Below are 144,179 nucleotides of genomic sequence, written 5' to 3' on the forward strand. Positions count from 1 at the left end.
TTTCCATACTGAGACTTTCCATTTGAGATCTCACCAGCAGTCGAGCAGCAAAAGATGAATTAGCTGAGCTGTTAAAGGTATTACATGTGTTTCCCCCTTCGGAGACTTGTTAGAACATATTTTCTTCAGTGATAGTAATAAGTGTTACAAACAAAACACAGTTTTCCCCTTTGAATATTCCTTTACACAGAGCATCATCTACATAAAAAAAAAAGTACGTTAAGCAACATGAATGGCTTCAGGCTATTTTATTTCATGTTGCTAAATAAGTCAATGCAGATGAGGACTTTTTATGTAAGAGTGGCTTGTAAATATAAGCACTGAGATAAGGGCAAATTGTAACTCCAAAGATTTTCTGGGGATAGGAGCGTGTCATTGCTCCTTTTCGCTGCTCCCAGTCCAGGCAAAGCTCCCAGGACAGGCTCTGGGAGATGTGACAGAAAAAAACCTGAAGATATCTGTGATATAATGAGAAACACAGGGAGTTTGTTCCGTACGGAGGAATTTGGTGTGCGAGTGGGGGACTGAGTCTCCTGCTCTGCTGGACCATGGTGCAGTTGGAACATGAGGGACTTCACCATCCCTCCTGTGGACAGCGAGGTCCATCCTTCAGCTAGGAATAGTGTAGAGTGTCCTACCAGGCACTGCTTATGGTTCTTCCTCTGGTCCTCTCCTGATGCATGAAGGTGTGGGCCGGTGTGCACCGCTGTGATCTTTCCTGGAATATGGGCATGCATCCCGTAAGGAACTAGGCTGAGGCCACCAAGGTACCTTCCACGTTATGTAACCATTGCCTTGCAGTAGCGTTTGGTCACTGTGGGACGGGATCCAAGGAGAACGTCCTGTGTTGCTGCTCATTGCTGGAGCCCTTCACGTAAGATTTAATTGTCTGATCCTGATGATGGAAGAATTAAATTATGAGTGAAGGGTAGTGTTCCAGACTTGGAAACATTTCAGTTGTACGTCCTGTAGGTCTGTAGGTGGACTGTCCTGGCAGAGATGAGAGTGCCGTCATGTTCTTGTCTTACGTCAACCCAGTGATGCAGCAGCACCTGGTTACAACTCAGGATACGAGGTGGGCGCTGCTGCGGGACAGACTGCCAGGCAGAGATGGCACAGAGGAAGGAAGCACTGTACTCCCCGAATATCCCTTGCTTGTAAGGATGCACTCATCTTGTTGCTTCTTTTTACTATTTCTTTTATTTCGGAGCGATACAGAGCCAAGGACTTGCAAGAGTCGCAAAGACAAATGGTCTTGGGTTTAGTGTTGGTCTTTTATCTTGGACACCCGAAGGAAAGCGTTGATATCCGGGGTCTTTTTGGTAGTCTTTGCATTGCTGTGCTTGCTGTTTTGAACTTTCTGGTAAGGAGGAATTGAGGAGTAACTTGTCAGTGTCGTGGAAGTATATACTACTTTTGGCCAGAGTCTGGCGAGGGAAGTGGGCTTGGTGGATGGGCAGCACAGTCGTGGGGACGGGAGAAAGGGGAGGCTTTACAGGGGGGCACGGGGCGCGTGTGTGGCAGGAGCAGGGTACGGAGGTTGGGAGGATGTGGCTCTTGGCTACGTGAAGATTTTGGTATGCAGCTCGTACTCAGGAAGTTTGGCCACCCTGATTACAAACATACGTATATTTGGAGATGTATAGCGAGATATGTGTCTCCTTCCTAATTTGATTTGTATTTAGATGGAGAGAGGAAGACCACCGAAGCAGGAAAGTGGGTGGCTTTGTGTGGTTTTCTAGCCAGCAGAAGCTGAGAACAGTCTAAAGTTCACATTTAACAGTATGGTAGTAACTAGAAGGAGATGCCTGAAGGTAAGTGACCATGTTCTGCCTCTTGGCAGTGAGGAAGCTGGATTTGCCTTTGTTCCGCTCTGGAGATGGATGAGCTCTCCTCCCTAGCTCTGGAGATGGGTAGTGGTGCCATGGCACAATGTTTTTCTTAACTTAAAACATGAAGTGCTGTTTGTGAGAGTAAAAAGGATGAAGTTTGCTGCATCGATGTGAGGGAGGGGGAAGAAGTGAACTGAACAAAACCAAACCTTGGAAGCAACAATAGCTGCACACCGAAGTGTTTATTTAACTAGGACTTTTTTTCATAGCTATTTCATCTTTTTTTCCTCTTGTCCTTGCTTTTGCTTGCTCATCTATATACAGCATATGGAAAGGTTGAAAAGTGGCAATTACTAAATGAGAGTAGACAGAAACTCTTCTCCAGCAGCTCCAGATGGGGGTTAGTGATGCTCTTCACAAGCTCTGTGCCGGCACTTCACTCTGCAGTATAAAATGCCCTCTAATGGCCAAGTAACTGCATAGCTCTTCCGACAAACCAGCAAATAGTCATTTTTCTCAGTTTCTAATTTGGCTCTGCTGATTTTGGTCCAGGAGCAAATAACGGCTTGAGGAGAGGAGAGCTTTTGGTGATCCGGATGCACAAACAGCGAAGGTTCACCTTGCTCCACCATTAGTCTTTGTGATTAGTGAAAATAAGTAATAATTTAAAGAACTCTGGTAAAACATAGAATGAGATTTTATTTTTCAGCATGGCAGGGATCTTTGGACACTGTAAGGTTATTTATGTGTCATTTTCTCTTGTTTTATTTGAAAATTTTAGGGTAGTTTCTCAGTGGGTTGCGTGCCGTAGCAATATCAGTATGCGCGTTATCAGCGTCAGATACTTAGAAAAACAAGATAAGAGAGGCTGAAGGAGGCCCGTGATTAATTAGCAGATGGATTAGGCACTCTCGAAGCTAAGTGGATAATTTGGGTTCAGCTCCTGGTTATTGTTTTGCCCACCACCAAGCCCCTGAAGGCTGTCAGTGCAGGGTAAGCAGAGCATCGACCTGCTTCACTTCTGGTGCCAGAAAGAGAGATGACAGTTATTTTCTTTAAAGCAATTTTCTTGCTGTCTGTTTGGGCTGCTTGTTTGTATTTTAGCTTCAGGAATGAAAGGAGTGCCAGTTCTGGTATTTCCTAGTTTCGCTTGAAAACTCACAGAGGATCTGTGGAGGGCTGATACTACCTGACAAGGGAGCATGCCTGGATCTTCTTTTCTGAAGGCAAGAACTAGTCACTGATGTTGGAAAACAAAATTGGAACAAAAATCCAGGTATCTCACTCCCCTCTTTTTTATGCTGTGGCTATTGTGGCAACTTGAATATTGTCGTTTCAGTAGGTCTTCATAACATCTTTCTGGCTAATGAGAACCCAGTCTGGAGCACAGTTGGTAACTTGAAATACAATTTTTAAAGAAACTTTAAAAAAAAGGCTAGATCCAAACCTCTCATGGTTTATGCATCATTAACATGGAGAGGAAGGAAAATGCTACAAACCCGTATGATTTTTTTTTCTCTTTGAAGGACGCATATATATAACTGTGATTCTTCTTTTACTGTGTCAACTAGTAGCTTTGATGGAGTAGAATTGATGAGGGCTACTTGCCATGACATTCAATGTATGCAGGATCAGGCCCTTTATGTCATCTTTGATTTTAGCACAGTCTGTATCTCGTTGCACAATGTTTTAAGATGTGGTCTGCATCGTTATGTAGTGTGTTTAATTTAGCAACAGATGTGCGGGCTCATATGCCGTTATGGTACATTTTGTTCACTCATATAATAGCAAGCTCCTCAAAATTGTTACTAGTTCTTCAGCACAAGACTCCTACAGCATGTTTTTCTCCTTCTCTGTACGGTGAAGAGCAGAAGAGCTGTTTATTTGCCATCAGCAGGTGCTAACGTGGGAGTGCTGGCTCACCGTAAGGCACGTTTAACCGGCTGCGGCACCCAGTGAGTGCACTTTCCCCAGCAGTTTTCAGGGAAAGGCACCAGGTAGGCAGGGGAGGGGTAAGACCTAGGTAATTAGGTTTCTGGGTGGAAAAAAAGCCAGTCACCTAGACAAAAACTGCTTATTGCCACCCATGGTGTCATCCAGTCGTTCCTACGGAAAGGCTTTAATGCGAAACGTCGCTGAACGCTCTGCAAGAGTCCTGCCCTGACCATTTTGAGGGTACTGAGGGTCCATGGTAGGGGTGGGATGCAAGCTGCTGAGAGCCTGGCACCAAGGTGTGATTTACAGCCAAGATAGTTCTCCCCAAAACTAGGAAAAAGCCTTTTTTTCTCTCCTAGAATCCCATTTCTCATGCAAAGGCTGAGAGCATTTAATGGAGCTGGAGAAGTCCGAACCCTGGCCATACAGAAACTGTGTGATTCCTCCACACAAGTGTGAGGCTTTACATCCCTCAGGCATTTAAAAAAAAATTAACCTATTTTTTATCTTGGCTAATGAAAATCTATGTTTGTTCTCACTACTCGTATAAATGTTTAATCCATTTTTGATTCCCGCTGAGCCATCGGGCTTAATGGTGTCTTGACACTATGAGTTCCCCATGTTGTTTTATTGTTGTTTAAAAGAAAGCATCCAAAAAAAAAGGATCTCAGGAAGGATCGTGTTATCTGTCCCTTCCCTTCAATGTGCTTCCCTCCTCCCCTGTGGTTATGCCAGGGCTTTAGAGAGGAGAAGGTGACGGGGGCTGAGCAGGGCATCCCACTTAAGGATGCACCACAGGCATAGGGAGGAAGGATGACACAGTGTTCTCAGAGTGTTCCTCCTGCATCGTACCGTCTCCTTTGTCCGCTTCCCTCCCCTGTCATTATCTCTGTGTGTCTCCTGCTTTCTTCTCTCTGCGTTGCCTTTCTTACGCCAAACTCCACTTCCCCTCCTGCCCTCCCCACGGCAGCTGCCGGCGTCTGAAATGATCAGCCGTGGAAGCAGCCGGCTCGTTCGGAGCAGTCAACACCCAGTGATGCTGACACAGGGCTTGAACAGTTCAGAGCTCTGGGAGCTGTTCTTGCATTGAAATCTCAATTCAGGTGCGATGAGCTTCAGAAAACTGGACCTTAATGCAAAGGAGGCTGCAGGGAGAGCTGCCCTTGGCAGCGGCAGATGCTGACTTCATGATTATGAACTGCTTGGGCATCCTGGTCTGATTCCAGCTGAGAGGACTGATCTCTTGCAGTAATCACGAGTACAAAAACTTCTCCGGGAACCTCTGCTTTTCGGGAGCGTAGGAAATGTCCAATGATACGATCAACACATTTGGACTGGATTTTCCCTTATTTAAGTAAGGAGTTGTACGTGTGGAAACCCAGTTTAGATGTGAGGAAGGACAGAAATTTTCCTTTGCTGTTTGGAAATGGGAGCTTTTACTGTTTGTGGAGCTAGGAGTTTTCTGCAGTAGGAAATCTCCATTTTGTTGATCCTGTATTTTGTAGAGGGTAGAAAATGTAGTCAGAAATTGTGAGCCACAGGTTTCTGACTCCACTAAGGGTCTGGAAGTGTGCACGTGCTTTTTTTGATTGTGTGCTTGTATTTGAAGTCAAAGAGGAATCCCACTTAACCTACAGCCGTGCATTCATGGGTGGAAGCGGTGCGTTCTTACCACTTGTTCATTCCCACCTGGAAAGGCAGCAATCATGGTTTTATTGCACCTGAGCCGATGAGCTGCCTCATGGGCAGGACTCACAGACACGGTCTCACCATGCTTGCCAAAGCCTGCAGTGGGGCTGTGCACTTGCATCGCTACGGCTCGTCGCAAAACAAGGTGCAGGAAACACCGCCGTGCTTTCCCGGGGCTGGGCGCAGAGAGGGAGCGTGGTGAGACACGGTTTTGTGTAGAGCACTGGGAAAGAGAGACCCCACCTGGAATACTGCGTTCAGCTCTGGAGTCCCCAACACAAGAAGGACATGGAGCTGCTGGAGCGGGTCCAGAGGAGGCCACGAAGATGATCCAAGGGCTGGAGCACCTCTGCTATGGAGACAGGCTGAGAGAGTTGGGGCTGTTCAGCCTGGAGAAGAGAAGGCTCCAGGGTCATCTTATAGCAGCCTTCCAGTGCCTAAAGGGGGCCTACAGGAAAGCTGGAGAGGGACTTTTTCCAAGGATGTGTAGTGATAGGACAAGGGACAATGACTTTAAACTGAAACAGGGCAGATTTAGATGAGATATAAGGAAGCAATTTTTCACTGTGAGGGTGGTGAGGCACTGGAACAAGTTGTCCAGAGAAGTTGTGGCTGCCCCATCCCTGAAAGTGTTCAAGGCCAGGTTGGATGAGGCTTTGGGCAACCTGGTGTAGTGGAGGGTGTCCCTGCCCATGGCAGGGGTTTGGAACTGGGTGATCTTTGAGGTCCCTTCCAACCTGAACCATTCTATGATTCTATGAAAGGGGGGCTCTTCGTCACCTGCTGGGTGCCACTGTGGTTTGATGGTGATGCTGGCGATGGATGTTTTAAAATAGATGCTGCGCATGTTTGTGCTTCTCTGCTTCCTACGTGCGCTGTGAAAAGATGATGGAACATTGCTACTTGAGGGAGAGCTTAGAAGACAACACATTCTTCACAGAGTCACCTTTCTCTTATTTTTGTCTAACGGTGTGTTTTATTTTGGAAAATCACCTTCTTCTTTTCGTTTTCCATCAAACGTAGGGAAAATAAGCCCTAATACAGCTTTCTCTGCTCTCATTTTCTGGCTCATGGATTGTGGTATTTAATGGGCAGTATTAAGAAGCTATTTAAATGTGTTACATCAGGACTGTTTTTTTTTCCTAAAACATTGTGTTTAAGTACGTCCCTTCTTTAAATAAATAAAAAATTGCTGGGCTATCATCGTGTCGGAGGGTTTTCAAGAAAATTTACATTTTGAAAGACACTGTTGGAGGCTAACACGGCCATGCAATTACTGTATGTAAATCGCTTCACTTGTTTCCTAATCTTGCTGAAGATGAAGTACAATTTTTGTGCATGCGCCTCTCTCTCTTAAATTTCCTTATACAATGAAGTTTTCTTGTATTTTAATTGCTGACCATGATTTTTGTTCTGCCTAGCCTGATTGTATTTATTTTATCGTGGCGGACATTTAGCCTTGTTGATTGTTTTGAGATTGGGTTGGATGGAGAAATCATTGAGAATAGATTGAAGTTGGGTGTGCAACTAATTGCATCCTCCATCCCACAAATGGGAGAAGTGCTTCCTTAATTACAGCTTCGTATGAAGGCTGCGGAGTGTCCGCTTGTTTCTGTGCCCCGCACATCTGCTTTTCTCCATTTTAGCCATCCCTGCCAAATCCTGCTCAGCAGCTCCTGCCACATTTTTTAATAAGTCTTCTGAGTTGGGCTTTTGTTGCGAGTTGGTATCATCGTGGGCACCTGTCAAACAAAGATGGCCCAGTTAACATCATTGGGGAGGAGTTCATTCATGAGCATTACATTAAGCTGTGTGGGATTCTGATAATAAGAGCAGTAATTTCTCTGATTGTTATTAGTTTCTTTTGTAGGAAGTTTTTCTCCAGGGAGTAATGCAGGGAATTGAGACGGCAAGAGAAAAGAACTTTAATGGAAGCACTCATCCATCAGAACATGCACTCTGTCAAAATTAAATACACTTCGCATATTGATTTTGTTTGGGGAAAAGAGTTGCAGCCCTGACATAACGAACCATTTGAGCATTTTCAGAACAAATGCTAACTTTTTCTCTCCTGACCTCTCTTTTTTATAACCAGGTATTTCTCCCTGAACGAGAGGTGGGATGTAAAAATCCATGTGTTGTATACTTTTAAATGTCGATCATGAAAATGCTGTTAGCTACTCTGGCTTTAGCTGCGTTCACAATTTAATTTTCCTTGCAAGAAGTATTTTGACTGTAGCAAGCTTCTGCCTCTCGAATGGAAGTTTTCTGCTTCTTTTAGAATGTCGCATTAATTATTAATGTGAGTGGGAATCGTGCTCTTTAGCATCCCTATGTTTAAAAAAAATCAATTAATTATTGCTATAAATCTCAGAGATTATGCTGCAGTTGCGCTGCTGGGAAATTGGCCATTAACTACCAGGAAATCGCCTATCTTCCCTTAGTCAGAATTCAGTTGTACCAACACAATCCTTTTCCTTTTATAAATTAACTATCGATGTGATGCATAATTGATAACCATTTATAATAATAACAATAATCTCCATGAAATTGTCATCTTGGTGTGCAGCAGCTTTGTTAGAGCCTTTACCCCTCGCGTGCTCAGCCCAGCCTATTACGTTTGTTAACTGTGTTTTCTGGGAATTTATTGCTTCACTGGTGTGGTTTTAGAAGAGCCGAGAGCTGTTACAGAGGAATAAAACGTGAGGTAGGACCGTCTGACTGGACGACGTGAATATGAAGAACCTGAAGTGTTTCGAGAGGATGGGTTAAGTGTTGCCGTCGCTGCTCTACAAAAGGGGAAGCAGAAGCCGAGGTTACAGACGTTGCCCAAGGTCAACTTTTGGACATCAGCCTGGATTTTTCTGATTCCCAGTGTCTTGTTTTCCTGTGCCCTATATTATTGTGAACCCGGCGGTTTTTTAGTTTGTCGCGAAAATTTTGTTTGCAAATAGCGCCGTGTGAAAATTCACCTGCCACGGAGGAGCTGGTTGGGGGTCAGTTTGAACGAGTGCTACCAAGTTTGTGGTTATTGATGGCTTTTCAGAATTTATTTGTTTTTTTAACCCTTTCTAGTACTTTGTAGGCAGAGTGGTTGAGACTTTGCAGTGCGATACAGGCGGCCGCTCAGGAGAGGATTTCTTGCTGTGCTTGCGCTCGTGCCTGTCTTCCTCTCCCCCTTCTTTCCTTGCAAAGCCTCCAAAAATGTGCTGATGTTTTTCTTTGTTTCTAGAAATCACAGCTTTCCACTAATTCTGCTCCTTTGGCATCTCTAAGCAGACTTAAAAGAGCGGTAGGTGGCTGAGGGGGCAGGAGCGTCTTGAGCAGGACGCGTCCCTGAAGGTTTTGTAGCTTTTATCAGGGTCGTCTGTCTTCACCTTAAAATATAAAAGAGGATATTGAGTCACTGGTAGTATAGCATAACTGTAAAAAATTAGTGCAGGTAGTGTTGGATTGTTTGAATTCAGTTCTCAGCCTGAGGTCTCTTCTTATGCGTCGTGATGTGTTGTGGAACTCGCTTAGAAAAGCTGACACCTGGATTTTACAATGAAGCTGTTGGGTAGAAGTGCCACAACGGCACGTTCGGGGTCTGCAGCCTGAGCTCAGGTCGGAGCGTTCAGGCACTAAACGAACCTTTGGCTCTCTGTAGGAACCGAAAGCGTCAGACCTGAGAGGCTCCATTTAGGGTCTTCCTCTGGGTCACCACAGTGCAGAAAAGCCCATTGTAGCTGTGGTCCCTTTGCAGAGCATTTCTTCTAAATCAGCCACACACACCCCGCTTTATGGATGGCTTTATTTCGGCGGCGTTCACAAGTGCGTGTGCTACAAACGGCAGCTCTGGCATCCAAAGTTTAATGTTAGCCCTTTGAGTATGAAGTGAAGGACAGGCTCCAGTGACAGCTGGAATATGTATCAAGGTCTAGTTGCAAATTCAAGGTCCATGGATGACTTTTGTGGAGCAAGGCTTAAATAAGATCTGAAAGTGGTTTGTGTGTGTGTGTGTGTGAAAGTACTGAAAGAGCAGAAGCTACTTTCCCTTTTTTAGTTACTCTCTAATAATCTTCCAGTGTCTGTGAGCCTACAAAATAGCTTAATGGATTTTATCTGCTAGGAATAGATTTTTAAGACAGAAATAAAACTGGGAACACCATACAGCGCTTTGGCAGTTCTCATGTACGATGCTGTTTTTTCTGATAGCAGGGAAGATAAAGGGGCTGTCAGCTCAATTTGCAGTATAAGATGTGTGACTGGTGGGATACTGGGGTTGGAAACACTAAATTCACAGCCGTCCTTCCAGAAACCTCCTCTGCTATTGGGGACGGGCAGGTCTCACCTGGCGTGCTGGAAATCCTAAGGAATCCTTTTGTTTCTCCACAGGATCCACTGTGGCGGTATGCACGCCGATTCCTGTGAATTTTCCTAAGCTCCTGGGGGACTGCTTTGCTTTTTGAATCAGAAAGTTACAAAATACGGTCAAGAATGGCACTTGTGGATAAACACAAAGTCAAGCGGCAGCGACTGGACAGAATTTGTGAAGGTAAGAGTATGTTCCTGTATTTCTATAGCAGCTGACAGATGGTTAAGGTAGAATATCTGATTTTTCCTTGTTTTTTACAGTGTTAGACATAAAGAGATCCACTGTCCTGTCTGTTGGCTCAAAATACAGTCATATTGTTGTTGAAACATGGGAAAGAATATACCAGTTAGTCATTTGAAAGTCATCTGTAGTCCTGTGAGCAGGATTTTTGTTTAATTACCAGGTCTTCTCCTTTTATCCTAATTTCTACTGAAATGATCTAATCAGGCCCAACTTGAAGCACAGCTTAAGTTCATACGGCCTTGAGAAAAGGCTGGTGCTCTGTTAAATACGCTGCTTTCTAGAAGTCTCCTGGGGCTGGAGAAAGAGCTGGGGCGCAGAGACTGGTGCCAGAACTCTTTCTTCCCTTCCCACTCCAAACAGTGCCAGTTGCAGTGTCCAAGACAAGTGTCATTCAGGGGTGTGAAGGTAGAAGATCTGTAATACTAACTATCATCCTGTAAGAAATAGATGGAAAATTTAAAAGTTGTTGTTGGAGTGTTTCTTCTGGTTATGGGCGTATTATTGGAGTGGCTTTTCTTTCTTTGATGTGTGGTGATAAGGCAGATTTGCTGTAAATCGCTCTTTATTAGTAGGATGTTACAGTGTCATAGCACAGGTGGCTCTTACCTTCTATTTCAGTTTTCCAGCAGAAATCCGTAGGTAACGTTTTCTATTGCAGCTCACACAGTGTAAGTTACTTATGATAGAAATCAGGCGATGGCAAACAAGCTCTGACTTTTTGGTGCACACTCTGATGACTCTTGCAGGCAGACCAGCACTCGTGCAAGTTTTACCATCAGCAACAAAAGCGTAACAGAGTGTTATTTTAGGAAGAATATCTCAAGTTATGTCTCTTAAAAGAGTTCCAGTGTTCATTTGCTCTTAAGGAGGTGGCTGGTGGCCTGCAGGCTAACAATTTGCAGTATTAGTTGAATGCCAATGAGGTGAGCTAGGTTTTGCTCGTGGATGAAAGCGCAGAGCTCACCTGGGAGTTGTACTGTGTCCGTTGGAGCAAAATGTGTGGGGCTTTGTGGAGTTTCCAGTGAGTAAAAGGCTGATCAGCAGGACAGGGTGGTTTTTGCCTTGATTTTTGTGTGTTATATATTGCTTACTCCAGCATGCCAAAGTAAAACTCCTTTGCTGTTGCTTTAAACTTGCCATGAGTTACTTAGCTCTGTTAATTTTGCTCTGTTAATTTTGGAGAGAGGAGGCAAAGCAGAGAAGATGAGAGTGAGGAAGGAGTATCCAGGGTACACTGCAGTGTGGAGCTGCATATTCCTCCTACTGAATGTCATAAACACTCAGGTGTAGTCCGCTATCTCATCTTCAAAATTTACTTTGAACTTGACTTAAAAGGGTTGTATCAGCTGAGCCTGGATTTTCAAAAGCTGCCTTCCTGGTTTGATGTTTACTATCAGATCTAGTTGCTGAGTGTACAAGAAATTCAAAAGGATCGTACGACAAACCTACTAACGGAGCTTTAGATGTGATTGAAGTTTAGATTACTTTCCTCTGATATATGAGCTTTTTTCTTCTTTCTTGGTCAAAAGATATTCTTTTCTAATCTGTAAATGTGCAGAAGACATAACTTTTTTAAGTATACTTTTGTCGTTTGCCACTTGTTTTGTGATTTGATTGAAATGATGGGATTCACGGTTGTAAGACACTGTTGTGTGGTATTTATAAGCAACAGATTAGAACTCAGTGTAAGCAACATTGTAAAAATTACCTTGAAAAGTGCAAAAAGCTTAGGATTTTCCGAAATACTAGACTTATAGGCCATCAGTATACTATACTGGCGTCTCTGGTGCCTATTTTTTATTATAGGCTCCTAATCTTGCATTGTAGTGTAGTAAAGCACTGAAGAGGGGCCATTCCAGCTGCTGTGAAAACACGCTTTCGAAAAAACAAACATTTCTCTTGGTTTTATCTTGAAAGATATATGGAATAATCAGTGAAACATGCTGAGAAATAAGGGAACTACTTCAGCAGATTGAGGAGATGAATCTTTGCTAACTGATGTTCAGGGAGGAAAAATCTCTACTGCTCCATCAAGCCGAGTGCAACGTGGTCCAAAGAAGTTGCTTTTAATGAGCTCTTGTTCTGTGGAACACAGAATTTGTGCAGCTTTTCTCTTCAAAAAGTGAATGGAATACAACGCCGTATCTACCTGATGAAAAGCTAAATGTTTCATAGTACGCAGGTGGATTTCTATGTTGCATATACTGTACCATCCCTTTTACTATTCACAACAGAAACCCTTGGAGAGTTTGCTAGGAACGGACTTTATTCCAGGTTCCTAGCCTTTATGAGCAGGTTTATGAGTCTCCCAGGAAGAGAAGCAGCTCAATCTCGTTGCATTGCTCAGCTTGACCAGTTCTTCTGGATTTTTTAATATATAGTTATGACATTTTTGTGTGTCAGTGTTGCTTTTTCCTCTAAGCAGGCTGTTCCAAAGAGGTGAGCTCTTTGCACCAGGTAATGGATTTTGCTCTGTAGAAAAATATGGGTGGGATAAAGGGTGCAGACTTGAGGGGATAAAGGAATTTTATAAAGACATTTAGAGCACTCTGTTAAGAATTAAGCGAGTTGGTGATGCCCATCCGAATGAAGCTAAGTTGGAGTGTGCTCGCAGTGATCTTGGCATACCCGTTTCTTTCTTTTCTGGTTGTTCCAGAGAGTTTGGGTGCCGATTCTATAATTGGATTCATGTGGGTGGAAAGATGTATCCAGTGAATGGCTGGGGCTATTGACAATAATATATGCAGAGTGGTTTACATAATTCCAGTTTGTGGAGTTGTGTTTAATTACATAGCGGGTCGAACTATGCTTTAGAGGTGGAGCTGCTGGTGCTGTGTTTAGTTAGACTTGTCCAGTACCCCCTAGTTCGGATCCTGTTCCCATTAGCTTGCTATTTTCCCACATTTTAAATTTGTTTGAGCTGAAATTTTCCATTCCATGATGCGTCTTTACCTCGGGGTGAATTAAAAAGAAAAAAAAAAACTTCCAGCAAAAATCGTGGAGCCACATCTGAGCAGGAGATGGGAGAGGGATGTTGGTTTTGATGCATTTGAAGCAAAGCAGAGCCACGATCTTGCAGCCGCGGTCCCTGCCTACTCTGTTTCAGATAAAAAGGGTCTGAATTTTGCAGCAGAGATGCTGTGGTGTCAAGAGTGTGCCTGTTACTTTTCTCAAATTTGGGGCAATTTCTCAGCCTTTGAAAGAAATGAAGCGGGTACAGCTACGGTGGTGTCGTGTGCTCTGTAACGCTCCCCTGGGCACGGGGCTGGTGGGTGCGAGGCGGGGACCACGTGGGAAGGGAGAGCAGCAGGGATGGGTGAAGATAAGCGCAGAGTAAATCGGAGCAAGGAGGTGGGACAGAGCCTGAGCATGGAAGGTGAGATCAGCGTGGACAACTGGCTCTTAAACCTAGGCACTGCGAGAAATAAGGTTACCTTTCTGTCCTTCACGGCCATCTTGATTTTGAGTTGTTACGGCCGTCTCGAACTGCGTGATGCTACAGGTATGTGTGTTGTTTCTTCTGCTTCTGTAAGCCTGGCAGTTTCCTCCTGCTCCTCGAGGGCTCTCCGGGATCGTGGCTCTGCTCGGCGTTTCTGCACAGCCTCCTCTGCCTCCCTCCGGGCAGCAGAAAGTCAGCAAAGCTCCAGGTTGAGGAGAAACCGCGGCAGGCCCTGCTGAGATAACAGAACGTAGGCAAGATGTGCAATATTGCCAGTATCCCCTTTTCCTTGCTGTTTTGCTGAAGGGAAGGTTCAGCTGCAGAATCCAGCCACAGACAGTTGTGTCCCCGGCTGTGCAGTGCCCTGGTCAAGGTGGCATGTTGCAGTGCACGACTCACAGCAGTTGATATCAAACCATCTGCAGCAATAACCCTCAGGGCAGAAGCTCACCTGCCTTTCATTTAGGAAACAACAGAGAGAGATTAAGTGTAATTTTTTTCTGTGCTACCTGAGGCTGAACAAGGTGTCCAGCAATGCCTCCAAGAAACCCCAAGCTCAGATGACTGTGGCATTCCTGGTGTGTGGCATCCATCGCTCCCATGGGGCTCCAGGGCTCCCACAAGGCATTCCTGTGCTAGGAAATAACTTGAAGCATCACTTCTGCTGCCCAGCCTGCTGCTTGCTCAGCTGTTCTTTATCCCGTGCTTTCGTGAATATGGTTAACAAATATTAAATAATAGCAGGAGCTAGATGGGGTGGGGAGCAGCCCTCCGCAGTTGCTGGCAGCGTCTTTGGGAACAGTCTGGCTGGGAAGACAGAGGAGAAGGTGCTGAGGCAATGTGCAAGGTTGCGTTGTCATTTCCTCAGGAAACGCAGAAACTTAACGAGGACAAGGCAGTAGTGGTGGCACAGACTGTGTAAAACAGGGATTTCTCAGCCCCACTGAATTCCTCTCTGGTGATCCCAAGTGCTGCCTCTGCTCCGTACCATTGCAGCTGTGCTACCCTGCTGCCTTCAACACCAGTGCCATGAAATTTTAATGCCTGGCTTTATAGGTTGAAGTTTGCACTGACATTTATGAGTCAGTTAAGCTTTCAATACACGCCTCGAAAGTGGCAGCCCCGAGATGAACAAGAAGCAAAGAGAAAAAATAATTGCAAAGCCAAGTGAGCCCAGACATTTTCTGATAGAGTTTTTGCTTCAGGATTTGTCATTATCCACTGGGAAATCATGTCCTTAAGCGTCAGTTTGTGCCACCAAAGCTGCCTGTACTTTCCAAAATCGCAGAACTGTTTGCAAGGCCAAACAAGCCATTCATGTTCTTTGTTTCCTTTCAGGTCCTTTGATGTGTCTAATGGCCGATAAATGCCAGCACAGTCACATAGTACTTTTCAGTGCTTAGCATGAGTCTCTCAGCTTTTTGGCTTACTCATATATTCAGAGTGGCACCCTAGTGTCCTCTTTGGGTGAGGCTTCTATGGTGCTACCCATAATTCCTATTTCCTTTAGGATTTCCTTGAGTTTTTACCTTCCGGTCTATGTGTGGCCTTGATCTTCCACATCCCCTCCTTTATCAGTGGGAGTGGGGCACCGTGGTGGATACTGGTGGCTCTTGGATAGGTCTGAGTCCTTGGACACTATAGTTAGTCTTGAAAAGCTTCAACAAGCACCTTCCCACGCTACACCAGCCAGTTGAGAAGAGGATTTTCTCTCCATTCTCGTGTTTCCCCATTGATTTTGTGGCAATTCAAAGGAAAAGGAACAGGAGCACTTGAGTGACATACTTGCATTTTCAGTATGAAGCAGAAAACTCAAGATGAACTAGGAAACACCTTTGATCCTCCAGCAGCCAGTTCGGTTCCTTGCTCGTTGTTTGTTTGTTGGGGGTGGTGTCTTCTGTTTGCTGGATTTTTACCAAGCCCTCATTAAGGAGGGTGTCTCCTCTGAGGAGTTCACAGCATAGGGCACTTGATGGTTAAAACACAGTACCTACGATCTGAAAAGGAGCTGACATTGGCAGCTGCTGCTCGGAGTGAAATCCACGTGTCCTGCAGCAGTCAGGAGAGAATATGGCCTAGTGCTGCCCATCCATGTGTGTGTCTGGTCATTACTCTGAGTTACTGAGTTGCTCCCAGCTGTAGTCGCTGAACCATCCACAAACAACCCAACAACCAAAAATCTGGAGAGTTTTCTGCTGGGTTAGTGGTCTGGGTTTCTTGCTGAAGGTTCTGCAGGATGCGGGGAGGGTGTTGGAGAGCTCGATGAGAGTGGAGTGGGAAGCGTAGGAGGTGGGAGAAGGGTGGTAGCATTGGTGGGAGCCTAAGGCTGGCTCATTTTTTTGCAAAGGTGGCAAGAGGTCTATGAAATGGAGGACGGAATTTGGGGAAAAAAATGGATGGTTTCATCATCAATAAATTTATATTGGCCATGGCTGCCTGAGACTGGTAAAGTCCTTTAAAGGGTGAGCAGAAATTCTATATTCCACATTTCCACTTGTGATGGAAGTCAAGGCAAACCACATCCAGTAACGTTTTAATAAATATGTTATGTAATGCGAGGTACTCCAGTAAACAGAAACCTGGATCTATGGCAGGGTGCTTTTTACCTGCTCTTTATTTCAGTTTCTCATCTGTAAAAGTGGACTTGATACTCGCCCTGTCGGTTATTGCTTGTGGTGCACTTTCTTAGTGTTAAAAAAATCCAAACCAGGCAACCCTCAATAGAAGTGCCCCAGAAGAATTGTCACAGTTCTGGCTTTTCAGCAGTATTTGAACAGTGTGTCCTTGAGGTCTGGGCTCACACACCACTAACAGCAGAATACAGAATAGGTTCTCATTCAACAACTACAGTCCATTCGCACTAAAAAAATAGGGGAACCTTGCCCCCGGAAGCAGACGGGAAAACGTACTTAAAAACTGCAAGGCAATCCAAATGAAAGTTGTACAAGTAACCTGAATTCTGGCATTCTCTCATTTTCCAAGCCTCAGTGTTTTGTTAGCATGGTATTGTAGAGGAAATAATCAGTTATAGGACATTGTGGTACATACAACGCCAGAAAATGAATTGTTTCAGTGCTTGGCATCTCTCTTTCAGGCCATTGCATGTCTGAGGGTCTCAGGAGTCACTGGACAACTCTGTAAAGAGGCTGTCTCCAATTCTTGCTCCTTTGTATAACATAGCAGTGGCCAAAATGAGTACGTTTGATATTTGGGTGGAGGAATTTTCTCCCATTCTTGCAAATTTGAATGCCAAGTAGCATCTGATAATACTTATTTTTACTGCTTGGAAATAGAATCCTATTATCTCAGGAAATTCTTATCACCACTAGTCATTTGATGAGAAACAATGAGTTAAAGATGATATCAAGTGTGGAAGAAACTGCTTGTCCTGAGTAAAAGTGACTTATTTAGAATAAATATAGACCTTTTTTTTTTTCCTAGTGGATTTGAGTTTCTTTGTTCCATGAATATAAAACAGAGTACAAGGATTTCCCCCCCCAGAATAAAGCTTTTTCTGTTTTTTTTGTTTTGTTTTTTTTTTTTTTAACTTTCCACCTCAAAGCACATAAACCATCAGGCTTTTAAGGAAGGGTTGCTTGCCACATTTTGCCTAGAGAAAAGGCAGAGTTAGCTTGTCATCTTCTGCCGTTGCACCCTGTGCTGATTTATGCTAATTGAACATCTGTCTGGCTGCTCCTAGTGTTCTGCTCTTCTGAGAGTCCATACAAAGTTCTGTGGCCTTTATGGGGGTTTCAGAAAATCACTTCAAATTCACACGAAAGCTGGGTTACACTACCGATGTAGAAGGGGGAGAGTGTGCCACCAGCAGTGCTCTTAATTACCTGTTCACTGATAGAGGCGTAGCAGGCTTGGGAATCACTTGTCATTAATAGATTTCATTAAAATGTTAAGATTTTTTTTTTTAAATTGGATAGAATCCTATGGATGAAGAAAGTTCAAACAACATCAGCGGGTTCACAGACATTATTCAAGGTTTTTGACCCGATTCCATGATTTTCAACCCTGTTACTGTGCTGCATCAAGAACTCTCTATTTGTAAGTGGACGTCTGCTTTGTGATGGAAGTAGTGCATAGCTCGTATCAACATGCGTTGTCCTTACACCATGGAAGCGTAGGCTGCTCCAGTAGTCTTCCAGTTCTCTGTACATTCTTTTCTATATGTTGACTTATGTGCAGTCTGTCTCCCGTGACATGCCATAGGGGGATATGTATGACAAGATGTAGGACTTGAGCCAGATCCGAAGCCAGCCTGACAAAATCCCCCAGGCATCCGGTAAAGAGTAAGACACATTTAGATAAGGTTACAGACAAAAATTTCATTAATTTGGTATGCAACTTTTTTGTAATATATATGTAACTCAAGTCATTGCAAGAAGGGGAGCTCCCCTTTCCCTGAGACTTGAGTGCTATACGCACAGAAACAGGAAAAAATACTTCTGTTGTGTTCTCCTTGCGTTTAAGCCCACATTTATGGTAACTTAATATGGGTCCAACTCTTAATTCTGCCTTATATTTTTCCATTTTCCCCAGTCTTAAGACAAGGTTCCATTTAACATGCTTTGTAACTTCATGTCATTAATTAAAAAACAATTACAGCTGATGACTTCAATACCATCAACTTCGTTTTCATCCTTAACCACATTTCCCATTTGAATTAGTTGGTTTATGGATTAACATGTTGTCATCATATCTGGGTTTTTCTCCTTACTCTAAATCCTCCCCCGCATTTAAAGATTACTCAGAAAAAATGATAATATCCCTAGAATGTGGAAGGGAAGCCACATTACGGAGTGGTTGGAGCAGCAGCCTCAAGGCTGCCTGTTGATTATTCCCAAGCTCCAGGGTTTGGGATCGCTGCAGAAGCCTCCTCCAGCATCCAGGGGGTGGAAGTTGGCTGCTTTACCTCTTCCAAATATGTGATGGGAAATGATCAGTCCTCAGGGACAGTTGAGAACAAGATGGATTTTCCTTCAAAATACTGGAAAAAGACTTGTGTCTAAGTTAGAGTCTTTCAAGGACTGATGAGGTTTGGATGTGGACCAGACTTTTAGGTTTGATTCTGACTCTACTGAATATTCACTGGGAAATATTTTGACAGGAGTAGGACATCTGGCTATGCTAAAGTAAAGCTGCAGAGAAACACATTACACAACTTTTCTTTTATATTTTTTTTGATATCCACAAACAGATGTAATGGAATCCAAGTGCCAAAACAGTGAAGGTTTTCATTATTGTTTTGTATCTGAGAGCTTTCTTCAAAGAACAAGTTTTCTAGAGTTGGTTGTGCATTCTTGTTGCCTTAAAATTAAACAGTGTTGATCATTTCTTATTGACACTTCTATCTATATAGCCCATTAGCTTAACACTATTAATTTGTTTTGTCTTTTTTTAGATTCTTTTTAATATTTTTTTTAAAAAAAACACTCTGCTGCCATCTAGCACCTCAAACCTTACTAATAAGCAGCTCCAGTTCACAAAATAGTTTATAGTTCTAGATTGACACTCATTTTTGAGAGAAAATGTCACTGCCTGCTAATAATAACAGGTATTTGACCGAATCAGCAGATGAACCTAAGCAAGGGACGTGAGGCCGGCAGCTTTGGCCTTGGGCTCATCCCCATCAGGGAGCAGCCATCCCTTCTTGCCTTCCCCATGGATGGTGAGGGACCATGGTAAGACATACCTGCAGATGTGGCCCCTCCACATTTGATATTTTGGTCTGATTATTGCAATACAATAATACAAAATGTCAATCTTTTGAAAAAGCGGCGCATACGTATTTTTTAGCTAACATAATATTTCCTCCTGTTTCGTTTTGGCTTTGGTTTTTATCTGCGTTGGGTCTGCAAGGGAAGTATGTGTTTCAAGCTCTTGGCATCATCAGGGGAAGGAAGGCAGAGAGACACCCTGAACCCCAGCCTGTTTATCTCCTCAGGACCGTGTTACAATCTAGTAATTAATTATTTTTTATGCAAAGCCCAGGCATGCATGGCAGAGTTCAGAATTACAATATATATTCATTTAACAAAGGATTTCACTACTGCTTTCTGGGGCAGATATAATTCCCATGCTTTTCATTACACGTGCTATTTAAATCTTGATCCTGAATTCTTATTAAAAACGATGAGATTTGACCTCAAGGTCTAATACCCAGTTTTGGAGACAAGGTGCTCGATGTGATTTCTAGAGGATTATTTTTAAGAGCATTCGTAGATTAGATCTTTGTGAATAGTTGAGGGATGCGCCCGATGAACCTTGCCTGCTGGCTTTTAGGCTGCTGTTCAGCATCCAGATTGATTTTTATTTTCTAGCCCTTGAAAGTGTGTCGTTTTGTGGTGTAGGGACACATCTGATATTTTTATTATCCTTCTGTTGATGCAGGAACGTGACAGTGCTGTTTCTGCTAACTTTTATTGGAGTCTCCCCGTACTTGAAGGCAAAACTGTTTCTGATTGAAGTTTCAAGAGCTTGTAGGGCTTGTTCCAATGGCTCAAAGTGTGTTTTACAGCTGAGCTTCTTGTTTTCAACTGCGAGTGTATTGTAGATGATTACTAGCTTCCCGTGCTTCCTACCTACAGTTTGATTTTCATCCCGGATGGCAAATCACCAGGGCTTTGCCAGGGGAGCAGGATAACGTGAGGTGACAAGTTACCACGTGCTCGTCGGGGTGCTTCTGCGCATACCTTATTCTGCGATAAATCCAAGGTAATTGGAGGTGGGGTATCCTTCAATGAAAGATGGGTGAAACGCCTCCAGTCAGAGAGTTTTTGGGATGTGGCAGTGGTTTGAGACACAGCGCTGGCTGGCCAGGAGGGTGGGAAGGAGCCGGTCTCCTACACCAGACTCCTTCCGAGCAGAGAGGAGGCACAGAAAAGCAGCAGAGAGGCAAGCGGTCAGGTCCACGGTGATAAAGTGAGAGGTCACTGTGGTTTCATTACGTGAAACGCCTCCGTGCGCCTTTTCAGCGCCACGCCAGCTGGTGCGAGTGGAAGAGGCTTCGCATCCTCTCTCATCACGCTGACATGTGGGATTTTGGGGGATTCTTGGGAAATTACTCAGAGCGGCACTGCAATACTGTGTTGTCAGTTTTGAGAGTAAACGTCTGTTTTACTTGGCGTGGGAGGTGGGCTCTTTCGCTGCGCCTCCACATGTATTTAGGTAACGATATCGACCTTTTCTTTTCCATGTGCGTGGGCCCACTTGTATGTAGCCAGTGGGAACGGCGAGTGAACCCAGTTACGGATTCCAGTTTGCCCGTAACCTTGCGAGGCAGCGTGCGCTGGCGCATTGCTGTAGCTCGTAACGCGTGCGAGCCAACGGTTACGGCACAGTTCTATCCCGGCGCCAAGGGGGTGTAGTTACAAATGGGCGTAAGCTTTTGTTTCTTGCTTTAAAGTCATCGAAATACGGAGTTACACGAGGCAATGATTGTTTAATAATCGGCTGATCTTGGGAGTGTTTGGTCGTAACGCACCGAGTTGGTATTTGAGTGTGTTTTGTTGAGGTTACAAAGCATCTATGCTTTTGGTTTGGAAATTGGTAAAAGCATGTGGCACGGCTTCAAGCACTGAGTGCTTTCAGATGCTGTTCTGTTCCTTTGATTATTGAAAATGATTCCGGCACAATCCTGCTAATTTTCTCTTTGTACTCCTCTAATTTCAGGAGACTGTTAGAAAGTCCATCTAGGCAGAGTGCTTATTGCCACTGGGAGAGAGACTTTTGCAGAGCCAAATTTTAGCAAATGCGTTAATTTTCAAGGATTTGGCACATTTTCTTACTGCTTTTCTTCTCTCAATTTTTTTTTTTTTTAATTTGTGCTCACGCCTCTATGTGTGTGTGTGCGTGCTATATTCCTTCTCCTCTCCATAGCATCCATGGTATACCACAGTATAGTTTAGCACCAGCTCATTTCGGCTTCCCCAGCATCCTGCAAGCTGAACGGAGGAGGACGATATTCAGAAAAGGCTTCCCGAGCTTTGGGGATCATTAGGCACAGTCACGCACAGTCCTTGAACGCCCAGGCTGCGAGGGCAGAAGCATTTATCCTACTGGTAGCTTTGTCCTTTGTCACTTGAAAACAAATGACAAACACTGCTTAATCTTAACACCATCCGAATGTGATAGGTGTGTATTATTATATCCCTCTTGATGGAAGGGGAATCGGCGAGTAAGAAATTAAGCAATTTACTCACTGACAGAGGCAGAGCGAAGTGTAAAAGCTGGATGTCCTGGTACCTGCTCCATTTATACAAGATGTATTTATTATCTAGAGGATTTTTTACTACCAAGAATAAGATTCCTTTGCCTTTGAAAGAGAAATAGCCTTTCCGATACTGATGCACCTCACGGTTTTTGCCAGAAATTACATTTGGCATGTTCACTACTTTGCTTCAGTTCCACTCTCTCCCAGAAGGAAATAATCTGGGAGAAAACATCAACATTTTACTACGTCAAAAATACTTTTTTCCAATAGAAACGAGATTTAAATTTGTAATTGAAAAGTATTTTACAATAATAAAAAGCAAAACTAAAACCAATCTGTACTATTTTGTCGCACAGAGTAATCTTTCCAGCAACTCGCTTTCAAAATTTGTTACGAAATGTTTTACATCATTATGGAAGAAATTTCACATCCAGCCTCTCCTGAGTCAGTGCTACAGACACCAAAAAATGTTGTTTACACAGTTGTGTTGCAGATTTAACGTCTTGATTTCTTATCATAGGTTTTTTGCATAAACCAGACTCTCCTCATGGGAAGAAACCAGCACTTTCTAGCACTGTGTAGGATACTTGTTTCATGTCCACTGCTAGTTGTTTCTGGAACCAGATTTCCTGCCATTTTTGAAAATGGTGTCTAAACGATGGGCCCACCTTTCTTCTACTCTGTTGTTACCTTTTTTCAGAGCAGATTTGCTCTGTGGTCATTGTATCATAGCAAAATTTACCGCCTGTTAGATCAAGGCTAAACTGAAACTCAGGGTATTAAGTCAAAACGGTGCATTTTTCACATGATCTGAAATACCAGAGCATTTAATCTCTTGATCAGCTTGCCTTTTTTGTTTTTTTTCTGGCTTTTGTGTGTGGTTTTTTTCACCCAAATACCTCTAGAATTAAAAGATAAAGGGAGAATAGATTTTCTGCCTGTCCCGTAGTCCTTCGTCTCCCCCTCATGTCGGGAATGCCAGCACCTCCTCTGCTCCCGTCGGGTTGTGCCCCGGTGCCTCCGCATCCCCTCTTGGCCATTACTGCCTGGGTCTGAATTCAGAAATGCCCGTGGAATTCCGGGAATTTGCATAGGTACTGCTTTTAAGAGGGCCAAAAAAAGAAAAATAAAAGACCCTTACTGCCTATCCATAAATATTTCATTCCGATCATTTCTTATTCATTTCTTGATTCACTGGGGACGTAACGTTTCCTTTGCTGCCGTGGTGGCATGGGAGGCTGCTCAACTCCACAGCTCATGGGCGCATCTTCCCCACCAGCTGCAGGACCCTTGATCAGCAAGAAGAGGTGCCAGCAGAGCCCTCCAAAGAGGACATCTGCCCTATGGCTGCAGAGAAATGGAGAAACGTCCAAGTCCTACAGTCTCTGGTCCTGCAAGTGTTTAGCTTAGCTTGGAGCACAGGAATGGTTAATTTGTTCCATTGAGGTCAGCATGTATAGGATAAATCATCCATATGCATGAGTGTTCCCAGTGGCAGGTCTGAAGTTAAAGTTTCCTGGCCTCTGTGAAGCAGGCGTGAGCAGAGCACGTCCTTCTGCCCAAGGGCTGGCTGCAAGGTTGCGCCCATGCAAGGGCAGGCTGGTGCAATGGCACGTGGGTGGTGTTTGGAGCCCAAGCGTGCAATTGCTCCTGCAGTTGGGCTGTAGGGAGTTTGGAGATGGGTCTCCTGGTCCTGCTGTCACCCATATGTGTACTGGAGCCGGGCAGGGCATGGCCACCAGTTACAGATCTGTTGGTTTGGGTGAGGTCTCTTTTGTGTGTCCATCATGCAACTCAAGGGCTTATTAAAGCTTTTGTTTTTTTCAGAGGTAGTAAAATGCTCGAAGCTCCTTCTGACTTCCCTTGCAATTGTTCAAGATGAGCATTTTTGAAATTTAATTTCTCTATGGCATGGTTTTTTCCATTGTCAACCAGGGCTTAACATGGTGGCTATGTTCATTAGTAATTTCTTTGAAGACAATAGTAGAAGATGGCCTTGATCTATAGACCAGGATTTTATTATTTTTTCATATACATCTTTGGTAGCTTTCTTCTGCTGCTTCAGAACAAAAAAATGGCACAGATCTCACTGTATCCAGTTGGGAATACGTTTTATTCTTTAGCAAAATGTTGTTGTAATAAAATGTTTTTGTTTGTTAAAATGTTCTCCGCTTTATTTATAAGCCACAAATGTGTCTTCCCATTTTGACTCTCACAAAAGAAGAAATTTTCCAATGTGCCTTAAGTTTGTTAGTTAATTCAATATGATGCCAATCAGATATTCTCTGAGAATTGCATAAATAATCTTTTGGGGCCCATGTTTTGCATGTCTGTGTAATATCCAACATAATTTTAAAGACTGTAGTTCTCGGGGATGGAATTGGAGGAGAGAATGTTTGAAGAGGATTTATAATATTTACTGCAATAAAGAAATTTAGGGATTACTCAAAGATCCTGTCAGTATTTGGGTCAGAAATATAGCCCAGAGGTATTAGTATGATAGGCAAGTATAAGCATTAGACTGTATTAGTGATTTAGCTATCATAATAGCACAATGGTCTATCATGTGATGGCTACTGCACTAAACATTTATTGTGGATTAGCCAGGAAAAATGTGCAAGCTGCCTCGCAAACAGACCAGGGAAGGTGACTGTTACTCCTTTTACTGGGTCCGTCCTGGCAGAGGCGTGTTGGAGGTGAAGAAATTTGTGGTCATGGCAGAGAAAGGCAAAATCTTTTCCTTCTGAATTTTTTTAACTTGAGACAGGAAAACGTTGCTTCGCTCGCGGTGGTTGGCAAAATAAGTAACAACTGACCTATTCTTCTTTGAAAAGGAATATTTGTGCGTGAGCAACGTGTGATAATTTAGGTACATGTTTTGGGGGGTAATTTTAATATCTTCTCTGAAAACAATGACTATATATGGGAATTTTTATTATGTTTCCAAATAACAATCTTCCGTAGTGTGATTCCACCTAAATCCTTTTGCCTACTCTAAGTGTAAAAAAAGCTTAATCCGTATGAATATTGAAGATGATACAAATTGAGTTTTGTCTGATGTTTCGGAGTGTTTTCCCATCTTATAAACATGTCGTTTTTCCAAAGGAAGCTGGAGATAATAGGCAGAAGTCTGCTATTCCTCTTTGCTTTGTAAGACCAGGCTTTAGATCCTTTGATCCTCCCCTCCTTTTCCGTGACCTCTGCTAGGGTCTTAAAATTATACATTCCAGCTTACACCTCCACAATTTTCTGTCCTTGGATGATGAAAGGATTTGCCTATTATGATAATAATGTAAAGAATACTTTTGGAGCCTCGTTAGTACGGCTAATTTGAAACTACAACAAAAAATGTAATTTCCAAAGCAAATTACAATATTCATAAAGTGTTACGCAGATACCTAACTAATTTCTCATCGCTCTTGTGTTCTTGAGTATCTCGCGTTGGCCTTTTTTTAGGCCTGCCTGCTTGCTCCCATTTAATTTGTCCTTAGCTGTGTGCAGTGGATTAGCATTTCATCAGGGTGGATTAAGATTGAGCTGACACTGAAGCTTTCTTTTTTATTTTTACATGCGCGTGCGTGGGGACGAGCGGATGCGTGCTCCTTGCGTTATCTTGCTGCTGATTCCTGGTGGGTGCTGGTGTGGTTGGGAGCCTTAAGCTAACGAGGAGGGAGACAACTGAAACAGATAAAACGCATGTTAAAAAAAACCAGCATGCCAAAAAAAAAACCCCAAAAATCATCATTCCCCCCAGGAGAAATAGCATTGAGGTTGCTGGCTGGGTCGGCGCGGGAGATTTCATCGGGCTAAAATGATGTCACATGGAGCGAGGGCTTTAGTGGTTTTATTTAGCTCCTAATCCCCACGCAGTGCCCGGCCAGTTGTCCATGTGCGCGCGCCGTCCCCAGCGGCAGAGGATAAAGCATCTGGGCTGAGCGCGGCCGCCCTCCTCTGCGGCTGCACTGCACGGGAAGGGTCTCTCCCTCCGCCGACCCGGAGCGAGAGCGGGCGGCAGCCGCCGCTGCGTGCTTTGCCTACTAAAGTTTCGAGGAATTAATAATTCAGGCAGCAATTTGAAAGGTAAAACCACCGGTCGGCAGTTTCTGAAGTCCCAGGAGGGCTCGGGCAGAGCACGGTCCGGTTTTGATGCGCGCCGGAGGAGCACTGAGAAGGAAGGCGCCTCCTCTTCTCCGTTTCATCGGGAGCGAGTGGCCTCGCGGCGATGCCCATCCCCAGCAAGCACCCCAACATCGGCCGCTCGCAGAGCTGGGATGCTGCCGGCTGGTATGACGGCAACTGGGAGAGCGAGAACGCCTTCGAGTACCAAAGGCTGCCCGGCCGCAGGAGCTCCCTGACCTACGGCGGCGAGGGCGGCTGGTACGAGCCGCCGCGCGCCAACGATATCACCTTGCAGGGCGGCGCGGAGCTGAAACAAGAGGCGTACCCATACCAGGATGCCGCCTTCACCCCAGGGCCCCTCAGGAAAGGCTCCGTGCCAGACTTCACCTACTGTGACCGGCCGGCAGCCATGGCTGGCCGGGGCTCCCTGCCGCCCCAGGACTACTACAGCGATCCGTCGCTGTCGGCCAGGTCGCCCAAGGACCCCCGCTGCTACGTGATGAGCCGGCCACCGGCGAGCTACGGGCTGCCCGGCAGCCGGCTGTCCTGGGACCAGGCGCCAGGGCGCCCGGTCGCCCCGCCGGATGCCGCCCGCCTCTACAGGGACCCCAAGATGGCCCTGGATGGGCAGCGGGTGCGTGGCAGAGATGTCTCCCTGGCACGGTACGGCGCGGAGCCCCCCGCCCCGCGGTACGCGGCAGAGCCGCCCACCTTCCCCAGCAGGCAGACCTATGGCGATGGGACGGAGCGGCCACCAGAGCCGGCAGGGGGCCGGCAGGCTGCACCCACCTGCCTGGTGGTGGACCCCACCGGCAGTGCTAGCGGTGGCTACGGGCCGGGCCGGGAGGCCACCAGCACCAAGGGCCCCTACGATGGCTACGAGGCAGCGGTGGCGACCCCTTCCCACCCGCCGGTGCCCCCCGCCTTCCCCGGGCCGGAGGGGAAGAGGAGCTTCGACCCCGAGTTTGTGGCGCTGCTGCGTGCGGAGGGTGTTTCGGAGCCCACCTTCGCCGCCCTGCTGCAGCAGGGCTTCGACTCGCCGAACCTGCTGGCCATGATGGAGGAGAACGACATCAAGTCCGTGGCTCCCAACCTGGGGCAAGCCCGCGTGCTCGCCCGCGTTGCCCACAACTACAAAGCAGAAATGCAGCTGCAGAGGCAGGAGCGGAGAAGTGCGGCGCTGCGCCCCAGGACCCGCTCCAACAGCTTCAGCCACCGCAGCGAGCTGCCGGGTGACTACGGGGTGACCACAGACGGCCCCGCTGCCCCGCAAGCACCACCTCCACTGCAGCCGCTCTCCCCAAGAGCGGGGGAGATGCACCGCCGGCCATCCAGTGCCCCGACCCAGCATCTGCTCGAGACCACCACCTACCCTGCCCCTGTGGGGGCTCCTCAGGGGCCTCACTTCCTGCCCGGTTCTGGATACAACACCCCCCTGCCTTGCAACACGCACCCACGTCCAGCCTCCGCCTACTCTGCTCCAGCCGGCATGCCCATGACCACGGCCAACCCGCACGCCAGCCCCAAAACGGCCTACCCCACCACCTACACCGTGCCCATGGAGCTGATGAAGAGAGAGCGCACAGCGGCAGCGTCGCCGGCGCCCAGCCCGCACGGCAGCCCGCAGCTCCTCCGCCGGCCGGGAGCAGCGGGAGACGGCAGCCTGGCACCCACTGGACCCGGTTTCCCTGCCCAGCTCTCCCCGTACCCGAAGCTCAGCAGGCGCACGGGCCCCCCAGTCATCGTCTCCACCATGGCATCACCTGAACCAAGTAATTTCTGAAGGGTCTTAGCCCGTACGGTAGTTTAGAACCGCCTTGTTGTTGCTTACTTTACCCCCCCTGCCCAAAACACAGTCAAATATATCGGGGTTTCACCGAAATATTAGACGCTTTCCTATTTGGAAAAGGAGGCAAATGGGATTTCTTTGCAGGCTAAAAGACGCTGGTTCTCGCTCTGCGGTTAAATTCCAAATATTTTATTTGTTTAGCCAACTTGAGTTAAAAGTGAGTGGTATCTCAGATAACGCTTCCAGGGTTAATCTTGCCGTTCCTGTTGTTTGTAGAAAACGGGAGATTAGATACTGTGCTGGCAGAGCAATTAGGACTATAGGGTTTGCTGCAGATTGACTTTTTACTGCTGTTATCAGGTGCAAATGTGTTCCTCCAAGGAAATGGTTAGCATTATTTTGACTAAATTCATCAGATAGCTAATGGTGTTATTTGAGAATCAACTCACCTTCGGCCATTACCTAAGTCTTTTCTTCTTATTATTAATTTGCTGGTTTATCAGGCATACAAAATAAACCCCTCGATTTCCTTCTGGAGATGCCTGTAAGTGAAGTGATGTAGCTGTTAAAGTAATAGGTCTGTGCTTAAAACTAAAAGCCTGTCATTAAGCACTAGAACAATGAAAATGAATGGTGGCTCCTGGTCTTCCCTTCCCCTTCCAGAAGTGCTCAGGCCCTTGGCTGCTCAGATGTAAGGCTGGATAAGCTGAGCAGGCTCCACTCTTCCACTTTAGAGATGTACATTGATGGTAATGCTCAGAGCCCGACAGAAACCCCCAAAACCACATTGCTAAGTATGAGGGAATATGGCAAACACATTCATTTGTGGCTTGACTTGTTTGAAAAACGGGGAAAGAAATCCCTTGAAATGTTTTTCCTGGTAGCGGCTCTGTGAGCAGGGAATTTTCTCCCTGTGCAGTTCAGCTGAACTCCCCTGCGAACGAATCTCGAACAATGTGCCCTACCAGCGCGCACGCACAGAGCTTTAATAAAAGGATACCATTTATAGGCATAGAGACGGTGCCAAACTGGTGATGCCATTCCACAGGAATCTAAATAAAGAATGATTTTGTGAGTGGAAATGATAAAGTTGTCAAAACGCAGACGCTTGGCACACCCCTTCCCCTGGCTTACCATAATTACACAGCTAGGAAGTGGGTGCCGTTCTTTCATGCTCATGCGTCCTTTATGTAGCTGGTGTGATGTACTGATTCCTAAAAAGTGCTTAAATATTAGGCAACATGTTCTGTGTTGACATGGATCAGACATAAAAGTACTACAGCCAGGCAGTATTTTTAAATAAACAATTTTCCAAAGCCTGAAAAAAAGAGGCAAACTGGCGTGATGCGGCGAACACAAATATGTTCGTTTATTCGTGGTACGCCTGAGTGAGCCGGTCGGTGCCGATGCGGTGAAAGCCCTGGCGTGAGGGACCGCTGGAGCACGTGCCTGGGGAGCAGCCTCCTCCACCACGAAACGGACCCTCCTTCCGTGTGTCTTGTATATAAACTAAAAACCCTATTCTCAAAAAATCTAGGTATTATGCCTTCCCTTTACAAGAATTACCGGGGCGCGGCGAGAGGACGCCAGCAGCGTTTCCGTGCCGCCGAGCTCTTTCTCGCTACTCAACCTTCTTTTTTTTTTTTTTTTTTTTTTGCCTACCACCAACTCATTTGCATGAGGATGACATTTGTTGCTCCAGTAATTTCATCTGATAATGGCCAGCTTGCAAAGCGGATCTGAAAACATATTCCTTAATTATGTGTTGCTAAGCAACGAGAGGGTTTGGCCATAATCACAGAAAGATTATCTTCCCATTGAAGTCCCTGAAAGGTTTAGCTGAAGTAGGACCTGTAAAATTGTCTTCGTTTTTATTTATTTCCCCTTTTTGTTTTCCAAATAGCCTGAGAGGTTTTCTTCCTGTTAAACTATGTTTTAGAAGTAGAAGCCAAGGTAAGACACATGGCAAATGGAAGGATATGGATTACAAATGGAAGGCGTGGTGGCTTTTGATGTTGGAGCTGTGTTGAGGAATTATTCTTTAAGGAGCACCATTGCTAAGGAGTGTTCACACTTACAGGCGAGGTGATAAGCGAATGTTACAAATACGTTAAGATGTTTTTAAAACACTGAGTGGATGCCTGAAACTTAACTAAATCCAGGAAAATCGCCTTTGCCAGCAGGAAGAGGCAGGATGCGTTTTTAGGAGCAACAAGCCTTCTCCTGGTTGTGGCTTTGGTGTGAATATTTGAGTCGCAAGGTGAAAGCAAGGTTCAGTGTTAAACTCTGTCTCTGAACGGCTGCAAATATTTTCTGTCAGTAGAAGTTAATGTCTTCTGGGTCAGCGGAGGGTTACAAAATGCATGCTGTAGTCCAGTGATGTTCTGAAGCTTGTTATGCGGATAGGGGTTTAAAATGCATCATTTTGGTTATTTTTGAAGTCTCGTTGGACTGTGTGTTGTAGTCTTTCTGCTACCCGATTTGTGATTTTGTGCTGAGCTTTGACACTCCATGCGGATCCCTCCCAGCTGCTGTTTACTTTGGTGTTTGGCAGAGGGCTCATGAGAGGGAGGTGTCTTCTCCTGCCCGGTGTTTCTGATGGCAGTGACCTGGGCGGGGATACAGGCACGCGTCGCATGCTTATAGCCCCTCCCTTCGGTACGGTTAGGTAAGGGAAAAGCAGCAACAGGATTTATGGCTGCAACTTATTTGCATTTCATAAAATAATTATTAAGAAGAAGTTAGATAAATTGTCCTTCCTGGGAATTGCAGAGTTGCATGATGAGAAGGTGCTGAGTGAGCACCCAACTAAACCCATTGCTGTGGTGGCAGGGCGAGCAGGGTGTAGGATTCGAGAGTGGTGTCTCCGGAGCCGAGCCAGCTTCCCATCCTGGGAACCCTCCAACCATGGCTCTGGCAAAGCTGCCACTCTCTGTGTCATCGAGACCTCGTGCGTGAAGCTGTCAGGAATGGCTTCCCCGGGGAGAAACGTCCTCGGAGTTGGCTGCTCCTGCAGCCTCGCCATGCGGAGCATCGTAGGTAGCGAATGCACCAACTCATCTCAGCAGCAAGCAGGAAAGAAAATCCTGCAAAGTCCGAGCAACAAATCCTTGTCAGCTGGCAGTGTGCTGCCAGGGCGGGTTGGTGGGCAGCCTCGTGCTCGAGTGGGTGGTAATGCTGGGAAATAAATAGTGTCGGTCAGCAAAGCTGGTGAGGGCAAACCACGTCTAATGGTCACTCGTCAGATTACTGGAGCTGCGCTGGGTTTGTGTGGAGGGGTTCTGGTGGCGGGAGAGGGGATTTGCTCCCTGTGACTTCCCTGGTTCTCCGCGGCTGGAGATGGCCACGGCGGCACCGCTTGGAGAACTTGGAAGCGCCCCGCTCCCAGGGTGCCCACTGGTCTGAGTTCACCCAGAGAGGACTGAGATCTGAGAGAAGCAGCCGCACAGACACCGGGTCGGTGAAGATGGAACGGGAGGAGGTGTGCTGGAGCTGAGTTTCCCAGGAGCGGGGAGAAGGGGCTCTCACCTGCCCACGATGTGCACTCCCGAGAGGTGGGTCTCAGTGCCGAGCAGGGCATCCCAGCCACCCTGCGCCTCCATGGCCAGCACCTGCTTCTCAAAGCCCGTGCTGCACAGCAGCGGTCTCAGGGACTTCACCACGGACTTTAAACATTCGTGGGGCCACATGAGACTGTCTCCCAGACCAAATCTGTTTAATGAGCTCTGCATAGGCTTCTGCAATTTCTCCTCTCATCCCCAGTGGATTGTTCTGATTTATTTCAGCTTCCTATTTATCTTCCAAGAAACAGTCAGTCAAAGGAGGGGTGTTGCTCAGACGCTGTAATGCAGAATTCATGGAGCAGGTATTTCCAAGGTTACCGAGTCCACAGAGTGCAGGTTGCAACAGTGAGGCATTGTCCCTGCAGTTGTAAGAGATCCAGACAAATCCAGAACCTTTTGCCAGGAAAGGTCCAGGCCATGTGCCACCTTCATTTCTCCCTTCTATTATAACAACCTGACCATGATAGAGCTCTGCATCTTGCACAGTGATGTCCAGCCTGTGGAGCCACCCGTAATTGTGACCCCCATACCTGTTCCATAACCTAATTTCCTTCTCAGCTGGGATATTAAATAGTTTTCTCATTTCTTTCTCAACGGTAGCAAGAGTATCTTCTCTGCTGAAGTGGCAGCTAATTGTGTTGGCAACATCGGTGGTCTCGCACAGCTTCAGCTCAAGAAGATAAACTTCAGCTTCGTAGTGCTTCACAGACCATATTCCACTACTTTTCTCACAATAGCCTGCTGCCCATCTGTGCAGCCATACCATGTTACTAGTTTATTCCAGGCTTCGGTGGGAACCACTACATCATCTAGCTGATCAATGAGGTATTATTTTAAACTCTGAGTTTCTGGATGGTCAAAGAGACCCGAGAGTGAGAGCCCCGGAAGAGCAAAAGCCCTTCTTTCTGGCCGACCCTCACTTTTATACTGGGCATGACACTGCATGATATGGAATACTCCATTGGCCAGTTTGGCCTCAATCCTAAGTCTAAGTACAAATCATAAGGAGACTTGTGGACCCCGCATCCCAGCTGTGCTCCCCCTTATCCTGATGTGCCCCTGCACACTGGCAAGAACATGGCAAGCTGAAAAGTCCTTGAGACCTCAGTGCCAACTACAAACATCACACCAAAACACAGAGCTCTTCTGGCTGTTAAAAAGAAGAGCTAACTCTGTCCCAGCTGAAACCAGGACAACCTCCAAAATGCTGCATCTTCAAATTATTATGTTTGCTAGTATTTTTATTAGATTGCTCAATTTATGATTTGTATCTAATTCTTCAGTCTTAAAGCAGTTGGTTAATAAGAAGTCTTGTATTTTTGTAGCTAGCCTAGACTTCTCCCAAATGAGGAGTCTCTCCAGATTTCTGTTTCTGATGATGGACTTAGGGAACTCCAGTGAGGAACAGTGATCCATTGCAAGTAAGTGTCTTGGATGGTTTTTCAAACTCTAGTTTACATATGAAGATATGAAAGCAAGTGATCACAGAGGGGGAGATGCTTCCCCCAGGGATGAGGAACAGGACTGTCCTATACAAATCGGGTAGGTATCATAAGGAAGGAGGAGCAAAATTACTTGGCTGTTAGATTTGGTTAGAAGCCTGACCTTTTCCTGAGGAGGGAAAGCCAGGCTGATGGTAGCTGCTTTCTTTGGACGAGTAGTTCTCTCCAGTGTGAAGGGGACTCATCTTCTCTTTTATCAGCTTAAAGCCCAGCTGGAAATGCCTTTCACTGTGATGTCAGAGCTCAGCTCTGACTATACAGTTTAACTTTTGATGGCGATTCTTTTTACTGATATTTTCCACCCCATGACAGATAAAAACTGTGATAACTGCACATCAGTTATAGGCTGAAGCTCTTCATGTGGGCAGCCTCCAAAGAGCAGAGGGCATAGTCAGGAGCAAGAGCCTTGGCAGTTGAAGGGTGGGTTAAGAGAGTGATATTTGCCCATTCTTTTAAGAGTGCCGCATTGAAATTGTTGTAGCTTTTTATGGGAGAGGGTTTACCGGTGATATTTTGTATGTAATATAGATTCCATGAGCATTTGTTGAGGTTGGTTCCTTCTTTGCCCAATGCACCGTATAGCAAACAGTTCAGAAATCAACTTCAGGTTTTCTTCACTGTGTTTTCTGTAGAGACTGTAGCATGTAATCACAGTGTGTACATGTAAGGCAGCTCAATTAACAATCCAGACTGAAACAGCAACAAAGGAAGCTCAGTGTACTGAATAAATCTGATTTAATTTGCGCATTGACCTGACAGACCATAGCAAGTCCTTGGAGCCAATCCCAGCTAGTGCGTTACTCCAGGTAAAGTCCGTCAGCGCTGTGTTCGCTGGCAAAACCACGGAGTAAGGATTTTAACTGGGATCGCAACTTCTGTACAAAAATACTCGAATGAGATAAGCAGACGTCTCTTTCTCGTGTCTGCTGTCCTGATGGTCACAGCATCGTTTGCAAGACATTAATATGCAACATGATGAAGGTACTAGCTAGAAATACTCGCAGTGAGTTTAGGAAAGCCTTTGAAAGGGTCACAGGGACCCGGCTTGGTGTTAGTTACGTATGTGTGCTCTCACCAGTTTGGCAGATGAGTGTGCAGGTGTGTTGTGTATGTATCTTAAAATTGGAGTAATCAGAACTCCTCGCGTTAGTAGGGTAAATGGCCGAAGAACGCAGCGTACGAGAGAGGGGCTGAAAACTACTGTGATAAAATATTGACTGTCTTGGCCACTATGCACACACGATTCACTGATTGCAGAAAATACGCTTTTAAAATACTTTTTTAAAGGTCGAAATACGCTTTTCGTAATGGTTTTATCAGAAGCAATAGAAAGTGTCAAACTCATTCCAGTTGCAATTCATTGACTTTAGTGCCATGGCAATAAAAATGAATTTGGCCTGTTGGAGGAGAACGTGTTGTCAGATGCACAAGTGTTGTCATCTTCAATTTACACTTTCCTTTTACCCTGTGTCTGTAGTTCTCTATCATTGTTAGGACTTTCATATATCCAGATCATTCCCTGACTATATTTGCTGACGGTTTTTTAGCTTTCTCATAAGTAGTTTCCATAGCTACAAACTTAGTGTTCACAGAGGGAAAAAATTTTAAAGGTTTCTGATCATTATTGTATTAAACGTTTTTTTATATTTCTTCTCTTTGTCTTTCTCATAGCATTATGCTACAGACTAGTTTCGTGAAAACGCTGCACAGCTGAATTGTCCATTATTTTTAAAGATGAAGTAGGTGCCGAGCTGAATCCTTAAAAAGCAGAAGACCAAAATCATTAAGCCACTGATTTGGAATAAATGTTGCAGACGTAGGACATTTATTAGTAAGGTTTATATATAGCAACTGGCAGACGAGCTTTTGACTTTTACACCTAAATAAAACCTGACGTTAACAGCATTCCACTGGCTTTTGGTAAAGAAAGCTGATATTTAATCTCTTCTGACTGCTGTTTCTCATGTTTTGTTAAAGATGAAATGTTACTCCTGGGGGTGAGGTTCACATGGACTATTTTTCCAATATTTCGATCCACCTCTCCAGTAGAGAGAGAGGTGCGGAGCAGCCATGTCCTTCCTCAGTGCAACCAGCTGCATCCTTGGCAAGGGTTTGGCCAGAGGTGTGTTTGGCAGCGTGGTGGGACCCTCGCCCTCTGCACCAGGGAAGTTTGCTTTGGCAAAACAGGAGGTTTCTGAGTGCCTGTGCCTGGCTGGCGTGACAGTGTCCGAGGGCCTTGCCTTCTGCACTCGCAATCCAATTAGCTGCTCCGGAGCAGATGGAGCAGATTAGTGCCCAGCTTTCCTTCCTCCACCCTCTCCCCTGTGCAAAGGGTGTTGAGGCCAACAATCGGCTTAAACGTGGGTCCTATGGCACGACGTAACACAGCCCTCGCCTTGCCTGCGCGGGGCCGACCTGTGCCCCTTTCCGTGTGACACAGCATCCCTGCGACCTTGCTGCAGTTCAGTTCCTCAGTATGATGTCTCCAGGTCTCCGGTGGTTTGGAAGACCTTGACCCAGCCTCATTTGCCAGGCATACATACATAAATTTCATTTTTTTGTTTGCAAAGGGTGTCTGCAGACCACACTGCCACGTGCACGAGCAGCGTGCTCTGTGTTTGAGCAGCCGGTGCCATCTCTGCCAGCAGCAGGGTCAGTGCTGGAGGCTTGAGGTCCCTTCTCTCCTGCGGCATTCCCTCCCAGGAGCACCCCAGGCCCTGGGAATGTATCACAACCACCAAACGTAGGGTGGCCAAGGGAAATGGCCTCTCGCCATGTCTTGCATATGGAAGAAGAGGCAGCCAAGGAGGGGCTGGGAGGAGTAAGCGTACAGTACTCTTCCTGCAGTTCCCAGAAGCGTCATAGTCCCCAGGAGAAGCGGGGTTTAGACTCTGTAATCTGACAGATAAGCAGGTTGTCACTGTAAGAAGGAAACCAGCAGGGCTTACCTGAAAGGTTGGAACTGGTAGAGATCCTTGGTAAATACTGATATGAACAGCCAAGAGGGATTCTCATGTTTTATTTATATATGCAGATACATACACACATGAAAATGGGGAGAAAAACTCTCAAAAATATAATCAGTGTATCAGTCGTTATCCATTTGGATCAGTACTCCCGCAGAGTCTTCATTGTTTGCCAGAAATTACTTATTTTGGTTATCAAGCAATTTATTATTTCCTAGGCTGTCGTACCGACTTGGCAAGTAAATAAGCAGAAGAGACTTTGCTTAGACAGCAAACACAACAATAAGTAATAATTTAGGATACATTTTCAACGAAAAAATCAGAAAAAGGAGATCGAAACTGAAACGTTTGGCGTGTATTTTCCAGATGTGAAGGAGGTATCTCCGGGTGGGTTACCTCCATGCTGAGGAGCACATTGGGAGTTGTAGGGTGGTGGGATGCAAGAACCTGACGATCCCTCCTTGACTTCCTTGCTTGTTGTCTTAACCCTAACGTGTTTGCTGATGCTTTTTCTAATGCTGCAAATCCCTGAGCGGTTTCAGGCTGCCTCCTACATGCTCCTTTACTGACTCTATAGATTATCAGCCTTTTCATGTGGTGGTCCAGTCTCTTACTGGAGTCTTTCACTGTTACCCACAGAGTGAAAAAAAAACAGGAAGGGAAATGTCACACACAGTCATTTGTTGTGTTCTCTGCCTTCCTCTGAATGCCTTATTATAAAGTTTTAAATGCATATTCAACAAGTACAGTAGTTCATGCAAGTGCATATATTTTGCTTTGTCAATGAAAGGAATCTTGATTAGTACGTATTATGAAAGATAAAAGAGACTATTCAGAGTGGACAGCAAAGAGTTTATCAGTATCTAGACCATCCTGTTGGGACACTGAAGTGATCAGGAAAGCCGAAATGCAGCTTTAGTTATCCCACCTGACCAGCAGTTCCAGTTCCTATTGATCTCAAGCTTTCCCTGTCTTTAAATTCTTGTTCGTGTTGAGTGGACCTGTGTATGAGTGAAAGTTGTTATCTTACCAACTGAAACATTTAGCTTAAGAATCTTAAATTTCCATTTCATTCTTGTTTGCAGCAGTCGTGGTTCTGATTCTCTCTGCAGAAAAAGGAGGGCTAAAAGGTCCAGAAAAGCAGAATTACTGTAATAACACCGATGATTGCACCGTAATGCAATGCTGAGCAGCCTGTCATGCTCTGCATTGAAAGTTTTCCCCTTACAGTTCAAATTTATTCAGCAGGGCAAGGTGTCCTCTGGACTTGCCATTCATCCTAAAAGCATGTGTTCCTGAGCAGCGGCGTGGCATCTCCTGCGCTGTGCTCTGGCCGGAGCACGAACCCACGTAGCATCTCGCTGGCGTAAGATAAGCAAGATACAGAGATATGTCTTGTGGACTAGCAGCTCCGTGCTCTGGCTCATCATCTCTTTTCTAGTCCAGCTTTCTGTTTCTGAAGCTTGCCTGAGAAAGGCCAACAAAATATTTCTAGTTTTTGGAGAATTGCTTTCTAGACAAGCAGCTTCCAAAACAGGGCAGTGAGTGAAGTTGTGCTTCCATCTGAAAAATGGTGAGTTTGTCGTTGATTTGAATAGAAGAAGGATTTTACCCTCTCCTGCAAAAGCAACCAGCTCCACATAGCTTATTTTTATTGCATTTCTTAAAATTAGATCTACAAAACCAATTGTTTCTTTAAGCAAGAGAAGCTGTAAATTCCAAGCATTGAATCTGTGCATTATTAAAAATAATAGTTTATATTTGTCAAATGGATAATGAGTAGGATTCTTTCTCTGGTTTTCAGTATTTTAATGAGTACAGGAAATGTTTGCTATTTATTTGCTTTCAGATTTTACCAAGGAGCTCTGGAGATAATTGTCAAATTTCCAAGTGTGTATCAATATTTCATGAGATGCTGTTTTTCCTCTGTACCTTCACGAGTTAGGTCATTAGCACTGGAACTGTTATTAACAGTCTGAAACGAGACATAAAAAGGAATTCCACCGAACACTTGCAAGTTTGCAATTGAAAATTTCAGCACCAAAATTCTAATCGAGGGCTTACGGCTAAAATAAATATCGGTGACGTTGCTTGGTTTCAAATGTTGCGTGTTAAATCTGTTATAGGATTTCTTGCTGGATCTTGTTTTCTGTGATTTGTGGGCCTGATCTGGAGAACACCAAGGCTTTGTGTGTATGTTTGACCCCACACCTGGCATTTGCTCCAGAGAGGGGTGTACCTTACAGAGATAGGATATCCATCCAAGTCCTGCTTTGGAAAACAAATTCCACCTTTCTTACTACCAGAAAATTAAATTCTGTTGGATCAAATTGCTATTAAATATAGTACTGAATGGCACTGATGTTGACTGTTCAGGTTTTGGTTACTCTTGCATGGTCAGCCTGGCTTTGAGGTGCAGCACTGGCTGCGTGTTAAGAACTATTGTTCTGGTTTGGACATTTGCCATTTAAAAGTGTTTTAGTTGTGCATATGGTCGAATGTTTCAGTTTTCTTTATTTCTGATATTTCAGTTTTACGTGAAATCATAATGTTCCTGTTCAGATTAGGCAATTTACCACATGTTTGTTTTACTCAGCCTAAAACTGCGATGTGTAGCCTCGGCTCCTATTGATGAACAGATAAGCCACTTCAACTAGCTCACTGAGAGGCTCTCAAGAAAAAAAAATAACTCAGAAGATGAAAATTATTTGTAGATATGGACCCCCTGTGCTCTGCTGCAGAGAGGGTGCTGTACAAAAATAACCAATAAACTATTCTGGCTTTTGGACCGTTAGAAATGACTGGGTTGTCATACATGCTGCACTAGGCATGGCTGAGTGGTAGCTGTGCAAACAGCAAAAACTGAGACTTTAAACTGGATTGAGCTACACGAAGCATTGAGATGGCAATCCAAAAGTGTAGAGAGAGCTGGAAGGTGACTGGAAAGAGCATCCAGGTCTCCTGAAACAGAAAAAGTACTTCAGAGTTAGAGGTGATTAAAGCAGAAAGGGGGGGGGGGGGTGGTGGGAAATGAGGCTTTTGCATCTCTGAGAATGAAGCGGGGAAGGATTTCTAGCTGGAGGCAGGTGGGAAGTCATGGGAGAGTCGTGGGAGGGCCCAGAGCTGGCTGAGCCCCTCTGGCTGTCCCGGAGAAAAGAACCCCGGGCGAGGGGATGGGACGCGCTGCGGCAGCAGGAGGTGGGACGCGCTGTGATGGCAGTGGAGCGGAGCTGAATTTGGAAGGCCTGCAGAGCAGGAGGCACAGAAGGAGGTTACTTGGCTTTTCTATTGCAAAAGCATGAATAGTGGGCAGGGACCAGTGGCTCTGCCCTGAAGAATGAGGGACAGGGTCCCACGGGAAGGGCAGAGCTGGCTGTTCTACAGAGAAGTTTGAAGAAGATCCTCAGAAATGGCAGAAGACATCAGAACTGGCATATCTGTCATCTATATTTTGGGATAATTTTAAGATTATTGACACTGTGGACTACAATAAACCAAAGGAGGTCACTTGTGAAAGCTAATAGCAATGAGAATCGTGGTAGCAGTTGAGGAGAAGAAAAAGAAATGGCAATTGTGCAATACTGACACAACAGGAGTGGATGGAGATAATGCATTTGGTCATGGCTCAATATTAGAAAGTTCCAGACTGTAAACAGAGATATTTGTCAGAGGGAAGGTAGTGCTTGGGGTGAAAAATGGGTGCTTTGCTAAGTAAAAGTTGTGAGAGGTGTGTAAGAAAAATACAGAACAGATCCATTCGACTGTCTCGTTCTTCTGAGGTGGCACATGGAAAAGAGGGAGTTTGGGAAGTTGATAGTAAATGTGACTTTTGTAACTTCTGCTCAGAATTTTTCTCTCTTGGTAGTTGTTTCATGGTAGTGACTGAGCTTTGTCCTGGGAAATGCAAAGGGAAGTTCTATTCTACTGTGGCATCTGTTCCCAGTACAGCAGTGGGACTGCTTGAGCAGAGGCTGGAGGCAGCAGGAGATGGGACGCACTGTGATGGCAGTGGAGCGGAGCTGGATTTGCAAGACCTGCAGAGCAGGAGACATGGAAGAAGGTTACTTGGCTTTTCCATTGTAAAAGCATGAATAGTGGGCAGGGACCAGTGGCTCTGTCCTGGAGAATGAGGGACAGGGTCCCACGGGAAGGGCAGAGCTGGCTATTCTGCAGAGAAGTTTGAAGAAGATCCTCAGCCACGGTGTTATGTCCTTAGTAGTGGTGGCATCAGAGAGAAGAGCAGTGCTGAGAAGAGCGAACCCAACCGTTTGGTACCCATCCATGTGCATTCGTGTGCAGCTGGCAGGTGGGCTGAGACAGGGAGAGAGCTGGGATCAGCGGAGAGGGAGACTGGTCTTCCACAGTCGTAAGGAAGGCAAACACGTCGGCAGAGACATATGGAAAGGCAGATCTCACAGAAGGATCGGGAGAAACAACATTGGCTCCTACAAGGCTCGGTGCTCAAGAGGTTGTTGCACAGCACAGATTCGAGTTACGCAAACCGGTTTACGGTACGGGAAGTTGCAGAGCACTTAGTGAGAGCCAAAGTTGATGCTCCACCATTCTCCCAAGGGGACAGCGAGCCACTTTTGCTCCAGGAAGGAAGAGGCGTCAGATGCCGGTAAGGAAGAGTGCGGCTTTAACTCCTTCCGAAAACCCTCTCACACTCCTCCCAGAGCTCTCAGGCTCCAAAGCAGCAGCTGGACTCAAGAAGATAAGCAGTTTGCAATGCAATTCCTGTCTTCTTTTGGTGGTTTCATGGTTGGGTCATGGATTGCTTGCCCAGGTGCCAAGAGTACGTAGTTCCTCTCTGCGATGCCCCCTCTAACAGGGAGAATCTGGCTGTACTCCGCATAGCGGGACAGCTTCCTGGGGAATCTCCAACTTCCTTTACTCCCACTCTGGGAAGTTATTAGGCACGCTGAGTTAATATGCTTCTTACCTATTTGTTTGTTTAATCCTTTCCTAAGGCACGTAGCCAAAGCAGCATAGTACTGAACGAGAAGTATGTACTAAGAAATGCCGGACAGCCCAGGCGGCAGCCCGGGTGCAAGCATCGCTGAGCGTAGGCAAGGCTGGAAACTGCCCCACTGAGTCAACAGGAGCAGCTTTCCTTCAGTGCAAACACAGCTGGAGAAGTGAGAGAGGAAGAAAGAAGGTAGAAGAGCAGAAAAAAGGGGAAAATACTGGAGTCGGCACCAGTAAGCCAACCAAAATACTGCAGCAGGACAGACAGTGCCCTAAAGGTAGCCAGTTTCTAGGAAAGTGTTCCATGCTTGGGAACAACGCCGCCAGTAACATTCACAAAATGTTTGTGTTTCGAATTTTTTGTACGCTCCTCCCGTGAGTTGGCGTGGTTATGGGCTTTGTTTGTTTGCCTCTAGCTTCTACCCTTCATGGTGTTAGAAATGCCCTGACTCGCGTCCGTCCCAACACAGCGGTGCCGTGTTTGGTAAGTGGGTCATGAGCCCTTGGGATCTGAGCAATGATTTTCAATCAGAATTTGGCAAAATAGCAAGTTTAAATTGCTTTTTAAAAAAAATGATTCCCAGAGCCAAGATTTCGCTCCACGTCGTTTAAGATTTTCTCATAAACAGAACGTGTAACCTGTGCTTTGCTGCTTTGTATCAAGCCGCGTGGAGCTGCTGGGTCGGAAATCAGGTAATTTTGTGGTTCTTCTGGGGTGATGGCCATATTGCTGCTGCAGAGGTGGTTGGGGCAGAGACCCTCTGAGGAGCTGCACTTCTCCCTGCCCAGCTTGTGGTGATTCGTTTTCATCTCCTGCATGGAAGAGAATCGCAAGGGTGTCTCAGATTTTTCTTTTCGGAGCTACTCTCCAAAAACTCAGCCGTCCTGCTGGCATCGCTCTCCGGTCGCCTGTCTGCAGACCGCAGCCATGCCCCTCAGCCTCCCTCACGTCGGACACCCCCGTTTTGTTTCATTCTGTTGGCTGGTTTGAAGCAGAAAAGCAGAAAAGCACAAACACCCCGTGTTCAGTCACACAGGGTGGCAGCCCGCCACGGCGAGGAGCGTGCCCAGCCCTGGGAGGCTACAGCTTCATGTTCAATTACAGTGAGAGCATCTCAAGTGCACCCTTGGAAATGGGCCACAACCCATGTTTCTCCTTGGCCAAAGTCTTGTGCTTAGGAGAGGCATCAGGATGTTGGTTTTTTGCTGCAGCCAAGAAGTGTTGTTCTCCTTTTGCCTTCCCGGTCTCCCCAGAGGCACGGCACAGCTGCCTCTTTCCCGGGAGAGCTGTTATTGGCACCAGACATTTGAATTTCCATAGTGGGATGCTCGGTCGTCTCAGAACCACAGGTATCAGCTTCTTTCTGATGGCAGGTGTCAGGTGCTGGTTGGATTGCCAGACCCCCGTGCGACCAGCACAGGGGAAAGCTGCAGTTTCTCCACTTGCATGTTTCTACACTGTTTTGTGCAGTTACCCACTTCTCTATCAGGATCTACCCTGCGCCAGCTTGAGAGATGTGCATGGTCTGAAGCGTCTCTTTTTGAAGTTTATTGTGCTTTCAGGATGGGATCTGGTCTGCTGTTTAGGAAAGCATGGAACCTTCCTGCTTAACGTTTTCCGTTTGCTACATGGCTCTCTAACTCCGCAGCAGCACACCGGCTCTCCACGAGGACAGCTGGGCAAACCTGGCCAAGCGCTGAGCAGTGAGGTGAGGGTTCCTCAGGCTTCCTTGGAGTTGGTCGCCCAGCAGTGGATGTCTCTGCACTGTCCCATTGCCCATCACCGAGCGCCGGAGCAGGGCAGAGGGCTGAGAAGACCACCACTGCTGCTGTATCAACAGGGCTTCTCAGACACCGTGGAAGCTGGATTGACTGATGCTCTGAGAACGTACCAGTAGACTCGTGGACCACATTGTGTGGTTGCAGTCTATGATGTGAAATGCTTAGCTGCAGTAGGGTTGTCCAGGGGATGGAGTGACAGCTCATCAAAACTAGACAGCAGTTCCGTATTTGACATCTCGAGGTCAAAAACTGTCAGTTCCTTGATTTTTTACAGTGTTTTAAATCGCCTGGGGAGTGTTCTGAGCCTTGTCAAAATGTATTCATTAAGGCCAAGTCCTATTCACAAGCTTGTACTGCTCTGATTCAGCAGCAGGACCACGCTTGATTTTCAGCCTAATAATTACAAGTGGTTTTGGAGAATCCGGGGGGCTGATGGAGCCAGTTTCTGTTTCTTCCAGAGCTGCATGTGCTACAGTTTTTACTTGCTCTTTGCCTTGGCTGTCTGTAGCATTCTTTTCCTCCTCCTTATGAACACAGCCAACTTCCTAATTCAGGAAACCACTCTGCAGCCCTTATGGCTGTTCATTTGGGTTCTTTGTCCATACCAAAGTTTCCAGCTCCCCGAAAGATTTGAAGTCGCTCCTTAGTGAAGGAAGATGGGAGCTTTGGCTTAGGGCTGGCTTTTCCTTTAACTCTGTTAAGAAGCAGTCGTGCTGCACCGAGCACCGCTGCGTGCAGCATATTCACTTCGTGAGAGCTTCAGATCCACCTCTGGCTATGACAAGTACCGCTGAGGTTATTTTTCTATTGAGTTCTTATATGAAAAAGAAATAGTTATGAGAAATAAATATCACTTTGTGCTGGGCTTTACTGCTTCCTGGGCTTTGAGCCTGAAAGGATTTAAAAGTCATCATGCTCTAAGGGAAAGTTGTAGCGAGAAGGAGGAGGAGGAAGGTTGGCTCCAGCCAGCTGTTGTGATTTGGGAAAAGGCTTGTCCTGACCAGTGGGAAGGAGAGCAGGACTGAGATGGAGAGCCAGCCAGCGCTGGTGCAGCTACGCCCAGTGAGATTAAGACCGAATTGGCTCGTGGGGGTTTATCATTTCCTTTATATTGTGACATTCATGCAAATCTTTTTTATCGTGGTTGTTATCCTCTCTTGTATCTTTTGTTAACGGGCATTGTCCTTAGTTTATGCTGCCCTGATAAGTGTATGAAGAGGATGGAGACATGTTCACGTGTGTTACCGTGCAGTGCAGAAGTACCTGGGTGTGCGAGGAGAGAATACGGGCACTTCTCAATGCCTGTGCACCAGCTCCTCTTGTCGGCTGTGGGCTGGGCAAGCGTCCTGAAGACAATGCCATGGTAGCACGTCGCAGTTCAGTGCTCTTGATGTTTCCCAGCAAAGCACGGTAACTTTTTTTGTTGTTTCGTCTTAGAAGTACACAAAATTCGGAACATATGCACCGCGTCAGGATTAATTGCTCTTACCAGTCAACCCAGAGGAAACGCTCGGGTCAGGCCCGGTTGCTCACCCAGAGGGAACTCTTCATGTCTGCTACTCTACCTTCGCGTCCCTAGCAACAGCAGCACCTTCTGCTCTTCAGATTTGTTGTAGGTGAGAAATAAATCGCAAAGACTTAGCCATTCACACCTGATCACTGTGGCAGTTTACAACTCTGAGAAAATCAGCGTTTGCTGCAATACTGTCGGAGCATCCTTGCGGTAAAACGGGGTGCATGGAGGGACGGTGATGGGTGCGTACAACACGGAGGAGGATTTGCCCAGAGCCTGCTCTGTGCCATCAGTCCTGCGTGCACTGGGAAGCTGAGGTGGGAGAGCAAACCCAGTAGATGCACACATGGTGTAGGTACCGCAGTGCATGGCCAGCACGGGGGAATACACCCACACCCCTGCCTGGCCACGTGGCTCCGAGGAAAGGTGAGCACCGAGGAGCTGCCCAGTTTGCACCCTTTGCCCAGGACTCCTGCACGACTTGGCTTCACCGTGGAGGGCCGTGGTGGCCCGGTGCTCAGCTGGGATTGAGCTCTTCATCCCAGTAGATCTGCTTTCCATCCATCGATAGGTCCCATATGGAAGGCAGCTCTACTAGCCAAAATAAAGACACTCAGCAATCTGCCAGAGCCAGTTAAAGCATGTAGTCTGTTACAGGCAGAAAGAAATACGATTTGGGGTAGAGGATACAAAATACATTTGCAAGGCATCTGAGCCTGATGCTAAGACATTCTTTCTTTCAGTGTTGTTGTTGCCAATAGCTTCTCTTGTGCTCAGACCAAAACTATGTTGGGTGGAACGTTTACTCCCTACTTTCTAGCAAGCCTGGTCACAGGAATGAAGAATGGATTCTTTTCAGTGGCCGCAGCTGGTTTGAATGATCCCCACACTGAAGCCATTGACTCCAGGCACTCCTCATGTGAATCGCAAGGAAGCAGCGACTGATTTTTGGTCTACGAGCCTGACAGGGGCAGAAACAACGAAGCAGTCTCAAGTCAGCTGCATGCTTGAATCCAGGCACGTGCCAGAGAGGGGTCCTGGTGCACGCTCTGCACCTAACGCTGGCAACAAGCGTGGTTCACCAGCTCAGTCCAAAGTAAGGAGGAAGAAGAGGGTGAGACATGTTTCTGTCGTGAGTGTCTATGCAACACCCTCTCCGACGCTTTCTGTGGGGCCCTTGGAGAGCACAGCAGCATGGATGTGTTGTTTGGTAAGAAGATCCACCATGATCCTTTGATGAGAGCCCAAAGAGGAGTCCTTCAAGAATTGTGACTCTTGCGTTACATACAAAGCAAAAAAAATAATCTTGAAACTTTCCATCAGTGTCAGTCGGCTAGACCTTGAACAAGGCACTGAGACGGATCTGCTGCAATGTACCTTTCTCAAAGTCTGCTTCTTCCAAGGAGCAGCAAAATAGCTTATTTTAGAAAACTCGGGAAATCATTTCCAGGCCCTGTGACTGAGATCTGTGTATCTTCTTGTAGGTGATCTCTCTGTTGAGAGCAACTTCTAACAAGTTTCTGAGCAAGGATCACCTTTTTCCTTCTGAAGGAAGAAGATTTGAAGGAAACAAACGGGCATGCAATTTCTCTGCTTGCAGAGAGAGGACAATGGGTCAAGGAGCGTGACTGGTGTGTTGGGCTGAGAACCACAGGGAGATTTGGCAAAACTCTTGCTGAAAGTGATGCCACTAAATGGAAAGGAGCTTGAGGGTCATTATGAAACCACATCTGTATTCTTAAGTATTCTTAAGAAAATCAGCTGGCCACGTGTTACAGATTTTTTTGCAATATCAAGTTTTTCCTTGTATTATCAAAGGTATTAATTAGAGGAATGGATTAAACTGAGTACTGTACAGTTTACCTCTTGGGTATTTGTGGAATGAACCATGAAAAGGCAGACATATTTGTGTGTGAAATTGCAAAATGCTTGTTTAGCTGAGTTCCTTGGTGAGTACCATGTCTTCCTTCACCTCTTTGCCACGTGGCTTGTACCTCTTGATTGCAGCCAGTGAGGAGGTTTCGCGTCAGCGGCAGCTAACGTGCGAGGGGCTTTGGGATCTCTTAGGACACAGGCACTATGTAAGATCATTGTTGCTGCAGGAGCCTTCTTTTTCAAGATCCCAGGGAGTTTTCTGAGTGCACTCAGATCATTTGATGTGTTTTGTAATCTGTATGTTGTAGTCAAGTGCATAGACACGTAGGCAGGGGTATGATGCATCAGCATCTGTCTTTGCCAACTGCTTTCTACTGCAAGGCAGGAAACTTTGTCAACTATCTGAAACTTTGGTGCAAGACTTTCCCTTCCCCTTCCCCCCACCTCTTTTCCAAGAAAGCAATGAAATCTGGTTAGTTCCTTTTGTCATACCTTACTCTTCCAATGGGTTTGTGGCACAATTTTTAAAATCTAAAAATCACTTAATTGAGAATAACCATAGAGTGTATAACTACAGCTCTTGAGTTGATAGGTGATGGGTTTTATTGAACTGATAAAGTACAGAAAACTGTTAGAGGAAAATGACTTACTGCAGTGATATAGTTCAGTGTGATTTACAGTTTTATAACTGTAGGCAAATTTGAAATATTTTTCACTATCTTCAGTATGCATTATTAGATAAACCTGCAGCCTGTGCTTACCTACATCAGCACTGACTTTCTTCTCTATGATAGTGAAAAGACATAAAAATGAAGACATTTTCAGCCCATTATAGTTTAACGTGGTTTCAAAAGCAGTCAGTTTCTCTACAGTTTGGATTTTATTCATCTCTTAATGCACTGAGGAAATGCCTCCCAGCAACTATGGCAGTTGCAGCGTAGCTATCCTTTGCATGCAGGAGAAAATAAGACACCTTAACTATGAAGATTATTGGCCAAAATGTCAGCTCCCAAGAAACAGAGAGAAAATACAGATCCTTCAGGAGCACTTTATTCCAGCATCTTAATCTCCCTCCTTTAGTTTTTATTGGGTTACTGAGGTTGCCACCATGAGAAAAGCTGTGCCTCAGAGCCAGGAGAGGCGAGGGCAAGGTGCCCCGTGCTTGGATGAGGTCTTTCGTGCCCCACGCTGTGACCAAATGAATGTGATGAACTTTGGGGGCTGCTGGGAGGCAGCCTGGAGCTGGGACAAGCCCTGGGACAAGCTGGGGTTGCAGCACTAACAGCCCCATCCCAAGGCGGTGGGAGGGCAGGAAGGAGGCACCCATGGTGCTCCAGGGTGGTGGTTGGAGAGCTCCGTGGGGCCCCGCGTGGTTTGGGAAGAGGTGGATGTTGAACTGCCGTAGCACAGGAACAGCTCGTCGTTCGTGGAATCGAAAAAATAAGAATCTGCCAGTGTGTTATCTAGATTAATGAAGATGAAATGTGCTGTATAAATACATCAGAAGCCTGATTGTGCCGTTATCCCTTGGGCGACTCTGGCTTACAAGGAGAAAAGGTTGATTTCTATTTGTAGATGGTTTTGCTTGTTCTGCCAATGTTCATTTTTGTTTTATTATGAAACCTAGGGAGCGTGTATTTTCTTTTGCTCAAAAATGTAGCATATTAGCAAAGATTTTTCTAGATAATCATAGTTTAAATAGCTCTGTTTTAAGATAAATTCTTCGTCTATCATTTCTTGTGAGGGTTTTTGATACTGTTTTAAACACTGATGATAAATTAGGGAGATTGTAAGTTCTGTTATTCAAGGAACTGTGCAATATTTGGACATTGATCATGGTTTGCATAAACCAGAAGGCGCTTGGATGCGGCTGACAAGACTGTGTGCCCTCCAGCTGGTGCGGGAGAGGTGGAGATGAAGTGTCTACAAGAGTAGGATTTGGAAAACGATGAGAGTTTAACCAAGCCTTGACTCGAGCCCACCCAGGGTGCACAGGAAAAACTCATGAGGAAACCCTCGATGGGGTGGTCGTCACTTATGCCACAGGTGCAGTATCTCAGGGTGAATAAGTACTTTTGGTGTCAAAATTAGTGACGGTGTTTAGTAGGCATTGCTCGGTCCACTGCCTTAATTTAAGATACGAAGAGTGTAGCCTTGGGTTATCACTCATCAGAGAAGAATGGTTTCAGGGTCAGGTTAGGTTCTCACCCGTTCTAGTGTGTGTTGCTTATGCAGGGCTCCAGAATAACCCGGCAGAAAAGCTCTGGAAGGGTTTGCTTCAGCCTCCAAAAGCCTTGAGAGGACCAGGGAAGTGAGCTGGAGTGGCCAGAGGCACCACAGCTTCCACTTCAGTCCTTACTTGGAGCTTCCTTCTGCTGTAGCAAAGGAAATCATGTCTCCGACGTTATTTGAGGTCTTTCTGGAAGAGTTTTGGGTTGTTCCAGCCCCATTCAGGTCTAGAGGATGTCAGGGTGGTGATGTATCAGGAGGAGGTGGGTTCGGAGGCTGGGGCTGAGGTCCCTGGCACTGCCCACAGGTGGGTGCATGCAGCCCCAGACCCGCAGCCCGTGTTTTGCAGCAAGGCAGGACTGTTAGTGGCCAGAAAAAGCCTGATAAAGGGGGAAATAGAGAACGTGAAAGTTAATCATTAAACTTTTTCTGTTATCTTTGTTCAGCCAGGAAAACTGAAGCTAGGCAACGTTTGCAGGGAGAGATAATATGTTTTATTAGACCAATTTGTATAGTTAGAAAAACACGCGTGCTTTTGGGACCACATGGTTTTCTTCAGATCTCCACAATTGCACATTGCATTAAAAATAAAATTCGTTTAATTTTTGAAAAATTTAATGAATATGTTAAAGAACGGAATTTAAAAGCAACTCACAAAAAATATCTCATTTGGTTTAATTTGATTTGGACATTTTAAGAAAGATTTAATAGCCTTGAATTACAAAAGACTTTTTTCTGGCTTGAAGTTTACTAGGAGAAACCTGACTTCTGTATACATGGAGTCAAAATTCCTACATGCAGTCTCAAAAGCATGTTCTTTTATGTGCCTGAGAAGTCTTCTTAAGTGTAGAGACACACTCTTATTTCTTCCTGAAATGCTCACAATGCTTTTTTGCAACTTCAAGATGCTCTCAACACACCGCAGCTATTGGTGAGCGGCTAGTAAGGCTCTACAAAGGTGCAAAGTCAAAAGGTTTAAAAAGGATGAGTTTAAAATACAGACAGTTCTCTGCCCTGACCACCACTTTTTTCCCTGGGTCTAAAAAACCATGATTAAATTATAATATTCTAAGATTTAGGAGTTTGCTGCTAATCAGTGTATTGTTATTAATCAGTGTACTTTCTGTGTTACAGGAGATAAGATGCTATTATTAATAAAATTTCCAGTGAGAGGTTTTGTACGTTCACTCTGACCTTATGAAATCAGGTCCAGCTTACAATCCAGTTTTGTGTTTTTTCCTTTTTTTTTTTGAGTGTTTTTTCTTTTTTTTTTATAGCCTTCTACATTGTCCAATATACCAATTTTAAATTCCCTCAATTCAGCTTAGTCTCAGCTGTATTAATGCGTGGCTTGAGGGCACAAATAGCTGAAAAGGGCTGTATTGTGTGGCATCTCTAAAATCTTTTTTCAGAGAAGTTAGATAAAGAGATTGAGGTTTCTTGGGGGCTTTTTATGTTAGTGTGTGGGTTTTTTTCCAGCTGAGTGAGCAGCCTTGCAGGTGACTTAGAAGACGATGTCAGGGTCGAAGATGCTGCTGGGGCCCCACGTAGCCCCATTCTTGTTGAACTCTCCGCAGAGCGTGCTGCTCTGGGAAGGTGGCTGCAAGCACAGTGTGGGATCCTTCTTCATTTTCCTGATGTATCTGGGAGACAGCTTGACAACTATATTAAAAATAGTAAAATATATTAGTTAAGGAACACAGGTTGAAGCAGGAGTAAGTTTCTTTCCAATAGTTTTCCTAGGACATTACATATAGAGCTCTGTCTTCTTAATGCAGTCATGACTAGTAAATCCTGCCCGAGGTAGAACTAGTCTTTTCCAATGTCTTAAAAAAAAAAAAAAAGGAAAATACTGTGTTCTGTAAGATTCAAAAAATACAACCCAAGGGGAAGGTCAAAACCAGCTGGTTGTTCCCCCAATGCTGCCGTTGCCCGCAGGGCCATGCCCGGGCAGAGCTGCTGGTCTGCATGCATTGATGCGGGCAGAGCTGCTGGGCTGGGGTGTCCAGGAGATGATGCTCCCAGATGAGCTGCTTCACTAGACCATTCCTCGGAAGGATAAAGTCAATTCTCATGGACATCTTTCCTGTGTTGTGTGGTGACATCTTTCCTGTGCTGTGTGGTGCCATCATCTTCTCTGTCTCCCATGACAGTGCACCTTCTCGCCTGGCAAATAATTGATCATGTGCCTTGAGGAGATATCAGCCTAATCCAGGAAAGTGTTTCTGTTAAGGACAGCGTGCGCTGAAATACGTGCTGAGCTGAAGTATGTGCTTGAGGGTTGTCCTCCACTGCGGTGGGTTTCCTGGTGGCCTCCACAACTTCCTTAGGTTGAGAGCAGAAGGGCCAGGAGCTGGGGAGCTCGGGGACAGGCACCCTGCCTTCAGAGGACCTCCTGCCCAGGCTGGGGCCACGCTCGGGGCTGCAGAAATAGTGGATTGCAGATTTTCTTTGCTATCCTGCGGGGAGCAGGTGGGTTTTGGTGGTCGCTGCCAAGCCCGAAGTTGTGTTTGCTGTGTTTTTATGGCTCTGGGCTGCTTTCAACGTCAACAGGAATTCAACGCGCCCCCTTCTTTTTTTAGTGTAACTGTGATAAAATCCGATGATATACTTGTAAAGCATTAGTTGTAAAAGTAAACCAACTTTAATAGCAAGTAGGTTGTAGTTATGTGCTTTTGAATGTTAGTATTTAGGGTTTTTTCTCACTTAGGTATGATTCGGTGCTGCAAGGAAGTGAGGGTGTTTATCTTAGGGAAATGAGTGGGATTTGCAGGCGTTCAGCACCTCCCTGGACCTTCTAGGGTTATTCCCTCATTCTTTCCGTTTTGCCATCTTTTCTGCACTAAGCAGAATTGGTCTCAAATTCCTCAAAGAGTGATGAGAGAGTACAGGGGGCTCCAGGGACAAACCCTGAGGAATGGGGAAAGAAATGGGAAAAAAAGTGAAGCAAGAAACTAGGACGACAAAAGCCAGAGCCCTGCACAGGCTGTGAACGTGCTGCAGGAAAGCTGGAAACGTGACGGTGGTTGGGCTTCCTCTCCACGCCGAGGTTTCCTTCGTTTGGTCTTTGCCATGGAAGAGGGGTGAGAATCGGAGAGCAGGGATGCAACCGGGAGCAGCGATAGGAAGGGAGAAAGTTATCAAAGGTCCAGCGCCCTCGGCAGAAACATTTCGTGTTCCTAGGTCGAACAGTGTCCGTTTTCAGTCTCCAGAAGGGATGACCTTGCAACAGGGTCGCCGAACAGACGGTTCCAGCTGGGCTTGTGTGCTTGGCAAGCACCCAGGAGCTATTTTAATAGGTCTTACAAGGGACGAGGCCTTGGCAAGACCCGTGGGTTTTGGAGTGAGCTCATCATCTTTTTTTCCTTTAGTAGCTAGCAAGCGTCATGCAAGTTGTGGAAGAGCCCGTGGGAGCACACACAGCGCGTCTCGCAGGGCTCAGGGACAACCCTTGTGCTTCTCTTTCTGCTGGTGTGTGTCACGGTGAAAGGCATCACCCGCTGCCCGTGGCTTGAAAGTTTTGCACCATTTATCACTTTGAATGAAGACGCTGGAGATGTCCAGGTAGACTCCAAGGACTGAGACTATCCCTCACCCCAGGCCAGGGCTTCGGGTGCTCCCTGGGTGGTCACAGCTCCCGCTGCAGCCCACAGCCCATCTGCAGCATTTGCAGGAGGAGCCGAGGCAGCTGCCAGCCCTTTTTGGCATTTCGCACTTGGCCAAAGGTTGCTTTGGGTAAAGCTTTTAAAGTCAGGCTGGGCTTTCACTGAAGGCTCCCACATTGTCTTCCTTGGAAGAGCTTTAGGTAAAGCCTGGGCTGGATCCTCAGTGGGTTGTTCTCCCTTCTTGCTGCAAACAAATGACTTGAGATGACAATAGCTACAGGCAGATGTGGAGAAGAGGATTTATCTTCCAAAAGGCTGCCTAGGCTCCCACCCCAGCAAAGTGGTCCTGTCTCACCAGCTTGCTCATCTGTGAGGTAGGAACATGACTGTACAGGGAACACTGTAAGCCAGCAGTGAATGGCAACCACTGTCCTCCCCAGCCCAGAAACTCCTCTGACACCATCTCAACCCTCCTCTAAGATGTACAGAAAACCTCCAGCAGATCTCAGAAATGCCAGCAGCAAAGCAGAGCAGCATACAGAGACCCCTAGGTGTATCTTGCTTAAAAGACGGATAGCACTTTCTGTCCAGCATAATGGGAAGGACAAATGTCAGCAGTTAACACCAGCATAATTTAATTCCTACAGATATCTTACAATATGGTGTTTTCTTTGTTTTCCACTCAAAATCACTCATCATCAATGTGCAAACGCAAGTTTAGAAGGTGCCGGTGGCATACGGACAGCCAGTGTGATTGAACAAAAGCTGAATCTGAGTACTTGCTTTGATGGATTACCTTTTTTTTTGAAATCGAGGGAAATTTCCAGTCTAAACCGTAGGGCTGCCAGTTGTCCATCTGCGTGATAAAACCGACTTTGCAAATCCCACAACACTGGTGCGTTGTCGGCAGCCCTGCTGCTGGTCTCGTGGTGGTCTGAGGCAGTGGTGCTGCGGGCTGTCCCTGTGCCAGGGCTGCCACTGCTGGTCAGCAGGCTCATCTTGAGTCTTGATCGTTGCATCTCATCTTCCGAAATGTCTTTAAAGCCTCCAGATTCCTCAGGGTGATTTGAAGTCCAGGCAGCTTCCTGCCCAGATGACTAATAGCAGCTCTCCCCTGTGTCCTCGTGTAAAGCATCAGCATCGTTATCCTTGCGTTTATTTATTTTATCTTTTTTGGGAAAAAAAAAAAAAAGCAAGCTGCCCATTTCCTGGAGCAGCTCATTTGTGTTTTACTGCTGTCGTTTGTTTCCATTGGGATAGAAGGGAAAAGATAAATGGATAAAGAGGGTAGGAAGGGACCCGAAGGAGAGCTGGCACAGCATGTCGTCCCTCCTGCGTGATGTCGTATGGCTGGAATTTGTGCTGTAGGGGTGAACGTCACACATATGAAATGTAAAGAATATAGACTACAGCTGAAGTGGCAGCACTGCAGAGAAAGTATTTTCCCAGGTTTCTGGATAATATCAAGAAAGCCATCCACTAGGCATTATGAATACAGTTCGTTTTCAGCACTGGGCGAGGTAGTGGAGCACGTTCAAGGGGAATTTATTGGGGTTTTTGCTACCTTCTCCATACTGTTTTTAGTAGGAGCTGCAAAGCTCAGCCCTGGGCAGTGGGACAGTTTGCGGGTCCGTATGGTGTCTGAAACACAGAATAGTTTGGGTGGAAGAGACCTTTAAAGGTCATCTAGTCCAACCGTCCTGCAATGAGCAGGGACAGCATAACCACAACACAAAACCAAACTGAGTTTTCCTCCTTTTCCCATCCCTCTCTTAAAAAAAAAAAAAAAAAGAATACGAGGAGCTGAGCTTCTCTGACCAAGCATTTTTTCTTCCAGGTGCTTCTTTTAGCTTTCTTGGTAGCATCCCTCACCGCCCCATATGGCCTCTCCCATCTGCTCTGCCGTCTCTCTTGCATGCCCTGGCAGCTCCCACTGCCTCCCCTGGACTCCCCATCCCATCCATCCATCCCCTCCTCCGCACTCCTGCTTCCCAGGGTCCCTGGCTGGCCTTTGGGGCCAGAACACCCTTCGGACACCCCCAGTCTCCCATCGCCTTGTGTGGCTGTTAGGACTTTCACCCTGAGACCTGGCGTAGCTCCTCTTGAGGTCACTTTTGTTAACCCACATGTGAGCTGGAGCAGAAGGTCACAGGTTGGTGTTCGTAGACGCAGATGTACCCACCTGGCAGCCTGGGAATGACCAAAACACCGACAATTTGTTATAGAAGGTATACAGCAAAGACTACATCTTATTATTATATTACTGGTTTATTGTATTACACCAGTTTATATACTTGCAGCTGCATCTGGAGTGCTCCTGGATGAGATTTTGTTCAGTCCAGAGATTACTTCAGAGGAGAAGACTGCTCCGGAGTCTTGCAAAGCTTGTGCTTTGCTTTCTGTCTGCCTTTAGCCTGCGTCCAGTGCTAAACACTAGCCAGCTGTTCTGTTACCCAGTGACCCCTCCCCACTCGAGGAGGGGAATTGGGAAAAGGAAGGAAGGCTCATGGGTTGAGAGAACTATTTAATACTTAAAAATAAAATCAAATTAAATGGAAAATAATAATTATAACAGTAATAAGATATGCAGACAAGTGATGTACGTTGCAGCTGCTCATGGCCCCTTGACCAGTGTCCCGCCTAGCGATCCCAGAGCAGGAAGATCCTGCAACCACAATCCTGGAGATGGGAGCAGAACAACAGGTGAGACCTTCCATGTGTGCTCACTCAGTTTTTACCGAGCATTTCTTTTTGGGTGCTGCCGGCTCCTGGTAGTTCAGCTGGGGACTGTAATCACAGTGTCCATATCAGCTAATAAAGATATCGTTTTATGTGGGAATTTCCTATGAATTTTTAAAAATACATTCTTGAAGCCCTGAGAAGTTATCCGAAAAGGGAACTGGCAAAAAGCCAGCTCTTGTGTGCTGAAGGGAGGAAATGTGCTGGAGAGGTCAGGGGTTTGCACAGGCTCTTCCCGACAGCAGGTACAACTTTTTTCCTTTCCATCAGGGACCCTGCCCCTCTCAGGGCTGCCTCTTTGCCCATCTTTCTGGAGCTCGGGAGTTTCTCCAAAGCGTGATTTCCCTTGCCGGAGGGGACTGTCATGGACCTGTGGGTTTTCCCAGCAGGCTAGAAGTCACCTCCACTTTGGCATTATCCTCTTTCCCTGCAGCAACCCTGGCTACGGGCATGGACCCATCAGCTCCAGCTGCGTTATGGACATAGGTTCAAACACCCAAGTCTCTTCCAAACGAGAAGATTTTGCAGTTTTTTCCTGATAGGATCCTGGCAGTCTCAAAGATGGTTTGCTTAGGAAAAACACACTATGATTATTTATAAAAAAGAGATTTGATGTCACTTTCTAAACTGGCTGTGTATCTGTGTGGCTTCTGTCTGTACGGTGCCAAGTACCTCCAGAGTATTTACAATTAGAAGGAACAGTAAATATCTGTTTTGCCCTGACTGCGAGATAAAGACTGTCTTATTTCATTTTTTCTTATGCATTTATTATGAGAAGCATTTATCAACAGGAAAAGTTAAGTGAAAAGACCATCACTTGTGTGTACACTGCGATAGAGGAGGGTGGTCCTCTCTGTCCTGCAACATCTGCAGTGCTTTCCAGAAACATCCTCATCCTCACAGAAACCTTCCTTCAGCATTTGTTCCATGGCATCTTTGCAACTTGCTTATACCTTTCTGCTTGCAAGTGATACAGCTGAAGTTTAGAACCACCATACCATGCGCTGTCTGTGACCCACAGAGGTGGCTTCCCAGAGGTTTTCCCTCTGTGCACACCTGAAGCAGGATCAGTGCTTTTACAGCCCTTAGAGAGGGTGGCCCAGAGCCACCGAGGAGTGGGGACCCCTGAGCCACCTCATAAGGGCACTGTGGGACTCCAGCTTTCCGGCTTGTAAAGCAGGGATGATGGCTGGGACAGTAAATCCATGGAAAATTTGAAGTGCTAGAGCAATGGCAGTGTAAGTTCAGGAGAAAGATGTGCCTAAATCCTCTTGTCTTGTACTCGGAGACTGGATTTTATGGACACTGACAGGTCTGTTGATCTTTATCTTACAAGCCAGTACCAGCTTCTGGTAGTAAACTTTTGCTCTCCTTATTCTTGACCTCGTCCTCTGATTCCAGGACGCATCCAGAAGCATCCTGAGCGTCTCCCTTGGACTGGCACGGGGTGGTTCACACCTCCTCAGGTCTGCGAAGGGGAGGGATGATGCTGTTTGAACAAGTGGGATGGTGATGGAAAACAAGAAGCCTGTGCAGGCTAACCTTGCTGCTGACGGATTTCCTCATGTACCGCATTTTTCCCAGGTAAAGCACAGTAGCCGGTACCGCCAGTGCACCAGCAGTGCTCTGGTTCAGTTTGGGGCTGAAATCAGTTTGACAGGTCCAAGGTAGTTTGCACAAAGGCCACCTGGATCCCTCTGTTCACTAACTCGCACCACTCTTTCACCAGGGAATGACAAATAGTAAGATGCAGCACTAACAGTATTAAACTGGGAGTGAGATAGAGATTTTTTTTCCTTATTTCTTGGATGAGGATTGTTTCTAGCTGTTGCTGCTGCTGGCCATGATGATGGCAACTGGAAAGAGAAAAAAAACAACTGCTCCAAGCCGTGAGCCACTGCATACTCTGGAGATGGGGCATTGCATAGGTACGACCAATGTAAGAAGGACATGGAGCTGTTGGAGCAGGTCCAGAGGAGGGCTACAAAGATGATCCAAGGGCTGGAGCACCTCTCCTATGAAGAGAGGCTGAGAGAGTTGGAGTTGTTCAGCCTGGAGAAGAGATGGCTCTGGGAAGACCTTCTAGCAGCCTTCCAGTACCTAAAGGGGGCCTACAGGAAAGCTGGAGAGGGACTTTTGACAAGGGCGTGTAGTGATAGGACAAGGGGCAATGGCTTTAAACTGAAAGAGGGGAGATTTAGATTAGATCTAAGGAATAAATTTTTTACATTGAGGGTGGTGAGGCACTGGCACAGGTTGCCCAGAGAAGCTGTGGCTGCCCCATCCCTGGAAGTGTTCAAGGCCAGGTTGGATGAGGCTTTGAGCAACCTGGTGTAGTGGAAGGTGTCCCTCCCTGCCCAGGGCAGGGAGGTTGGAACTAGATGATCTTTGAGGTCCCTTCCAACCCAAACCATTCTATCATTTTATGATTCTATGACCTCTTCTCCTTCACTATGTCCCACAGCAGCACTTCCCCACACTCTGCAGAAGTCTGGGATTGGGATGGTCACGATACAGGGCTGCTTTTACCTATTTGGGGCAAACTAAGCAGGACCAGGACATGGGCATCTCCGAGAAGATATGAATCCTTCTAGCAAGCGAATGTCCTTTCTGATGCTGAAAATCAGTTGATTTACACGTCAAGAAAGAATTTGGCCCTTCGTTTCCGGGTGCTGGCCGAGATGGGCGCAGCCTTGCTTTGCCCCGGTGCTTTGTGTCTGTTTTCGCGGGGCTGCCGCTGCTGCTGAGGGCTATCAGCCTGTTTCTGGAGCCTCGTTCAATCTACGCCGCACAGAAAGGCACGTTTCATTTTCGAGTTTGAAAAAAACCCACGCACACACACACACAAAAAAACCAAACCAACCAAACAAACATAAAACGCAGCGTGGCACAGATTAAATCCATTTGAGACGACTCAAAAAAAAAACCCGCCGTATGTGCAAGTCAATAGGAGGAGGGGAGTGGAAGGGGGAAAAAGCAACTGTGACATATACAAACCCTTTAGTGTGCATAGCATAAGATTTTTTGGCTGGCACTCACATGATTTTATTCAAGGGCTGGGAAAGAACTACGATTAGTTAAAAGCTTCGGCAAAGTCTGGAGGGAGTGCTCTGAAGAGTTGGGAGCCGCGCAGAGGTGACCGTAACTCCTCTCGCGTTTTCAGACTATTCTTCCGTGGCTCAGGACAAAAGCCTTTTCTTTTCCCTCCGTGTTCAAAGAGACATTTGTCTTGAGATGTTGCAGCTGTGGGCCGCGGGATTGCTTGTTTGAAGATACCCCCTCGTAGACGAAAGGAGAGGCAACGCGCTGCAAAGTGGTAGTATTTTATCGTGTGTGGGTTCCCCCCCTTCTCCTCCCTCCCTCCTCCTCCACTGCCATGTGTGGTTTTTAATAAGAAGAAGAATGTGGAGGCAACATTTTCCAGGCAAGGGGAAATTTCCTGTTTCTTTTCTGTTTGTTTAATAAAGTGTGTAGTTGACTGTAAAACTGTAGCTACTTTGTTGTGAAGGAGTAATTCGGGCGAGTGTCAGGATGGCTTCTTGATGCACTTTTATATACTGCAAGTCAACATGTTTAAAGCCTTTTTTCTTCTTTTTTTTTTTTTTTCCTTAAATGCTGCGTGGCGTAGGCAACCGATATTAATAAGAATTAGGCAAATGGCTTCTGCTTTTGTTTCTGTGAGATAGTACCAGCCGTCTTGCGGTCACACAAAGGCTGCCATTTAGCAGGGAGCACTCCCTAATTCTCTTGGCAGGGGTGCCATTGGGATCGGATACAAGTGGGTGGCAAAGGGGAGGAGCGGCAGGAGAGGACAAGCAGGCTTTGTGTATTAAAAATGAAACAAAAGCACTTTATACGCGGGGCTGCGTGCAACAAGCGGGGCTGCCTGTGAGCCGGGGTGGAGTTTGAGTTCTCACTGTGACTGCAAAACCTTTCTTCTTTTTTTTTCTTCTTCTTTTTTTTTTTTTTATTTCCATAAATCCTTCCTCCTTGCCCTTTTCCTCACCAGGCTCTCCCTGGGATGCTGGCGAGGGTCTGCGGGCAGCCGAAAACACCTAATATAATACATCTAGAACAATATTTGCTACAAGTTTGCAGGAACGGCTGGGGCTTTATCGGCAAAATCAGCTTCAGCTGGCGGGGAAGCCGCCAGATTTGTGAAGCTCTTGGGAGGGAGAATGGATCCCACCCCAGCCCCGAGGAGCGCAGCGATGGGCTGGGTTTACACGGCGTCGTACCCCTCGGTGGAGCGAGCCCGGTGGTTTTGGAACGCGTGGCACAGCGAAAGGGTTAATGGCTGAGATGGTTTATCAGAATTTAGGGGGGGGAGTGTCTGGCTGTTTTAATTACTTTCTGATCCGTGGCATACCTCGTTCTTAATGAAGCAGTCGCACGCAGAACAAACGTGCTGCATGAGCTTGGGGAAAAAAGAAAAGCGTACCGAGTTTAGCCCAGTTTTGTCAGCACAAATGTTCTGGTTTGGATGGGTTTGTGCAGGAGGCAGGAACCAGGATGGCAAAGAATAGACGCAGGGTGGTGGAGAGGCAACGAGAGAGGCAGGAGAGGAAAATATACCGCGATTTAAGTTGCAAACTTGCCAGTGGTTTTTATGAAAACGTAATTTCCATGCATTATGCACTTCGTCTCGTACTGATTTGCTTCAAAACTTTCCTTGTCAGGCTGGAGGAAATTCCCTCATTGAAGCAGGAGAAATGAGAGACATTCCTCTGAATACCTCGCAGTTTCCAGCCAGCATTCATCCTCAGCAACTGCACTGTTGTGTGCAGGCGAGGGTGACATGCCTAAGAAGCCTGTGTCATCATGCACAATTACATCCCTAATCCCAAGCAAAGACACAGATGCTGTTGCAAAAAAAAAAAAAAAAAAGCTGTGTTTCGTTTGACTTTCAAAGAAGCTTATGCAATGGCAGCATAATAAAACCGTTATTTTGGGGCTCGGATTAAATGTCAAAGTTTCCGATAACCCGTGGTTTCATCTTCCATGTGCCGTGCTCGTGGGAAGCCACCACCAGCCTCCGTGTGCCCACTGCCCTGCCTGAGGATGGGCCTGGTCCCCGGTGGGCACCGAGCTCTGAGCTCAGCTTGCCCAGACAGAGGGGTAGGGCTGCACAGCGCGGGGACGGGGATGGTGGCCACCGAGGCTGGGGCCACCACCTTGTCCTTGCATCAGATTCCTTTTTATTTACGGTTGTGGAGTGAGGCTGACAGGTGATGCTCTAAGCCCTGGAGATCATACACGTTAGTAAGCAGTTAAGTGAGTGTTATAATTCACTCGCTTGTTAACCTGAGAAAATAATCTAGCTGCGGCACAGCGCTTCACCTAAGGGTTGTGTAAGCGCGCTGAGATTTGTGCATGTTTTTATTCTTGCTTATCTGCTTATGGCAAGCTTCTTTCGGTTATCCAAATTGTCTCGGCGCTCTATCCTGCCTACTGACATAGTTGCACTCCCATCTGGATGAAATGCACGCAAACATAATGTATTACTTCCAGTGCGTGCTAATGGAGATCCTGGTAGGAAAGATGGAGAGAAGAACCTATTCCAAAAACGTTCGCGTGTCATGCTGAAAATCTTCAGCCAGGTCTGCTGGGTTGGTTGGTCCTTCGTTTCTTAAAGCAGATTCACTAAAACAGGAGCGGAGAGCCACTGAACGCCCTCCGTTAAACCTGCCTGTTTCTGTGGGGTTAATTTTTCCCGGGCAGAATAAATGTAACTACGTGGTGTCCCGCGTTTCGTACTCAGCAGCGTAGATCTCTCGCCGAGGCGATGCTCTTGGTGCCCACGTGGTCTGGGAGGCATCACTTTGGCCCGTAGCACCCACGTCTGTCACATAGGCGTCAGCTGGTAGAGATCTTGCTAATACTTCACCCAACAGCAATCTGGACAAAAAGGCACATTTCATTTTCATTTTCATTTTCCATGTCATATTTTTTCCCTTAAAAAAAAAAAAAAAAGAAGTGTGTTGCTCTTCTCATTAGTTTCTTTCCCTCCTTGTCATTTTTCTGGCACGTGGGGCTGCAGTGACACTATTCCTGGTGTTGACCGTGGAGGGCTGGAGCAGTACCCAGCCGGTGGAGGAGCCTCCTGCTCTCAGCTTTAGTCTGACTTACTCAAACAGTGCTACAGACTGTAGCGTTTGTTCTGTAGTACTCCATGCGAGACATTTGACCCCTCCAAAATACCCAAAACCAACTCTGTGGAGTTCCCTCAGCCAAGCCCTGTGCTTGTCCAGCTCACCAGTTCAGCATCAACAGTTGAACTGTGATACCTGGGATGTAGAATGCCAGGGAAAAATGCTCTGATGCAGAAGTAGTGGAGCCATTTACTGTCTCTCAGCCCTTCAACAGAAGCATCGCACACCCACTGCGAGACAGAGGAGAGACAGATGTTGGTTGGTAGCCCTGGAAGGTTCTTGTGCAGAACGGGGGTTTTGGTAAGCAGAGGGGCTTCTCCACCTCCAGGGCTGCTTGTGAAGGAGTTTGATGGTTCAAACCCAAACCCCCCAGGCCTGGCCATCTCACGCTGCGGCGGCAGAAATGAAACACCACTTTGTGCCCACAGCACCCGCTCCCCCCACCTACGCTTCTCCCAGAAACCACCTGGGTAGCCGAAAAGGAGAGCTGAGACATTTTGTACAGTCCTAACGTAATAAATGCCCTTACTGAGTGATAAATGGAGGCGTGGAGATTTTGAAGTGACTTGCCCAAAAACGAACCAGTTAATCTCCAGCAGAGCAATAAATAGGATATAAAAATCAGGCTTCTGCAGCCCTTGGTGGTGATTGTTGCTTTCCTCAACTCAGCCTGGAGATCATGTCATTGTGAAACGACAAAAAACCCCCCCACACAGACCCCTGAATACAAGTTTTTCCAAGGGAGCATCCCATGGCAAGGTGTGCGTACGCGTGAGAAGAGCGGTGTCCCGTGCTGGCACTCACGTACCCGCTGCTGCGGTGAGCGGGGTCTGCGGCTGTTTCATCCTATGTGTGCAGGTCCTTCACGCTGGCTCTAGCCATGCATCCAGAGCATCCTGTGGGATGCAGGGACAGGCTGGGTTTGGTTTTACAAAGGAAGCTGAACTTTGCCGCTCCCACCTTAAAGCCTTTTGGTAGTTGGTAATATAACAGAATATATGTCTACGTGCTAAGGAGGTCTTCAGTGTCCTGCTCTTTCTGTTATTTTTCCAATAATCTTGTTTTTTTTCAGTGGATGTCTGTTTGGACTTGTCTTTCTGAGGTGGTCAAAATGGTAAAGTCATTCCTTAAAAAAACGGACCAAGTGCCAGCATAAGTCTGAGGAACAAAATCCTTGCCCTCCTGTAGGCAAGGGAAAAAATTACTGCTGGCTTGGGTTTTGCTCCTAAGATGCTAAAGAAACAGTTGAAGAGGCCGGCAGCCCTGGCTTAGGTGGTTTGCTTGAACCGGGGACTGTGGCGGTGAGGATCGGCACAGCGGAGATACAGGTGGCCGAAATGGGCTTGTCCATCCCTGTCCTGGAGCAGCCAGGGAATAACCACAGCCATACTCCCCCGAAGGAAATCTGGACCTGTGCTCAACTTCTCCTTGCATTGCCATCATCCCCTGGCATTTGTTGTACAACCTGAAGCCCGGTGCCGCCGCCCCTCACTCGACACAGAAGCCGTGCGCAGGTACCACCGCCGCCGGGGAGACCTTCCCGCTGCCGCCGGTGTAAAACCCACGTTCCTTCTGCTTGCAGGTATTCGCCCTCAGATCATGAACGGCCCCATGCACCCCCGGCCCCTGGTGGCGCTGCTGGACGGGAGGGACTGCACGGTGGAGATGCCCATTTTGAAGGACTTGGCGACGGTTGCATTCTGTGACGCACAATCAACTCAGGAGATTCACGAGAAGGTAACGTGAGCTGCGAGGGCGCGGGCCGGGCTGGCAGCGGGGTGCTCTGCCCTTCCGAGTCTTCCGGAGCAAAAAGTGCACAAAGCTGCCCTTGGTTGATCAGCAGATAACAGATAACACCAACAGAAGTCACTGCAGATTAAAATTCAGCGAGGCTGTTGCAAAAGCCAGATGTTATTTTGGAAAAAAAAAATGCCACCTTATCTCTTAGCATCACCTTTTTTACATCAGTATTATTAACGTGTCTCATTTTTTTGAAGTCTGCTTGCTCGGTGGAGCAGTAACAGCACTCTGCACCTCCCTGGGGTGCAGTGCAGTTGCTCTGGCTTTGCTACCACCATCCTGCACTGCACATGTTGGGTCTCTTCGGGTGCTGGCTGCACCTCAGCAGCTCCCTTCTCCCCAACAGAGAGCAGGTGAGGTTTGGGCAGCGTGCAGGCAGATCCGTGCAGTGCGGATGTGTGTTTCTGCTTGAAAGCTTCACTAATTTTAAATACTTGTTTTAAGATTGTGCACATTTAGATAACTCAAATGAGGTTTGAAGGGATCAGAAATCACGTTCAGAATCTGGGAGAAAGAGCTACAAATAGCATCAGTGCTGATCTTTGCACTGCTTCACATATTAAATGCGTTTTTTTATGAGACATTGATAAATGAGCCAGTCTTGGATAGTTTGGATAGGTCTTGGGTTTCCAGAGCACTGAGGTAGCTTACGGTGAGCACTAACGAAGGTTTGAATCTTCATTGAAGGGGATGAAGTACCGCCTCCCGCAGAGCTTTTTAGGTACTCTTGGAAAGACACAGAAAAGGTTAATGTGAACAGTGTGAAAGGTACTTGAATTTCCAACGTGTAAAAGAAGGTTGAGGAGTTACGAGTGACACACGGTCATGTTCAAAAATAATAGATACTGCTGTAAAACCTATTTCCTTTTTGAAAGCAGAATTAGTGCTGGTTGGAAGCAGAGGGATTAGCAGATAACTGCCTGGAAAAGGGTCCAGGTGAGCCACTGGCTCAGTTTTCCTCTGTCTTGCCCAGATGTAACATAATAATTTTCAGGTATCTCTCCAGTCTGTTCCCAAAGAGGATGACCTTGGTGTCCATGGGTCACACCTCTGATGGTTTTGGTGACACCTGGAAGTGTTGGCTTGCACCGTGCCTGGATCAGATAGTAGGTCAGCAGTAAAAATGAACAATTTACTGTGGAATATTCCTGATCAGGAGCTGCAGGCGTCCCCTCCAGGTGTCCTGGTGGCTCCTGACGTCTCTGTTCTGTTCCAGGTATTAAATGAAGCTGTTGGGGCGATGATGTACCACACCATCACGCTGACTCGCGAAGATCTAGAGAAGTTCAAGGCCTTACGGGTCATTGTTCGAATAGGCAGTGGCTACGACAACATTGACATCAAAGCTGCAGGGGAGCTTGGTAGGTCTCAGCTCTGCACCTCGATTCCCTCCCACATCCCTCCAAGTCTTTAAAATCAGCACAAGTACCTGCTGCTTCTGGGGGACCATGCTGGCAAAGTGGAGTTGCAGGCAGGACCTCCCAAAGGGGATTGATTCAGCCCTTAAAATCACAGGTGCCACTTACATTTTTTTACATGTAGAGAATATTGTTGCAAGAAAACTTGACCATGAAGTAAACAAAACGGTGCAGTTTTAGAAGGCAGTTTTTAGGCTCATACTATGTTAAAACTGCCCCATCTGAGTCCCTCGTTCCCACACTGTCCCTAATTCCAGGTACCCACTTGCACTGATGGATATTTGTATGGCTGTTCTATTTCTGGCATGGGAGAGTTCATCTAGCTTTAGAAAAATTGGAGGAAGGGTGTTTTATTGTATTTTGTTGAGCAAGATTAGACTCTTGATCTGAGCTGGTTCTCACACCGCCGGGGAGGCGACGTGTTGGATGGTGGAGCAGGAATTGTGCGTTGGGTTGTTGCTGCCTCCTTTGCTGTCTCATCAAAGGTGCCTCAGGAACTTGAAAAAAAGATTTCCTGGGGGTGCATGTTACGTGGGCTGCTAAAATACGGAGGGTCACATTGTCAGGAAAGAGCTCCTACCTCCAGCTGTGGGATTTTTCTGCACACTTGGGTTTTGGGGATGCGTGCAGGCTGCGTGGCGTCGCTGTCGGACGGTGCTGGGGCCACCCGATTTCCATACTGGTTTGGATGGTCACAGAGACCTTTGGCAATCGGCACACTCCCAACTGGGAGAGCTTAACTGTAGCTGTGATTTTTAGCAGCTGAGTTACAGCGGGTTTTGATCATCTGATCCCAAGATTCAGTCTATCAAGCAGGCCTACAATAGTGTTTAGGATATCTTGTATTAAAGGTTATCTCTGGGGAAGTGAAGAATTACAGCCATTTCACGTGAGCCATTTTACAAGGATAATTGCAATAAGAGAGTTTCAAATAGTCATTCCTAAAAAAGCAATTCTCAATATAGTGAATTATTTTTTTTCGAGGAGAACAGTGTCTTCTCAATGTAATGGTTTCTTCGTGTTTTTAACTCTTATTGTTATTATCCATTATAGCAATGTTCTGAGGCTTTGAACATCAAGAAAGGAAAAATATAACGAATAAAGTAATGGGATACTGCAGTATAATCCTTCTTTTTATACTTGGCAAATTGGGTGGCCAAATGATGTGGTTTCGAGTAGAAAATGTAATGACTACCCACAAATGTAGCGTAAAGTTTAATTGGTACTGCTTTCCATAAGGTAGTTTTTAAACCGTGCAGTCAATAAATGACCAGTGTCTAAACATGGTGCCTGCGCCTCGCTGGCCGGGCTGCTGGGACCAGTTTTGACCCACTAGAAGACACCCCCAGAACAAGATGCTGGTGGTGAACCGTCCGCTGTGGGTATTTAACCCCCAGCGCTGACAGCTCCTGCTCCTGGGGGCACCAGAGTAAATAACAGCGTAAGAAGCTCATGGGAAAGGCAGCTTGGGGTCATCCATCTCCTTAAACAAGTGGTGCAAGAGAAAAGGGACACGTGCTGGCAGGGTTGGTGATGGGGCCCCTCGGCGGAGCTGCAGGCTGATGGGGAGCGCTGCCGGGGCCACCCATCGCCCTCCAGCCTTCTTGTCTCTTCTCTTCCCTCGTCCACAACCACGGCTTCTGCCTACCAATGGGCAGGAGCAGTTGCCTGATACTTAAAACTGTGGTCTTCCTGGGAAACCCTCCCTCCTCCTTCGTTAGGGTCTTGGGCAGGCGGTCAGTATGGTTTCTGGGCTGCACTCAAGTTGCCGAGGTACATCAGAAGTTCCCTTTGTGCAAGAAAAATGAGAAAAGGAGAGAGCATCAGCTTTAGGAGCTCATGGGCACCACAGCATCGTGTCCCCGTCACCTGAAAGGGAGAGGAGGCAGACAGGCATTGGGGGTTGGTTGGCAGTGGGTTTTTTCTCTCTGTAGGGTCAGTCAGTTTTCTCCCAGTTTCTGTAGGTCTTTTAATCAGCCACAGGGTGGAAAACCCAAAGGCCCTAGCCCAGTAAAGCACTCAAATACACGTCCATCTTCCAATGTGTGTTTGAAGCACATTGAATCCGGTGGGATACAAGCATGTGCTGAATAGCCGTGGAACGAAGCACACCCTTACACACGGATCCAGAGCCTGGACAGGGCAGTGGTCGGGGAGGTGTCTTCTGTGAACTTAGTAGTTGCAGCTCCAAGCAGGGACAGGGCAGTTCAAAATGAACCCTTTGTGGCAAAGGAACAAAAGGTCCGTTATCGGGCCAGGGCAGGGGTGTGCGGCGGTGGTGCCGTGGTGGGAGAGCTGCTCCGGCACGAGTCTTGACTGTTTGAGCTGACTGATTGATTCAAGTCGACTGTTTTGGTTGGCACTTGTTGGTGGACGGGGAAGCTGGCCCTGCCATGGCAACCTGGTGCACCAACTAGATGATCTTTGAGGTCTTTTCCAACCCTAACCAAATTATTGCTCCCTAAATAATTTAACAGTTGAACAGGCTTATTGTGGAAGAGGAGTGACTTCTGCCAGTGCGGTTCGATTCGCTTTGAGGGTGGATTAGACTAAACAAGAACACGACTTTCTGTTGCAAAACAAACCTTTGTGCCTGGAGTTCCTCCTGCGTAGCTATCGCCTCCGAAATCTGCACTTGTCCTTACTCCAGAGAGATGCCAAGGCGCAGGGCACCCTCGAGCATTACTCTGGCTTTTGCAGAGATTTCAGGCTGCTGTACCTAAACCATGCACGTCCTTGGAAAACGTTACTCCAGATGCTTAAAAAAGTGCTGGACTGGTTGGGTGATGCAGAGGTGAAGAGCCAGGAGCCCCTCAGCTTTGCTGTGGGGCGGGTGGCCGGAGCTGCCCGCCCTGAGCCACGGTTGTGTTTTGTGCCTCTGCAGGAATCGCCGTCTGCAACATCCCCTCGGCCGCCGTGGAGGAGACGGCCGACTCCACCGTCTGCCACGTCCTCAACCTCTACCGGCGAAACACGTGGCTCTACCAGGCGCTGCGGGAAGGCACGCGGGTGCAGAGCGTGGAGCAGATCCGGGAGGTGGCCTCCGGCGCCGCCCGCATCAGGGGCGAGACGCTCGGCCTCATCGGCTTCGGTACGTTGGCGAGGGGCAGGCAGCGTGCGAGCCTTGGAGGAAGGCTCAGCACCACTTCACTGCCCTGGGAAGGACCTAAAATGAGCGTTTTTAAAACCAGAACCACCCCAGTGGATCGGTGTGAAGTAGGGAGAACATCTTATGCTGATTTTTTGGGGAAGGAGCTGTACTTTGTGAGCCTTGGCTGAGTCCTTGGAGGAGGGCTGGTGAAACCAGGCGGTGCCCCAAGAGGGACCACACCTGGTAGTGCTGCTGTCCTCTCCCGAAAACCCCATCCCTGAGCCACAGCTACACCAACCTGCCTCTTTCTGAGCCATCCTGCCCTGCATGGTGGCAGGGCTGCCTAAAACAAAGTTTGTCTTCAGTTCACCTGTAGCTATAGTTTCAGCATCAGAGGTAGCATCAGCACCTCTGCTGGTGGCCCTGTTGGACATCCCTTTTGGGAGCAAAGTCCAGCCATCCTAAGATGGTTCTGAAGGTGTGTCCAGGCAGCAGAAACTCACCCAGCACCTGGTGACCAGAGGCACCCAAAGTGAAGAAACTTGAGCAGAGGAGATATTGGGGAGGTGTCAGTTTAGGGCACGGTTCTGGCTGTGCCATGGGCTTGTGCCCCCCCAGCAGCTGGAGGGGTGCTGCCAGTGAGGGACCGCTGCCCAGGAACCAGACCGTGAGCACCACAGCCTTAGTTCCACTCGCTTTCCGTGCAGCACCATTTTTCCCCACTTGCTTCACACCGTTGTCCTGCAAAGCCCTGAGCTAATTAGAGCAAAAAGCTGGCGTATGAGCGTGTCTACATGGGGAAACTGAGGCAAGGCAGTGGCTGGGGTTAAAGCAGGAGACCTGGGTTAGCCCAGGTCTATCTGGCAGGAGCAGGGTGAGGGCAGCAGCAGCGCGTGCCCAGCTGTGTGCCGACAGCTGGATGTCCATGCAGGCACCTGGCTGATGTCCCATGGTCAACCGTGCATTGCTGGTGCACTGGGACAGCGCGAGGTGTGTGCAGGCGCGGGGGGGACGTTGCTCTGCACCACTAACCAGGCACGCTCTGACCTGCCGCACCGCTGGTAGCTGGAAAAATTAACGGATAAATAAATAACTGAGGCTTGGCACGTGGAGCCTGCGCAGCCCTCGTGGTGGGGACGGGCCAGGGGTCTCCAGCAACACCACAGACGTTCCTCCCCAGCACAGCACTGTAGTAGCCCTTTGCTTCCAAGCCACGACAGTTGTCCTCGTCATGCCCAGTTAACCAGCCGTTCAGTGAGAAGCTGAAAAACCCATCGCAAACAAGTTGTCTAAAAGAGGTGGTGCTTTTCTTGTTTCCTTTTTTGGCTTTTCTTGGTAGACACAGCACCGTGGAGGATTGTTTCTCTGCAGTGTCCAGAGCTGCACATCGATGGGGCTGAGCCACACGTTGTGCCTTCCCCACCAGACCTGTATGGCCACAGGTTGTGCCACGTGTTCGAATGGCCATGAGCCAGTGGGTGCCCAGTGACCTCACTCTTCGTTTTATTTGAATTTTTTTTTTTTTCATTTTAACACAAGCATCTCACATTGGCTACAGCTGAGCACAGCCCTCCCTGTGCAAGGCGGTGTGGGTTTGCCCTCCAGCCAGCATCCCTTCAGGGGCTGTCTGGGGAGCCCAGGAGGTTCCACAGGACCCCCATGGCAGTCCCTGGGTCAGATTGGGGTCAGGCCATGGGGAACCTCAGCCACGTGGAGCTTGGGCCGTGAGAATCAGGTAATTTACCCCCTTCTCTTTCCTTCACACCCAGGTCGCACTGCGCAGGCGGTCGCGGTCCGAGCCAAGGCATTCGGCTTCAACGTGATATTTTATGACCCGTACCTCCAGGACGGGATAGAGCGGTCCCTGGGAGTCCAGCGAGTCTACACGCTCCAGGATCTGCTCTATCAGAGCGACTGTGTCTCCTTGCACTGTAACCTTAACGAACATAACCACCACCTTATCAACGACTTCACGATTAAGCAGGTAATTTGCCTCGCGTGCACGGCCCAGGAGAGCGCTCTGCTCTTCAGCGGGTGAGCCCCAAGGGTTGGGGCTGCGTTGGCTCCCTCTGTGGTCACGGCCACAGCAAGCCAGTGCCTTGGTGCCCACAGGCTACCTCCAGAATAGCTGGTCGCACCCAACAGCCCATCCATCTCCCCACGGTGTTTACCAAGGGGTAGCAAGCTACCAGGTAAGCGAGCCCTCTGCTCCCGCGGTGCGGAGGCGACGGCAGGAGCAGGTTTTGTTTGCCAATACCAGCCAGAGCTGAACTTTCCATATAAAACCCATGTGCACCGGGATGGGGATTGCTCTGGGGCAGGAGCACAGCTGCTCAGCACGAAAAGCGGGGTGCAGTCCCAGCCGGAGGCACCCCGGGGTGCCCACGGCTGTGTCAGGGCAGGGGTAGGACTGGGTCACTGTGCTGAGCTCACTCTCATCTCTCTTTCTCCCTGGTTGCCACCAGATGAGGCAGGGAGCGTTCCTGGTGAACACGGCACGTGGGGGGCTGGTGGACGAGAAGGCCTTAACTCAAGCCCTGAAGGAGGGACGGATACGAGGGGCTGCGCTGGACGTGCACGAGTCTGAACCGTTTAGGTAAAGCTCTGGCTTTTTCTTGGGTTGCCGTCCGTAGCGGCGCGTCCACGGGCTACACAGCACCCACACGCCTTGTCACGCAGTGGCGGCGGTGGGGACAGTCCTGCTGGTCTGAGAAAAGGCCACGGCACCTGGCAGCATCCATCGGGCGTGGGCTGGCACTGAGGGTACAGGTGTTCAAAGGGACACTGGCAGCTTGCAGCAAGAAATCAGCCTGGGTGTTTTTTTTTAAAAAAAAGCTCTTGCTAGTGCAAGAGAACAGATTTACTGTGTGAGTGTTGGATGTTTTTGCCCACAGGCTGCTGCTAGCTAGGAAGGGGCTTGGTTGTAAGTGAGAGTGTAGCTACACTCCTCGCAGAATGGGGATGGAGGTAGTACCACTGATTTACTTGCGTTTTCAGAAGCAACTGAGAAATTCAAAAGCATGTGCTCCTACAGAGGGGAAACCCCCATGGCCACCCCCTCCCACCCTGTGCTGGGTGACCCACAGCCTCTCCCCACATCCCCACGCTGCTGCAGAGACCCCCGAACATTTATTCCCATGGGAGCGTTAAGACCAACCACCCAATAAGTTGGGTTTTCAGCCCTGTTGTTAATTCTTCGGTGCCTTTTCAGTTTGTAGCCTGCATTGGAGCTGTGCTTCCTCCCCAGCACTTCTGTGCCCGTTTCAAGCTGGCAGGACCCTGTCAGGCTCCCTCCAGCCCAAGTGCCACAGATGAGGGGCTGGGGAAGGAGGCTTGCATATGCATGGGGCAGGCCACAAGCCTTTTGCTGATCATAACATCTTTCATTCTCCCTTTAAACATTGATTAATCTTTCTTTCTTTCTTTTCCTGCTGCTCCCAGTTTTGCTCAAGGCCCCTTGAAAGATGCTCCTAATTTAATCTGTACTCCACACACTGCTTGGTACAGCGAGCAGGCGTCACTAGAGATGAGAGAAGCTGCTGCTACTGAAATACGGCGTGCGATCACAGGTACCCAGCCCATGGAGAAGCTGGAGTTAGCTCCCATGTGCGCCTGGAACGTGAGCCAGGAGGGAATGTGAGCCAGGAGGCGCAGAGATGGGGCTTCACCTTGCCCCTGTGTCAGCAGGAGACTGGAAAAGGGGTCCAAGCCTGATTTTCTTCCCAGCAAAAGAGCTGAGAAACCCAACTTTACTTTTCTGTCATTTGGGCATGTTTGTGGTTGGGTGGGGGGTTTTGTTTGTTTTTTAAATCAATGGGGCAATTGTGCAGCATGGCAAAGACTTATCTGTGACTGGGAAGGAAAGGACAGCAAAGCAATAACTGCTGCCCCTTTTGCTAACCCGAAAAGAGGGTGCAGACCATAGCCAACCACATGCCAAAATCAAATCCCAAAGCAGTGAAGGCACCTGTGTCCAACTCTTTACTGTAACTGAGCTCTCTCCAAGACAGTCAGCATGATACTCCAGCAAATCAGTGGTTCTCTTGTCCTAAAAATTGGCCCCCTTGTCAACATGGAAGGTGTAGCTTCTGAAAGCAGTGGGCTCAAGGGAACAACTTCCCTGAAAGCAGAGTTGGGACTTAGGGCAGCAAACTGGTCTCCAACCCTGCACCCCAGGACAGCCAAAAACGTCCTCCTGAAACAAGGGATACAGGATTCCCACATCTATTCCCCACCCCGGCCTTTATACTAAAAATATAGTGAAATGGAAAAATTGTAGCTTATTATTAGATGGTGATAAAGCTAGGACTTGCCTGACATACTTACCTTTATTGCCAACTCCAGGGCGCATCCCAGAAAGCCTAAGAAACTGTGTGAACAAGGAATTCTTTGTCACAACAGCTCCGTGGTCAGTAATAGATCAGCAAGCAATTCATCCGGAGCTCAATGGTGCCACGTACAGGTAAGCCGGAGAAGAGGCCTGTCGCGACAGCGGGTTCCCCTGCAGAGGTGGCAGGAATTTGGGATTCCGGCTACAAAGCGCCATGAAAGCCCAAACAACAACTTCTGTATTGGCTCAGGCGGCGACTGCGAGGTCCCCCTCCCTGGGGACCAGTGGTCACATCGCTGGGATTACTAATGCTGGTTGATTTAACCATGGGATTGTAAAGCCTCCCATCTAGAAAGCCTTCATGGCACGGCTTCTCCGGAAACGGCAGGACCCCCAGCCCCATAACCGAGCAGAACATCACTTCTCAGCTGAAGAAGCAATTGCAGATTTGCTCTGCACGTCTGTCCATGAGCCTGGCCCAGCTTGTGGGTTAATGAGCCAGGGTGAAAACTCCAAATATAGGTCCAGAGTCAAGTGGCCTAATTTCCACCTAAATCCCTGAGATTAGGGTTATTTATTGCCCCACTTCAGACAGCTCAAAGCACACTGATAGGGAGACATTAAGCATGAGGACTCAGATGGAGCATGGGCAGCCTTCAGCATATCCCTGTTGCCAAAAATACTCTGAGATACAAAAAAAAAACCCCACAGGGCACTTCAGGTCACGTTACAGGGCAGAAGCAGGCAGGAGTGCATCCAGCAGCAGAGCCCTTGAGAGGGCACGGCCCCGAGCCAGGCACGTGCCACGGCCCTGCACGCTCACAACTGCCTGCAGGTCACAGGCAGCGATTGCTCGCTTGGACCAGCAGCATATGCAGACTGGAATATCCAAACCGGGTGAAAGCCTCCCCCTTGGTCCTGCTCCTGCCTGCTCCGGGGCACGTGGGCAATGCCATTAGCCTGGGGACAAGCCTTGGCTTCTCAGCTTAACCTCTGCCTCTGCAAGGTGCTTCATCCTTGCTAAGCTCCTCAGGAGCTGCGGCCCCGGTGCCCCCGCAAGCTGGCAACTGGGGTCAGCTCAGCACCTTCACGGGCAGGTGAAAACTCCATTCCCCTCCCGGCTTCCCCCTCTGCCTTTCCCTAAGGAGATGGCAGCAGCGGAAAAGTGCTTGTGTGTTGGTCCAACAGACCTCAAGGGTTTTGGCCTTGTTGCCCCACATCACATCTTCACTGTGGACAGCTCAAGAAATTATCATTTCTTCTCCTTTCTCAAACTCAGTGTCATTTCTTGGAATATGTATAAGTCACCCTGCTTCTTGAAAGGGAGACGGACTAAATCCAGCCCAAATTTCAGCTGTCCTCTCTGGTTACATGAGGAAGATGCAGCTCACCTTCCACAGAGGGACCACGTACAGAGCAGGTGCAGGTGTGCAGAGGCGTTCACACACAGAGAGGATTTAAATCAGCATGCTACCGTTCAGGGCTTCAGAGAGCATTCAAGATGATTCCTGACCCAGTTTTTCAAGAGAAAGGCTTTCTTACGTTCAACCAGCAGTTGGAAGGTACAGAACAAGATGTGGTCCCAGTATCCAGCCTGTACCCCCCACCATGGTTGTGCAGGACTGTTTATAGCTGATACAGAATTACCCAAAGGCCAGTCCAGAGCTCTGGAGGAAGAGCTGCAGGAAAGAAAGTCCAACAGTAAAAAAGAACAGGGAAAGAAGCAGAAGAGCAGATGGAAATCAGCGTCAGGAAGGCAGAGCAGTGTCACAGGCGCGGGGACAACAGCCACCACCCCTCTGTGCTCATCGGGCGCTGCACTGGGGTGTACAGAAAACAAAATAGTGGTGCAGAAAGGGAGCGGACGGGTTCCTGAGAGCACTGAGCAGTACATGCTCTTCAGCTCAGACGCCACTTCTGGTGTCCAGTGAATGAGCTGTAAAAAAAAAAAAAAAAAAAGTAAAACTCACTCCCAGAGAGGATTACGGCATCAAGCGCAGCTTTTTTTTGGAAAAACACTCCCAAAGCAAGTGACTTCAGTTTCAAACAAAGGTTTCAGTTAATTGAAATCTTCTAGGAAACACTGGCTCTGACCCAGGGGGTGTACGCTCGGCTGTCCCCGCCGCAGGATCAGGGCCGTGTCCTCCAGGGATAACAGAAAAGCAATGTTCTCCTGGTGAGAAGAGTCTGGGTAGCTGGCTGGAGTTTATTTATACTGGGTGTTTTCTTCTCACACAGCTGATGGGCAAAATTACTTGTCTCCTCACGCAGTTAAGCACCAGGAAGTTGCTACTATATGTCACGACATCACATCTCTAGTCTGTACTTCTAGTATTAGAAGTGTCAAGTTCAGGCAAACAATGCAATAAAGGTTTAAGAATAATTTGACTTCATGTAAGATACCTTGGTAATTAATAGCAAATATTGACTCTATCATCATCTTCCTCATCTCTCATCACTGGAGCGCTCAGGGTTTTTACACATGTGAGCACGTACGCTGTGTAGATAAACCATGTTTCCTCTCCTTTTAAAGCATTAAAGGCTCATCAAGTGGTGCCCGCACTCAAATACTGTCACAACATGCTCAGGGGTTAAAAACAACAACAAAAAAAACCCATCAAAAATCTCCACTATGGGCAGAAACAATTTTTGTTGCAAAGTCGGTGCGATGCTTTTGGTTGCACATCGCTACTTGGAGCTTGGGCATTGCGCCTACCCCAGTGCGAGCTGCAGAGAATTCCGAGCACAAGGAGTGCCCCTTCGGAGGCCACAGCGCCAGCATCCATCGCCACGACCCTTAGTGCTTCTGCACGAGGGGGAGATGAAGCTGCAGCGGGGAGGGGGGGGGAGGAGGGTCATGTATGTGAAAGGAAAACCAGCAGTTTTGACCCAGAGCAGCACTGGTTTAACGTTGAGCTGTCCGTTGTCATTTAAAAGAAAAAATGAACTCAGCTCTGGTAGAGAAGTGGAATCTCCTTCCTGCTCGTGTTCTCCAGAGCCTCTGGAATGGTGTTGGGTGATTTGTGCTGTCCGTGGCCCGCTCTGACCTGACAAACTGCCTCTCTCTGTCCCCTCTCCCAGGTATCCCCCTGGGATGGTGAGTGTCGCACCGGGAGGAATACCGGCAGCTATGGAGGGCATCATTCCCGGAGGCATCCCTGTTACTCACAATCTTCCCACAGTGGCGCATCCTTCCCAAGCTCCATCTCCTAACCAGCCCACAAAACACGGGGACAACAGGGAACATCCCAACGAGCAATAGCAGATAATTTAAAAAAAAAAAAAAAAAAAATCACTCAATAAACTTGGGACCAAGAGACATTGGAAAAGAAGTTATACATGAACTAAAAAAAAGAATTTGATACGAAATTTGTAATGTTGATTTTGGACAGACGCATCATTGATGTTCCAGTGTTAACAACAAAGCGATACCAGTCAAGACTGGGGAGAAGCCCTGAAGAAGGCACCTGCTCACTGAAGCGCTGAAAACTAGGATGTGATACTTTAATGAGCAACTTCTGTTATTGTGTGTTAAGTTTCCTTCATCTGTGCATCAATCACATGAATAAAAATAGATATTTTTCTTTTCCCCCCCTCGATTCCTTGGGAAGGACAGGGCTTCTGCACCTGCTTTCAAACCATTGCAGTAAGCAATCCTTACAGAGTTAACATAGAAATGTAAGAGGAAACCATTATGTGGCTTCAGCCCTTTCCTTACTCTTGCATCTGGTTACCTCTTCTAACAGGAGGCATCAGTACTGGCTTAGAAGTGGAAGAAAAATTAATAATAATAATAATCCTTTTTGCAGTCTCACAGGGCCAGTGACACGTAACAGAAGTTCTCCTGCCAGGTTTTAAGTTCTAACCATCCCAGCCGGGATCCGTGGGATGGGGAAGGCAGAAAGGGCTCCTGGCAACGGCCGCTGACCTCCCCGGCTAACGAAAAAAAACCAAACTGCCAGTCTCTTCTCTGCCCAATACACTGAATAAAGTAGCTGTGCATTCACCTACGCCCTGCAATGATGCAAGAAAAAAAAAAAAAAGAAAAAAAAAGAAAAAAAAAAGAGAAGAAAATATTAAGTTTCACACACTATTTGTACTCAAATATATTTTCTCAGTTTTAAATCTGCAGCTATTTTATCAAGTGGAAAAAGTCTTGAGCTGGAAAGGGTTCAAGAATAATGTTGCATTTCCTTATGTCTCAGGAAACACTTTTTATGGTAACTTGTCAGACTGTCTATGAACAAAACCCACTTTTTTAGACATTGATAAAAGTCTTCTTTTCTTCACGTGATATTTTATACAAGAACACTTCAAAACGTGTTATTAGATGTGACTGATTTTAACAAATCCTATTAGATTTGTATCAACTAGTTACATGTTATATTCATAGTCTTTTGTGAATCATCGCCTTTTTGTTTTTAAAAAGATGGCCTATTTTGAGCCTTTGTATGGGTACATTCCTGTTTCTGTGACAAAAAAAAATCTTAAGCTGTCCCAAACAGAAAAAAAAAACAAACAAAACCAATGGCTATCAGAAGTATGTTTTGTTTTAGTGTGTTACCGTTACTGTATTTGTTTATTGTAAAGGTGGACATTTAGCGTTCAGTGCAGTTTTCAATAAAAAGTGATAAAATTTCTATAATTTCTGAAAGGTAAGAGCTCTCGCTGCAGTCTGACTGATGCTTTTAAGTTGAAGACACCGAGAACCTGCAGTAAGGTGGTACAGACACACAGCTCCCATCACACCGTGCCCTCCTCTGAAACCCAATGTGGTTTCGCAGCGGAGCTCAGGTGAGTCGAGTCTGACTTGGGCACCTCTGGCACTCCAGCAGCAGCGGGGACATGCCCGTGTCACGGGCAGCAGAAGGGTGACGCTTGAAGAGCACCATGACTGGCATCGGGCCAGGGTCTGTCCGTGGTGTCCTGCAGTAGCCTCCGAGAAACGCAGCAGAAACTGTGTGCAGGGCACGCTGGCTGATTTTTGGTTCCTGCCCAGACTTTCAGTGGTGCCATCCATACGCTGCAAACTTACTTATAATTTGTGAATATTTAAAATCAAGTGGGACGTTACGTGCAGCCAGGGTGGCAAAAGATGGCTGTGGTTTCTGTGAAGCTACCAAGGCAGCTACACCTCAAGCGACGTTTGTTGCACACACTCAAGAAACTTTGCGTTCAAAGCGCTAGGGAACAAAGCTGACAACTTTGTGGAGGTTTGCTGTGGAGGTGCTGGCAGCTTCCAGCCTCGCTAGGCAAAAGGCTCCTCCTTTTGTTTCCACCCTTTCACATGGCATCAGAGTGCCTGCACACATGGGGCAAAGAGCTTGCTCTGGAAAGGGACTAAAAAGGGCTGAAAGCAAAAAGCATCTCAGTTACAAAACTCTGTATTTTGTTTGCTTTAAATTAAACTGAATAGTAACTAGTTACCAGCTCCAAACACGTTTAAAAAAAAAAAAAAAAGAGGTCACCTTTCATAGATGAACGACCGCTCTGTCAGTGATCAACACAGCACACCAGTGACTATCCATGGCCACCACAAGAAACCAGGAGGCTACAACAGGTTAGTTACAGAGAAAAGTGTTTGGTAAACACTGAAATGACGGTAAAAACCATGAGGAAAACGTTTAATTGACGTTAAGGTTTAGAGTTGGTTTAAAAATAAAGTAGCTTTGGTACTTCCACTTGTTTTTAAATAAGCAGTTGCACCCCAGATGGGTGCAAGTAGCTCCCTGTGAAGCAGGACCTCGTGCACTGGTGGTTCCTCGTGCACCCGCTGCCAGCAGTGGACTCCACACCAGAACAGCGAGAGGCTTCGCTCAGACCCTACGGAGAATGGCAAACGCTGTGGTTCTCATCCAACACCCAACCTCCCTCTCAGCCAAAACCAAGGATGGATGCGACCACAGGCAGACAGCTTCTACTGCAGTGCTACGAGCTCCACAAGAGGAGGAATTAAGAGGTCCTGCGGGTTACAAACAAAAGGACACGTTTTAGGGAGACTGCAGTTTGAGAAGTTCTCCTCCGTGGGTGGGTTTCAAGCACCAGCGAAACAGGCAGCAGATCCACGGAAGAGCATCATCGCAATCAAGATACGCCAAAGCACCACACTGCAACTCTGGAAATGGAAAATTATTGGGCAAAGAAACGGGAGGTAAACAGTTGTGGCTGAAGATTCATGCCGTTACTTTGTGCTGTTGTCACACTCGAGGAAGGCAGGCAAGGAGTCCTTCCACTGATGACAGATGTCAGAGTAGCTTAAAGCAGCAGCCTGAAGACAACAGACACTGAATAAAACCTAAAAAAAAAAGGGGTTAAGGGAAGTTACTGAACGAAAGGGGAAAAAGAAAAAGCAGCAGTTACACAAGGGTCTCTAAACGCACACAAACCCGTTTTGTTAATGGGGTAAACACCATCTAGTAATATTTGCCATAAGCCATGCAGCAGAACTTTGGAAGAATCCAGAATTACTAAATTTTAATATATTAAAAACAAAAGAAATACAGGGATTTTCACTGAGGAATTCATAAATAAAACCAGAAAAACCGACCAGATGTAAAGGAGGTAGCAATGAAAAGCCAAGTTCTGTGCCAGGAAAGCACGTGCTACTGCGAGCAATAATATGAGGAAAAGAACACCAAGAAACCCAATTTTATAGACCTGCTTGGGCCAAAGAGCAGAACTCGCTGACAAGCTGCAAGGTAGCGTTTGCAAATTCATCTCAGTATTTGTAAACTTGCAAGTATGGAACTGAAGGAGAGTACCCATGAACATACACTGACCACTGTGCTAGCACAAAGCAGGGGTTGCATCTCTTTAATCTACAGGTACATGAGGTTTGGATTACTTTGATTTTTGAAAAAAAAAAAAAAGACACTTCACCAGTTCCGAAAGGACCTGTGAAGCGTTAACCTGAACATACCATTTTACAGCACATCAGAACAAAACAATAATGATCAAGGAAGCCAAGAGCTCTGAAGTACCAGGACTGTCCTCTCATACCAGAACTAGATAAATGCCGGAGAGCACGGAACATGCTTTTGGAAAACAGCTGAACTGACTGCACGGTGAGCTTCCACTTGCTTTGGGGAAGTGCTGGAGGGGACAGGGGTGGTCGGGCCACAGCGCGGGCTGCCCGCGCACAGCAGCGGGAGGTAAGGAACGGCGTGCTGTCGGATCTGGCTCAAGGTAGACTTTCACATTGGTTATTCTCCCCATGTTACACGGAAGCTTTGCTTCCTTAAACGGAACAGTACTGCGGAAAGCAAAGCAGGGGGATGGTAAAATTCCCTTGAAGTAGCCTACTGACGGTAGGAGCTTATCCTTTTGTCCATTCAAATGGTGGTCTGCGCACGGAAGCGAGTCCTGAGTAAGCTGGGATGGGAATTTACAGCGACCTGGCTACTGAACGAGAGCTTCTGACACTGGCGGACTTAGTCGGGAACGAGAAGGACCTCCAGAAGGGTTACACCACGACAGGTAAACGATGCCAGCAAGCACACGCTGCAGACCAGCTCAGATCATGGAAATTCTCATCCCAGCTTACTCCGCATCCGCTTCCCCTGACAGAAAAGCTTTAAGTCCTTGGCGAGATGGGGCAGAAAAGGATTTCACTGCAAGGGAAGAAAAGGGACAAAGAAAAAAACAAACAAAATTTAGAAAGCAAACTTAAAAGGGGACCATACGCTTGTGAAGAACCTCTTTAGCATCTGCAGTTTGCCTGTTTGGTTCAGGTAAATCACACGTACATTGCAGACAAGCATGCATTCCTTTTCCTGAAAATCTGCGCATGCATCCATCAGAGGAGATGTAATGGCCAAAAAAAGGTGAAGACGTTTCGTAATCAATGGAATCCGTGATGGGAAAATTGCTAAGTTAATACAGTACTTCATAATTTCTATACTTTTGGTGTCGTCACCAAGTTTATGTAGGAGTTGTGCACATTTCAACACCATCTAAGCAGCATTTGGAAGAAAAAGCAGCAAGTTCCTCAGGGTTTCCATAGCTCTCAACTACATAAAAATATGTGCTATGGGGCTTCTTTCCAAATTCTAATTAAAACAATTTCATCTACTGCAAAATTCCTTATTCAACCACCACACCATCAAAAGTGCTTTTCAAGACAACCTGAATTGCACTGTATATGTAAAAACTGGCATTAACCTTTAGTGTTTAAGTGAGATTTTTAGATAAACTTTATCCATTACAGGTTACATGGCTAAAGTTATCAAATATAATAAAATTTCTACTGGAGAATATACTCTGAACTTACAATCTTAGGAACTTACATGAGTTTAAGTATGGCCACATCAATCAACATGCAAGAAATTCCCAGGTTTACATACTGAGATATACATAACACAGTGCTTTTAAAAAAACACTTTTAGCATAGATTCTTCTTTTTAATTAGAACTGCCAAGTGTGTTCTCACTAGATTTAATGACCGAGGAGTAACCCTTTAAAAAGGTGTTTTTTCATTTGCAGCAATGTTTAAGTTGATGAAAGAATAAAGGATAAAATCATATATCGTTTGTATCACAGCAAGATGGAGTTCTGACAATATGAAATTACTCAATCGTGTCCAAGTCCTCAAATTTCACACAGTTTCGTTTAGTATACGCTCACTGGAATAAAATCCCTATGTTTTAGGTCACTTCTCTGAATAAATATTCTTACGTATACTGAAAGGAATCTATTAACTATTAAAGGAAAAAAAACAAAAAACAAAAAACAAAACAACCAACCAAAAAGCCTTTTCAGGAAACAAACCATTCCACTCAATGAAAAATTCAGCTTCTCTTCCAGTTCGTTCCGTGGAGTTTAGACTTTACTATATGGGCACAGCAGTAACTAAAATATTAGTAAAATAGTGAATGTATTTTTTGCTTATGACTTGCTGTGGATATTTTGTGCAAACAAAAAAAACCCTCCCAATCTGACCTGGGCACTAGTGAGATTTCACGTAAAAGGGCCTTTCCTGGAAACATGTCAGAGTATCTAAAGGTGATGCAGAATACCAAGTTCAACTGTAAAAGAATCTTGGAGGGAAGAGAGATCCATCTAGCATGTGCTTTCGTAAGTGCCCTTATTTGAAAAATTTCTTCGCAATAATTAAGATGCTGGTATACTTTTCCTATTACACAACCTTTTACACAACCACATGCGGTACATTTATAGACAGATTTACAATCAGAAAGAAAAATGTTGGGGTTTTTTTGTTTTCTGTCTTGATAATAAAATTAGCTGTTTTTTGTTTCTTTGTTTTTATACAAACTGTAGTCCAGCCCACTTCGCTCTCCTCACGCAGCAGATGAGCTTCTGGACTCTCCCCATGCTGGTCAGAAAAATCCTTTACAGCATGTTTCCTCTCGAATCGGGCCGTTCCACAACGCACTGCTAGAGCACGACGCTAACTCCGGGTCAGACGCTCTGTGCTGGTAGTTTTCTTTTCGATTTCTTCATCCTCATTCATCGTCGTCATCCTCGTCTTCCTCACCGTCGGACAGGGAGGTACAAGGGCGGATCTGCCGGTAGCGATCGAGCCACTTCTCTACCATCTGGGTGACCAGCGGGTGATTGCGCCTTCGAGAGCTTTTCTGCATCGCCACGAGAACCCCTCCCTCTGTCACGCAGCAGTCCAGCCATTCCCGCAGCAGCTTTTCTTGCTGCTCCTCATTGCCTATCTTTGGGGGAGAGAAAACAGGCTGTGCATAAGGCTTGAACAAACCATTTCCAGAAACTTTAAGCAGCCACCTGCGATACTCCAAACCGCCCAGGCTCGGGGAGCGATGCTTCACCGCAGCTGGGAGTCTCCGAAAGCCAGACTGATACAACACTGCGTTTTCAACCAAAATTTGAAGGCTCTGGAATATTCTCCAGCTATTCTTCCCTTTTAAATTTTTCAGACGTGTATTTCCAGTATAGCCTTCCTATAGTTCAATTATTTGTGAGCAATTGATTATTTATGGTAGGCACAACATGTTAGGAGGGTGAGTCCTAAGAGAGGCTTCTGGCTTTACAAAGCAGTTTTCAGAAGTCTAGCAGTTCTTGACGTGAAACACTTCCTCTTGTAAGACGTAACAAATGTTGTGGCTTGCTGAAAAAATATCCCTCCCTAGACTTAAAGCCCATGCTTTTTCTCCTCTATCTACAGGATGGCTGCTTTTTGCAACTACTTCAGGTTTTCCAACTCTTCCTTCCCCCACGTACACACTTTACTGAAGTGGTTCCCCATCTTTATCATAGTTACTAAAGAAGAAATTAGTTGAGTTTCATTAGAAAAAGAAGTAGAACACGCTGTAACTACTGGCCAATATTTATGTTGCATGCTTTTTAAAAAAAAAAAAAAGAAAAAAGACATATTTCAGTCTCGCCTTAGTGTCAGAATCCTTATTTCTAAGTCCTTTTCAAGGTACACCTGCATTCACATGCACAGTAAAGTTACACTCATCTACAGAGCAATAAACAAGCATCAAATCTGTGGAAAAATATCTTTCACAACCACCTCAAATGATGGGGAAGGGAGTAGTATTAATTAAACAGAACAGCATATTCCCTGTAATTCTCTGAACTGCAAAAACATATGGGGCCACCGAGACTGCTGAGGCCACAGCTTCAACAAGCCGCTGTGAAAAAGGCCACCAGCTGCCCAGCTGATTCTTACCTCCTGAGCAGAAAGGAAGTGAATGTGCAGTAATTTCCTCTCGCTATCCACCAACGGCAGAAAAGTGACAGTAACGTCATCGTCAGTGTTCAAGTTAGCACCAGCACCTCGATTGCCATACCCATCGTTCTCCATGGCAACCAGAGCGGAGAAGTGGCCCCTCGTGTAGCCCAGAGCAATAGGACTTTTCCAACAAAAACTCTGTTCCCATAACAAAGGCAAATACACACCTACAACAAATTAAAACAAAAGGGTAAGACTCAGAACTAAGATGTCCAACAACGAAGAATTTTGATACAAACCTTTTGCTTTTGGCTAAAACACAGGAACAGCAGCACGTTAACGAGCATTTAGAACATACTTGGTCTGGTCTACACTAATATAGGTCACACTTTTCAGTACAGCTAATTATTATTGGGGTAACATGAGATTAGTCAAGTATCTCTGCAACTGCACAAGTTTAGACATAAAAGTCATTACAATTACAACCAATACCACATTATCATTCCCCTAAAATGTATGATCTATAGTATAGTGATGAACAAAGAACAAGGTTAGAAAAGCAGTCTTTTATGTTTGGTAACTCTTCTTGAAAATATAAAAAAAAAAAATTATAAAGAAAAATAATCCGATTCTGCACCACAGATGTCTATTTTTACCAGAACAAAAAAAAAAAAAAACACAAAACACGCCATCTGCTTACAAAACTCATTATTAAAAGAACGTACTGCCCTAAATGTTATTCAGCACCTAAGTATGTAGCCCATCCCAGAGACAATGGGACTTTCATAAACAATGCATTAATAGATTAAATTAACCCACATCAATTATGCATAGCTAGTCTCAAAAAAAAAAAACCCAAAAAAATGCAAACAAAAACCCTGAAACACCAAAAAGCTGATACTATTTTGCTCAGATACAACAAATTACTGATGTCACAGTTTGAGACTGCCCTTTTTCTCCCCACCATTTTTAGCAATAAAGACAGTAATTCGCTTAAGGTGCGCGAAGTCTCAAAATAAAACTAGAACTCCTTTCTTCTAGGAACATAACTAATTCTTGGTGTGTACTGCTGCAAGACAACCTCAGCAGAAGCATGCCTTACCTTGTGACAGTTTAAAAATAGCCCCACATAAACTAAGTGCACATGTAGCATAGCAACCTTTCATAGTACAGCTGCTGCCAGTGAGTTAGGAATTGAGGCTGCAGCAAAACAAGGCACTTCACTTCTCCTCCAACATCCATGGAGATGCAAGAGCAACACTGAAATGGAAATCTGAGGCAGGGGGTGGTTTTGGAGGTTTTACTTAAGCGTAGAACTCATCTGTCTTTGCTGCAACAAAAATTAGTGGGGGCTCCTGGTAAATATTTGTCTCTTTTTTTCCCTATTCTTGAATTAGCAAACAAGAAATACCTAAAAGTATTTCTGTTCTTTTTAGATTAAGATTCACACAAGTTTTTATAAGATCAAGAGATAAGAACAAATCCATTTAATACTTTCTTAGTGCTCCCTTCCTCCGTTACACTGAAATCTCACTGTAATTCAATGCTAAGCATGAGACAAAGTGTTAAGCTAAAAAAATTTCAAGCCTTTACATTTAAGGATAGGACCAAACATCTGGTCAAAATTTAAAGTTACACTGAAAATAATATACCAACAGTCAAATATAATAAAGACAGTCCCTCAATTCCTGGAAATTCATTCTTCATGCACCTGCAAAGACGTAACTTCATAAACTTTTTTCCAAACTTTAGTTTGAAGCATCAGCAAAACAATCAAGCATCGAGGGTTGGAAACTAATTTATCAGCATCAGCATTATGTGCTTCATTTAAATATTATGGTGCTATCTACATACACATTGGTTAGGTCACTGAAGTCTTTCAGAACTGAAAGCATCAGCACCCTCAGGGTGACCACTTCCCTCTTTTCTTCCACAGGTTGTGATCGGAGAGGTGTATCAAAAGGTCCTCTCCTTCCACTCAAACTGTGCCAGCTCCTCAGGATACTTGCCATTAGGGTGGTGGGTTGACCCTAAATGGCTCTCCCACTCCTCTCCTCAGTCAGACAGAGGAGAAAACACAATGAAAAGGACAGGGAGATTGCTCACCAGTTACCGTCACCAGCAAAAGTTTCCACTTGGGGAAGAGTAACTCGACTTATTGCCAATTAACACAGACAGTTAATGTCCTGCTGTCCCAAACTGACAGATTTTGGCCCCAAGAACTGCTCAATGTTTTCAAGGCTACAGAAATCGCTGGTAAGCAGAGGATCTCATCTCTGTGAACATCTCATCCCATCTAGCGACACAGAACTCCTGCATCAGGTGCAGTGACCTTTTCAGGAGTGGAGCTAATCTGTTTGCCTCGATATAATCTCTACACTGAAATTCAGCAACTTTATTGACTTTTTTCCCCTCACTATTGTTTTATCTTAGTAAAAATGCCACACTAATAATTTCCCCAAGTCAGGATGCTGTGTCACACTTTCCTTTCCTCCTCAACATTACACAAGGAGCCACACAAGAACAGAATTTCAGGCATTACCACGGAGAATACCTGGAGCTCTGAAGATTTATAAGAATCAATATGATATAAATTGAGAAGGCAGCGTGACAATACTGGTGATGTGCAGACAAGCCACAGAAAGTGAAGAGTATGGGCTAACACATCCTGGAAGCTACCCACATAGGATAAGTTTCTCCACCCTGATCTGATGATAACTTTAGTCGGTCACCTTTTTTCCTGTTTAATTTTAAAAGCTGTTTATTCATGGCACTAAATCCATGCAGCTAGACCAGGAGCATACTTAAGGCTGAGTAAATGGATCTTCCATGTCGAAGCCTTAATATTTCAAGAAGCATTACCAGTCAATTGCACTCTAGGAAACAAGGAGGCTGTCAGTTATGGGATTCACAGCAGTTACAGCAAGCATGTCAAGTTGGAACCAGGAATCCCTGGAGACAAAAAATTCTGATCAGGGAGAAGATTTCTGGGGTGGACAGGGGGGTTACGGTACCTTCCAAGGTGCTACGAACTGAACCATGATGTTAAGTAAGCATTAAAAAAATAACTCATTTCCCCATCTCTGTTACAATGCGGCGCGATCTTTCTTTCCTCTTTCTTTTTTGGTGAGTATGATCTCAAACACAGGAAGGGAGCTACACAGCAAGTCAGAGAAGCTGGAGCACCCCTCGAAGCCTCGCTGAAGGGGCACGTGCTGAGCAAAGCCCACAGCTGCAGGTCTTGTACTATTTAGAGGAGACTTGCCTCGGCAGCCCATACTACTCCGAGTCCGATGGCTGTGTGGTTTCAGCTGTGCTGCTAGCATTTAATTAGCACACATCAACCACAGAAATGTGGCTGGACAGGGATAGAAGTAACTCCAGGTCATCTGACACAGCACTCCTAAGTTCACCTGTTCAGTGTTGTGTGTTTCCATGGGTGGATGGATGTGGCTTGTGGCAAGCAAATCACAAGTCATAAATATTTCTCTGAGTAAATTCCTGGAAACGCGTGTCTAGTAAAAGGTTGTCCCAAACACCCGGTTATCCTCTGGTTCACAGAGCAAGAAAGCAATTTCAGCATATTTAGGCTGTGTAACACTTGTCTATCTCAATGCTCAGTCTATAAAATAGAAACATTTTGTGAGCCACTCAGCCTTTGAGTTGCAAGCGACACAAACCTGAAGTATCAGACCCATATCACATGAATAACCGTTCATCCCCAGTCTATCCTTTTATCATCTCAAATAAAAGATAACATGTAACTACAAAGAGTACCAAACTTTTCCACACTTCAGAAAAATATTTCGCTTCCTCACATAAAGGCACTGTGTCACTGCTCAAGTGGAACAGCTGCTCAGATTTTCTAAAGAGCTATAATTGGTTGTACACTTGACATAACTCCACGGCCTGGAGTTGTTCTATGTATTATGGGTCTGCCTCCTTCCAAAGTTAGTGTTTTGGGTTTTTTTAAATCACAAAAAGAGATGTTTCAGGAAGTTCTCAACTAAGCTATAAACAAATAGCCATGTATTGGTGAAAACAACTGTAGGGCAGTAGGCAAGCGGATATCCTTGAGGCCAGGAAGATGAACCACGGGAAAAACAAGTGCCCTAACACCCTCTAACACAGCCACCATGCCTGATGGAACAGTTCTTTCCATACTGGTTTTGTTACTGCTGAGCAACCAATCCCCTTCTATATTTTTATTGCTGGAGACGGGCAAATATTAAAGTGTTCACATCTAATACAGAGGAGAGTCGCCCAAGCACGTACTTGGCTTCCAAAACAGAATACACGTCTTTAGAAATCTACAATCATACATCTAAGCAAAACTGGACTGGGTCAGCTAAACATCTTCCTATTTATATTAGGGATAGCTAGGCTGTTTGCCCAGAACACTAAGAGGAAAAACAGCCAGAAAGAATCTGATCAAGCTATGCAAAGTTATAGTATTACTTGAGAAATAGGCTAGTATTTACATCACACTTGCTGTAAAATGTGAATTACTGAAACAGATAAATTTTTAAAACTTCCTTTTACTACAGCATGGAATTCACTTTTGCAGAAAGTGAGATTTACATTATCAATTTTGTAATTGTAACCAAGTTACCTAATCTCATACCTCACATAATAACTGTTGGTAGAGCATTTACGAACAGAATTCCTTCCTTTTCAGCCTCTGCGGCACACATTCAAGTTGTCACCTCTTTTACTTGAATCGACTACAAAAAAATAAAGCTCAACTTTATCATTCTCCACTCTAATTTCTCTACCTCCTTTGTGTACCCTTGCCTCTTGCTTTCAGGGTGGGGACCTCTCACTGCTCTTAAGGGCTGCTTCAGGAGTCGCCTCCCCTGTGGGGCTGCAGTGACAAGGCACAGCCCTTGGTCCCAGCAGAGCACCCAGCAGATACCCCCGTCGCTCTGGTGAGAAGCTATGACAATGCCAATGCAAACACCTTCTGCCTGCTTTGCCCCCAGCTTTATAAGCCTCCTTCAGGAAACACTAAACACAGTTCAGTTTCTAAAATGAGGATATACAGCCATTAGTACCACAAGTGAACGGAATTTCAAATTCCGTTTACTGAACCTCTTGTGCCTTGCAGCAGTACAAACCACACAACTTTTGATAAGTTTTCACAATCAGAATATTTTATATAAATTATAGACTAGAGGCATGTGGAACAGAGTCAAACCACGTTTTTAGTCTGCCTACAGGCAGCATGATCACTGTACAATGAAAAACTAAGTTTTGAGAGGACCGTTTTTTTCTTTTTAGTAGCTAATGAATATTTACCTACAACATAATTCCATCCTCTTCCAGCTAGTAGCTTAATGTCACTCTCCTTTCAACCTCCTTTATGTTTATGATTTATAGCTGAACCCTTTTTTAAAACTAGATTTGAAAAATTAAAGGCTTACCTTGAAAGCGGGTATATCCTAATGTTTCTCCTCGGAAACTCTTATAATATTTTACTCCATAAACTATAATTGGTCTTCTAAGAATATGTGCAAGTACAAAAATGTGTGTCTGCTCCAAACTCGCTCCAGGCTGAATCAAACACAAAGAAAGACAACACTTGAAACAGAACTTAATTATTCTCTACTTTGAAATTTGAAATACAGTCTCCAAATTGAGCGAGAAAATCCTTTTAAGAGTGATCTAGCTTTGACAGGAAAAATGAAAGACTGGAAGACTACTACATACGAGTTGGAAATACACAAAAATATTTCAGCTTGCACAAGAACTTAATCTGTCAGTAATAATTCTTTGTCTTGTTGCCCAGATTTGATCTAACATATTTCGTTCTCCAGCTAGAAGTAAAACTCTAGGTAATGTTTAGTCTAAAAATAATTCACTCATCTGAGAACAGGTTAGCGATAAATAGCTTTAGATGACAGGAAAAGAACACACCTAAAACAAATCACAAGAAAACAGCACCATAATCCGTTTATACTTTAAAAGAGGAGTTAAAAATATTCCTATAGTTGGAAACTTACAGAAATGTAAATCTCATTTTGGAGGGGAGTTATAAAACATCAGCTTGTTGAAGTGTTAGTAGCACAAGCTTACAAAGTTGTAGGCATGTTCTAGGAGGTAAGTGTTGCAGGAGCTGGGAGGCAGGACATTTGAACAGACAATTGCATATTAGTTAATTCTACTGACTTCACTGTGACACCAAAAGAAGCAGACTTTTTTGTACTGTACCGCTCATTAGTAAGCTCAAAAATTAAAATTTTAAATTAATTTTTCCATCTTGGCAGGAAGAGCCTACCCAGTAATACTTGAAGATTGCTGCCTTAAAAGGAATATTTTCCTTTATACACGAAAATTCTTATTCCTGAAGAACACTCTGAGTTTTTGAAATTTCTCTTCAGAAAGATTAAAATATCCTTTCTAACAGTCATCTTATAAGGAAGCTTTCTTACCTGGCTTGCAAGAGAGAGTATGAATGCCCAATCTTCCTGCCACTGTTCCTCTCGCAATGAGAAATGTAAACCAAAGCTTTGGGAATACCACGATTCCCACTCTTTCCAGCGTGTATAGAACCTAAAACATTAGAGAGAGAAAAACAGAGGTAAAGAAAAACATTTACTCAGCCACCACACACCTGATAGCAATATTCAACCCTTGTAATTCTTTATCCCAACTCTGCCTAGAAGGGACAAAAAAGAGAGCATACATCAATAAAACTATATTTTACAGCAAACATGCTGTAATAGAAGCAAGTTCCTAACAGGCTCCTGGCTGGTTTGATACTTGTTGTAACAGTTGTTTTTGAAGCCTTGTTTAGGCTTATTTCTTTTTAAGGGTTGATGTACAGGGAACAAACCCAAGACATTCCATTTGGCACAAGAGGAGCTGCTCATTCTTCTCATACAAACAATACAGGTCTTCTCTGCTGCTGACCATATCATGAGGCAATTAACTCCAAAGTACTTGTGTATCAACTTCAAATAGACCCTGGTTAAGAGGCAGAATCTGTTTTATATCACTTTTTGGAGCAAAGAGTATGGTAATTTCACATTATATGGAATAGCTATAAAGCAATGTAGATAAGAATCAAATATAGGAAGTGGGATGAATCCAATTTACACTGAAAGTTTTAAAGTCGCAGATTCCTGGTTTTCTGTTTAAATTAAAATTAGCATCTTTGTACACTAGTTTAGTCCTAATGTTTTGTCTTTCTTAATCAACTACAAAGAAAAAATGACCTACACATTAAAGAGCAGGTGCTGGCTTTTTAAAATTTTAAACTCACTCCAATCCACACTATGGAAAGGCCACGACGTCACACTAGAACACGGGTTTAGGGAAGAGTGCTAAGCCAACTTCTAAACAATGGCCTCCACTGTGAATACAAAGAAACCATTCTGAAGTCTGGCTTATTAAAAAAGTCATTGAAATGAACTCATTTAATTAAAATCTGAGAAAATTAACAGACGGTCCGTGTGTGCGGAAGAAACCTTTCCTATGCTTTCAGTAAAGATGTCTTCATCCTAAAAATCTTGGTGTCAGTAACAGCTGTCACCAACCAGGCTGGCCTCCTCGAGCACAGCTAAAACCTTTGCATGGCTTAGAAGATCTTTTAGTAAGACATTTTGATAGGTCTCTGTGCTTACTCACAGTAATATATCTACAGGGAACCTCTGGATCTGTCTACATTCCAGTGTCCTGGTTTTGGCCGGGACAGAGTTAGGTTTTTTTTTTTAGCAGCTCCCATAGCGCTATGTTTTGGATTTATTCTGGGATTTGTTATGAGAAGAATGATGACAGCGCATTGACGTTTATAGTTGGTGCTGAGACATCAAGGACCTCTCAGCTTCCCATGTTTTGCCAGGGTGCAGGAACACAACGGGCTGGGGGGGAGCACGTCTGGGACAAAGGGGCCACAACCCCCCTTATCATTTGAACTTAGACTTGGATTGAGGGCCAAATTGGCCAACGGAGCATTCCATATCATGCAACGTCATGCCCAGTACAAAGACGAGGGTTGGTCAGGAAGTTTGGATCTCTCTTTTGGGGAATTCTCTTCTGCGGGTGTCTCTCGAAGTTCCCTCTCTCTCGCTCGCTCTCCTTTCGGGCCCCTCACTCATCCAGGGCTGCGGTGTTGGGACAGCTGTTTCGGAATTGCTTTCTGGGACAGGCCAGGCGTTGGTCACAGGGTGGTGAGCAATTACACTGTGCATCACTGGTCTGTATATATTATTATTGTTGTGTTATGTATACATATATAATTATTGTTATTTTATCACTGTTATTCATTATTATTATTAAATTGTTCTTATCTCAACCCATGAGTCTCCTTCCCTTTTCCCCTTTTAGTTCTCTTCCCCATTCCCCAGGGGTGGGGACAGTTAGCGAGCAGCCACATGGTGATCAGCTACCAGCCAGGTTAAACCACAATATTATCCAAATACATAACTGCTTCCACCTTCGCAGCTGATGGATATTTTTCCTGTTTTCCCCCCAAAATGTCTAACCAAATACCTTGTGCTAAATTAATTAATTGGTCTCCTGAAAGAAGTTTAATCAGATTCTGCTAAAAAAGAAAACACAAAAAAAACCCAAACACTACTCCACAAAAGCTCTACCATAGAAATGTTTTCCTAAAGAAATTTCTTCTTGGAGTTAGTCAGCCATAGACACAGTCATCTGTGCAGGAGGTAGCCTCGTAGACAGAAGTCAAGGCTCAAGATTTTGATCTCATTTAAAATAAACTTTTCAGTTTCACACAAGGACTGAAAAAATTCTGAAAGCCAGCTTAGGGCATACACCTGTTCTCCATCAAAAGCTAACGCTGGAATACAAAAAGGGACAAATCAGTAAACTAAAAAAGTGTAGTCATTTAGAAGGCGATTGGAAAAGACTCCACAGGCCAGAGCCTCTGGGAACTTCACTACTGAGCTTTTTCTGAGTACCAGACAGTAGACAGCCTCTAATAAATAGATTCTTCTTTGTTCAGCATCTAAACAAACAGAACAGAACGAGGCCAAATGAGTTATACGAGTGTTTTGTGTCTGACTACAAAAATACTCGGTTTTAAGAGTCTTTGTGAAGGCCTTGAAGCACGATTCCACTAGATAGAAGTTTAAGCATATTGTTGTTGAGACCAGTGATTGCATTTAAGAGCCTGTTCCTTCAGCAAGCATCATTAAAGCCAGCGACCACAACGTCACTGCTATCTGCTACATGTCCAACCCACAAAATTGAATGTACCTTGGCCAACGCAGAATCTATACAGCAAGTATAGGATGTATAGGATGACCAATTTATATCAGAACTTAACTAAAAGATTTCTACTCATTTTTCCGAGTACAAACTAGCAAATAAGGTTACCCAGAATGAAGGTAGGCAACTGTATTCAAACAGCTATAAAGGAACATACGAATCAGTTGAAAAAAAACCCCACAACTCTGTGCTTGCAAAAAGGATAAAGATTAAGTAAATTCAGAGTAAAATGCACATTCTGCCTAGAACATGCACTAAAAAGCTTAACCAGATGTAATACTCTCTAAATAACGAGTGTTACGTTTGATATAACAGCAAATCAGCAACGGTTAACACTAACATTTTGGAAGACTGGTTCAAACCTCAATAGTCTGCAGCACGTTTTTGGATACCATGCTTGGGTTTGTTACCATAAAGAACAAAACCTGATCTATCATAAATATCTGTTCTGGCCTCAGGGGAACTCTTGTGATGCCAGGGACACTCCTGCGTGTTATAACGGAGATGCACGCTCCGTTATGAACAACTCCGAAGTAGTGACAGATCCACCCGGAGAGAGGTTCTCAGGAGAACTGTTCCTGAAGCACCGCTTTACTGAATCCAGTTCTGGGTGCTAATTTTGGGAGTTTTCTCCAAACAACAGGCAGCTGGGGGACAGCAATCACAAAAGCTACTTATAGGTCCTTCTAAAATTAACCTTTGTTGTTGAATTCCTGTACAGCACAGAGCAAGGGGACAGGCTCTTTCTCTAGTATGCCTGCTGATAGCATTTCTCTTGTCCTTCACTGCAAAGAAATAAGAAAACTAATTGCCTGTGTCTTACATTATTAGGCTTTACCAATATCTTCCCTTAGTCCCATTACACAAATGGGAGCTGCTGGACACCACTGGGGTCCAACTGTAAGAATTTATCCTCCAGCAGAGGCAAATCACAGTATCGAACTAAAGAACGTTGCCAGAATGATAAATTAATTCTATGGCCAAACGACAGCGCTAGTTAAATGTCACCGCTCTGCTTTACTGCCATTATTTTAGCAGACAGAACGGGAACAAAAAGAGCAATACTGAATAAAGCTGTAACTAAGCAGATGGAATGAAAATACTGAAAAGTTTACACAGAAATAAAAGGCTATCTCCTATTACCAATCTTCTGCAAAGCTTCCACCAACAGCAGCAAGGCATGGCATGTGCATGATTTACATTGCAAGTAAATTCCAGTCTTCACTGTGGTTAGTGCACTCTTGACAGCACAAAATACTTTGGTTTAAATGCTCTCTGCTGAACATCCCACACCATCACTGAGCTCAGAATGCCCAGCTTTCCAGTGCTCTCATTTAAAACACGCTAGACCTGGATTACTACATGAAACACACTGCCGCTCAAGATTTTGAGGCACACGATCCACAGTAAACTGGGGAGTGGTGGTTGCACTTCTTTTTAACACTGTCCTGCTATCAACTGCTATGTCACATGGAGAGCTATTTTTGAAGTTGACATAAAAACTAACTCACTCACCAATGTGAGCAGTCATGTAAACTGTCGTGCAGAGCTTTCCGCAGCACGGAATCCTTGTCGTAAATGCCCCACGTGGCCTGTAGGACTGAATCGAGCAGGCAGTCCCCTGCAGTCCGATTCCAAAGTGCGTACAGTCTGCTGTCCAAGCGCGTACCCAGTTCGAGGGACCAGTTAATGATGGGAGATTCCTCTTCTAGTTCTGCAACATGACAAGAATCTCTTATAAAACCTGCATTCATCTGAAGTCTCCAAGAATCTGAACAGTACTTTAATGGCATAACCTCAACAATTTACCCATTTACATGAATAAAACTAAGTTTTCCTTCATACTACAAAAATAGGTAAACTACAAAAGCTAAAGGCTTTCAGGTAAAATACTGTCAAGAAAAGAGGAAAAAAAAAAAAACAACACACCAAAACACAAAACAAACCATAGCCTTAAACAAAGCATCACATCATTTGTTTGAGGATTGTCACTGAAGTGGAAAGATTGCTCAGTTTTCTTTAAAGATCTTGTGACTTAAAGCTGTAAAGCTCTAAAAATCTTTAAAATTCAAAGATACATTACAAATGTGATTTCTACAGACTCCGTTCTCTCTCCACCTCATAAACAGAATGTAAATATTAAAATCAAAATAATTCCAGGGTGACAATTAACTTGAAAGCATCAAATCTGTATTTAAAACAAATTCAGGCAACAAAGCTGTATATATATATATATATACATACACACATACACTTTTTTCCCTAATAACAGAATATTCTCTAATGAAAAGCAAGGGGAGATTTTAGCACTTCTTACAGCTTTTACCTTTCTGAACATCTCTATCAAGTACTTCATCGAACAACTTTTCTTGGACTGTGGGTGGCAAGTCTTCGATATCTGAAAAAACGGAAAGCAAATGCAAAAGTCACTTAATGTTCCTGTAAGAGAGACACAACACCACCAGCTGACACTCAGGAGAACTTATGCAACAACTTTCACCCTATCATCCCTAACATCTCCTCTAAAAAGCTGCTGTTATTTTCAGATCTGTCATTTGTGACCATAAGCTTCACAGAGCACACTGAAGTAGGGATGCATCTTTCACGCAGAAAGGATCGTCACAGCACACGTAGGGCAAGAATGGATTTCTCTGAAGGAGAAAGTGAAGTAGAGAACCACTTTGAGGTGGAGGGGGAAAAAAAAAGATGATTTTCAACCCTACTATATTTAGGACAGCTTCAATCCTAAGCAATAGTTTTCCACCCATCTGAATGACTTCCCCCTCCTGGGTCTCCTCCAGCGGACAGGTACAGTCTGCCAAGAGACTTGCTCCTGTACAGAACACCCACTTTCTTAGTCATTTCATGTAGACTTCAGAGAACCCCAATGGTCTGAAGGCCACAGTTTGCAGGCTAGAAAACAAGAAATGGGAAAACTATTGAGCTATGACATGGAAAATGTGACTACTGACAACTGTGCCAAGAGCTTTACAGACAGGACCTGCAACTGTAGATCTACCATCACTGAAAAAAAAAAAAGGCATCGTGTAATAGGCAAAAAACTCGAGACTCCTGTATAATGTAAAACAATAAACACACATTCTAAAACTCAAATATTTGCTATACCTTAAAGATTTGCTCATGGCCTGCGCCTCAATACAGGATAAGTAGCAAAGGGCTGCCAGGCAGATCAGCAACTAGAGAAACTTTACGAGCTTCAGCAGGATTGTGAAACTTCAATAAAGGACTAAAACAAATAGTTAAACAGACACATCTAGGATCCCTTCAGGCAGTCTGGGGGATAATCACTGAGCTCTAAGTGGTATTTCAAGGGCATGAAGACGTCTCTTAATTCCAGTGTCATCTCTTAATTCAAGTATCAGACCTGCCAGGATCTGCCAGTTCTGTTTGGATGTCCAATACCTTAGGGCTTCCAAAAGTGAAGTCCACATTTAGGTCCATGAGTTGCTACTGAGTCATACTATTGTCTGGTGCAGGCAGGGTGTTGTGAGGTGGATTTTTTTTTTGTACGATTGATTTGGGGTTTTTTAAAATAAAACTGGCTTACAGTGGCCAGCAATCAATTTAAAAGTTTTGCACTCTAATGTCTGTTTAATGGCCCTTCAGGACGATCCTATCCGTTTACTTGAAAGACCAAGTGGAAACTGGTTCCTAAACTACATCATATAGATAATATCAAAATAGGATTGTGTGATTTATACCACTATCCTTGGAAACGCTGTCTTGAGACCAGCTGCTAATTGGTGACTACAAAAGTTGTTCAGCTGACTAAGTGTGATGGAAGTGGAAATATGTTGACAGTCTTGATGTACGGAAGCTTTTGAACATTCTTATTCCTTAATTATTTAATGGCTACTAAATGTGTCAAAAAGCTGCACAGTGGTGTAAGACATATCTCTTGAAAATAGTGAAGAAATATCTCAGTTCTGGCAAGAGTAACATTCCTCATGTGTTAGCAAACTGTTGTGTTGCCCCTTTCCCTTCTCTCCCCCAAACAGCAATGATAGTCTCCAGACACTTCATACACCCATGCTGTGTGCCTCTCATATGTGACCCAGAGTAAGACTGAATACGCCTCAAACAGACAGCTGTAGACGAGTGGTAAATATTATTCAGATTTTCTGAAGGGAAGATCAGGTAACGCTCAGCCACAGAGGTTCTGAACACAAAGCAGAATTTTAAGAATTGTAAAAAACGCAAAACGGAGCTGCTGATTACTACAGTTTCCATCTACGCATCTTCTTACCTCTGGTAGCATCTCTTTTAATAGAGACAGCTATTGAAGATTAAAAGTCTTTAATAGCTTTTTATTAATAGACAAAATGTTTTCTTGATCGCAGAGTACCTCAAAAACACTCAGAAAGTGCTATTGCTATAACCAGGTACAAATGCAAAGAATACCTCTGTGCGTTTATGGAAAGCTAATATAGCTACATGAAAAGTATTATGAGAGCCTGGAAGTGTTTGGGCTCCAATCTTAACTTTAAACACAGCCCCTCCTCAGAATACACCACTTTTCTTCCATTTCCTCACGTCTAAAGAGGACAACAGACATTCATTCACTTCACAGGAACAATGTATGGGTTGAAGTGTGCAAAAACTGAATATTAATAAGCAAATCCAACTACTAGATCCAACCTAAGCTATTAAAGCTCAATAAATAAAACCTACACACACACCACCACATTCACAAAGTCAAAGGATAATTCAAAAACAAGCAGCTCTCAACTAGGTGACAAAAGAAACGTCTTCCACCAGTAAGAAGACTTTTTTAACTACCTGCAGGTAACGTAAAGGTTACAAGGTCAGTCAGAAAATAGCAAGCAAAGTCTCCCTTTCGTTGATGAAGAGACGCAGCAATTTCACGACGAATTTGTTCCGTGACCTCTGGACACACCATAGCAGGAATGCACTTCGCGGCATGTTGTGACACCTGTAACATGACAGAGTTAGTGAACTCAGTAAAACATTAAGTCTTAGGAGTGATAACCACCAGCAGATATGCAAACGCTCGCCAAGAGCAGCCCTGAGGAGAAGGACTTGGGGGTGTTGGCTGATGAGCTCACCATGAGCCAGCAATGTGTGCTGGCAGCCCAGAAAGCCAACCGTGTCCTGGGCTGCATCCAAAGCAGCGTGGGCAGCAGGGCGAGGGAGGGGATTCTGCCCCTCTGCTCTGCTCTCCTGAGACCCCCCTGCAGTGCTGCGTTCAGCTCTGGGGCCCCCAATATAAGGGACGTGGACTTGCTGGAGCGGGTCCAGAGAAGGCCACAAAGATGGTTCAAGGGCTGGAGGACAGGCTCAAAGAGTTGGGGTTGTTCAGCCTGGAGAAGAGAAGGCTCCAGGGAGACCTTCTAGCAGCTTCCCAGTACCTAAAGGGGCTACAGGAAAGCTGGAGAGGGACCTTTTACAAGGGCATGGAGTGACGGGACAAGGGACAATGGCTTTAAACTGAAAGAGGGGAGATTTAGATTAGATCTAAGGAAGAAATTCACTCAGAGGGTGATGAGGCACTGGACCAGGTTACCCAAAGAAGCTGTGGCTGCCCCATCCCTGGAAGTGTTCAGAGAAGCCCCTCATCCCTGGTTGGATGAGATTTTGAGCAACATGGTTTAATGGAAGGTGTCCCTGCCCATGGCCAGGGGGTTGGAACTAGATGGTCTTGAAAGTCCCTTCCAACCCAAACCATCCTATGACTTTCAATGAATCAACGCCTCTCGTTTGTCATATAGATGATAACATGAATTTGATTTAAAGAGGTTTTTAACCAAACAGGTGAATTAACAGGTGACCACTTCCAGCAGGAAAAGGAGGAAAAAAAAAAAGACAAATAACAACAGGAAATATACCTCAAATCTTATGCATGAGCCCAGTCTACATTTAACAAAAATTTCATTACTACTGCTCTACAGACAGTTTCCTACAAAGAATCTTCCCAAAAGCTATTAAGTTAAGATGCTTAAATGTCTCCAGATTTTAATCATCAATGGCAGAAGGAACTCCTTCAATGACACAGGGCAAGTGATGCAGGGATGACATTGGATATTTAAAAAAAGCCTTAAAATGCACATTTTCACTATTTAGTATCTTAGCAATGGAATGGATCACTGTGGCTCAAACACTACTAAGCATTTTCACAAATGGTATATTAAGTATTCCTAGAAACTAAAACAAAACCAAACAACAAAAAAAATATACGCTCTTCTCAAGGCTTTAGCTACATTTGTCTTGCTTCATCTACTCTCTTTAATTACTCAACCCTATTCCATCATAACCTTATGTGCTTCTCAGGCATGCTACTTTTTTCAGGAGCACATGCTTTCAGAACTGCATTACGCATCAAAAGACAGAAGGAGGCAGAATAAAAATTTGGCTCTAATCAGTTGAGGAATCAGAAGCCTGAGATGAAGAAAACAGACAAAAAAAGATAACGGAATTACTTATGGGCCTAGGAGGAGGGCAGAAATCACCAGAAGTGAGGCAGACCATACAAAAATCCACAAGGAAACAGAAAATGCAAGAGCAAGGGGACCACAGAGAGGAACCAACCAGTATATGAAATGGGCAGAGTGGAAAAAAATGCAGTAATCTTGCAAAGCAAGAGATCTGCCTTTCTCTGGAAGAGAAGCTCCCAGTAAACGAAGGAAGACAGACAAGGCAGACTTATTCATTGACAAAACTCCCAAAAAACTATGCTGTCATTGATCTGAGTGCTTTGCTTTCAGGGCATTTCCTCTCCCCCACCCAAAGCACAGGAAGCCTCACAATAGCTCACTTCCACCACCAGTAAGGTCAGAACGCGTGCCAAGACTGCTCATTAATGAGAAAACTGAACATCCTCAAGACCACCGCACGCACACAGTCTCAAAGTAAACTCACTTCTTAAGGAGGAACATCAACAAAGGCACAAAGCAGCAGTTCACGTATTCTAACAACATCAGCCTCCACCTTCCAGCAAATAAAGTCACATGTCGCTGGCTGCAAACGATGGCACAGTGACATAAGGTTCCTGTTCCATCTATGCAAGGGCCAACGAAACTCACCTCGGTAAGCAAAATTGCCAGCATATCTTGTCTCTGAAAGCGTATCGCCAGATGCACAAGCGTGTACCCAACGTCAAAAGCAGAAGGGCGATTTAGCAGGCGTACTTCATCCGCGGTAAGCTGGCGGGCAATGTCTCCTCCTGACGACTTGTAAGCTTCAACAGCAGCTAAATCACCTTCTACAACTCCTGAAGAAAAAAAAAAATTAAAAATACAATTCAGTTTAGCTAGTGACTGAGTCACCCTGGATCAAACCACCTTATTCAACACAGTTTATGTCTACCTATTCTGATACAGGCCTAACATACTAAGGTCAACTGCACACCAAGAATCTCACAAATTCTTATTTGTTTTAAACAGAAGACTACAAAATATTTACACTTACCTCACCTCCCAGTCCACTTCCACTATCCAAACTACTTGGAAGACACGGCAGATGAAAAGCCTGCTCTGAAGTGGTGCTGGGGACCACTGATGAAATATCTAGCATAACACACTCACTAGCGTTACTTCAGTACTGCTGATGAAATGAAAGTCATTCCCTTATAGCACAGAGATTGGTTTGATTATTGTATCTTCCCTTGTAACTTACCTCAAAAACGAAACTACTGGACCTAATAAATAGATGCATTAAAAGGTTTTGGGAATAAAAGTCATCTCTTTTTCTTTCCCAAATATGGTTTAAAACATGGAAGACGGTACAGAGCACAAAGTTTCTCTTCAGCTCACCATCTTTGCTACTAACTGAATTTAAGCTGTTATCATTCAGGGTACTCTATTCAAACTGGATTAAAGCAAGATGGACCGGGGACACAACTCTAACGTCTTCTAGAGCCACTGGGGATCTCTGCATGTAGGTTCTGCACCATGCTTCATATCAAGACCATTCATACTGAATGCATTCTTCAGCTGCAATTACCAGAATACACCATCAACAAGGTGTGGTGGTGTATTCTTTAACAGTATGAGTTCCAATATAAGACTTCCTAAATTCAGAAATTCCTTCAATTATAAATATCCTATTCTAGATATACACTTCATAAGAGATCTGTGTAATGCCGAGTCAAGGGAACAGAAAAGTAATCTTAAATCCATCTTTAATAGGGAAGTAAATAAGAACGTAAGAGCACAGACGACAGAAACAAGAAAACCTCTCCCCTATTTTCTGTAGCTGAGCCTCCTTGCCAGCTCCTAAGAGTTGAGTAGAGGCCATGAGGCTGGAAATGAAGACTCAAGTCCATCCTTCACTCAATTTGTTTATCAAGACTCAAAAATCAATAAGAAGGGAAAGAGGTATGTTTCAATGGCACCGACTCTGTTCAGGACCAAGATGCAAACATCGGACAAAAAAAAAAAAAAAAAAAAAATCCAACCCAAAACCAACCAAACAATGCAAACCTCAACACAACCAACTGAACTGCCTACTAGTAGAGAAGCACACTAACCCCTAGGTTGCTGGTTAATCCAGGATTTGGGAAAGCATTCTTAGCTCGGCCAGAAAGTCCATTATTTTCAACACTGGGGTTATAAAGCTTTCAGAAGAAACGCAGAGGAAAAATGGATTATTGTCGCAAGACCTTTCTCCTCAAAGTTACCAGCTCTGCTTGGTAAGCTTCTACAGATAAAAGTTAGATTATTCATTTCAACAGTGGTCTAAAGCAGAGAAGTTCCCGAATACAAACTCAACTGCAAATTTCAGTCATACAACATCTATCCATTCATCAAGAGTCTTAACAGGCCAGGGCAGAATGAAAACAATAGCAGGCAAGATCACAAGATCACCCATTAACAAACACCCAAGAATCCACAGGGAAAGAAGAATCTTGATAGAAGAGCAGATTCTCTGCTATCTTAATGACAATCTCAATTTTTTGTTGTTGTATTAATTTAGGAAAGACATCTTGTTAAAGACTAACAGCCACTTCGTACTCTTTTATATTTTAAACACTTCTATTGACAGGGGAAAGATTCCAGTTACCGTAGCTGCACCTTCCACCACATCACTCAATCACAGAATCACAGAATGGTTTGGGTTGGAAGAGACCTCAAAGACCATCTAGTTCCAACCCCCCTGCCATGGGCAGGGACACCTTCCACTACACCAGGTAGCTCAAAGTCTCATCCAACCTGGCCTTGGAACACTTGCCAAAGACCAGCTAAGACTGGTATGTAGTAATCCTGACAATCCAAATATCCCAGACTAATTTCAAAATTCAAACAATCAAAAATCTCCAAAATTATCTTTCGATGATAGATAATCAGACCTAAAACATCAGAACAGTTCCAGTCAGCCAGGTGGTCAAGTACACACTACACACTACTACAGCCTTAAGTCAGTGCCAGGTCAACTAATATTCGTCATTGTTCTTTGAAGCCCCTACCCTCAGCACTCACGACCTCCCACTCTAAACCAAACCCCAGCAACAACCGAGGTCTGGGACTGATGCTGAGAGGCTGTCATGTGAGGTTTGGCAATGCCTTCCAGCACTAAACACTACAAGCCGCAGTAAGGATCCAAATCAGTGACATGTGCTATCTGCGGCACTGCCAGTTCTTGCAGTTCATTCCCACGTCTTGCAATGCTTGACATTCCTAAAAGTCCCGTGTCCTAGAATTAATTACTTAAATTGTTATATAAGCTGTCATTTTAAAAGTACTTTTCTAAACTTTGCTGATGAAATTTAAGCTAAATATCAACACATACATCAAAACCAGGCAAACTGTATGCTTTCTAGGCCGTGTTTAAAAAAAAGGAGACTGTAAATATGTTTTAGTTATAGGGTTGGCAACGCTTTATCTAGAAGCGAAGAACAGTGATGGTGTGCAAAATGGCACATCAAACTAGCACAGGCACAGCTCAAGGAGGGACGGTGATGTGACATGAGCACGCGTTGCATCTGGTCACCCTCTAGCCTTTAATCCAAACAACCAAGTGACTGTTGATGGCAGGAGGGGAAGGGGGGGAAAAAGCATCAGGAAATTTTCAGATAAAGTCCAGACTTGCTCACTTCTAGATGCAGTGACTCTTTTATAACTGAGTCTCAATAGATAAACGTGTGTGCTGGTTTTGGCTGGGACAGAGTTAATTTTCTTCATAGTAGCTGGTACAGGGCAATGCTTGGGATTTGTGCTGGAAACAGCCTTGATACTACAGAGATGCTTTCGTTACTGCTGAGCAGTGCTCACACAGAGTAAAGGCCTTTTCTGCTTCTCACCCCACCAGCGAGCAGGCTGGGGGTGCACAAGGAGCTGGGAGGGGACACTGCAGGACAGCTGACCCCAACTGACCAAAGGCATATTCCATACCATATGACATCATGCTCAGCATATAAAGCTGGGGGAAGAAGAAGGAAGAGGGGGATGTTTGGAGCAATGGTGTTTGTCTTCCCAAGTCACTGTTCCATGTGACGGAGCCCTACTTTCCTGGAGATGGCTGAACACCTGCCTGCCCATGGGAAGAAGTGAATGAATTCCTTCTTTTGCTTTGCTTGTGTGTGCAGCCTTTGGTTTACTTATTAAACTGTCTTTATCTCAACCCATGGGTTATCTCACTTTTACCTTTCCGATTCTCTCCCCCATCCCACCAGGGTGGAGTAAGCAAGCACCTGCGTGGGGCTTAGCTGCCAGCTGGGGTTAAACCACAACAACTTGACACACAAAACCATATAAAGCTCATTCTGCACAGTTTTTTTGCACAGAGCCCATTACAAGTTTCTTTCCTTATAAGCAGCTTCCTCTTGCAAACCTGCTGCATGCTCTAATGCCTGGCACTAACCTGCATTGAAATACCATGACCCGAGTGCCCAGAACATCACTACTGCAGGGCCTATATTCTACAGACGTTGCAAACCTCTTTGGCCCCTCTTAGCCACGGCAAGAAAAAGCCAAATTTCTCTTTCCTTGTTCTTCCAAACATCTACTCCATTTTGGCTGCTTCAAAAGAACAGGGAAAATTCCTGACAGCTCGGCAGGTGCCAGCCTGCTTACAATGCCAGTCAGTACAATCCGAGGCTGCAGCGAACACTGAGCAAAAATACAGTAATACCAAGCAGACTGCCAGAAATCTGAACCAGAAAACACAAATCTTGCCCTGGAACCATGGGGTAAACTTGCCTACATGTAACACTCAAAAGAACTGCCTGCAATTCCTAAATTCAGTACCACCACTCCAAAATGAGCTTTTATTGACAACAGGAGCTTTTATTGACAATTCCTACAATGGTTTTGATTTCTGTCAGATGAATGAGAGCCTCCAATTCATTAAGTCTATTTAAATAAAGCATAACAAAACGCTATTTAAAAGAAACATTACAGAAATATTTACTGATGTTATAATTCACTACATTTCACAACACACAAGTGCCTGATGACTTCCACAAGCAGCCTTTGAATCGCGTTCTGATACGGTGCCATGCCAGTTGGATTATTCCCCGCTGACACCCACTGCATTCCTCAGACAGTTAAAATGTCAAAAGGAAGAGCGGCATTTGCCTGAAGATTGTTCACACAGCACCCGTGAGCGCTCCAGCAGCCCGATGGAGCTACAAGGCACAACTCCCATGAGTTACAAGAACGACACAGATGCAAACAGATCCTCATGACTCAATGTCTACTTCTGATCCACAGCAAGAATGGCTCTTCTTTGAAGTGGACTCCAGAAACGCTGGTCTGATGTTGCACCTGAAGACACCAGTCTGTATGCGTCTGTGTCCCCAACAAGTTTTGCTCTGCTTAATGCACAAACACATGACTATAGCCTGACATTCTAAGGGACAGGACACAACGCCAGAGTGCTGCACCCAAGTCACGAGAAAATACAAGTGCAAATTAGTATTCTGTGTTTACAGGTTCAACTGTGTTCCCATTTGTAATTCAGGCATTTCCTCGTACTGGAATATTCCTTCACAGCACTGGGAGCCAAGGTTTTTCTTCTTCTAGTAAAGCCCCAGCTGTTACAGACAGCACAGACTGGGAATACGCAATCTCAGTATATATGAGAAGATACGTAATAGATACTAAGAAAGTTATTTTAAAAGACTAAACTTAAAAATATTCACCCAATAACAACTATTGGTACCATCTTGATCCTGCATTTTTTCTGCTACAACCGTTATAACCATGTTCCTCATGAGACATCAGACATAACCTCTGCTCATATTTAGTAAGTCTGTAATTAGCCTAGCTACTAGAATCAAACTACTTCAGTCCAGATGCTATTAAAAATATTCTTTAGAACAAAATACATTATTGTTTTATTATCAGAAGAACATTCATAGGTTTAGTACAGTTAAGCAAACTTGTAAAATACGCAGAAGCTTACAAGCATATCTAAAAAACTAAATCCTGCTTGCCCTAATTGCACAGTTCCAATGACTTCAGAAAAGCTGGATGTAAAGATTTCCAGACAAAATATTACAGCAGCAGCCTTTATTTACTTCATCTTTCTGACAGTTCCGGAGTGCACTGGCTGGCACAACTTGCAAATGAAACAGGCAAATTCTTTCAAACAGACTGATGCAGTTCTGCTGTTTATCTACAGGGCAGCAGAGGCTGGGGGAGAAACAACTGAGCAGCAGCACTGCCTTAGCAAGTCAGCACACGAGCCCACCAGCTCCAGTTTCCACAACAGAAAGGTTTAAATATGGAAGGAGAGAGAGATTAAAAGTAAGAAGAACAGAGAATAGTAACCCTTGCTTTGACCACATTCGCTGTCAATTTTGTTAAAAGGTTCCCCAACAATACCTCAGTTGAACTGCTGCGAGACAAACGAGCAAACGCAGAGCAGCAAAAAGCAGTGGGTCAGACAGCAAACACTGGCTGAGTCTGTAGTAGGCTCCTGACCCCCAAAATCTGTAAAAGCATCACTCTATAGAAGGCACATACACAGTCTTGCATAGAACTACAGGGAAGGCATTCTAAATCCTTGAAAAGGCTGCATGGATTAATCTGAAATGAAACAATCAAAACAAGAGAGAATTAATTTCAATAATATACCTGCTGAAATAAAACACGTTTTTTTGCTAAATTAATGGAAGAGTGTGAAGATGACTCTGTTTAGATAAAATAGCTAAAGAACAACCCAAAGATTTAAGATTTCTTTGATTCAAGGAGGTAGCAATGCTACGGTAAACAACGCGTTCTCACATTTGAGGAGACTACAAATGGAAACACTTCATCTTAAGGAGGTCATTGTGCCTCCTACATGGGACAACTGTCATCAACTTCACTTCTTCTTGAACTGCTTGGTAATAGAAGGCACATTTCTCAAACAACCAAATTATGCATTTTTTAAAAAGTCAGATGTAGAGACAGATCCTTCTGTAACATACACCAGGTCAGAAACACGGAGCCCTGTGCTGCTTCTCTGCGGCTACAGACGCAATTCCAAGTAGTCTACATCATATCCATACTCTCATTTGCTCATGTACAGACCGATCCTACGATTGGTTTAAGTGTCAAGGTGACCTTTCAGCAAGTGAGGGGCTGATCAACTGACCTATTAAAACCTAATTCTGACACTTGTTAAAAATCTTACTGCTCCTCAAGCATCCAGAGTGCTGAGGACCTGCGGTTTGACCACACAAGCTGTAGCACTCTCTGGAGCTCAGCCCTAACCCTCTTCTAACTATTCACCAGGAGTGCATCAGATGGCCATAAAGAAAGCTTTATTAACAATAACTATGCCATTTCAGTATTTTGAGCACCCAAAACATTCAGTCTGAGAAGAATTTCTCCTCTTACAGGAAAAATTCCTTTGCCAGCAAATATGACACAACAATTAATACAGAAGAGATTGTCTGAAAAACCTTTATGGGCTTCCAACCACACCCTTCAGTTCATTCTCCTCGTTCTTCATTTCCAGGACCTCCTGTGTTAGTATCACCATACAATCAACAGCAGATCACTCTCTATGTAATGACAGCTAGAGACAGAACCTTCTGTATGCTGATTTTTTTTTAATTCTTCAAGCTCAGCAACTTGCATCAGCTTAAAAATAAGTAAATAACTTCCAAGAAGACATGTATGTTAAACTTGAAGCCATGCAATGCATGAGAGTATGACTATCACCTATCCTTTTTTTCCATGCAAACAGCTCTTCACCCTACATACAGTCCACATAGTATGTTCTTAACATATCATTACAAGACAAAGCAGCACACATGTAAGAAGAACCACTGAAAGACGTCCTCATCCCCCTTCCTATCTGTCAGAGGTATCCACATCCCTTGTTGCATTAAAGGCTGATGGGTTGCTTGCAGGGTTGTGCCCTAAAGGGAGGTCGGACAGCGGAAAATCATGAATTATATTAAAGTTAACTGTCAGTGCTTCCAAGGCAGGTTTAAATAACTATTTTTAACTTGATCCTTTATTCAATTATTTTCAGTATAAAATATCACTGAGCATTTAAAAAAAAAAAAAAAAGTCAAGAGATCAAAATAAAAATAAAAGTGTGTTTCAGGAGCCATGATCTTCTACCAATGAGTAAGGCATGCAGCATTTTACCTACTCTGAAAGATATATACACACACAGACGTAAAGGAGTTATAATAGAATCTATGTATAGGACACAGGTGACAATACAAGATTTCCTATCTGAGTGAAAGTTGTAAGCTTACATCATTGCTACGTGGCACAGCAGACAAGTAAGCCAAGTCATGCTTCTTGTTATCCCAAAGCAACAGGGAAAGGAGGCCAGGCTGTACATATAGCTCACACCAGGGACTCCTTCCCCCCAGTCATCCCAACAGGCACTGTTTGCCATACTTAGCCAAGGCCAGCGTGGCAGGGAACCACCTGTCAGCGACTAATTCATGCTATATTTCCCCAAACAGTTCAAGCTAGCTTAAACCAACACCAGCAAGGAACAGCACACGACCCTTCCCCGCCTCCAGCAGCTTGCTCCCACCCATACACTTTCCACTCCCTTATTACAGGAGCAACGGGAACAACCCCAGCACTCCGTACCACAGATGTGATGAGGAAACCACTCTGGGTTTACTACAACAGCAAAACAAGCAAACAAAACAACCACCACAGCCCCCACAAAAACATCCCCTAATCAAGCTCATCAGGCTTCACTTTCAGCAAGATCAGACATACTTCGTTGTACGTTGGCATGCAAACACGCCAGGAGGAGGACTGCTTTGGGTGGCAGTGCCAGCTGAAAGCATCTTGGTATGTCAGTCCCTTCGGACTGCCTTCGCTGTCCATGAAGAGCCGCAGATCCGGAGGCAGCCTCCATCGCTCCTGATGCTGCCCAGCCAACCTCATACCTAAATCTGGGCAGAACGACTCTCCCTTCCCACGGGGTTTCTGAACGCTTGGGTAACACATTTGGCACTCTTTCAGAAAACTGAAGGGAGAAAAGGATAAAGAAAAAAAAACAAACAACCCACACAAAACAACCTGAAAGAGAGATAAAAGAGTTGACAAAGGAAAAACTAAGCAGACACATATGCAGGAATACTCGGAATGAACTAACAGTCCTTTTAAGGATGTACTGCAAAACAAGACCCATTACAGATTGCTCTAAATATTTTGGGTTTAAGAAACACGCTCTTAGCTGTTTTCTTTCACACAGCTAAGAAGAATGGATGTCTACTTGGTTTCAGAGCCACCATCCCAGCAGGGAAAGGCTGCCCCATGACAGTAGCAGCTGCCTTACCGACCCAGACCCAAAGAGCAGAGCATACTCTCTTGCAGCAGTTAATAAGCAGGGCTGGAGGAGAAAGGAAAAGGCGAATAAAGGCAGTTTACTTTTCATCTGTGGGCTACAGATGCTCGACTGTAGCCTCCTCAAGCTCCGGAGTCGAACACACAACCCAGGAATCCCCAGTGCTGCCCTGCAGCAAACACACTCCACCAGCACCACAGTGAAACCCAGCCCTGACGTGCCAGGGGAGGGGAAACTTCAGCAAGTCCTGAAGTGTAAGCCCCAAGCAAACTGAATGCTAGAAAGGTTTTATAGTCATGGCCATCTTCATCCCTTTGTACTACTTAAATCCACAGCCAGCTGTAACCAGCTTCCCCAAGCCCCACAGCAGTATGGCTCTGCTACACATCAGACTCTAAGCCCCACAGGCCACCAAACCTCTCCTACGGCCTCTTTAGCACAGATACCACGAGTTACATAAAAGACAACGGAGCTTAATTTTAAATACGCATTAGCTCCCTCACCCCCTGCAAGAACTGAGTCGTCTTGGACTTCACATTGACCTTGTACTGGGCCAGTACAATAGAAAGCATTGGGTCCTTGCAGAAGCCATCTGTGGTATCTCACTGTAACTCACATTTGTAGTAAGCAATGTTCTTCAACAGCCGTACTTACTAGATGTTCTGCTTTGATTTTAATAAGTTTTAACCAAATGAATTAGGTCTAAAATCTCATCCTTTTGCAAAAGGATCATTTGACGGATACATTCACTGCTACAAAATCCATGTCAATAACAAAAATAACATTCAAGTACATTTACTTGCAGAGTTTGAAAGGGAGAATGCCACTAATCCTTCTGACTCACAAAGAACACCCTGCAGTAAGGAAACTGTTAATGCTGAAACGCCAGAGTTGCACTCATTGCATTTTGTATAGCCCAGATTTGCACGGAATAGAAGCCTTGATGGCATGTTTATTTACTGAGGTGGGTAGAGCATTAATGAATGTCTCCAACAAAACAAACAAAAAGAACCACAAACACATGCACAGAGGTACTTTTCTAAACCCACACAAGATACACATCTATCTTCATGTTTCAGCTAAAGAGAACAGATGTGGAAAAAAGCAGTCTGGTACATGTTTTTAATGAAACTTGACGTTAAATTTAGAATCTAGTAAAAAGGATTTTATACTAGAGTTGAGATGCGAAGAGAGAGTTCAACTGAACAGCTGTCCTAAAGCATCAAACATTCTCCTTGGTACCTTCTGAAAGATGCTATCTTCTAAGAGACAAGAAAACAACCAGTCTGCCAACGATTACTCCTACTCCTCTAATCTTTATTTTTAACTTCAGGGAAAGCTACACTTCGTACATCCCAAAACTTTAAACTGATATCTCTCTCTCACATAAGACAGACTCAAAACACATGGACTCACTGAGCTTGAACTTGGAGGTGTGCCGCCTGAAGCTACCAAATCCTAACAAGCCACCACTTGTCAGCTGGACTACGGTACCGGACAACGTACCAACTCCTACTCCACCAATTTTCACAAACTTACTTGACACTTAACCTGTCCTATTTTATAATTGTGTTTGGCTAAGGACTGACAAGTGTTCAGCTCAGCTAAAAGCTAACAAACAGTAACTCACTAAGTCACCATAACTCGGTTGATTTCAGTGTTAAGAACATATGCTTCAGGCAAAATAGAACAATTAAACTGTCAATTGGACAAAGTATGTCACACTACAACAACAAAACAACCACCACAAAGGTGTCTTATTGCTTTTAGAGTTACTGGTTAAACTGGTATAACTTTCTAATATAGACACGCTCTGCAAAATGTCCAGAGACAACCACGAAAGAATCTATGAAGCTTTCATTGATCTTCCTAAGGTTATTCCTGATACAAGGATTATTTGGAAAAATTTCACATGTGATATGCAAAATGAAATTCTGAAATGAAGGACTGATAATTAACAGCTTTGGTTGCTGTTTTTTCCCCCCCCCTCAGTAAAAAGCTTAAAGCACAGTGTTTAAGTTACAGAAAGGAACCCATGAAATCTTTCAGAACAGTAGTAAAAATCAGCACACAACTCCATTCGCATTCTGGCTTTCTCAAAAAGATGGCTTCAAGATACCTTCACGCTATTTTCATTTTAAAAGAACCAAAGCATCATTGCCTTACAAAATTTCTGTGCACATAGTTTAAGTTTCATGTACGACTGTAGCGTCAGAAGCAACATTAAATACTTGCAAAACTCACATTGTTAAATATAAACACAACCATTCCCACACAGATTAAATCTGAAAGCGTGACATGTTTTAAATAACATTGGAATAGTCAAAAAAAAATTTCACTTTTCAAAAAGCAGTGGAAAGAAAACTCTTAATATTTAATACATTTGCTATCCGAATGCAAGATAGATGCTTCTAAGGCACAGGAATGACCTCCAACAATTCATCTTGAGTATGTAGTAACTTATGAAGTACCATACAGAATTTCGATTGCTTAATTTCAGAAGGAAAAAGCACTGCATGTCTTCTAGCATGGAAGGAGCTGAGGGTCCCAGGAAATACTGAGTCATCTAACTATTTTCAAAAGGAAATATGTTTGTCCAACTATTCACGTAACACAAAAATAAACTGGAATATTTATTAGCTCAGAGAAACCAAACCCGTGATACCTATAACAACATTTACACCTGATCAAATATATTAAATAAAGCAGCTCCACAAATCAACGTTTCGATTATAACAACCATGAAGTGACTTCACGAAATGTTATGGAACAGAATGAGACATACTAGTAGCGCTAGAGTTTCAAATGAAGTGTTTTACTCTAAAAATAGTCGTGTTATTTCAAGTGTTTAACCTGCTTGTATGCTAGCGCATAAGATATCTGCTTCTGGGAAGTTACAGCACAAAAGTTAACTCACAAGGTCAATAACTGAAGAAAACCCTGCTCTCACATGTCTCTGTTCTTTAACAGCATTGGGGGAATTATCCAGAATTTCCTTAGGAAAGCACTAAAATACAAAACAAAATTGGTATTTGAATTTTTTGAAGCAGTTGACTACAAAAATACTTTCAGAAAGCCTGTAAACATTTACAGCACAGTATCTGTATTAATACAACATTATTACTTTCAAGGTCAGTATTACACATGCAGTTTCTTGGAGCTACATATTTTGGTGTTATTTTTAACATCTGACAGAGCATCTTGTACTGTTGCAAGCCCTACACTGTTTACAAATACTCCCAAGCTGCAGCTGCTGATTCTACTAGCATATCTCGCCATAGCAAAAAAGAAGAGTAATTTTAATTACCCAGTAATGGCATTTTTTACAGCACTATATGCACCGCATTGTTCTGTAGATTGGTTTTGTAATTTTTCCACCTTTCAACAACTACACAGAGCAACAGGATTTGGTTACAAGGATATTCATTTCTACCAAAAGTTAAAAAGTCCAAGCGTAGTTGAGGAACATGTCTAACCCTGTCCAGATTACAGATGAATGCCGCACTCTCTCTTAGCAGGTGCTATTTCAACTTCTGTATTTGTTTTACTTTTTAAAATACAGAGATTAAAAAAAGCTGTTTCAAAATCAAACAGCAAGTTTATGTCTTAATATGCGTTCTCCCAAAATACCCAACCACAGGCATAACAGTATAAAGGTTGCAGCAACTTACCAACACAAGCATTTAGAAACAGCCAGTCAGTCTTTTTCATTCTATTTTTTATTTGCTTTAGTTTTTTGAAGTCAACTTCAAGCTCTTCCTTGCTGCCAACAGCTCCAGCCAGTTCAATTCTTTGGAAGTCCATTTTCACATCAGATTCACGTTTGGTTGTAGGTGGAGATCTTCTTTGGCTATTACCACTACTGCAGCTTCCCCTCCATCGAGCTCTGTCTTGCTCATTTATGATTGAAGAAGCCTCTTCTGTGTCTGCCAGTTCTATTGCTTCTATGTTGTTAGGTCTGGGATGATCACATACAACACATTTCCTGGCCTTCGCCCAGTTTTCGTATGTACAAACAGAACAAGTCCAGTGCTGAGCCCTTGTGTTTAGTTTATTCCTGTCGTTATACTCCTCACACGGATCGACAGAAAAAGGGACCGGTCTTGAACCAGAACCTGAAGACTGAGGAGACTCCGTGGGACTCCTGGTCCTACGTTGAGACAAGCACTGCGTACACCTTATCGCTCTTGGCCAGTTCAAGTACGTGCACATGTGGCACGACCATTTATTTGCACTTTCCATACTGTAAGATGATTTAACCCTTGGTCTTGCACTAGAATCTGGACATATCAAAGGACTACTCCCTCCTTCAGTGCTCGTAGGATCCCAGTCTCTACCAATATCACTTGAACCACTTTTAAATGGATCTTCTGTGATAATTGTTCCACTAGGTCTCTGAGCACGACACATGGTACATTTGATTGCAGACGGCCAATTTTCGTATGTACAATACTCACAAGCCCATTTAATTCCACGCTCTGTCATCGTGCACTTCTTGAAATGAACTGCGTCAGGCAGAAAGCTAAGTAATCAGAATACATCATTAGTACACAATACTTGCATAGGAGCTCTGCTTAAAAAAAAGAAAAAGTAATGAGATTTAACCCAGCTGATATGTACTGCATCAAATACAAAAAAATAAAAAAAAAAATCAGGCTGGGCAAACAGGCAACCTTTTTTTCTTGATACTACTAGAACATTAAGGAGGAGAAAACACACTGTGAAAAGCAAAAAACTTGAGCTAGCTGCATTTTAAATGCAGAATTCAGGATTTCCTAGTGCAGAAATGAAAAGAAAACGCAGTTCTGCATTTCCAGTATTTCTTAAATTTGAACAAAGGATTCCAAAACAAATTCAGAAAACAGATACACACCAAGCACTGAGAATACTGGAGAAGAGACCAGTACAGCTACAGAAACATATCATAAGTATAAATTATTAAAATAAAACTCAATATGAATACAGCAGTACAAGAAAAGGAACGTGAAGTCTACATCCTGTGAGGTCTATTGCAAGACCTCACAGGATCTGGAAGGAAAGAGTGTATCAGGTGGGCAGTTATACGATGAGTAAGCAGTTCTTTCAGAAAAGTAGGGTGTAGGAGTTCAGATAAAATGCATACATTTGAAAATTTTATGCATGTGCTTAACCAAGACGAGGCCTTGATTCGACATCACCCATAACGCTCGTGTTAGAAGTTACAATACCACTTGAAAGCAAGCACAAGCTATGTGCGTTGACAAGCTAACATAGTACTTTCATTAGACAAATCCAGATTTCAGTCCAATTCCAACTCACTTTTTCTCTAATGAAGTGGGGATTCTGTCTTCATGCTGGCTCAGATCTCTTCCTCAGACTGCCAAATACAAAGGATGAGACTAAGCAGGTAACTATTCCTGTAAACAAAATGAAAACAGACTCATTATAGGTTTCCTACTGGACCTGAGTAACCAGAAAGTTAATTATTAAATGCCACACCTATTCTGATCCCAATTTACTTGTTTAAACTCAGTCATGACCCGCTGAGACAGACTGGTTAAAATAAACGAGTAAAGAATCAGTTGACACACAAGTGATCAATCTGCTGAAGTAAAAGAACTAGATACAAGCAACATCAAATTCACATCGAAACACCTATAAACACTCTTTCTGCGATCTGAAACTTGGGATGGGGAAGGAGAAAAAAAAAAGCTTTGTGTAGAGGGCATAATAGAGGGAAAGGGTGAGGCAGGTAGATAAAGGACAAACAGAAAAATGTATGCAGTCTATTTCCTCCCTTACCACAGAATAGTTATCCAACATATAAGACTCAATTATGTGCTATTTTTAAGCACGTGAAACTGTTTGAAATACAAATTTGTCATACCAATTGACAGACAATTCTCATTCATGGTATTGTACCTCTCTTGGCTAACAAAAACACCCAGAGTCTAGCAAACAAAAACTCCAACGAGAAGTTACACAACAGGATTAAATTCAAAACTAGACACATCAAACAAAAGATTAGTTTATACCTGTTCTCTGATTAGGAAATGTTTTACGAGTAGTACATTCTTCACTGAAATACCTTCATGCACACCTTGCTCTACCAAGGCACAGCTAAACATCCATTAAATTCATCCCCCTTTTTGCTACTATCTCCCTTCTGCAGATTCCAGCAGGCAGCATAGTTTTTTTTCCAACAGCTTGACTCTGATCTATTCACCAGATCAGGTGGCTGCATGAATGAAGGGCTATCGCATGGCCAGGCCAGAGGAGAAGGCAGGACTATCCTTTCCAGCAGCGATCCGTATTTATGCTGCGTGAAAGCAGGAGAGCAATCAGGAACACACAGTTTTCTCATAAAGCTCAGGTTCTAATGTGACTTGTTTGAACAGCCTGCAGAGCACTTCACTCCCACCTGTACGTTATAAAACTGTGTCAGACTAAGGAATGTGCTGAGAAGGCAATTAGACTTCCTACTGCTTCCCCTCCACCGCTCCTCATAACGTCCATGCCCATGCATAACTGGAAAAAAAAGGAGTGAGATGATACTAGGGTCCCCATGTCTGTAATAAAATAACTGAAACTACATACATCTGCACAAGAACACAAACTCAACTTGGTTTTACCAAAGGTGACTTTGTAAAGATGACTTTTCAAAAACTTGGAGGAAAAAAAGTTTCTCTACTCCATAAACAAAATAAAGTTTGGCCAAAACACTTCCTAGATGAGTACGCTGTACACTAGATTTATCTGTTCCATTTGGTCAAGGCTTTTTTTCCCCCCTTAATTACCAAAACAAGTTTTTTAATGATGTCAACATTTCTTAATAAGCTTATTCTCTCTATAAACAGTAGAGAGTTTTCTGAGATATTAATGTGTTCCAGTTAGGAACTTCAGACAGCCGAACATGGTTTGCAGAGGAGAGGAGGATGCAGCGCACCGTCCCTGCATCTGCCAACAGAACCGCCAAGAGCAGCTTCACTTGTCCTATGGAGGATGACCAGCATACCATGTGTGATGAAGCACGAGAGGGATCTGTAACCACACATGGTCTCTTACCTGCCCTACTTCGTAAAGCTTGAAACCCAGCAGCTGCCATTGCAAATCCCAACCCACGTTTGGGATGGGGCAAGAAAACAAAGCATCATCTGTTTTTCTAACATTAAGACTGGGAAAGGAGACTGCTGCTCAAGCTAAAAAGCAGCTGATTGCAAAAAACAGATCTGAACAAATACTGAGATACTATTTATGAAACTAAATAGCCAAGTACACACCGTGTTACAGAAAAGCTTTCCTATGTGTCATGAGAATAGGTTTTTAGCTGCAATTATTCTCTGCGTCCCTTAAAAAGCTCGATGCTTTCAGAAGCAATTCTTAGAGAGGCTGAGTGTCTGCAGCTTCGAAAGCCTCTGAGATATGAGCTCACTACCTCCGAACACGAGGCCTCAGGTTATTATGAAGTAAAGAATATAAAAAGGCTCCATGGAGCAATGCAATTTCTCTTCTTTGATAGCTCTGCCAACACCCACTATGGCACAGCTAGATAAGGAAATTTAGCACTTTAACATATGGAGGTTTTTTCTACTTCTAGGTCTTGGTCTGACCCCCCAGCTGTATCCTACCTCAAGGACACCAGAACCAGCTCATTTACTGGTGGTACAGGATCATTATCCAGCCCCTGAGCAGTTTGAAGCTTGTTACATTTTTTCAGAATTACTTCTTTGCCACTCTGTCTTAAGTTAACTTGCTATTTTAGATTCTTCACAAAGGAGAAGTTGAATCATGTAGTACCTCCTCTTGCAGAGAAATAGCTCAACAGTGACTGCAAGGTGCAGGTGCATGCCTTAATGTCCAAAAAGCATGAGCAGACAAGACATTAAAACCCACAAAACTCCAAGCAAGTTCCAATCGATCAGTTTATGCAGCGTGCTAAATACCTTCTGGACAGACTGGTAGACTAATTCAGTACATTAAAGAGGAGAATATGTTAAATTCTGATAAATCAAGTAATAAAGAAAAATCTAAACATTACCAGACTACCTTTTTACTAAACATAGTCAGTTGGAAAAGGTCACTTAAAACAGTCACAGATTTTTCCTTTGCTTTGATTCAACTTTTAAGAATATTCTTCCTCTTAGGTACATGGGAAAATACAAAAACAGCACACAGGAACTGGAAAGAAACAACGAAGTCCTCAAATAACATTTTTATTACAGGATATGTTATACTCCTCTCAATTTAATTATTCGCTGAGTCCAGAAGTTATTTTTCCTTTGGCTCAAACAAGGAACAATATGGAGCTCCATTTCATTAAACCATCAAGCCCTTCCCCATAAACAGGACAGATGCTGATTTAGCCCTGTCTACACTACGGATTTTTTGCCGAGATGGTTATGTCAGAAGCACATCTGTGCTGGCAGAGACCTTATGTAATTATACTGATCAAATCAGTGTTCCCACCTTAACTCATTTTGCTCGCACATACAGATTTTTCGAAGGAAGCTAACTGCTTCTGTATTTCCAGGGAAAAGGGAGTTTAGATATCAACTTAAGGCTTCAGCAAGACCTGCCAGGGAAAAGAGCTCCACTCTCCTTCCCCTCAACATAGCTGCCTCTCTTCAGCTGCTCCCAAAAAGAAAGGCAGGCTGCTTTATCTATTTTTAATTTAAAACACTGAAGCAACTTTGCGGAGGAACAAAACTAGCAGAAACACCTTGTTCTGAAAGAAAAGAGAGGTCTCTATAACCAAATGCATACAATTAATTATAATAATAATTATATTATTATATTACTATAGTAACTATTAACCCAACAGTTTATGAGTGCAGAAGTAACACCTTTCACATATTCAACCACAAAAAGGAGCGGAGAGGAACAGGACCGAGAGTCAAAGCAAAGGATCAAACAGCAGCACTTTCACTGACTCTATTCTTTATGTATTATGAAACACGGTGTATTTAAATGTACATCTACCAAGAAAGAGTCTCAGTCTGACAGCTGGAATTGCTCACTAACAGCTGGATAATGTTGCTGTGAAGTGTATGGATACACACAACGGACAAACAGCTTTTTAAGAAAAATTGCCTGTGATTAACCCTGCATAATTTGTCACGTTTTCAGAAGTGTTCCCCCTTGTACGTCACTACCTCAAGTTCTCTTCCAATTACTCATAAAAAATTTGCATACTTGTTAGAAGACTGAAGTTCTTGGAAAACTGAATTTCATTTATACACAAACAAGCTTTCTAATTAAAGCTGTAAAAGGAAAACCTGTTAACATCACACATCTGGATTATCACCTTAAATGGTTACGATAAAGCACGCACTAGTTTAAATTCAGATAGTTGTAGCTGGTTTTGTTCTGTAAACTGCAGACCATTTTTTTAAATACACAGAAGATGAATTCGAGTCAACTGTTCACAGTAGGAAAGAAGGCAATAGTTCCACCTCACTGTTTCCAAACAAAAACATTTATACACACCGCCACTCTGTTGCTGACTCTAACCACGCTGCCTTTTTAAAGCTCATATAAGCTGCATCAAGAGACTCAAACAAAAATTTTGCCAATTTTTAAATACAGCCTGTAGGAAGGTCTAGAAGGTAACAGAGCTGCACACAAGCTTACATCAAAAAGGCTGATGTGTTTCTTTCAAACTCGTAAACTCTCTGAAAACCTCCTCAATGATTTCTTACATAAAAGACACTGCAATTTAACTGGCTCAAATTCACTTTTGGTATCTGGGTCCAAGAATCCCTGGGAAGTATCACACTGTCAATACGCTTCAAGAAAAAACTTAATTTTTAAATAACCTATTTGAAATTCATTGCCCAGTATTAAGAATTGATTTTCACATGAAATTTCCCTTGTCTAATTTTCTAAGGTAGGATTTTACGGATCCTTTCTTCTCTTAACTTACAAAACTTACTCCACCTTCAACTATTCGCTACTCTTCCATGACTGCTTTCTCAAGAATTCAGCATAAGCCTCAACAGACCAGTATATCAAAAGCATTAAACTTGAACCCAGGCTTCTACAGTTTGAAGGGAACTAACAACAAGTTCCATTGTCGTCTCTGCAAATTAGTTTAAAAAAAAAATAAAATAAGAGCGTTGACCTTGTCAACGGCACAACCAAATCAGATCAGCAGTGAACCTGGAAGCTTTGCAGTAAGGGTAGTAACTATGCATTATAATAAAAAATTGAAAGATTACTGCAAAGTTACAAATGCAGAAGCATTTTCTGGAGCAAGGAATTTAACAAGCAAGCATAGTTTGCTTTGGTTGTTAGGACAGTTCTTTAAAAATGAAAGGATACTGTCCCAAACAGATAAGCAAAAAGGAGAAAATACTCTGTCACCTCAGGAAAAGAGCATTGAAATTGTTTTCTGCCAACTGTTCTATGAGGTGGAGTTTTTACTTACAAAATTTTTATTTCTGTAAAGAACACCAGCTGGCTTTTTGCAGCAGGAACTGGTCTCAGACTGCAGCCATTGTTACAGAACGCAGAAACTGCTTTCTTATAAAATACAGATGTAAAGCAAGAACCGTGCTGGAAGACAGAGGCTTTTGTCAAACTCCATTATCGTTCCCAACCTCATCCCAGTGAGAGCACTGCTCTAAAACACGCAAGGATCACCTTTGCTCCTCTGAGGAGCAGAGATGGTACTTTGCTCCCAGTAACAGGGATAACAGGAAGAACGCTGCTGTCTCACAAGAGGCATCATCGAGTTCAGACTGGCACAAATCTCGGTTCTGTTAAAGACCAAATTATTGCTACGGAAATCACAACACAAACTACAACAATAATGGTGCGTGAGAAAAGAAAAATTGAAAATAGTGTAGTTATAACTGAGTAACTACTTACAATCTAGTATGCTGAACGAGTTCTAACATTTTTCTTTCATTTTGATAGCCGAGGCTGTCAACTGCTACTCTGTACCATAGTTTTTGAGGTATGACCTCCTTCACTATGAAGAACTTTTAATCTACTAAGTGGGTAGTTGATTAAAATCCAGAACTCAATCTTTTACAAAGAAACATGCTGCAAGAAATGCAGTTCTCTAAACCAAGAACAATTCTAAGAAAGTAAGTAGCAACTTTTGAAAACCTTTAGAAGTCTGTTCATTGGGTGAATTCTGACAGGCTTCATTTACATACAATAAAAAAAAATTGCTTTCCTTTTGATTTATGCATTGATATCTCCTTTCAAAGCATCTTAAGTCTATTTTATTAGGTATTTATGGTATTCAGAAAAATTACACTGATTTTGCTTCAGCTTTCTTTTCAATATTCTAGTCACACTTCCAATCCAACTGCTATCATTTCAAATAAACCTTAAAGCCTGACTTCTCATAAGCAAGAGAATTTATATGCAGGTTTAATGCAAGAGGATGCCTAATTTTGCAAGTGTTCTATGCAGCAGGAAGTCAAACATTCAGGAGGTTACAGATTTTAGGAGACATCTGAAACACAAATACAAGAATTGACAATGAACTGTAGGTTAGGATGCAGACCTAACTGTAAACCAAGTTTTCTGCAAAAGCTGAAAACTCATCACAGAATTAACAGGTATTTGACAACACTAAACATTCACTCTTTCTGGTGTCTTTTTCTATTTTGATGTTTATCCTGTGAAGCATTTTTGCACTCCTAACTTTGCTGTGTAACTTGCAAAATTCTGGTTTGCATTTTATTCGTTACTCATCTCAAATGGGTTAAACTATATATAGCTCTATTAAATTTGTGACTAAAAGCTAGGAAAACCGTAACTGCTGAAAACAACCTATTAAAAAAACAGTAGCAGCAGCTTGCAGTTCAGTCCTCTTCCTTATTTCAGGAGAGTTTCGTTTTCCAGGGTTTTTTTGTTTTGTTTTAAACTCAATTAAAAGTCAACAACTATTTAGATGAGATGCTACTACACATTAGGATGGACTAAATACGACTGCTTACTTAGAAACCAATACCATTTGAGAAAATGAGAGTAAGCAGATCAGCAGTTACATAATACACAGCATCTCCCACACAATACTAATCAAAAACCAAGCAAAGTGACTCAAAATAATGAGCTATGAGAGAATATTCACATCAATACAGCCAGCAACATTTAATGAATCTGATCCTCATGAACAGTCAGCAACAGATGAATACTGACTCAAGACAAGATGTACAATACAGTAACAACTATACGGAATAAAACACAATAGAACTGTTCAAATTTCATTTTTAAGACATTTGCATTGGACAAAGTACAAAAGTTGAACAAGAGGATTCTTTATAAAAAGTGAAGTCAAACAAAAAACACAGTTTATCTGTGTTTAGACTAAATGCCTAGAACACGAGGCTCGTTTTTGTTTAGATCTCAGCCATCCTCACACGAGATGAGGAAAACCAGATGTCACGCTCTGAATAAAGACACACTGTGGAGTCAGACATCAAAACTTAGGAACACTTAAACCTGTCCAACAACCAAGGAACATTATATTAAGACTTGTCCGTTCGACATTCAGTTCTGGCAATGGTTCTCTGGGCCTCCTCGATACTGGTTGTCCATAAATTAGATCATGGCTACATGCAGAGATAGTCACCATTTGGTGGAAAAAAAACACCTGCCTTCAAATGAAACAAGGAAACTACACACTCAACATCAAGCATCGTGTAGTTGCGCCCTAACTGATGAGGAGGCACTTTGGGATACAGTTCAGGACCACCTTTGGTACATGCATTTGCAACGGGGCTGTATTTAAGACTAGTTCTAGTTTTATCCACCTGTTTTATCCAGATCTTCTTTAGATACTGGCTAGACAGAAAAGTACCAAAAGAAGGGAGGGGAAGAGAGAGACGCAGAAATGCCATTATCACAGCACACACAAAACCACTACTGCGTACGTTGCTGCTTAACACAGTGCAAAGAACTGGTATCAAATATCACAGGGAAAACAAATTCAAACTCCTCCTAGAGAAGACACGATACCATTTCTTCTTTTTTTTCTTTTATTATCACTTTTTTTTTTAACCTTATGATTAGTAATCTGTATTTTGCTCGTAACGCATATCTAAGAGTTCCAAGTTAATCACTGCAGGGTACTCTGAGCTGCTAGAAAGTTTCAGAGTAACAGCTCTAAAACAGTAAATCTGCTTTTGGGGGGTGGGAATAACTATCTGCTAGAGACAACACTGAACAACTTTCTTTAAATAAACCATTTAAAAGCTATGAAGTGACAATTCTTTTTCTCCCTGCCAAGCTAAACAGTAATGTGGAGGTCAAGAAAAAGTAAATAGTCCAGCAGACCATCCCAGGTCTTTGGCAAGATAAAAATTAGCTTCTCAACAAGCACGCAGTAAGGAGCCAAAACCTAAACTCACAGGCCCATCCGACTGAAGGTGTAAGTGACAACCAGCCATCATTAAGATACCTACTACAGAAGACTTAAGAGTCAGACCTGTAGATTGAAGCAGTTTCAGGGGAGTATTCAGAGAGAAGCAACTAATAAACACGCCAGCTGTCTCCACTGAATCCCTGCTTAGATACCCAGAAAATCAATGGAGATAGAAGAAATACTTTCAAGCCCCTTAGCCTGAAAGAAGCACAAGTCAACGCTTACACAATGCACTTGCAGTCTTTACAATCACAACCACATGAAACAGGATTCTCCCATAAACATACAATCACCTTCACAAAGCAAATTTCCTGGTTTTCACTAGAATTACCCACATCTATGAAATTTATGACAGACATTTTTCTTCCCAGATAATCGAGTGTCTACGCACCAAGAGCCGCACAGTTTTCAAATGAATGGACCTACAAAAGTGCATTGAACTTCAAAGATTACTTGATCGTAACAGTTCTAATCTATTGAAAACAAAACAGACCACTCAAGTTTATTTTTCTTTCCAGAGTCACATAAACCACGGTTCAGAAAATTTTCTTTAGTTCAGGAAAGCTCACTCCTGAATACCTACACGACAGCGGAACACCGATGTAACTTACAAGTTTCTTCATGTCTGTGAACTCCCCAGTAACTCGGACTTTTTCTGTTTCATTAAAAACAGCTACTCAAGACCACAAGCTAAATCAAATCAAACTCAAAGAATCACACAAAGGATTTTTAAACCTTAACATTTGTTTACAACAATAAAGGCAAATATAACCCAATTAAAACATCACCATGTATTGGCTTCTGGCATGGTGGGAGGAAGGAGAAGAGAAAAAATAAAAAAAAGACTGCAGCCTCCTTGCTCACAAGTGACAGTTTCAGAAAGCAGTCCTATTTACACCTACCAAAATAAACACAGGTCCATCCCTCCAGTTCCCCCACCCCCTGGACAACAGGCTGCACACCAGGTATTGGTTTTGTACCTAGCTGTCATTACTTCAAGTATTTTCAGCTCTATTCTGAACTCAACCTTAAAGACAGATGTAAATCATATGCCTTCTCTAGCATTTGTCTTAGAAGTACTCAGAAGTAATTTAAAATACGCATGTGAACACAAGCAAAAGTAGCAGCTATTCTCAGAAAAAAAAAAAAAACAAAATCCACTTTACTAGATACAAAAAAAAAATAAATTATTCAATAGTATCCTTATTTTAAGAACAAGTAGAACAGATTATATCAGGATAAATTCAAATAACCAAATGGAAAAACGCCAACTTAATTATAGCTGCTGTAGAGTCGAAGATGCAAAAGGGCTGCAAACTTGACTGCTTTGTAGGCAAGATGCTCTGCACGTACCAGCAATTTCCACTCTTTCCAATGTATTACCCTTCCACGTTCCTTGTAAAAAATATCTACCATTTCTTCTGCTATCTTGAACCAAGGTCTCCGTATCAGCCCTCTCGAAGACAGTTTCTTCTTCAAACATGACTGGACTCATTCCCTGCTCCACTCTCTCCACATCTCTCCTCTCTCTAGCCTTCACCAAAACGAGTTTTTCCGTAAATGGGACAGCAGCCCAGGAATAAAGTTGGTTTGAAAAATTCTAGATGGATACAACTTCAGTTTGACTACAGACCTTCTGAAAACCTGCCCAAGCCACAAAAGAAGGAAATAACAAATCATCCACATTATTGTAGACTAATGTGTTCTCAGAATTGAAGTACTACAGTTCTTCTTTTAAAGTATGTTAACTGTTAGACACCAAAGAGATAACCGTTCTATTATTAATCTTGTATTGCAAGAAAGTTCCAAGAATTAACTGCATACCTATGAGAAGCTGTGCTTCAGCCACTGATGATGCAAAAATGAACACAGTCACAAAATCAATCTGATTCTGTGCAAGTTAAAGAAATGTCAGCTATGCACGAAGTGCTATGAAAAACAGTAAATACCAGGGAAGCATTTGAATTCCTAATGTTTGATATCTTAATTAGAAGATAGAAGCTTTCTTTTTAAGGTGTAACAAATTCCATTCAACTGACATTACAAAGTTATAATTATCTGTTATTTAACTGACTTTACCAAGCTATGCCATTTGACAAGTGGTAAGTTCTTCATCAGCTGTGTTGAAAAAAAATTATCTTTTCAACTTTGCCTCGTTTCCCCCTTCATGTGTAGTACTACTTAAAACAAACCACAAAAATTAAGAACTCTGTTACAGCTAAGCCAGCCATTTTCAGCTGACAAACTAAAGTTTAGTTCCATTTTAGTACCAGGAGACTGCGGATCATGCAGTTAAAATGAGGATTACTCGCTGAATTTCGAGCAGCTCAAAATAATGCAGTCTTCAAATTTTGAAGGAAGGAAGGGGAATGAAATTACTAACAGAACTGGCAGTGGCAGTTTAAATGCTTTGCAGCCCTTAGTAGATGGTATATCGCAATAAAGAATGTACTGATCTGAAGTTTGACACAATCTCAACCCAGTGCAAAACCGATGTGGCAGAAAGAAGCTGGAAAGAGAAACGCCGACACCCAAGTTAAGACCACATGAAGGAGCCAGCAAATCTCACACTAAAGTGTCTGAGAGTACATCTGATTATTTGATTGACTGTATCAAAAATAAACTCCCATATAATCAGCAAAGTATTTTCTACTTACCACTTCTGACTTATTTACGGATCCATCTTGCTCAGAACACCAAAGATGGCTGGGATTTCCCATCCCCAAGGAATTCACATACCGAATGACGTACAATCAGAATGGCCATACACAAGGCTACGTAAGACTAGAAACCTTGCCTTGACCAATTCTGCGTTTTAACTAGTCTCCAATTTAAGTCATGCTTCTGTGATGAATCCCGTTGAAGCTTTTATGCCACTTGGTGTTCCAATTAAATTAATATTTTTAATTATACTTCTGAGAAAACGCTAATGGATACAACTCTACAATAACCGATTATGGCCTCATCGGTCATCCCCATCCACCTGTCCTTACTTAAGCAGCACCAGAAAAGTAAAGGCAATAATTTCTTTTTTTCTTCAAGAGAACTACACCACGTAATTAGTTTCACAAATGCTACAAAATGCAATGCATCCGAAAGCATTATTCTCTTTTAATGCTGTTACAGACTTAAATCAAAGTGATCTTTTACATATGACATGCTGGACTGCATGTTCAGACAGCAATTCAACTCGGCCTTCGGAAGGAGGCAAATAAAAGACTTCGAAGCACATCTCCTGCTCCTTACCTGTTTCCCCCTCTCTGAGTAACCACTAAAAAAGGAAAAAAAGTAAAGAAAAGAGCTTCACAAATCTCTTCTGCAGTCAAAGACAAAACGCTAGACGAGCGGAAGGAAACGCAGAACTAAGTGCAACAAATCTCTCCTGACTACTGTTAGAAGGTTCTGCTTGCACTGGAATGAGCTTTGACACAGCATGTGTTAGAGAACGGAGGAAGTGAAGGTATTACACAGAAGACATCTCTCTCACCTTCCAATTTTTGCATCAATGTGTTAAACTCACACACCAGTTCCACCACTTACGACACAGCAGGTACCCAGTGAGCAGAGACTGTTCACGCACAGCACAAAGCCTGTCAAACAACATCTGTGTGCTACATCGACTCCCAAGGATTCTAGAAAAAGTTGTCATCATTGTTATCGCTGAAAGTCACCATGGCAGCGAAAAGTTCTCGGCAGCTGTGCTGCGTCTGCCGCGCAGGAGACCCAGATGAATTTTCTCCCATCATTTCTCCCACCCGCCGCTCTTGAGAGAGCGGTGACTGCCATGGGGACGGAGCGCCCAGGCATGGGTTGAGGGCTGGGAGGAATGCCTTTCCTCACTGCGAAGGAAGGACTCACAGATGTATTCCTGACCTCCACAGAGAAGTTTACCTGATCCTGGCAGGAAGCTGCCGCAGTGTGGGACTCTGAAGGCAGAGTCCGAGAGGCGCTGGGAGCGTGGATTACCAAGGTTTGCCTCACTCCTTAACCGAACTTTTCCAATTATTTTTTTTAAACTTTAGTTCACAAAAACAACCTCGATTTTGAAATACTTCCCACACTGTACTTTATTTCTAAGCCTCGACAATACGTGATAGCATACTATAGGCACTATCATGGAAGTTCTGCTATCCAAAACACACGGACACAAGCAAGCAGCTCCCGTCACCTACCCTACCACTGCGTATAGATGAAAACAGGCATATCCAAAAGCAAAACAAGGAGGGGGGGAAAGAAGTGGGAGGCAGCAGAGGCATGATCTCACCCCAGCAGACCGAGGTACTGCAGCCCAGCGTTTGCAGAAGCAGCCACAAGAGAAAAATCAGAGTTTCCTGCCTTTGTACCGAGACTCCCGGTGCCGTAACCCAGCTTTCCGACCCCCGCGCACGGCGCTGCCGGGACGGAGGGATCGACGCCGCATCCCGCGGCAGCCGAGCGGGCTGACCCCCGCCAGCGGCCGCCGCCAAGCCCCCCTCCCACGCGGGACGGTGACCCCGGCGGGGCCCGAGCCGGTCACGGGGCCACGGGGGAACCGCGGAGGAGGCGACTCTTCATCCCGCCCCTCGGCCGGGCCACCCCGGGCCCCGCTCCGCTCCGCCGGCGGGCGAATCCCGGCGGGGCACCGGCCGGGGAATCGCGGCGGGCTGCCTCGGCTCGCCCCCGCCGCCGGACCCCCAGCGCCGCCCGGGGAAGGGAGAGGGGCTTTACCTCGCCGCCGCCGCCGCCGCGAGCCGTCCCTCGGGCACACGCTCGGCGCTGGAAGCCGCCCGCGCCCCGCGCCGCCCCCCCACCCCCCCCCCGGCCCGCTGGCTGCGGCGTCTCCTCCCCGCTCAGGACATGGTCTCTCCCAGGGCGGCGGGCTGCCGCGGCCGCGGGCGCTCCCACTCGGCGCGGCGGGGGGAGCCTCTCGCCCCGCTCCCCGGGCTCCTCTAATGGCGGCGCCTGGAGCGGCCCAAAGCAAAATAAACCCCCGTACGGCCGGGAGCCCGCACGTCAGCCCGGCCTGCCGCCCTGCCTGGCACCCATTGGCGGAGCCTGCGCTTTTCCCTCCGCCAATTGGAGCGCGCCTCTTTGGCTAGAACGGGTGATGTCATCCCCTCGGCGGTGCCGAGGTTCGCCCCGCCCGGCGCCCCGCGGGGCCCGCCCGCTCCCGGCCCGGCGCCTCAGGGCGGGCGGGCGCGATCCCACCGACGCGGGTCCCTCCGGCGCGTCCTCCGGGGGTTCCGGGCTGCTTCTCCGCAGCTTTTCCCTCCCGCGCTGCCCGGCCCCCGCGGGAGCGCCCCGCCAGCCGCCCCTCGCCCCTCGCTGAGGGGAGCAACGCACAGACCGCGTGAAAAGTGGAAACAACCGTGCGCTTGGCGTGACACCCGCGATAGTAGGTAATACACGACAAAAGTTTCCTGTGGAAATAATCCCTCATAAAAACAAACAAAAAAAACTCTTCCAAAGGCATATGGCCAGACAGCAGCCGAAGAAGGTACTGCTTCTGTGGCAACTGATCCTTCCAATGTCCTGATGGGAAGCGCCTCCTGCGTGTGGTAAATAAAAAGAAAATGGCAATGGAAGGTCTCACGCCCAGGCTGGGCAGCCCCCAGGCCTGGGTAGGTTCCCATTAATTCCGTCGGTTCTTCCGTAGCAAAATATTTCCCTGAGCGCTGCTAAGAAATAAAACTATCAGGATTTCCTCCACGTGTCTGTTCCGGCTGTTCCGAACTGGGCACGGTGAGTGCGTAGGGTCGGTCTGGGGCACCTGAAGGGCTCTTCAGCCAAGTGGTGGTCATGCAGTGCAGAGCCCGGTCCTCTCCTGGCGGGAAAAGACCAGTAACAACTGCCCTGGCAGCTCTTGGGTCCAGTCCTCGTGCTGACTACGCAATTGGTTTTTAGCTTTCTACTCAAAAACTGTGAGTCTGTGTGTTCCTTAAGCTGCTCGTGTAGGCTCACGGACAACAAAAAGCTGTTTGCCCACAGCCTGGCACTTCCCCCATGGGTCTTACATCATTTGATACCTGCATTTTTTTTTTTTTTTTCCACCGCAGTCCTTAATTTTGGTTTCAGGCTTTCTCAGATACTCCAGCACTTTTTTATTTCCATGATTTCATTCCCGGTTCCCAGCGAGGCGATAGAGGGGATTCTGTTAGCTAATGCCTGGGGCTGGGTGTTGCATTGGGAAACTCGTCCTCTTCTGACCAGCTGGATCCATCCCTTCGGACTCAAGCACATAAAAGAAAAGCACCCGAGGTGCTCAAGCAGAGCAGCGGTGCCTTGTGCTAGAGAAAATCTCTTTGTCCAGCAGACAAACAACTAGAGCTGGAGTCAGGACAAGTGAAACGTAATCACTTACGGAGATGGAAATAGAAATTTGTCTCCATTTGCAATTAAATTAGTTCCCTATAAGCATCAAAAACTGTTGAGGGGGGGAGGGTAATGTGATTTCTCTCTCTCCCAGACTAGTTATTTACTAAATTCTATTTCTGACTCCACTGAACAAGTTGGGCCTCAGTCTGTGTTTCGGGAAACATACTAACAATTACGTATATTTAGCTATGGAAAAGATGGAGACAACTGTATTTTCTCTCACACACCCACATATAAGATCCAGATGAACTTGGATAAGTCATGTAGAAGAAGTATTCCTTATCTTAAGGAATCGTGCCACCTCCGTGCTTAGAAATAATGCAGAAAATGTATCCCTTGTTCTTGGCATCTAGGAGTATGATGGAAGAGCTGTAATATACGCGAACAAGTACTGTTGCAAATCCTAAACACTGCCACAACTGTACAACAGTGGGAAATTTCCAGAAATAATTGTCATGCATTAGACTGCATAAAAAGGTATGAAAATAAAAGGAATATAACATTTTGGGGAAAACATCAACTTCAAATTCTTCCAGAATATTTCCTAGAGCTGTCAGAAAACCATTTGATGATCATGGAAACGTATTTTAAACAAAACACACCGCACTATGGCACATCAGGAGCGTGTAATGTACTTTCACAACACAGAAAAGAGCTTAATGAAGCTAGACTCGTATCATTTCAAAGACTTTTGTTGCATAGGGAAGAAAAAATTATGACCAACCGAAAAAAAGATTTTCGAAGAATCCTAGGACAAGTAATTTTCATCTCTGCATAGTTGTTCTGCAGAACAGAAACATTCCAAGTAATAAAATAAGTATCTGTGTAGTATATGAAAGCAAATGCATGTGGTAAAATTGAATTTGAAAATAGTTACCAGAGCTGTGAGCTTCAAAAGTGAATCCTTGGCTCCACCTCCAAATTGCTGGATGTTTTTGATGTTGACAACATTATTTTTAAGGCTTTGGCTTTGTCTTAAAAAAACCTGCTGGCATCTCCTGCCCCAAATGCTCTGCATTTTGGGTTGCCTCACAGGAGTTTGCCATTTGTTCTAGACTTAAACAGTAAAACACAATAGGAATGACCTTTCAGCAGTTTAGAACATTGATATTTACATGTATATTTTATCCAATAATAGCTTTCAGACTTCTAATTTGGAGAGAGATCAAAATCTACATGACTTGATAACTCAGTTCTCAATAGATTTGGTATTTGATCATCTTTTTCTTTTTTAAATGCCGGAAAGATAATTCTATTTTTGTTACGAGGTAGCAGAAGTTGGATGCAAGTACCAATTTCCTATATTCAACCCCAAATTTTAATTTCATTCTACCAGTTTAAGGATAAATTTTAACTCTCTAGTAAGGAGTTTGGAACAGTCATACTGGTTTGACAGCTTAATATGTTATTTTGAGAACTTCGCTTTGCGGAGCTGGATTCACTCATGCTTGGAGATTATGCGCCTTCACGAACTGCTCTGGGACTCAGAATAAACCCATAGCAAAAACATTCACCTTCGTTCACATCATAGAATCACAGAACGGTTCGGGTTGGAAGGAACCTCAAAGATCATCCAGTTCCAACCCCCCTGCCATGGGCAGGGACACCTTCCACTATACCAGGTTGCCCAAAGCCTCATCCAACCTGGCCTTGAACACTTTCAGGGATGGGGCAGCCACAACTTCTCTGGGCAACCTGTTCCAGCGCCTCACCACCCTCACAGTGGAGAATTTCTTCCTTATATCCAATCTAAATCTCCCCTCTTTCAGTTTAAAGCCCCATGTCCTGTCACTACACACCCTTGTCAAAAGTCCCTCTCCAGCTTTCCTGTAGGCCCCCTTTAGGTACTGGAAAGCTGCTATAAGATCACCCCGGAGCCTTCTCTTCTCCAGGCTGAACAGCCCCAACTCTCTCAGCCTGTCTCCATAGCAGAGGTGCTCCAGCCCTCGGATCATCTCCATGGCCTCCTCTGGACCCGCTCCAGCAGCTCCATGTGCTTCTTGTGTTGGAGATTCCAGAGCTGAACGCAGTATTCCAGGTTGGGTCTCAAAAAATATAATTTTTCTAAAAATATAATTTGCACACGTGTCTTTCAGCTTTCCTTTTTCCCCCACTTCTCAAACACCATAAATCCCTGTTCCTCTAACACCTGTTGCTTTCTCCCGACCTTCCTCAGCTATCCTAGGTCTCTCCAATCTCCTTCCTCTCCTTCCAGTTCCTCTAGAACAAGAGCAAGCTTGTTCTCGGCTCTGGAGCTGCTCAGGAAAGAACTGAGAGTGAATTTCCTTGTCAGAACTCACAGATTTGATGGAATCTGAACGGTGCACGCAAGCGGTGCAATTTCGCAGAAATATCGGTGGAACCCAGCTCAGAATCCCACCCGGTCCCTCCTCCCCGTGTCAGCTGGAGCCGCAGCACCAGCGCCTGAGCAGCAGCCGGGAGCACAGCCTGCCTGAGGCAGGAACCCTTTGTGCCTCCGAGGTGCGAGCCTTGCTGGCAGCCAGCGACGCAGATGGCTGGGAAGTTCCCTTCCTTTTCTGCGGAGAATTTATAAATTTAGGATTTCTTCTGCCCCGATGCTCACCGTTAGTGAAAGGTTTCTTCCCTCAGCCCTCCCTGACGTTTCTGTTCTGATTCACCCTGCTTATAACCCAGCGAGTGATACCAAAAGCTGTAATTAGAAAGAAAAGTGTCAAAACATTCCACAGCAGCCGGGTTGTAGACGTTGCGTGCAACAGCTGGGGGGGACAGCGGAGCAAAATTGTGCTTCAGGTAAGCAAAAATACAAATATGGAATTATTTTGTGCTGGTTTTGTGCTGCGGCAGAATCGCCTCAGCCTGAGCGCGGAGATTACATCTAGTTAGTGATGTGTAAGTGCAGATCTCGCTCTTACGTAATTCTCTTTACCCTGGTAACTACTCGCTCTCAGGCGAAGCGCCGGCTCCCATCAGGAGATTCATCCCCGGCTTATCGAGGAGCAGAGACGTGCGTGCTCACCAGATGGCTGGTTCTCACTAGGTGAACTTTGAATATGCACAACTCCCTGCTCACGCCGGCTCCTCGAATCCTGCTCTTGCCATTGCGTTATTCAGTGTTTCCAGGGTTTTTTATGATCGAGGAAGACTCGCAGCTGAACTGAAACACTTAGAGGAGTAGACATGCACAAAAACCAGAAGGAAGCACAGTTTTTGAAGCTATTGAGAACAGGGTATTTAAAATGGTTGACTGATTTGTTGCCGGTTTTCCATCCTCTCTCTGAGTCAGCCTCAGCCTTCACACCCAGTAAATCTCATACTTGTGGCTCTTTTTCTCATTTTAGTTTAAAGCATAAAAATATTCCACTAGAGCTAGATCCCTATCCAGACAAGGATGAAGTCAGACAAGACATAATCATAGAATCATAGAATGATAGAATGGTTTGGGTTGGAAGGGACCTCAAAGATCATCCAGTTCCAACCACCCTGCCATAGGGTCACCCTCCCTGCAGGGTCACCCTCCACTACACCAGGTTGCCCAAAGCTTCCAGGGATGGGGCATCTACAACTTCTCTGGGCAACTTGTTCCAGTGCCTCACCACCCTCTGAGTGAAAAATTTCTTCCTTATATCTAATCTAAATCTCCGCTCTTTCAGTTTAAAGCCATTGCCCCTTGTCCTGTCACTACACGCCCTTGTAATATGTCCCTCTCCAGCTTTCCTGTAGGCCCTTTAGATACTGGAAGGCTGCTAGAGGGTCTCCCCAGAGCCTTCTCTTCTCCAGGCTGAACAGCCCCAACTCTCTCAGCCTCTCTTCATAGCAGAGGTGCTCCAGTCCTCGGATCATCTTCGTGGCCTCCTCTGGACCCGTTGCAGCAGCTCCATGTCCTTGTGTTGGGAAGGACAACATAATGCCCCGACCGAGTCCTTTCTTCCCTGCCACAGCTGTTGGGTGTTGTTATGGGCTGTCACCGTGAGACCTGTAAGCGAGCTTCAAGTACTTCCACCTGAGCTCTGGGCAGGGAAGCGAGGCAGGGTCCTTCCCTATCATTACCGCATGCTCAATGCTCAGTGAGTGAAGGGGTCTGTGCTGGATGGCCAACAGAAAAGCAACACACACGGAGAAAAATGGGCAACTGGGAGGTGATGGGGTGGCTGTAGTCCAGCGTGCTTCATTCAGCATGGTTCTGGTGACTCCGGGGGGCTGCAGGATCTGCCCGTCCCAGATGGTGAGCACAGCGTGGCTGCTGCTGCTGCTCTAAGCATGCATCAGCAGGTTTGTCACAGCAAAAGAATGCTGGGGGGGGGGAGGTACAAAGAGAAGAGGAGAAAACAAGGGGTAGAATTAAGCAAAATGTGAACAATGTGGTAAAAACAAAAGGAAAAATAAAACAGGAAAATGCAAAGAGCTCTATGAATGCACTCTTAAAGAAAGCCATGAGGGAGGACAATGACAAGTAACAATGCAACTATAAAAGGAAGCAGCAGCCTGAGCCCCTTTAGGGGCATGTAAGACGTTTGTGAGGACTTGAGACAAAAATCCATGAGAAAATGGACTATAATCCAAAAACTAATTGCTGTGTTGAAAAGTCAGCCCCAAAAGAGGCTGCATTCCTCTGTGCAATGGCCAGCATCTCCCTTATCCTCAACAACGACACATTTAACAACAGGACCCCCCCAAAATGTTTCTGCCAGCAGAAAAAGAATTGTGAGGTGAGTGTAACACTGACTCCTCCAACACCGATAACCGAGGCTGGATAAAATTGCCACGTTACAGAACCACTGGTTTTGATGCCTAGGTTAGGTAGCTCCCTCCTCGGAGTCCTGGCTTTTGTGAGCCCCACCGATGGCATCGCCCCTCCCCAGGCATAATAAAAAAGTCATAGATGCTAAACTTGGTGGCCATAGGTTTGTCTGTGAAGCTGAAAGGCAAGAACTCTTGGATTTTTCTGCCTAAGCACACTGCTTTTCCTAGGTTCCAAGCCAATGTTATCAAGTGGTGTTAATATGCCCCAAATCCGAGCCAGAACTAGCAGCCATTAGCAGCTGGTGAAAGGGAAAGAGAATTTACTGCAAAAGAAGGCTATCCAGGAGCCTAGGAGGCAACAGAGAAGGGACGTTCTGTGTTCAGTTTACAGAACACAGTGCATCACGCCGAGCATAATCAGCGCCAGCTAATCAGATTATTTGATGAGCCAGAGGGAGCAAAATCTATCTTCGAGTTGACGTAATCCACCGCGAGACTGCTTGGGGATTCTGGATATGTTCATTGCCTTCCCCTTGCCTGTTCTTTGAGACTTACCCTTTTTATGAGCAAATCTAGGATTAAACATGTATGGTTCAAATAAAAACCAGGAAACAAAAAGGGTAAGAGTGAGACTTCACGGGAGCGTAGCTAACGGAGTGGGACCGGTTGCCACAGTACTGGTTTAGCAAAGTAGTGAAAAAATACCAGTGACACTAGGGACAGATTAATGCTATTAGTGGAGACCTTATAAGGATGGTAACTGATGAAGCTAAGGAATATATGAGTCTAGAATTAAAATGTGGAAAGGATGAATTTTTGGAAAGTCTTGAATTTTGGAAGAGAATAGATCTTTATTTTCATTCTGGCCTAGCCTGAGCCATAAATTCTTATTACTTTAATACCGTTGCCTTATTTTAGAGATATGTTGTGCAAAAAAATCTATGCCTTCTCCCAGCATTTCTCATCACAAATAGGCAGTTTCAACAACTGGATAAAAAGTAGCTTTCAATCTTATTCCTACTTTTAATCTTACAGAAAGCCATTTAGCAGGGTACTTCGTAATGCTATGCCTTATTTACAGATCCAACGAGAGAAAAATAAATCAGAGAAACAGAAAAATAAATCATTTTCAAACCAGGTTACTTTCCTTGAAGGACGGTTCTTTGATTGCTTTTATTCTTAACTTTAAAAGAAAATAATTTAGTAATTATACATTGAGCAACTATTGTTTACTTGTATCAGGCATCACAGAAGCTGCTGTGCCTTCCCTCCTTGTGTGTTATGCTAAAGAAACAGAACAAAATAATTGCACTAGAACATCGTCTAGGATCACTGTCTCCCTCCTACTGCACAAAGAAATGCTGAAGCAAAGCTAAGACATTTATCGAGCAGCAGGAGCTCATTAGCTTGTTGTCAGGACTCTCTCCCATTGATAGCTCTTACGTGGCTATCTAGTAGGTAAGCAGCATTATAAATAGTCTTTTTGTAGCACACGTTTCTGCTTTCATATAAAAAATATGTTTGTTGTCTCCCAGATAATCCTTGCCACCCTGAGAAACACAGATTTTGTGATTCAGGAACGTGTTGCTTCAGTATTCCAACCACAAGTCTCAACTGCATGTGAGTGTGTGTCTTGCCTAAGCTCTTTGAAAAAAGTTTAAGCTTCAACAGCCTCCGCTTCCATGAGACAGACAGCTCTGGAACTACCCGTGTCCAGGGACAGTTTCAAATTTACAGGGCTTTAACACAAAAGTACAATTTAGAGTATATATTGGGATTGTGTACAGCTGAAATTGCTTAAATATTCCGGCAAGTTAGATCTTCTGTAGAGGTCAGAGGAAGGACTGAGTATCAGAGAATTTAGAAGTATATTTAACGGAGGGGTAAACTCCTGTCTCAAGGATTGATGTCATAAGCCAGCCAGATCTATGTGTAATCATTTGTCTGTACACCTCATTACTGACTAAGCAAAACAGAATCAGAGAGGGTGAGCCATTGACTTACGTTTGCCCAATGCAATTCCGGTTAATCAATAAAACCAATTTTACAAAATTATGCAAAATGTTGAGCTCCTGCTGAAATAATTGGAAATTGGTGAAGCTGCTCGGTCTCGCCAAGGTCACGTTCCTCCGCTGGAGATCGAACCTTTACAGACATTGAAATCCTTGATGGGGGAATTCACGTGCTTCTCTTCTTGAACATTGCACTGCTGTCCTTGCAATGCCAGGCTTTTCATGTTGCCCAGTTTCCCCAAGACTTCCCACCACACATCTGTCTGTCAAGTCAACTGCTACAGTCAAGGGGCCTGGGCAAACACCCAAGGCTCAGTGAGAAAGTTCAGATTTGGACCTTTGCCCACCAGCCGTATTTGATGGGTATAGAAAAATCACATTACACTGAGCACATTAGTAATATTTATTACACAACTGATTTAGATAGAATCCAGACTACACGTCAGAAGCAGAAGGCGGCTGTTCAGATGAGCGGGGTTGATTACTTGCATCAAATTAGGAAGACTGTTTCTCAAATGGAGTAAAAATCCGTTTGGACTTGTACTTTCCTACCACTCTAGGGAAGAAACAGAAGTTCTGCCATTGCATTTTGGTACTGCTTCTGTTCTTTTGCCATTCTGGCTTTGCATTTGCCACTCTCTTACTCTGAGTATACTTCTTCCCTGGATAGCTTAGTCTTCAAGAGGTTTCACGTTTTTCTCAGACACTCAGTGAAGAGGTCAAGTGAAGCTGGTCTTCCCTCAGAGCACACCTCTCCAAAGCTGAGCCATATACGTTCCTTGGCTGTCTTCCCCTTATGTCAGAGAGTATTCCAAATAAGGTCTCACTGATGTATTGCTCGGAATCAAAATAGCTTCATCTTATTTAAGTTTGATAACCCCTTGAGAAAAGTCCCTTGGACTTTGACTTCCCTTTAGAGCTGTTGACTGCCTCGGCATATGGTCCCCTTAGATCCTCTCAGTTAAATGCTGTTAAATTGCAGTTCTGTCAGCTCTCAGTATTTTAATGTTTTTCTTGGAATATTTCCTTTCTGTCCTAGACCTTCTGCCTCTAGAGTCAAGTGATTAAGTTAGACTCTTGAGGTTTTATTTTCAAAGTAGATTTCTAATCCTCAAGGCAGTGAAGGAAAGCATAAAATATGGACTAAATATAACCTCAGGGCAATCTGAAGGTTTAGAAACTAAAGCTAAGACCAAAAAAAAAACAAAAACAACCCCACAAATACTGATTCCTAAAACTAATTATTTAAAAATATATTTCAGATGGTTTTGAGAATGGCAAATTGGTTAAGTTTTTTTCCCAATGTTTCGACTGCCAGTTCCACAATGCAGAAGATACTTCTTTTTGTGCCAGTGCTAGACCGATATCCCAGATTAGTACAGAGGAATGAGTAGATTTGCTCTCACCAAGAAGTCACTCAAGCTGAGTTCCTTACATCTAGTAGTAATCATGGTCTTCCTAAAACGTGCCAGGAAAAATAAGCAATATTCACATCTATGTTCTGAGTTACATTTTAGGTAGATATGCTCTGTTTAGCCAATTTTCTCATATAGCAGAATACCTCCGTATTCCTTTTCTTTCAGTACCATCAGTCATTGCAGTTAGACTGCAGGAGGCCATCCCAGAAGTGATTGTGCCATCGCTCTGGTGATAATTTCTTTGTACTTGTACAAGTTGTCTATAATTTTACATAGCTTTGGTGTTAAATGTGTATCAGATGATGCCATGGACTCATGGAACCATTTGGTAGGAAGGGACCTCCAGAGGTTTTCTGCTCAAAGCAGGGACAGCTTTAAAGTTAAGTCCAGCTTGAAAGTCAAATCATGTTGCTTAGGGCCTTGTAGAGTGTGCCTGAATCCCTCCAAGGATGGAGATCCCACAGCTTCTCCAAGCCCTGTTCAAGGGAGTTTGACTGACACTGAATTTTTTTTTCCCCAGTATGTAGTCTAAGTTCGCATTAGTTGTCTCCAAAACATGTACACTCTGCCTCTTTTCGATGTTGTAAGGCTATATGAAGTTTGATTTAGTTGGTTTTCGTTGACAGACAAAGTGACTAGAGATCACAAAGCCCCAAGTTTGCTGAGGCTGCATGAAATAAAAGAGGTTCTAGGTTAGAAACACAAGCCATTCACCTAGAACACTAAGAAAAGCTTTGACTTCTTTTCCTTCCAGTCTAATACCAGAGGGGCCATGACAAAAACCATGATTTAGTTTATATTTATCATACAAGTTTATAACTAGAACTGGTTAAAGGCCATTATTTCTTTTCTGCTTGAATTTTCAAAGTTCTAAAATACTTAATTCTATGAAAGAAAAAAATATGGAAAACTTGCCAGAAAAAGAACAATGTTATTTAAAAAAAATAATGAAATGATCACAAAATTTGAGGCTTTTATAATTTATCTAGGAACTCTGGGACTTGCTCTCCAAGTTCTGTGTGATCTCCTAAGGTCACCAGTGTCCAAGCTGGGGAGCCCAGATGGACTCCGAAGTGATGGGGACGCCTCGCCATGGCGTCCGGATGGGGACGCCGGAACATGGAGTTCCTCAGAGATAGACTGTCCAGTCCAAGCCACCTCCCGGCAAACCAGCAGGGAGTTGACTGGAGCACTTGTTAGTGCACCTCAAAAATATTCTGAAACTCATTAGCTTGTGCGAAACAGGTTGGTTTCGACAAACTGCCGCTTACCACAACATCTGCATTTTTGGAAACCGTCGAGCGAGCCATATTTCCCATCTAAAATGAAGCATTTTCCTTATCATCTGGCAGCCATCTCTCCCACAGCCATTTACCAGCAAGCTGTTCTGAGATGTTCTATCTTCTAAATGCAAGGAGAAAGCAACGTACGCAGCTCACCCCACTTGAAAGCGTCTCAGCGCATTTCACCGCGTCTAAACTAGGCTAAACAAGTTACATCTGAGGCACGCTGGCGCCTCGGGGGAATACGAGCAGTCTAGTTCAGACTACAGTCACATTGTGAAGACCTAATTTAGTCCTGATGTTTTGAGATACACATGCAAGCTGGTTTCTACAAGGTCACCCCCAGCAGAGACGAGATATTTTTACTGTTAGCGTGAAGACCTTGAGTTTTGAAAAATGCTCTTGCCTTTCATCATCATCATCTGCATGCTAGTTTTTTCCTTCTTACTTACGTTAAATGGTCGGTAGAAGAAGTTGTAATTTATGCAGCACTCCAGACACCTATCGCAGGGGTTACGTGTAATGCAACCACCTTCATTTTAAATGCTATTTTTAAATAAACGGGCTCAAAAACACTGTATAGTTTTATAACTAAAAAGACAACGGAGACTGCCTGGTACGGATGAAAAACTGAACCGCGTTCGGCGGCAAATTTAAGCATTCAGCCACAAAAACGATGACTAAGAGGAGATGAAGGAAAAAAAATAGTAAAAGAATGTTAAAGACAGACATTTGGATATTTAGGCACATTTTTTCCCTCTCCTTATATAGAATATTTTCAAAAGGTGAAGCCTGATCCTGTGTAATTATCCTTGAGAGTTAGTACCAGACACTTACACAGGAAAAAGATTTAGATCTGCCAGTCACTAATTACCCTTCCTTGTGGTACCCATTTCCTTGGGTGCTCTGTTTTTCTCCATCGCCGTGACAACACTTCCCACTCCAGAGGAAATATTTAGCTTGCCTCTTCCTGTAGAGCAGCAATTTCCCCATTTTCATAACTCAAGCCTTCCTCACCCAAGCAGCTGCAGTATCTGCTTGAATCGTCGAGTATTTATTTGGGGCTGGAGGGGTGGGTGTTAAGTCGTAATCAAATCAGTTTGAGTTTGATACCTACAGCATCTTAAAGACCAGATGCTCTTTACAAATCAACCCTAGGAAATATTTTGTCTGTTTGTACTATGAATTGGCAGAACACAGGCTTCTGTATCCTGAACTATTCTATCATGTCCCATTAAACAAACAGGGAGCTGAATCTCCGTTCCGAGCTACGGATCACAAACGTAAGCAGGAGGAAAGTAAACACCCAGTTTAGCTTTCACCTCCCTGTGTTTGCTGAGACCTGTATCACGTTATCTGTGTCTAGTTCATCTGAAGTTTCTCAACACTATCCTTAGGAAAATAAGTGAGTGCATCATTTTTTTTTTTCTTTTACCAGGCATCAGTTTCTAGGCAGTGCTCGCATCCTTCTTGGCTAAACTGATACATGCTAGACGGATAAAGATGCCAATAAAAAAGGAATTATTTTCTAACCTTTGCCTGGCCAGGGGCCAAAGAAAACTGTGTGATGTTTAATCTTACGTTTGCACAGTGTGGCACGAAAAACAAATGTACAGTGGACATCTGAGGGGCTTGGTCAGCCACTCCTTGGTCTACTTTTCAGGAAATCTTCCCTTTCAGTTAAAAAAAAAAAATTTAAAAAAAGTTTTATTTTAGCACAGTGGCATTGGTGGCTGTGGGGTTTGGGTTCTGATGATTTTTTTCCTGTAGGATCTCTAATGGCAGCAAGTGTTCCTGAATCCTGCGTTCATCACGCTTGTGCCAGCTGCGGGCAGAGCAGCGAGGACGGGGCCCACAATCCTGTGTCAGTCCGGTAATAAACAGTAATAATAGACTCTAAGCTGTCATAAGAGGATATGACCAAGCCTTGTTTGGGTGATGGAGAATTCAGCCATGTCTGATGACTGTCAGCTGAGATGAGCTCAGAGGGAAGGGAACCTGCCCACAACAAATAGCTCGTTACCCACCTACAAATACGATTTACCCCTCCACGGCGATGTTCCCGGCTTCTCCCCCTCCAGCATCCCTCCTCCACTGTACTCGCCGTGCACAGGGTGTGCATTAGCCAACGTCATCCTTGCAGGGGCAACCTCAGCTCTCTCCTGTTCTGGACCAGGTGGCCAAAACTGGATGAATTTTTGTTTTGTCCTAAATGTCCTGTAAGCTCTGTGTTCTTGCTATACCACGGCTAGTGGGCAGGGAGAGAATTTTAACTGCCGGCAAGATTTCCCACCCTTAGGGATTCCCCAAGCCTGCGTGTGGACTACAACAGGCTTCATACAAGCGAGGGAGCTTCTACAAGTCTTTGTATTTTGGGTGGTGTAGGAGCCTTACTGCCCAGCCTGCCCTCGGCCCAAGCTGAGCTCCTTCCCTGAGTAGCAAGACAAGCAGCTTCCCCATTTTTTTTTTTGGAAGTCACACTAATTACAGAGCTATTGTCTTCATGTAAGCAGACAGCATTAATCCCAATGCTATTAAAAATCCCACTGGTTCCAGCTTTCCTCAGGAACAGCGAGTGAAGAAGGGTCGTTCATGGAGCAAGCTTCCACCCACGCTGCTCTTCTGCGGTGGCATTGGGCAAGTGACAAACGCTGCACGGGCACTGTAAATTCCTGTTTTGCTGGCCTCCTTACCTAGGAGCCAGGCTAGAGCAGCCTGGAACAGGAACTGCGCTCCTGCTTCCTACTGCGACAAAAGAAGGTGCCACAGGAGGGCAGGAGCAAAGTGAGTCATTCCTGTGATCATTAATTAATTAGTGCCCTGCTGCTCTTCCAGGCAGGCCAAACAGATTACACATGGCAAAATTGACATAAACAAATAGAAAATTCTGCTCATAAAGGAATTTGGAAAGGCGTTCAGTCCCCAACCGGCCGGAGCCCCAGACCGATCCAGCCTGCTCCCTTTTCAGGATGCTCTTGGGTCCTTGGGTCCATTAGGCTTCTCCCTAACGAAGGTGAGGTTCCCAGATTAGAGGATGCTGAGAAATGACTCTCCCTGGTGAGACAAATGCTTCTGTCTCCAACCTGGATGGGTGAAGCTTTAGCATCTGACTAAACCACAGCCAGGGCCACCGCTTCCCAGTGGGTGCTCTGTGTTTCCTGGCAAAAGGCCAGCACTGACGAGGAGTTGATGGCAATCAATGCTTTGCCATCTGCAGGTGTCTGAGGTGCCTACCTCCACTTCCTATGCCAGCAGAGAGCTGGAGGAATTGCGTGGATGACATCGCTGCCATCATGGCCAGGAGCCTTCAAGTTTGCTGAGACCATCCTGAACGGGACAGACGGGAGCTTCCACCCTGTGCTCAAAGAACTGTGTGTCTTTAAAACTATGCCAGACATACACAGGTGCACACTGTACAAGAGAGCCACTAGTAAAAGCCAAATCTCATCTGGATTGGTGCACTCCCTTATCTCTTAGCATTCATTGCCTTGGACAGCAAAAGCAGCTGCCTGCCAGAATACAGCCTTCCCCGCTGTCCCCTCTGCACCCCATCCCAGAGGACAAAGCTCATCAGAAAAGGCAATATTACTACAAAGAAAAAAAAAAAAAAAGATCTTCCAGCCCATACCTGCTCAGAGAAAACCAGCCTGGGCTCTCTCAGCTTTCTCTCCCACTCCCTGAAGCTGCTGGCAGAGGGGAGGCAGGGGCTGGACACAGCCGAAGACAGCAAATGCAAGTTTATGCTCCTGAGAGCGTGGGCTGCCCGCCAAAGAGCACTGCCAGGTGCTTGCTGCTTAAATTGCTTAATATATTCTAATAAACAAAGATCAATATCAGATACATGGTCTCCGTCCCTGTCTTAGAACATAAGCTTGTCCAGAGCATGCAGCATCCCAGTGCGAGGCACTGAGTTCGATGCACGGACGCGCCTCCTGGAGCAGAGCTCGCTGTACCGCGTCGATCCTGCTCCACCTTATCCCAACCAAAGGACTAGAGGTGTTGGGAGAGCGCAGACAGCTACTGCTCTAAAACTGACCCTCTGCAAGTAAGTCATTTTGAGACTGATGGACGAAAGCCACAACAGAGGAACGAAATCTTGTTATTAGTCCCCATAAAGGCGAGGTCCGACATCCTTCCAAGTGCTGTAGGCTCAGGCCCAAACTCTAATTGCTTTATTGTTCTTGAGTTACAATGGTCTGTGATAAAATCTCCAGCTATACGGTGCGTTTCCCTGGCACGGATTCAGAGCAGCAGATGCACCCCGATGCCTGAGCCATAGCAGAGCTCCCCACGGCCATCCGCTGCCTCGGCACCCAGGGCACAGCCACCAAGTGCCTGTTTGGCCGTAGCCACGTAGCATGAAGGATGGCAAAATTCATTCATTAACAACTTTTTCTGGACCTCTGAGTTAAGGATGATGTACTGTACTTGGTAAATAGAGCGTATGAGGTCTCACGGCTACAATTTGCCTCGTTAATCTAATTCCCTAGGCTCGTTTGGGAAAGATTAAATGAATCATACGTAGACAAGAAAAGTCAGCGTAAGGGGAAGAAACGTGGAGGCCTGGCACAGAAAAGTCAAAATTAATTTAAAAATATTGGGTAAGTGTTTGTGGTGACTAGAAGCTCAAATAAGGAGTATTTGTTACAAGGAGGAAAATGATCCTCTCCTCTGTATATAGGTGGGGAAGCCTATGGAAACCCCATGTAAGACCAAAAATGAGCACAGTTTGTGAAGATGTCTGCTCTGGGCTTGCTGAGGAGATTTTCATGGCATGTTTATGTTTGTGGCTGGGTACTTCTGTTTCCTTAAGTACAGTTACGGCTTTGCAAGGAAAAAAACAGAATTATAACGTGTGAAAAGCAAAATGCTAAAACAAACCTTCTGGTAGGTCACCACAACCCCTGGTAGGTCAGATGTGAGATAAGCTTCCCTTGTTTACCTCATCAGTTACACGTATGGCCAAGGCCACAATTAATACTTCAATATTTTCTGTCAATCAAACTGGGGAAAATATTCTTTTTCAGATTTTCAGGAATAAAAATTTTCCCAAGTGACATACTTTAGCAGAAATTCTGAGAAATAGGCTGGAAGCTGTCCTCTGATGAAGAGCTTAAAGGCAGGTTCCCAAGTCCTATTTACATGATTTTAAAGGCAGTAGAGACACTTGACTAAGAGATGGGTTTCAGGGTTTAACCCTTAACCACACAGAAGCACTGGGGAGACCTGGCGCAGAGTAGGGGTTATGGGATTCTTCCAAGCAGGGGTTAAACTTTGCTTTGTGAAAATGGGCATTTCCAAAAACCTCAGGCAGAATGTGCAGAGAACGAGTTTATAGGGTCAGCCTCCCTCTTCTCTTCCACAAAATAGGCTCTCTTTTAGCAGCTGTTATGTTTAGCTGTTTTGTGTGACTGAATTTCCATTCCCTAATGGCACACGATGTCCCAGCTCGGAACCACCACCAGTTTGATACTTTAAAAGGACTGCTCTCCCCTACACTTCAGAGATTTCAGATTTTAGCTTGTCACATAACTCCCACCACTGGTCCAAACTGCAGCTCAGTAGTTTTTTCCCCTTTGCTCTACTATAAACCATTTGAACAACCCTGTGAAAAGCACCATGTCCTGTACTGTCTCCTCAGAAGACAATTAACCCAAGACAAAGGTCGAGACCTGGTCCCATCTCTTCAGGATTTAATAATCCTTTCATCGTTGTGACACTTTAAAAGCCATTGACTGTTTAGTTCACCTCATGTTCAGGAAGTTTCCAGCCCAACTGCCAATACCTGCCTTATCTCAAAGGAACATCGTTGTTATTTCTTATTCAGACATCTTAGAGGTTGTTGATCATGGACCACCTCAACTTCTGCTGCAAGATACTCAGTACCTGAAAACAACTTGAGGGGACCTTTCTGGGATAGATCCTTCTTTCATTGAGAAACCTGTGGATGGGGTGAAGCATTCATCAGACCCCACATTCAAAATGAGCTTAGGGTGGCAAGAGGGAATCGATAACTTTAAAGCAGATTATCCCAGCATTAAACGGCTCAGGCCACCAATGTGGTCCTGCATGAACAGCGTGGGGATGCTGGGGGACAATACCTACCTTCAATCCTGGACAAGTACCTAGCCCTTCTCAAAATTTGGATCTAGCTAGAAGATATTTTGTCCATCAGACACCAGCCAATTTCCCAAACGAGCGCAATGTGGGCCCACCAACCCCTAAGCAGACATCTGCAGCGATGGGTGACAGCACCTTCCTTTTAGGCAGTTATTGGGGTTTGTGCACAAGAGGGATCAGTGACGCACACGGGAACTGGCAACAGCTGGGTTTTGGCTTACAGATTGTACTAGTGGAACATTTTTAAGGCTTTTGCTTTGCAGAGATCAACTTTCCCCTGCAGCAGTGTGTTTATTTCCACACAGAACCGATGGGATCCGCCTTCGCCTGCCTTGTGCTCAGCAGCTCCAAGCTGCCATTTGAAATCATAGAATCATGGAATGGTTTGGGTTGGAAGGGACCTCAAAGATCATCCAGTTCCAACCCCCCTGCCATGGGCAGGGACACCTTCCACTACACCAGGTTGCTCAAAGCCTCATCCGACCTGACCTTGAACACTTCCAGGGATGGGGCAGCCACAGCTTCTCTGGGCAACCTGTTCCAGTGCCTCACCACCCTCAGAGGGAAGAATTTTTTCCTGATATCTCATCTAAATCTCCCCTCTTTCAGTTTAAAGCCATTGCCCCTTGTCCTGTAACTACATGCCCTTGTAAAAAGTCCCTCTCCAGCTTTCCTGTAGGCCCCCTTTAGGTACCGGAAGGCTGCTATAAGATCACCCCGGAGCCTTCTCTTCTCCAGGCTGAATGGCCCCAACTCTCTCAGCCTGTCTCCATAGCAGAGGTGTTCCAGCCCTCTGATCATTTGACCATCCCATTGTTCTGTGAGGGATTTTAGTATTTTCTTCTCCATTTCTCTGCTGAAGCAGCAGTGGGCTGGATTTCTGGTCAGTAAAGGACAGGCAAGGTGCAAAGGCTGTTCAGGAAGGCACTCGTGGCAGCTGGGAGACTCAGCCTGGATGGAGGAGGTCGGTGCATGGTCCCGGAGAGACGCTGTGCCATGTCTGTCAGATGCCTGGGAACAGTTAATACTACCAAGATCCCCAAGAAGAAGCACTGGGGTGAGGGGAAGTGGGCATCGGCTGCCAAATCGTAATCCCTGCTGCGACAGCGTCTCGGTGATGAGGTTTAGGGTAATTTATTTCTCTCTCTGCTCTTACCTGCATAAAGGGGATATATGGATCACTAACAGAGATCCCCAAATGAAGAAGTTTAACAGCTTCAGCAGAAAAATCAGCCTTAAGTCAGCCTTGGCCAAATACACGACGGTGTATTTAACTGCACATCCCATCGCACACGGCGAGCCGTGCGTCCCACTGCATCCACCCCCCCCTCCCTCATCCGCCTCCTCGCTCTCTCCCGCTGCATTAATCACACCTTTTCCAAAGACATTTACTAGCTCTTTCCCTGTTCAAAATCCTAAAATAATTGTCCGTAGCTATTTAAAGCCCTTCACAGAACGGTGCGCCGCGGGTACAAACAAAACCCTTCTGGGGCAGCCCAGCCTGGCTGTTTATAAACAGGACACAAAACAAGGACAGTCACATTGCCCAGATAAGCACAGAGACTCCTGCTCATCAAGAACATCCCCGGAGCTTTGCGGGGCCAAGCTCATCGCTGACGTAACGGCGCTTTTATTAATCTGCCTAGGTCATAGCTACAACAGGCACCGCCGGTTTGCGCGATGCTCGGTGTCCCTGGAGATATTTGCAGCTTAATTGATGAAAATACCTCTTCAAACACACCCAGTGTGCACGGGAAGAGGACCTCTATGTCTTTTGGGGTTTGCAGGACGTGGTGGTGCTGCTGCAGGGGTGCAGCTGCAGGAACACCCAGCAATGCTGCTGGATGCAGCCCAGCAGCGCTGGGCTTCGTATTCGGATGGGAAACATGAAAACATGGGCATGGAAAACAAGCAAGCTGTCTAAGTGAGCTGCAGAGGCATCCGAGCTGTGACTCTGCTGATGGTTTCCTCTGGAGTTTAAAAAAACCCATAAAACAGGTTGCTAAAACTATTTGCAAATCGAAAGGGGAATTAGAAATACAGAGACTTTCTTGCCACAAACACTACGCAGCACACAAATGTCAGCAGAAAATCTTCAAAGTGGCAGTAAGGTCATTC

General features: G+C 44.8%; 2 protein-coding genes across 3 annotated transcripts; one reads left to right on the forward strand and one right to left on the reverse strand.

The window, feature by feature from the left end:
* The first annotated feature begins 9,900 nt into the window (after positions 1 to 9,900).
* CTBP2 (C-terminal binding protein 2) lies at positions 9,901 to 74,430 on the forward strand. Of its 2 annotated transcripts, none has more exons than XM_086616335.1 (9): positions 9,901 to 9,993; positions 62,104 to 62,258; positions 63,538 to 63,682; positions 66,624 to 66,830; positions 68,600 to 68,814; positions 69,296 to 69,426; positions 70,272 to 70,399; positions 71,175 to 71,292; positions 74,242 to 74,430. In XM_086616335.1, the coding sequence occupies exons 1-9, from the start codon at positions 9,936 to 9,938 to the stop codon at positions 74,420 to 74,422; spliced, it is 1,338 nt and encodes a 445-aa protein (XP_086472461.1). In that variant the 5' UTR covers positions 9,901 to 9,935; the 3' UTR covers positions 74,423 to 74,430. The 2 variants fall into 2 exon arrangements, with proteins under 2 accessions (XP_086472461.1, XP_086472460.1); XM_086616334.1 differs by lacking the exon at positions 9,901 to 9,993 and adding an exon at positions 25,942 to 27,610.
* A 2,203-nt stretch (positions 74,431 to 76,633) lies between these two features.
* On the reverse strand, positions 76,634 to 112,207 carry ZRANB1 (zinc finger RANBP2-type containing 1). The gene is made up of 10 exons (XM_009980078.2): positions 112,091 to 112,207; positions 110,464 to 111,314; positions 98,119 to 98,306; positions 95,858 to 96,011; positions 93,384 to 93,455; positions 92,573 to 92,771; positions 88,255 to 88,375; positions 87,247 to 87,376; positions 81,821 to 82,050; positions 76,634 to 80,840 (listed from the first exon to the last, which is right to left on the reverse strand). Exons 2-10 carry the CDS (start codon positions 111,275 to 111,277, stop codon positions 80,622 to 80,624), a joined length of 2,127 nt encoding a protein of 708 aa, XP_009978380.2. The 5' UTR covers positions 111,278 to 111,314; positions 112,091 to 112,207; the 3' UTR covers positions 76,634 to 80,621.
* Positions 112,208 to 144,179: the final 31,972 nt, after the last annotated feature.

The sequence above is a fragment of the Tauraco erythrolophus genome, chromosome 9 (genome assembly GCF_009769465.1).
Source record: "Tauraco erythrolophus isolate bTauEry1 chromosome 9, bTauEry1.pri, whole genome shotgun sequence".
NCBI lineage: Eukaryota > Metazoa > Chordata > Aves > Musophagiformes > Musophagidae > Tauraco > Tauraco erythrolophus.

Excerpts from the sequence above, each read along its gene's own strand:
- CTBP2 (XM_086616334.1), top strand. The coding sequence starts at position 25,942 with ATGCCCATCCCCAGCAAGCACCCCAACATCGGCCGCTCGCAGAGCTGG. Across the intron at positions 27,611-62,103 it reads CATGGCATCACCTGAACCAA|GTATTCGCCCTCAGATCATG; the intron begins GTAATTTCTGAA and ends TTCTGCTTGCAG. Across the intron at positions 69,427-70,271 it reads CACGAGTCTGAACCGTTTAG|TTTTGCTCAAGGCCCCTTGA; the intron begins GTAAAGCTCTGG and ends TGCTGCTCCCAG.
- ZRANB1 (XM_009980078.2), bottom strand. The coding sequence starts at position 111,277 with ATGACAGAGCGTGGAATTAAATGGGCTTGTGAGTATTGTACATACGAA. Across the intron at positions 93,456-95,857 it reads AACCTTTACGTTACCTGCAG|ATATCGAAGACTTGCCACCC; the intron begins GTAGTTAAAAAA and ends CCGTTTTTTCAG. Across the intron at positions 80,841-81,820 it reads ACTTCCTTTCTGCTCAGGAG|ATAGGCAATGAGGAGCAGCA; the intron begins GTAAGAATCAGC and ends TCTCCCCCAAAG.